The sequence below is a fragment of the Dysidea avara genome, chromosome 7 (genome assembly GCF_963678975.1).
Source record: "Dysidea avara chromosome 7, odDysAvar1.4, whole genome shotgun sequence".
In the NCBI taxonomy this organism is placed as follows: domain Eukaryota; kingdom Metazoa; phylum Porifera; class Demospongiae; order Dictyoceratida; family Dysideidae; genus Dysidea; species Dysidea avara.
In genome coordinates, this window is record NC_089278.1 from 17,188,679 (window position 1) to 17,311,411 (window position 122,733).

General features: G+C 38.1%; 1 protein-coding gene and 1 long non-coding RNA gene across 2 annotated transcripts; one reads left to right on the forward strand and one right to left on the reverse strand.

Annotated features, from left to right (window-relative positions):
- Positions 1-4,065: 4,065 nt before the first annotated feature.
- Positions 4,066-115,455, forward strand: LOC136261074 (uncharacterized). Its single transcript, XM_066055040.1, has 13 exons — positions 4,066-4,221; positions 14,804-15,079; positions 20,318-20,549; positions 20,807-20,868; positions 25,799-26,003; positions 32,222-32,539; positions 59,389-59,712; positions 60,724-61,041; positions 62,464-62,784; positions 64,755-65,072; positions 70,071-70,394; positions 110,401-110,718; positions 115,121-115,455. The coding sequence occupies exons 1-13, from the start codon at positions 4,066-4,068 to the stop codon at positions 115,453-115,455; spliced, it is 3,507 nt and encodes a 1,168-aa protein (XP_065911112.1).
- A 4,004-nt stretch (positions 115,456-119,459) lies between these two features.
- Positions 119,460-120,519, reverse strand: LOC136261787 (uncharacterized). Its single transcript, XR_010704018.1, has 2 exons — positions 120,197-120,519; positions 119,460-119,678 (listed from the first exon to the last, which is right to left on the reverse strand). It is a non-coding gene; the product is annotated as an uncharacterized lncRNA (long non-coding RNA).
- Between the last annotated feature and the right edge of the window lie 2,214 nt (positions 120,520-122,733).

A 122,733-nucleotide genomic window follows, 5' to 3' on the forward strand; every position in this document is an offset into this window, starting at 1 on the left:
TAATACGTACGTGTATACACACTCACTTGATAATATGCAGCAACTTACTTCTTGCAGGCAATCCTTTCTATAGTGTAGGGCTAACTAATGGAACTTGTGAACTTTTAATCTAGCTCTTGAGGCACGCCTCTATTTTAATTAAACTGGGTCACATGTGGGTCAGATCCGGGTCCCATCCGGATTACTATTTGGGTCAGTGGGTCAAATGGGTCAACAGTACTGACCCACTTACAACGCTGATGTAGATGAATATAAAGACCTTTCGGTAGAATAGAAGCATTAGATTAAAAGCCATTCAGTTATAATGCGAAAACCACTACTAATAGTCCTGTTGTGACTGGGATTAAAATTAAATCAAGTAATCAAGGCGTTAATATAGATATTGAATAAAGCAATCATGATGTCCAAAAAATGAGCCCTATCAAACAAGTTGTAAAGAAAACGGCAATTTATGAAGTTTTTATGCTAGATTATCAAGCAACCAAGACATCTTTTTAGATGAAATAAAGTGTTCAGCATATATTTCATTGATAAAATCTTGATCCTAGTCAAAAATGGTTCTACAGGACTATTGGTAGTGACTGCTATGCAATCGAGATACTCTAATAGTAGTCACCCTATTAGAGCATTCAGCTACCCTAATAAGTTACTCTATTAGAACATTTAGCTATGTAACACGTTACCCGCTAGATATGCAACAAGTCATCCTGTGAGTTTAGCTACAAACAAGTCACACTGTAGAGAGTTCAGCTACAAACCAGTCACCATGTAAAGAGTTCAGCTACATTAAACTACATAAGAAGTCATCCTGCAGAGAGTTCAGCTACATAACAAGTCATCTTGTAGAGAGTTCAACTACAAACAAATCACCCTGTACAGAGAGCCCAGCCACAAAATAAGTCAACATGTAGAGAGTTCAGCAATGAAACAAGCAATTCTGTAGAGAGTTTGATTATGAATATTCTTTGCTGCACAAGTGCGATGATGTGGACAGAAATAAGAACAAACATACAAACATACATAAACATATTTTTTTAGAAAACAGCTTAGGAAACCAGGTATATGGACACACACCCAGAGCTTATGATAACATCCGGACACCAGACAAAAATTGCATAGATGTCTGACCATAATGTAATTTGTCCGGACACAGTGTCCCATCAGAGCAAGGAGAGAGCCTAAGGGCTGAGCTGGCATGCTATCAACAATAACAGTCACTTGGTTGCCAGGGGAAGCAATAAAACCCGGAATACGGAATAACGGAACAGCGGAATAACGGAATAAGCGAAAATTACATTCTTAATATTTTACTACTATATATACAGTCTATAGCATTTATACAATACTCACCTCGTAGCAATTCCACAGAGAATCACTAAGGCGATCCTCAGGGCGATCTTTAAATAGAACTAGCACAAAACTAACCACTCTAGAATAATCTAACTAAGCTAAAATACTTTCTAATACACTTTACTACAAAATCGCTACAACACTATAAGTTATTTCTGCTACAGCTACTTATACCAGCCATCACACACAAGTAACTGCCCGAATTTATTAGTGACAACATTCCATCCTAAGAAATCTTCTCTGAAATAATCTACTCTGGCTAACCTGTTAGTTATCCATCGCCAAACAAGCTTAATGTAAATTCAAAAGGTTAAGTGCTGTATTTAGCTGACATCACTTTGTGCAGCTTGATTCTAATAAATTCGGGCAGTTCCTCGTGTGTGATGGCTGGTATAAGTAGCTGTAGCAGAAAGAACTTATAGTGTTGTAGCGATTTTGTAGTAAAGTGTATTAGAAAGTATTTTAGCTTAGTTAGATTATTCTAGAGTGGTTAGTTTTGTGCTAGTTCTATTTAAAGATCGCCCTGAGGATCGCCTTAGTAATTCTCTGTGGAATTGCTACCAGGTGAGTATTGTATAAATGCTATAGACTGTATATATAGTAGTAAAATATTAAGAATGTAATTTTCGCTTATTCCGCTGTTCCGTTATTCCGTATTCCGGGTTTTATTGCTTCCCTGTTGCCAGGAGATAGTATACATTCTTACAACCCAAGGGAGTGACCACAAATGTACCAATGCCAACCCTCTGGTGTACTGTAACCACATAACAGCTGCATTAAGGCATGTGACATCTTACCACTATAATGTTCATTTGCTATGCTATAGTGGACATATTGGGCATTCATCTTCCACATGTCCAGTCAATTTTGGTAATTGTCCAGCCATTTCTGGTTTGCCAGGACATTGTGACAGGACAACAGAGAATTCTTATCATAAGCTCTGCACACCTGGTTTAAAAACTAATAATGTAAAAGGTTTATATATCTCAGGGCTTAAATTGTATAAATTTCATAAGATATATAAACTTATAAACTAAGTTTTCAGGATTAAAATTAGGGCTAGTGCTACAGATGTGTGCTTTAATAGAAGTTGACAGCAGATGGGATATTCCTCAACTTGCAGGTTTATTTATTATCACCTGTACCAGTTAGGCACTGGAGAATGAACACAGAAGGTAGAGCCTGTATGAGGTGTTTATCACTAGCCTAGGAGTCTAGTGAGTAAAGTATCCTCAAGTGAAATAAGTCAAGTACGTACCTACATAGAAGGCTGGGAAAAAAGCCAACCCGTGACCTGCAGGCTACCCAGGTTCTGGCCAATCACCACACTCAGTGCCAACCAGGGGAGGCCACCTAAGTAGGGAAATGTTAATATATTTGTTATCAACTTTACCAGTTAGGTTCTGTCAATAGAACACACACACACTTGCAATGTATCATATAGACTAAAGGTTGGTATTCCATATATTCAATCATAAATCAAGCCGTTGTTGACCATACTAAAATGCTTAGAAATCTGCATTGGATGTCCATGACACTCATGTGTTTCTAACTCTTCACTGTACAATTAAATAATTAGCAGTAAATTAATCAAGGTGATGTGTTGCGTGTTAATTGAGGAACTATTCCACTGTATCTGATAGAAGATTCTGCATACTCCTTATTATCCTGGCTTAAGAAGCTATTTCCAAAAATAATTTAACAGAATTTTCTAGTGACTAACTGACTGACAGAGTAACTGACTGACTGACTGATGCCTTCAGACAGGCGTAACTTGATAACAGCTAAGGCTACGGGCTTGATTTTTTCACTGTCCGACGTTGCTTCAGTCTGAGAGGTGCCTTTTGGCATACTGCAGTACGTACAATGCATTCTTCATGGACTTACCGGTATCCTCCTTGTGTCCCATTCATCTTTGCTGACAGCAAAAAGTGTCGATTTGGCAGTAGCACGTGATGGCTTTCTTTTGTAATGGAAATCATCCGTATTTTCATAGTGGCTACTTTGATTGCAGAGGTGCTTTTTGAACAGTTCTTGATTCGTAATGCTGTGTAACGGGTTAAACATAGCTGACAGCAAAGTGTAATGGATACTTCACTTTTCAGATGAAAATTGATGTAACTGGGGCACGCCCATTTCTTTCTTTTGATGCGGTATGCATGGATTGCAGGGGTGCTTTTAAAACAGTTCTTGATTCATAATACTGTGTAACAGATCTAACATAGCTGACAACGAATTGAATGGATACTTCACTTTTCAGATGATAATTGTGGGCTCACCAGTCATAATAATAATATAATAATTACAAAAAAAGTTAACAAACATGCACACAAAAATTGGAATTTTCAACTAGATTAGGGACCATAGCACATTGATAAAAAGTACTGAAACAAGCTGGAGTAGTGCACAATATTAAATCACGGTAAAACAATAAGTAATGTTATGTCCCTACTGTGCATTTCTGTTATGGTATCTTGGGGATATAACACTTCTTACTGCTTTACTGTGATTTAATATCATGCACTACTCCAGCTTGTTTCAGTACTTTTTATCGATGTGCTATGGTCTGAAAATTCAAAAAAAAATTGTGTACTTGTAGACAATGTTTTGAGTTGTGAAAGGCAGCATTTGGGTCAGTTATACTGCTGCCGTTCATTCTTTCAATGCAAGATATTTTCACACTTTATAAATCTTGGATTCGTCCTGTATTAGAGTATGGTTCCATCTTGTATTCAAGTGCATCTAAGTCGTTTGGATAACCTTCAACCTCGTATTGAGAATATGTGCAGCTTTACACTACCTTCTTTGACTGACCATCTCAATGCCTCCATCTTGGGCTTTACATGTCGTCTTTGGATGATGAAGGGCGAGGTAACCTCTAAACTTTCTGCCTAACTTTTAAGACAATAACATACAGATTATCAAACAGACTACACAGTTTTGATCCAGCCAGCCATCTTTATTTTCAGAACCTCTGCAATTTTTGAACATTGGACCGCTTTCACTGTAATTGGCAAGTAACTGTAGTAACTTTGTGGGACTCAATCCCAGTAAAACTTCTGTTACAAGGAGATTGTAGGAGATGAAGACTTGTTTTGAAAGGCATTCAAAGAACCATCATGATGTGATGTATAGTAACTGTATGCTGTATGTATAAACGAGGTTTAACAAACACAAAAAAAGAAACAGGCGTAAAACACTTATGTGCTATAAATAGAATTTTCTGTAATATTTTTGGATTTGTCCATTCGTCATAACAAATGTAGCTACAATGTTAGATTCTATGTACACTCTATTGGCTTGGGAAGCTGGTCATCCACTGCAGGCTATCAGCCTGAATACGCTCAGAAGAGCATTGCAGATCAGTGATCCAATGTGAGATTTGCAATACTTGAGGTCCTCCTGCTGGCAAGTCTCTAACATAGTTAGTTAGAAACTGCTAGAGACCTGCTAGCAGGTCTCTTAGTGGTTTTTAAAAACCTCGTTATCTTCCAAAGATTAAAACATACTATGCATACCATTATCTTAGGCAAGGTAGAGAAGGCTTAGTAAGAAATTGATATGTACATAGAAAATGCACCAAGCTTGTTACATACTCTACAACATTTGTGAACATCATGTCTTAAATTTCTTCACCTCTGCATTTTAATTTCACAACTTTTAAAACACTGGCTTTTTGAAAGTCACACTCTTTACAGCTCAGCTGTTTTCATTTTCTATTAATTTATAAGTTCGGCTGACCTAGGGCTTGCTTTAACACTTTTCTACAAAAGCAATGGAAAATAGAAAGTTACTTAAGGTTACAATATATTTTGAAATGCGTAGGTGCAACAAATTATAAGCCTGCATTTACTCAAGCAGGGATAAATAATTTCAACAACTGTGTTGTGGTAGCAATGCAACTATTTGTAGTTGTTTGTTTTTACTGCAGATCAACAGCTATTCTTGGGTGTGTAGTCCACAATAGACCGATGTTTTGCAAAAACACGCTGCCAAAAACCAGACTAATGGATCACTGAATCCTTATAATTTTAATATAAGTAACTAAACAACTAAAATATCTAGGTCTTGTGGAAGCAACATTTTAAGTTACTATTTGTGAAGATGTTTTATTGAACTTTTTGTAGTTTCTTTGAGTGAAACAAGTTGTTTGAAGGCTTGTATCTTTGTCACTGGGAAGAAAAATGCCAAAAACGCTTCCACAGGTCCTAATAAATTTAATATTCAGTATTACTATGCCCCATAGAGCCTAAAGCCTTTGCTGTGTTTGGCAGCAGAAAAACATGGTATTGCAGCTGGAGCATGAGCAATGTACAGGTTGACTAACCTGTGTTGTTACAACAACTTGTAGTGTTCCATTGTTCCAGCTGCCTCAAACTACACTATAACTACATAAGAGCTTCACGTTCACTTTAAACTTTTCATGCTGCTAGATTGATTTTATGACCTTCTCAAAAAGTATCGATAGGCATTAATGATTTCCCGTGACCATACCGTAATTTTTAAGTTTTAATAGCCAAGTTACTTTTTGCTCTCCAATGCAACACGTGTACAATGTATTAGAAAATTCTAAAACTTCAATATATAAAATTATTAAACCCATTCATAGTGTGGATTTCAAGTAGAGCCTTCCTTTATAAAGGAAGTGGATAGCTAACTGGCAATAGTGATACAGTGGTTTGGCTCTAGGGATGGAGGTCCCTGGACCCTGATTTGAATCCACAATAATTTTTTTGCATGCTTTTTTCTTCAGATTTGTAGTATAGCTATGACAGCTCTATTATAATAAGAGTACACACCTCAATTGTGTGCTTTTCAGTTTTAGAACTACAACTGGTCAGTGTACTGAAGTCTGAAAGAAATATTAGTTTTCTAGTAGACATGATAATAAATTAAGCCATGTTTTCTTAAGTCTAAACTGCCAATACTGTCTTAAATTTGCATGAAATTCATAGTAATTGCACTGTTATCAAAGAGTATGGTAGTACTGTTTAGTAGATATTGCCCCAAAAACAAATGGCAGCCAAAATGCTGCCTCTAAAAGAACCTAGAAATATCTTGAAGGACCACAGTAATTTACATAGTGCCTAACCTGAAAACCCACATGTTTCATGAAATTTGTGCATTCTATTACTTAGCAAGTTTGTAGCATCACCAAAATCCCAGGAAGTAGTAAGGGCTTATACAAGCTGTAGTACAGATTCGCCTATCAATAATAAGCAGAACTACATATCTAAGTTATAAGTGTGTATAACTTACCGTTTTCAACTAACAAAGCGATTTGTTAACACCGGTGATGATCTGTCCTCTTCGCGATGCAATCTGTTACAAGCCACCAATTTACTCCTTTTAAAGAACGGCATCACGTGATCTTGTATATCATTAGATGCATCTCTAAATGAAAAGCACCATGAAGTTTATTTTAGCTTAATACAAGCAACAAAGTGAACAGATTTGTACAAGGTTAGTTTTATTGTTGTGTAAATATAATCTAATCCAAAACAGCCAAGCTGTAAAAAAAAGAGTGCGGCCCTCAAAAAGGCTATGGTGAAAAAAGATGTGAAATCCAAGGTGGTGGCCAAGAAATGGCTGTGATGGTAGGTTAATGGTAAAAATTTTAATAACGACAATTCAGGTGAATTTTGGTGCCGCTTGGTCTTGGCACAAAATTCACCTGGATTGTTGTTATTAAAATTTTTACCATTAACCTAGCATCACAGCCATTTCTTGGCCGCCACCTTGGATTTCACATCTTTTTTCACCATGGCCTTTATGAGGGCCACACTCTTTTTTTACAGCTTGGCTGATTTGGATTATATTTCCCTTCTTTTTGTATTTGTATACCCCAAAGCCGGCCATAGGCCGACTTTGGGGCTTATGGCCGGCTTTGGGGCTTTTTTAACCGATCATTTTTCTTTACCACAGGAAGAAGAAAAGATGAAGGAGATGTTAAATACTTTAAATATTTCTGATTTTATCAGTAAAATTGTACAAATTATATATATATATAATACATATATTAATTACAGAACTCTACATGGTGGTTTTTTTGTAACTGAACACTCTACAAGATAACTTCTTCTAGCTGATCTCTCTACAGGGTGATTTGTTTGCATTTGAACTCTCTACAAGGTAACTTCTTCTAGCTGATCTCTCTACAGGATCACTTGTTTCTAGCTGATCTCTCTACAGGGTGAATTGTTTCTAGTTGAACTCTCTACAGGGTGATTTATTTGCAGCTGAACTCTCTGCATGGTGGTTTCTTTGTAGCTGAACTCTCTACAAGGTGACTTCTTCTAGCTGAACTCTCTACAGGATGATCTTTTCGTAGCTGAACTCTCTACAGGTGGTTTATTTGCAGCTGAACTCTCTACATGGTGGTTTCTTTGTAAATGAACTCTCTACAAGATGCCTCCTTCTAGCTGATCTCTCTACAGGGTAATTTGTTTGTAGCTGAACTCTCCACAAGGTAATTTCTTTTAGCTGATCTCTCTACAGGGTGAATTGTTTGTAGTATGAACTCTCTACAAGGTAACTTCTTCTAGCTGATCTCTCTACAGGTGATTTGTTTGCAGCTGAACTCTCTACATGATGGTTTCTTCGTAGCTGAACTCTCTACAAGGTAACTTCTTCTAGCTGATGTCTCTACAGGGTCACTAGTTTGTAGCTGAACTCTCTATATTATGGTGGTTTCTTTGTAACTGAACTCTCTACAAGGTAACTTCTTCTAGCTGAACTCTCTACAGGGTGATTTGTTTGTAGCTGAATTCTACACAGGTGATTTGTTTGTAGCTGAGCACTTTACAGAATGGTTTCTTTGTAGCTGAACTCTCTACAAGGTAACTTCTTCTAGCTGATGTCTCTACAGGGTCACTAGTTTGTAGCTGAACTCTCTATATTATGGTGGTTTCTTTGTAACTGAACTCTCTACAAGGTAACTTCTTCTAGCTGAACTCTCTACAAGGTGACTTCTTCTAGCTGATCTCTCTACAGGGTGATTTGTTTGTAGCTGAACTATCTACAAGGTAACTTCTTCTAGCTGATCTCTCTACAGGGTGATTTGTTTGTAGCTGAATTCTACACAGGTGATTTGTTTGTAGCTGAGCACTTTACAGAATGGTTTCTTTGTAGCTGAACTCTCTACAAGGTAACTTCTTCTAGCTGATGTCTCTACAGGGTCACTAGTTTGTAGCTGAACTCTCTATATTATGGTGGTTTCTTTGTAACTGAACTCTCTACAAGGTAACTTCTTCTAGCTGATCTCTGTACAGGATAAATTGTTTGTAGCTGAACTCTCTATATGGTGGTTTCTTTGTAACTGAACTCTCTACAAGGTAACTTCTTCTAGCTGATCTCTGTACAGGATAAATTGTTTGTAGCTGAACTCTCTACAAGGTAACTTCTTCTAGCTGATCTCTGTACAGGATAAATTGTTTGTAGCTGAACTCTCTACAAGGTAACTTCTTCTAGCTGATCTCTCTACAGGGTGATTTGTTTGTAGCTGAACTCTCTACAAGTGATTTATTTGCAGCTGAACTCTCTTCATGGTGGTTTCTTTGTAGCTGAACTCTCTACAAGGCAACTTATTCTAGTTGATCTCTCTACAGGGCAATTTGTTTGTAGCTGAACTCTCTACATGGTGGTTTCTTTGTAGCTGAACTCTCTACAAGGCAACTTATTCTAGTTGATCTCTCTACAGGGCAATTTGTTTGTAGCTGAACTCTCTACATGGTGGTTTCTTTGTAGCTGAACTTTCTACAAGGTTACTTCTTCTAGCTGAATTATCTCTTTCCGTAGTTGAACTCCCTACAAGGTAACTTCTTCTAACTGATCTCTCTACAGGGTGAATTGTTTCTAGCTGATCTCTATACAGGTTACTTGTTTCTAGCTGATCTCTTGAATTCTCTTCAGGGTGACTGCTCTATTAGGATGACTGCTCTATTAGGATGACTGCTCTATTAGGATGACTGCTCTATTAGAGTATCTCGATCTCACACTTTCTACACCCAGTTGGATTTCGTGTTATAACTCTGTGGCTTTAAGTCTGATTCTTCTACACCATTGAAGAGCCTGTCCAAGTTGATTACTCCATCTGTACAGCGATTTTCAAAGCATTACCCTAAGCAGTTTTTCTGGTAGGCTTGGCAAGTAGTCGTTTTTTATTAGCTAATCTCGATTGCATAATTGTTACACACTGTTGGTTTTTTCATTGTATCTTCCTGGTTTTTAGCTCGATTTCTTTCAAACCATAATAGGTTTGAGGTTCAATAGTTAACCTATTCACCCACAGATTTTCAGCTTCTTCCCGTAAGCGGTTTACCCTGTAGGCGTGACAACATATTGGTGTTATTTTTCGTGAATAATCGCTAATAACTCTTTGCCTGTATATCGTATTCTAGCCAGAGTTGGTACCAAGTTGTGCCTTTATACCCCCCTTCTGTGTGCCAAATTTCAAGGAAATCGGATAAGGTGTTCGCGTTTTATAGCAGTTTTTGCAAGTGTGCGAAAAGAGGAAGAAAAATAAGAAAATACGAAGAAACTAAGCCAATTTTTGAAGTCGCATATCTCGGGAACACTTGAAGCGATTTCGCTCAAATTTGGTATGTAGAGTACTGAAGTTGGAGGGTGCGTCCACAGCAAAATCGTCCTGTTTCATCAAGGAAACACAGAGCTACAGAGGTGCGAAATTTGCATTTTCGTTCTTCCTGTCAATATACTCACGGGTGTTGCGTGCCGGCTTCTTGGGCAGCACAACACACCGCCGTGTGTCTTCAAGGGCGGATTTAGGGGGGGTGCTTGGGGTGCTGAAGCACCCCCTCCCCCCTCCAAAATTTTACTATGTGCAAGCTAGGAAGCTTCTAGAAGTTGCAGCATAGAAGTAATTGCATCTTATGCGTATGCATGTTCAATGAAAAGATGGAAAGAGAAGGGAGAATGGCTAATCTTTACTTAGAATTACTAAGAGGGGTTCAAATTATACTTTTGGTGTGAGACTTAACCTAAAAGCTGCTAAAATTCGAAATACTCTAATAGAACAGTCAACTACTCTAATAGAACATCCATCATAATTTTTTTTTCAAGAAGTTGCCAGTATGTTTTCTTGACCTGTGCACTATATCTTACTGTTGCTCCAAACATCCTGCCATATACTAATCACTTTCTGAGAACAACTTCTGTCAAATATAGTTTAATATTATAGGTATTTTCAGTTGTTGCTACATTGATGCTTGGGTTAGCAAGATAAATAAAACAGTTAATTTCTTAGCATGTATACAGCTAACAAGGCTGTAGTATCTGAGAAATGTTTGTTTTGCTTTATCAATACCAAAGTTCCATGCTGCATTTATCTGAATCTAGCATCAATTGAAGCTAATAAAATTTAATGTCATACAGGGTTTGCACTCGGTTTGCATTCCCAAACCCCTTGAAGCTCAACTTTATAAGCTCAAATGATACCACAGCATTTATGCTGTCATGGTATAAGGGGTTAGTTGTGGCCAAAATCTAGTTGTATATGTAAGTGACTTTGACTTTGGTTGTAAAAAATTAATATGGTGATGGGGCCATATAGTTGGAAAAGTCAGATTGAAATGGTAACAGAACAATCTGTGGCTATATATATACTATAAAATTGAAGTTATTTTTGTGTGCATTTTAAATCTCTACAATGACCTTATAAGATCCAATCCTGTGTATGTCTTTGACAATCCACTATTATGTATTGCCTTATAATCCAATAGCATATAAAAGTGTACTTCTGTTTTTCTAAAATTACTTACTTGTACCCCCACAATGTTTCAGTACAATAGAGTATTTGGTTAAAAATAACTTCCAGATTCAATCTTGCGATAATTATATTCCAAAAATTTCCAGAGAAAGCATCAACCCAGACCCCCTAGCTGGAAAATTCTACATATGTGTACTCTACATACTGCATGGTGAGTGTATATACTTGCCCTCCCAAGCCTTCTCTTCATTGTTACTGTTTGGATGTTATAGTTTGAGCCATGAGACTGTAAAGCACACTAGCTATATCTTAAGCCAAGCAATACACTACATTTAGTGATCTTGTATGTATTGATGAATTTACCACATAAATTTTATTGGCTAATTTGTGAATTGATGTAGCAAAAAACCAAACTCTAACCAATATAGTCATATATAATAGTGAATTTCATATAGCATTTATAAAGTTCACAAGGCTGCAACATCTGAGAGCTTTTCTAATTTTTTCCCTTACTTGATCAAATCTCATGCTACTTACATTTATCTAAATATAGCAGCTTCTGGAGTTTGCACTATCAATTAACCCCTTGAAGCTCAACTTTAAGTGCAGATCCAATCCTGTGTTTTAAATATTCTTCTTGACCTTACATTCAATTAACTATACACTATTTATTCTCTTTGACAAGCCACTATTATACAGTTTCTTAAAATTCAATAACAAGAAGTATAGTTCTGTTTTAAATTAAAATTACTTCCAACTGAACTCATTCATCTTGTACCCACATTTGGTTAATAATAGCTTCTAGATTCAATCTTGTGAAAGCAATTTTCCAAAAATCTCCAGAGGAGTATGCTACCAGAGCCCCTAAATTCTATACATGCTGAGTGCACGTGCACTCAACACACTGGTGAGTCTACTTGCCCTCTCCACTCATCTCTACTGTTAATTTTGGACAGCTATAGTGTAGTTTGACCCATGAGACTGCAAATTATGTTATACTTCAAAACACTAAGTTTGATCATGTGCCCATATGTTTCTGGTAACTAGCTCTTTAAGATGTTAGTCTAAGATTGAATTTTAGCTACTGGATGTGCCCTTTATATATAGTTACTGTATATTGACAAACTTTAGGGGAATAATGCTATCACATAAACAAAGTGACATCACCAAATTCAATCTCAGTAGGCCAAATTTGCTAAATTTTCCTGTGGGGGCATGCCCCCAGACCCCCCTAAATAGAGCATGCTCTTTAATCATGCTGAGTGTGCTTCGTACACTAGTTGTACCATGATCAACTTTCTTGCCACATAATATATAAATGTCCATGTTAGCACCCCCCCCCCCCCCCCCCCTTCTGAAATCCTAGATCTGCCCCTGTGTCTTGATATACTTAACATTAGAAGGATAGTTCTTTCTAGCGTAGTTTCACGTAATATATTGGCATTGTATATCAAAAGAATCACATATTAATGGAAAATATAATGGCTTTTATTTCAAGCTCATAGCTTTAATTGCTGTTGAGCTACAGCATTTTGTTTACATCCTATACACTTGGACGTACTATTGCGGTGCTGGGCTTTCATGAAAGACTTATATTTGGATGTAATATTATAGCAGCAGTCCTTAAAGTGTTAATTAATTAAGCAACAAAAGTACCTAAATGTAGTGGTCTTCGCATATCTAACATCAATTGTAGCATTAAATATAAAAACCAGCGTTGAAACCGGGTCGGGTCATCCGGGTCACATTTTCTCCGGGTCATCCGGGTCAGACCCAGTTTACAATTTATCCGGGTCTGACCCGGATTGGATCACGTGAGAAACGAAATTGTTCGTTTGACGACGTGGAAACTTATAAACGCTATCGCGTAGCTCTTTCGTGAGCCACGCCCACTTATCGCATTACCAACATACGCTCAGCTATGCCCATTTGCTAGTAAGTGCAGTATGCAGCACGAAACTGAGGGTATCTATGGTGAGGGGTAGCTATTAGTAGGTGAAGACCTTTTTTTTTTTTTTTGGTCTTCAACCTACAGCTAGGCTGAAGTTGCAATAATATTTACTCAACACGAATCGAACGCTCAAAATGTAGACTAGTTTGCTCGCTCGAGACTAGCCGAAACACGTCTCGGCTTTAATTAATCCGGGTCACATCCGGGTCAAATCCGGGTCTGACCCGGATCCAGGTCAGTGGGTCATCCGGGTCAGCAGTAGTGACCCGGTTTCAACGTTGATAAAAACCCAATACACTTCAATATTAATTTTTTTAAGTGGCAAAACCCATTTTGGTCTGCCTGCCTGCCTGCCTGCCTGCCTGCCTGCCTGCCTGCCTGCCTGCCTGCCTGCCTGCCTGCCTGCCTGCCTGCCTGCCTGCCTGCCTGCCTGCCTGCCTGCCTGCCTGCCTGCCTGCCTGCCTGCCTGCCTGCCTGCCTGCCTGCCTGCCTGCCTGCCTGCCTGCCTGCCTGCCTGCCTGCCTGCCTGCCTGCCTGCCTGCCTGCCTGCCTGCCTGCCTGCCTGCCTGCCTGCCTGACCACAATTGCAAGGATAGAGGCTAAACAACGCATCATATAGCCACCATTTTTTGCCACAATACTTAACTCCAAGTGTGCCTTTTGTGGTTCCAATGAGTGTCTGTCCTCTGCGTCTTGCTTTTCCTTAAATTTTCAATTGTGTTGGTCTTCTTCATGAAACGAAATTGTATCAAAGCCTTTAATTATCCATATTGACACCTTCCATATTAGACGCCACAAAACTATTTAAAGCGGCACTCACTCTGCTTTAAGAAGTATTTCTTGGTAGACACTGTACATGCACAATAGGACCTTTTACAAAATAGCTGGACCAACAACAACCAAGCAACACGTCCCTTTACAATATAGCTGGACCAAGGATATGCCCTTTAATGATCTAGCCGTGTTTATAGTGATTGATCATTAAATACACGTTTCATAGTATGGTGAAAAAAACAAGGCATGCTATGACCATTCCCCTTCATATCACATATAGTCTAGCTGGCTGAGGCCCACTTGAAATGCTCTAATAAAGTAATCACTCTAATACAACAGCCATGTTCGATATTCTAATAAAACAGTCACATACACATATCATAGCTGTAGCTATAAGAAAGAAAACTAAACAAACTAGTATATTATTAATTTAAAAATTAAATAGGGATCTAGCAATAAAAACTAATGAAACAAGAGTATTATTATGAATGATGGTATTACAACATAGCTCTGTGGGAAAATCCCTACTTTGGCATTGAACAAAATAACTGTTATGACATGCCAATGTAGGGATTTTCCCATAGAGCTATGTATGTGTAGTACCGTCATTCATATAATCTTGTCTTACTAGTTTTTTATTGCTTAGTTCCCTACTTCATTTTTAAATGTTTAATATACTAGTATAATATAGCATCTCATAGAATCCTCTTGCTGTAAAGCCTTAGTAAATAAAAATAATAAATTATACATATGCTATAGTTTTTGTGTTCTATATTTGATGAATATCAAATGAAGGATATATAAATTACAAGTATTGAATTATTATGAGTGAACTGAAAATAAAATGAAGCCAAGATGCATATTGATTTACTCAGTGAAAAATCTCATTATTTTGGTTTCTGTGTATTACACACTTGTGACTTGTCCGTTGCACATACCTTCACTAGCTTCCCATTGTTATACAATGCACTACTGCATGTCTTGTATAAATATTTCCACAGGTTAATAACAATGGAGTTATCAGTTTTCAACAAGTTTTTACTGAATATAGGCCTCGACTTTTTCCTGTTGGTCATGATTTAATTGCCCCATACTGGGATGATGTTGATACCTCAGTAACTGGAGTTGTGTATTATCGAGAAACTAGTGATCCTGGGCTACTTGACAGGGCTACCAGGGAAATACAGTTGTCATTTTCTTTGCCATTCTTCACTGCTACAAATTTGTTTATTGCCACATGGGATGCTGTTCCACATTTCGGAGGGCAAACTAGCAAGGTAAGTGAAGAGAAACTGTATGTATGTTGTTGTGGTCCAAAACTGGAGTGACCAGAGCATCAGTGTTGCTTTTAATGCAAACAGGGGGCATCATAATCACAAAACTACCCAGTGCAACCCAGAGTGCTGGCTGTAGAATTTGCTTAAGCAAATATGTATGATAGACAAAGTGAAAAACAACTGAGAATATAATATATGATATGATACTTATTTTGCTTGAAATACCTGGTTTTGGTCAACACCGACTACTTTTCCTATATTTTCAGTTAGTGCAAGAAGCATGTCCTCTGTCAGAGTAGTCAAACACAGTGTAATTGCATTATTCACAGAAAAGAATCTACTATCTTAAGGTAACTGATGTACAGCATTGATCATGTAATGATGTTCTAACTTCCCATGGTATTTTTACCTTTCTGTCATTACATTGTTTATGGGTCATTCCGTGTCAAATCAACAAGGAATTTAGGGTCACCTCTCGGATTTTGACAAAACTTGGTGTGTCTGTACTAACTCTGATGCTTATCACTCATGTAAATTTTTGCTCCATACACCCCATAGTTTCTGATTTATGACCACAAATATTTTGAATATGTCATGAAAAATTGGTTCATCTCTAGTTACAAAATTGACTGTAACTTTGGACTGTGTAAATATTTTTAAACACAATTTTTACTGATGGAAGACTGTTGATCAACCTTTCCAGTGATCCCTAAATTATGGGAGATCTACTTAATTATGGTTCAAAAGTACTTTATCAAAAACTTTAATCCTTTATATTTCGAAAAAGGCTGCTTGAAATTCTTCAAATGTGACCGGATTTGCGAAAATGTACCTTTTCCACACATTTGACATACCAGCAAATTAAACAAAATGATGCAACACTTGACTGCTTATAGTGATTAACTTGCTCTTAGTATCAAACTGTAGCCAGATACTGTAGCTACATTCATTGAAACTTTCAAGCAATTATATGCCATGGTCAAAAAGTTATGAAGCATTAAACTTCAAAAAATGAGTCCAACTTTGTGTGTGAAAAAGGTATCTTTTCGTGAATAACTGGTGGTCGTGACCACCATTTTTTGTGAATAATGATTGGGTTATGGTCTATGTTTGATAAATTTTTGTGGTGAGACCACAATGGACTCAAGAGATATAATGAATTATGTTGTGGCATGCAGTGGAATTTTGTACTCTATTATTGCCGTATGGGAGTGTACACCTCCAATAACTACTCACAACAAAGCCATGCCAAGTTTGTCTTACAGAGTGAAGGTGTCTAGGTACAGTGCAACCTATATTAGTGACTACCTGTATTGAAAGACCATCTATGTGCTGTAGGGATCCGCCAATTATGCTTATTATTTTACCTATTATGCTATGCTGCACTGCTCAAAATTTTGCCTATTATGCTTAAAATATTTACCTATTATGCTCAAATTATGCTCAATGCTCATACCTCAGTTTCCATGCTTTTCTAGTAAATTTGCACTTTTAGGCCAGGTAGACTTGATTACTTGTTTCTCATCCACAAAAAAAAATTCAGATTTCCATGTGGGAAATAGGTCATTTTTCATTATATGTTAGTAAAGAAAATGCTTCAAATCAAGCTGTCTGTTACTAGAAAGATTTGCTAAAGCCTTTTAAGTACTAGTACTTATGTTTTACCACCGTTTCTGATGTGAAGTTGAACGTGACATTAGCTGTGCTGTAAAATGATAGCCAACCTTCTCAGCATCAAAATTTTGCTGTAGATCACATCAAAACAATCTCAGCATCAAAATAAGTGTGCAGATGATTGATAACAGCAATAATGAGATTAGAGGCAGTCGAGTGAAAAGGGATGCGGGCAGGATGAGAAAAAATTAATCAAGTTTGCCTGGCCTTATGGGAAAACAATAAGTTACTGAAGCACAGATTCTAAATCCTAGCTTGTCAAAATGCATGTCACAGAGAAGATCGATATACTCTAATAGAACAGTCAGCTGTCTGATTATTCCCTGACTGTTCTATTAGAGTATATCGATCTTTTTCTATGATATGTATTTTGATAAGCAAGAATTTATGGTAATGCACAAGTGTTCTGCCTATTATGCTAGCATTATGCTCAATGCTTTCAGCAAGGGGTCCGCAACTCCGAAAAATCCTGTACGAGATTTCAAATCTTTGCAATTTTTCAAGATTTCAAGCAATTATGGCAAGATTTCAGAACAATTTGAAATCTTAGATGTCTGGAATATTATCATCACGTAATATGTAGTATACGGAAATACGCGAAATTCTTTCTCGAGTTCTCTGCAAACTTGTGGGAATGTTGGACGTAGCATACGTGACGCTGAAAATACGGAAGCATACAGGAAATATGCGGAACTTTACAACAATTTTCAGAGATCTCAGATTTCAAAAGGATAGATTTCAACAAGATTTCACAGAGGGCTGTACGAGATTTCAAGGGAGTTGCAGACCCCTTGGCTTTCAAGCACCTATTATACTCATTATTATGCCAGCATAATTGGTGGGTCCCTAGCTGCAGTTAATTTATACTTCTTTAATTGGATATTAATGTATAGCACCAAAGCATCAACCCTTTCTAGCAAATACAAAAAATGGTCCTTATTAGACAGGTTGATTTAAATTACAGATCTGATCATCATTTGTCCATAAACATATCATGTGAATGTTGTAGCTACCATCTCTTCAGAACTACCGTCTTTATTAAGTTGAATCCCACTTAGGCCTCAGTCAAATATGCTTGTTGAAGAAGTACAACTGCGCACTTCTATATCACTCAAGGCCTCAATACCACCATCATTGTCATATTCACTAGTACTACTGTCAAGCTCCCTATTATCAGTAGCTGGTATTATTTCTATATCACTATTACTCTTGTTTAGATTATTAGCAATAGCTTCTGCTGTCACATGACACGCCATATTGAGAAACAATTTACTAAAAATTACGACTTAACCCAGGATACTATCGCAAAATGCCGGCATTATGCCAGCATAGCAAGTAAGCCTATCATGCTTTAAATTATGCTGGCATATTTAACGGAGGCCTAATCCCACTGTAGCCCTATTTAAGTTGTGTATGTGGCTGCATAGGTATGTACAATAGAACTCCTAAAAAGAGATACCTGGACACCTTATTAACCAGGACACCTGTTTATACTCACACTCTAGTGGTGCACATACATTTTGGAGTAAGATACTTCTGTGGCTTCTGTAATATGAGCACTTTATTGTGGTTCTAGGAATGGAGGGGTTTTACTGTATACATGTACTGTGTGAAATTAATTACTAAAATCACTTTACATTTATGACCACTCTGAAGATCAAGTCATAAATTCATCATACTCACGCAGGAGGTAAACATGTTGACCACATTTTCATGTGTACTAAAGGGTTGATACTTCGGTGCTATACATTAATTTCCAATTTAAAAAGTACTGTGTTTACTCGATTTGTGCCCCAGGGGTACTATTATTTTTTTCCCAAAAATAAGGATATAACCCTTCAAATAGTGCCACATGCGGTATTATTCGAGAGTGCGCTGCTAATATTTTAAACCTGCCACTACTATAGCTAATCTACATTATAGTTTTATAAAACAATCACAACACGTTGCTATATACTTACTGCTATATATACAGGACCTTTCTTTCACTCAAGTCCTTGTAGCACAACCATGTCACGCCTCATGCTAAGTGGTCAATTTACTAACTAATATCTGGAATTTCAATTATGTGACAGCTATTTAAGTTTTACCAGGACAATGCCTTCCTTAAATCAAGATGGAGACTAATACTAAGGTATGAGAGCACTAGTAATGAATAATTACGAAAGTATAGTGCGGTACTATTCGAGGGTGTGGTACTATTAAAATTATTTTCAGAAACAAGGATAAAGACCCTCGAATAGTAACACACTGTGGTACTATTTGAGGGTGCGGCACAAATCGAGTAAATACAGTATAAATTAACTGCATGGTCTCAATACAGCACTGTACCTAGACACCTTCACTCTGTAAGACAAACTTGACATGGCTTTGTTGTGAGTGGTTATTGGAGGTGTACACTCCTATACAGCAATAATAGACTACAAAATTCCACTGCATACCGCAACATAATTCATTATATCTCTTGAATCCATTGTGGTCCCACCACAAAACTTTTATCAAACATAGACCATGACCCAATCATTATTCACGAAAATATTGAAGAATTTCAAGCAGCCTTGTTCAAAATATAAAGGATTAAAGTTTTCAATTAAGTACTTTTGAACCATAATTAAGTAGATATCCCATAATTTAGAGATCACTGGAAAGGTCAATCAACAGTTTTCATCAGTGAAAATTGTGTTTAAAAATATTTACACAGTGTGAAGTTAATCAATTTTGTAACTAGAGATGGACCAATTTTTTCATGAAATATTCAAAATATTTGTGGTCACAAATCAGAAACTATGGGGTGTATGGGGCTAAACATCTGCATGAGTGATAAGCATCACAGGTACTACAAACACACCACGTTTCATCAAAATCCAAGTGGTGACCCTAAATTCCTTGTTGATTTGACATGGAATGACCCTTATACTATATGTGACCGGATTTGCGAAAAGGTACCTTTTTCACACACAAAATTTGACCCATTTTTTGAACTTTAAAGCTTCATAACTTTTTGATCATGGCACATAATTGCATAAATTTTTCAATGACTCTAGCTACAGTATCTGGCTACATTGTGATGCTAAGAGCAAGTTAATCAGTATAAGGAGTCACATGTTATATCATTTTGTTTGCTGCTATGTCAAATGTGTGGAAAAGGTACCTTTTCGCAAATCCGGTCACATATACTTATTCTATTGAACAAGCTTCTTACACTATGAAGCGATAGTAAGGAAAACTTGTACTGTAGTGTGAGATTTACAGTTTTAGAAATATCTGTGGGGAGCTGTGAGTTTATAAGCACTGATTCATTAAGGAGCAGATCTGCATGTCCAAAATCAGTAAATAGCAATAGATTCACAATGGCTGCAAAGATAACATGTATAGGATGAACACTTCAGCAATGTGCTTTACAGTTGATAATTAGATCATCAGTTGATTTTTCTTGCAAAAAATAAGCAATGCAGTGGAATTGGCTTTTATAGCATGGCACTTTCCTTTGGTTATGTCCTTACATTGCAATCATGTAACATTATTGATTAAAGTAATGTAATAGTTTTTCTTTAATTGTTACAGACAAACACATTTCAATGTGTGCTAGCAACTGATGGAACAAACTCATTTGTAATATTTCTCTATGCTGATCAACTGTTACAGTGGACATTACATAAAGCCACGGTTGGATATGACACTAAGAATGGCACTAACTTTTACAATGTTCCTGAATCAGATACTTTACTAATTATTAATATTACACATACAAGTAATGTGGGTATTCCTGGAATATGGATGTTTCAAACTGGTCAAGGTATGTGTATACACTGTGGTGGTGTTGTAAAAACAATTATTTATTTCACACCTCATGCTGAAAGGAATTCCAGAGGACATGCATACCTCTACAACAAAATATACATTAGTAATAATGTTTATTGTATCTATATAAAGAGGTTACACTATAAGGGTGCATACCACTTTTACAAAGACAAATTCCTCCATATGACTGCTTGACTGTTTTGTATGGTAGTCTAGTTGTGGCATATGTTATTGATGTATCTAACCACAAAGGCAGTTCAGAACAAGCAATTTTTAAGAAGCAGTTTCCACGACTTGCTGTAAATGAAGTTTGGGTGATTTCACCACTAAACAATACTTAATGTACATAATGTACTTTGTCATGTACTCACTAGAACCATTCATCGACAGTTGACCATGGATTGGAGCTAAATTTGCTGTAGAGATGCCTGCCAGGTAGGGGAGTCCAAATTTGAAAGAAATTTCCAAAGATATCTCTGAGATATGAGGTGTCCAGTTTCAGATATTTCTTTACTTTTTCTTCTTTTGCTTCTTTTTTGCGCACTTTGCAAAATCTGCCATAAAAAAGCAAACATGTACTCCAATAAGCTGAAATTTTAGTACACTTGCAAACGTCAGTACCAATTTCCATGGAAATCTGATCAAGATTCATGAAGTTATGAACAATTATTCGTGTAAAATCAGATCAAAATTCTACAGGATAAACCAATTCAAGGAGTCAATTGAAATTGGTCTGTATTTAGATTAACCTTTGTAGGAGTGCCTTTTAGTGGTTTGAAAGAAATCAAGATTAAAACTACTACAAAGATACAATGCAAAAACCAAGAGTGTGTAACAATCACTTGATTGGGTTTTGTTAACAAAAACGTTAGTTACCACACCTACTAGGCAAACCGCTTTTAGGAATGAGCTGAAAATCGATGTAAAGGTAGATTAATCATCACTAGTTGAAACAAGAGATGATGGTAGCTATGAGGGAAAATCCCTAGCTACTTGGCATTGTAGCGATGTGGGAAAATCCCTACTCAGCATTGTAGAATATTTTTTTATTGCACTAGTTTGTTAACTTTTTTGTTAGAGCATAGCTATGAAATGCACATGTGGCTGTGACTGCTGTATTAGAGTATCTCAATCTCACCACTCAGCTATGCAGGAGATCAAGCTAGTGGGCATGGCACAATACCTTGTTTTTATTACAGACCTAGATCATTGTTGTGGTGCATTCTGATCATTTAAGGGTTGTTTTTAAAGCACAGCTTAGCTGCTATCCGATACTGCAGTCCATTAATTGCCTCAAATAGTTTCGTGACATCTAAATACACTACTTCAAGAAAAGTGTCGATACAGAAAATTAACACCTTGGTATGATTTTCTGGCATGAAGAAGACAACTATTTAATTGAAGGTAAAAGGAATGGCAAAGCGCAGAAGGCAGACATTTGTTGGAACTACAAAAGGCACATCTCACCAGTGAGGTTCTTGTTGTGGCGTAAAATGGTAGCCGTGCACTGGCCTCTAGCTTTGCGACTGGTTGGCAGGCAGGCTTGGCAGGAAAAATTTCAAGTCATGGCAATTTTTAAAAAATTCAATATCCGGATGACTGTAAGTGTTTTCTTGTTTTTTTAATGCTGTAATTGATGCTGAATGTAGTAAGACTATTCTGTAAAGGTGATTTTTGCCACATATGATATTTCCATGACGGTTTTTAGACACAGCTTTTTTTAGTGACACATGTCACTTTAGGGGAACCTTACTAAACAGTATGACCATACTGTTTGATAGAATAACTTTTCAGTGGTTAAGAAAAAGTCACAATAAAAATACCAACTACGTGTAACAAATGCTTGATCAAGATACTCTAATAATGCAGTCACCCTATTAGAACCTTCAGTAAGAAGCAAGTCTCATCCTGTAGAGAGTTCAGCTACAATCAAGTGACCATGTAGAGAGTTCTGCTACAAACAAGTCACCCCATACAGAATTCAACTACAAAACAAGGCACGCTGTAGAGAGTTCAACTACACAACAAGTTAACCTGGAGAGCTCAGCTAACACCAAATCACCTTGTAGAGAGTTCAGCCATAACAAGTCACCCTGTAGAGAGTTCAGTTACAAAAATTCACCCTACACTGTAAAATTCATTCCATCTGGATGGAGCTGTGTGTGTGTCAAAATTGTATGTTCTATTTTTCTGTCGATATGTATGTATGTACCCACAATGTGGCATGCCAACTTCTTGGGCCACACAACACACTCCCATGTGTCTTGATGTATTTATTAAACAGAAAGGCCTGACCATTTTTTGATGTATTTTTAAACCACTTGTGTGTGCCCATGCCTGGTTTACTGAAGCTGTTTTCGTAAGCGTGTGCGCGTGTGTGTGGTGTATGTGCGTGCGCGCGCGTGTGTGTGTGTGTGTGATTACCTACCTACCTACCTACCTACCTACCTACCTACCTACCTACCTACCTACCTACCTACCTACCTACCTACCTACCTACCTACCTACCTACCTACCTACCTACCTACCTACCTACCTACCTACCTACCTACCTACCTACCTACCTACCTACCTACCTACCTACCTACCTACCTACCTACCTACCTACCTACCTACCTACCTACCTACCTACCTACCTACCTACCTACCTGCCTACCTACCTACCTACCTACCTACCTACCTACCTACCTACCTACCTACCTGTTTGTCTGTACATGAGCAAAAACTTTTAAATAGTAAAAAAGCTAAATGAAGTCCATATTAAACTTTCACACAGGTAATTAAACTTTGCTCTGAGGTGGTTTCTTTTGGCGGTCTGAAAGACAGGTGTGGTGACTCTCTACAGACTTTGTGAACTACCTTCTCTTCAGATTTTAAAGGTGTTACACAGCTGAAAAATGGTACAGGCCTTGTAGACTACCAGGAATAGCCTATCTCTAAATGTACAGCTAAAACAAATATTCTAAATGAAAGAGAATGAATGCTTTTAATCAAAAATGAATAATCGAATATTCTATTATACTGAAATACACTGTATATGTGTTATTTCTTATTAATTGTATTTGATTGTAAAACATCATGATATCTTAAAAACCTCAGTAGCTAGGCGGCTTTTGAAATGAAATAGAAGTGTCTCATGATGTAGCTATTAGACGTGTACTGATAAAGATTTTCAGTTGTACCATTATCCAATTAGTTTGTACCTAAAAGAGCTGATACCAATTTTACTGATTTAATTATTGCATACTTAAGTGTAAATCAAATGAAACTACCAGTGTGGCTACTGCATGATGTATATAATTTTCAGCATGGAGAAAACAGAAGTGATGTAACTTTTGCTATACAGCTGGTTACCTATGATGATGTGGCCTCTATTACACAACCAGGCAATTATCAACCACAAATATTTTACTTCTTGTCTGGATTACTCCGTGTTTTGATTAGTTACCAAGATGGCTGCAATATACAGATTATCAGATTAGTTTTCCTTTGGTGCAGTTCTTTATTCTTAAAGTGTAACAGCTACTGTTCTGGGCAAGAATACTTTAACACTAATAAATAAATAATTAAATAAATAATCACACATACAGTTGTATGGCTTCTTGTAACTTAGCGTTTTATGGAATAGAATAGAGAAGCTTTCTATTTGTTTGTAGTGAGCAAAAAGACTTTACATTGCTGGTAGCATTAGTGCTCATTACTGATATGAAAGGCATATCAGAAACCGATCCGATCATTGTAAACAGGAGCAAGATTAATCCACACGCGAGTCAGTCATAAGTCTCCCACCTACACAGTCAGTCGAGGCCTCGACACATTCATAAACCATTCGGTATCATGGGAAGGAACACCCAGCGATGCAGGTACAGTACCGCCCAGAGGTAACGTTACAATCCCTTCGCGAGTGCTCAAATCCAGGCCACAACTCGACATGACGCATGACTGAAATATATCACATGCGAAGGCACGCGGTTACTGGGGCAGCCACCTGAGGGAGCTCACGTTTCATGGCTACATGTGGTGAGTTAGTTAGCACACACATGCTAAAGAAATCATGGGTTGAAAATTGGCTACACAAGTGTCAGCTGCTCGTTAGTGTAATGTTACCTCTGGGTGGTACTGTAGCACTGTTACCAAAGGCACTTGCATTATATCACACAGACCCGCGTTACCTATATCAGATGTTTCACAACACTTCATGCCTGTGGGCACCCCTGCACATATAATTATATTGATATAATGGTTCCATAGATAGTAGAAGGTGCGTAAGGAATCATTTCTCACGATCAGGAGTTCAAAGATTAGGGTTAGTGTTTGGGTTCAGCTTAGCTACTATAAATCCAATTAGGGTTAGACCGGGTTTGAGTTTGCCATATAGGCTAGATCACTATTTTTATATTATCATGCATTTAAGTACTTCTAAAATTCAGGGTTCTGGCAGCTGGCAGTGGTGGTACAGTGGTTAGGGCTCTGATGCATTATGAAAAGTCCTGGGATCGAGCTCAGAAATCTCACATTTTATCTTTTTTCCAAGTTTTAAGTTAAAGTCACAAAAGGCATCAAGCATTGTGAAATCAGTGCTACCCATATCAGACGAACTCTTCAATGAAGGGTGGCAGATAACAGGTCTGCCACAACTCCCGATGCTTGGCAATAAAGGACAAGATGATGGTGATTCATACAACAGGAATTAATCACAGTGCCTTTGTATATTCGACCAGTAGACATTTCTATCTGTGAATCCTGTCTGCTAGGTACCAATGTTGCCATTCCTTTGAAATTTATGACTCCTCACAGCAGCCTGTGACACATACCTTCCCACTGAACACTGATCCATCAGCTCCAGTGCAAGCACCAGTACATATGCTCAAGGCAGTGCAAATCCCTGCAAGCACAGAAATTGTTGTTGAAGGCATAGTTCAGGGTCATGTTCCACCTGATATCTTGCTTATATTTGATCCAGATGGACAGCTACTTCAGTCTGATTCCATCAACATATCAACCACACTAATCCAGCAGCCCACCAACGGCTGTCTTTGGCTACTTGTTAAGAATTCATGCTGATGAAACTATCAGTGCTGTTATGGAAGACATTTGTCCATCACAACGCCTGTCAGAGGAACAGAGGAAACAATTACTGGCTTCACTTCTTCAAATGATTAATAGCACTTGACTGATTCACAGGTACATAATTTGTCACAACTGATTTTATTGTATGATGATGTGTTCTCTCTGCATGCACAGGAGCAGGAGTGTGGTGAAGTAGACGGCATCACCCATGTTGTCAACACAGACAATCATCCACCCATCAATCAGCTTCCTCAACGAGTCCCCTTTGCTCAATGTAAGGAGATGTCTAAGCTAGTTAACGAAATGTTACACAACAATGTTATAGAGGATTCATCCAGTCCATGGTCTAGTCCTGTGGTATTGGTGAAGAAGAAAAATGGTCAGCTTCGTTTCTGTGTGGACTATAGATGCCTGAATGCCATTACTTGGAAGGATGTTTTTCCGATGCCCAGAATCGATGACATACTGGACCATCTAAGTAATAAACAATTTTTTTCAACACTAGATGCTAAGTCTGGGTACTGGCAAGTTCAGATGGATGAATCATCTAAGAAAAAAACAGCATTCCATGCATCCAATGGTTTATATCAGTTCCGTGTTATGTCCTTTGGCTTTTGCAACACACCTGCCACCTTTAAAAGGGTCATTCAACACATTTTGGTAGGCCTGGATGGAAGTTCCCCATTTTGTTGTGCATACACTGATGATATTCTAGTGTTTTCTGATACCCTTGAACAACACACAATACATCTTCAACAAGTGTTCGAATGCTTACAATCAGCTGGTTTGCTGCTACACGCAAAGAAGTGTATGTTCACAGGCACCTTTGCAACATACCTAGGCCACATAATATCATGCAATGGTCTACATCCTGACTCTACAAAGATTACAGCAGTTCGTGATTTTCCAATTCCAACAACAGTAAAAGGGTGTTTGTCAATTTCTCGGATTAACCAGCTACTATAGACAATTTGTTCCAAATTTTTAAAGATTGCGTTACTGTTACATGCTCTAACTAAACAAAACATCCCATTCCAATAGACATCAGCTTGTCAAACAGCCTTTGAACAACTCAAAGTACATCTAGTGTCCCCCCTAATGTTAATTTCAACTACCCATTTGCTCTTCATACTGATGCAAGCAAAGGAGGATTGGGAGCAGTGCTAGAACAAGATGTCGGTGGTACATCTCACCCTATTACTTATGCCAGTAGGACCCTATCAAAGCTGGAAGCTAATTACAGAGCAATTGAGTTAGAAGCACTGTGTGTCGTTTGGTTCCTTCACCACTTTAGAGCTTACTTACTGGGCCACAAATGCATTGTTTACACAGAAGCCACTAAAATCATCTCTAACAACCAAACATATAAGTGGCCATAGGGCCCATTGGAATGAAATAATGGCCGATTATGACATGGAAATCAGGTACAAGCCTGGTACTATGAATGCAAATGTTGATGGATTATCCAGGGTACCAGTAGCTACAAGTACAATGGCCAATACCACTGTTTCAGCAATCTCAGGAAGCTCACCTTTACCACCAGCTGACAACTCAGATCTCAACACTTTGTCTTCCCAGCAAAAGGTAGATCCCCAACTCAAGGAAATCATTACGTCTCTCACCAACCATAAGGATGCTTACAACAAAGCTATCTCAAACCTCTAATTTAGTGCTAATAAATGATATCCTTTATTTTATTGATACACAGTCACTGAGGTTACGTGTGGTTGTTCCTACAAATATGAGAACACAGCTAATGGAAGAAGCACACACTGGTGCATTCTCAAGACACTGCGGCTCAGGGATTGTTTCATAAGTTAGCAAAACAATACTGGTGGAAAAGTATGTACACATATATTTACCATTATTGCCATAGTTGTCTTACATGTGCTTCATATGGTGGATCTTACCACAAGGTACATACTCCACTGCAACTACTTCCAGTTAGGGCACCATTTGAGCATGTTGGTATCGACATTATGGAGATGTGCCTCAAACATGTGAGGGAAATTGCTATGTGTGTTGATAATTATGGACTACCCCACAGAATGGGTGGAAGCTTTCCCCATGCCGAATCAAAGTAGTGGAACCATCACCAAACTATTAATTGATTATGTCATCTGCCTCCATGGGGTCCCCAATCAACTTCTGTCAGGCAGAAGAAGTAATCTCCTACCTGACCTGCTTATGGATATCTTTCATTTAACAAGCATGAAAAAGGTAAACCCAACAGCCTACCATCCTCACACTGATGGTCTGGTGGAAAATTTTAATAGAACATTAAGAGCAATGCTTGCTAAGCACTCCAAGCAATTTGGTATGGATTGGGACAAACACCTGCAACATTTGTTGCTCACCTACTGAACCAAGCCCAATGATTCCACTGGTGAGTCACCATTCTACTTGTTGTATGGTTGGGATTCTCGGTTCAACTCTACAGTCTTCACCATCTTTACATATGTTAGATGCTAGAGATTACCACACTAAACTGGTGATCAGTCTTACAACTACATGAGACATGGCACATAAATCAATTGTAAAAGCACAATCCAAAAAATATTCCAATATGATAAAAAGGCCAAAGGTGATAAAATTATGATATACATGCCTCGTGAGGCTACAGGAAAAGACAGAAAACTGGCTCTGCCATACCATGGTCTTTACCATATCATTGATATTCATGCTAACTGCTTGCTTCTGAGACCTCTGATAAACAACCAATTCTCATCAACATGGGTTGCGTGTCCCCGTGTCCACAGGAGGTACCTGATCATTCCTGGCTTAGACCATCTGCACATCAGAAGCGTCACCGACACATCTATTCCCCTATTACAATGATTCCAGCTCAACCTGCAGATCATCACTATGGTACCAGATTGAAGACTAAGTTCAATGCACAAAGGCATGCGCCCTACTGAGACTGGGATTGTGACATGAATCCATATACACACACTTATTGTATACATATATCATAGATTCGGTCACACGATGTTGTAGTTTTTATGTGAGGCAGACAATATTTGTATCCTTTTAATTCGTCAACTGTGTTTGTCTTCTCTACACTGCCTACCATGGGTTACAAATCCAAGATATCATGAACCACAATAGTGGGTTCATAATAGGGATCGTCCATATTTTGTTGTTACAAAAACTCTAATAGAACATACTCCTAAAATCCACCTTGGAAAGCATCCTTCAGCTCAAAACAACTATCTGATTGTTATTTGCAATGAGCATTGGTCCACTAGTAAGTATCAAGTGAAAAAGAATTAGTATCTGTATTTCAGACAAACATGAAATTTGCCATTTTGTTCATCTTCATATTATTATTATTTTCATAATATTATTTGTTTCATTCATGTACAGCAAAACTTATCCACTTTTTCACACTAAAACCTATATAGCCATGCTTACTGAGTCCTTCTGCATGTCCATGACCTATTATTAAGCCCTTATTCCACAGATCGCAAACCACCTTACACCTCAAAATTTTTCCAAGTTCTCTTTGCCATTACACTATTGGCACAGTTCCGTATATTAAAGAAGCCGTATAACAATAAAATTACAGGATTCTGTTTTGTGAGCTTTATTGTAGTGTTTAATCTAGGCTGAAGCAGTACTCAAGGCTGTAACAGCACTTCTTACACTTAGAAGATCATGCATAGCGTCTCTGCATGGTGAGTATACTTCTTCCTGTAAGCGCACAATCATGATTTGCTATACAAACAACCATACAAGTGCTCTCTCACAGAGACAAAATGAAGTGATAGCACTGATACCAGAGATTATCATACAGTACGATAGTACTGTATAGTAGGGACCACAAAGGAGTAGGCGTGGCCCACAGGATAACATTACCCAAAAACCAGCTTCAATTTCCCCTGACGACGCTGAGGCAGTATTGGTAGGTAAAACTAAACCCAAACAAGTTTTCAGATTGACCCGAAATGCTAATCACAGTAAAACAATAAGAAGTGTTATATCCCTACTGTGCTCAAGATACCATTATGGAAATGCACAGTAGGGATATAACACTTTTTACTATGATTTAATATCGTGCACTACTCCAGCTTGTTTCAGTACTTTTTATTGATGTGCTATGGTCCCTACTCTAGTTGAAAATTACAAAAAATTTTGTGTACTTGTTCATTGTTATGAATGTAGATTCTATAAACCATTTCCTTTCCACGCAAAGTTTCAAGTTGGGTGGAGTCAGTTAGTTTGTTAAAACTCTTTGTGAGTGCCTTAATTGTCTGACCACATTGTGTATACAACATGGCTTCATGCTGCCAATAACCCATGGTTTACAATAAACATGGGAGTGTATAAACAGTGGAATGGACTACTGGAATGGTGGAATGGATTTTTTAAGGTTCAATATCATTTTTACATTCAAATAAGTACAGCTCCTCCCCTTAAGTAAGCAAATAAATAGGATTCCCCTTGAAGTCAGCTCTTTTAGCATACTTCACCTCACCATAGACAAAGTGTACCAATGTAATGTTCTGTAAAGTCAGTTATGAACATGCACTGCAGTGGAATACCAAGAAGACTCCTGACTTAACCCTTGTTCTCAAATGATAGATAGCTAGCTAATTAGATGTATGCATTGTAAAAGTACATTCACTGTGTAATGAAGTATCCGGTTATTTATTATCAACTTTACCAGTTAGGCACTGGAGGGCGAACACAAAGGCAGAGCCTGTATGAGGTGTTTACCACTAACCTACAGTAGGAACCTAAGCGAAAATCTTTGGGTAAAGTGAAACAGGACTATCTTGTAAGCATTTACAATGAGCCTTTTCCACAATTATGTCAAAACAAATTTTAAAGCAAAGTTCATTGTGGCAGTGCCACATTGCACACTGAATTGAACCTTTATTAAGACAGTTAGTTTCAGACAAGTAATAAAGTATTTATTTATAAGTCATACAAGTGTTGTAGTGAGGAAAAGTATGTTAACTGAGCTGACTTCAATGGGAAATCCTATTTATTTGCTTACTTAAGGGGAGGAGTTGTATTTATTTGGATTTAAAAATGATATTGAACTTAAATTCCATTCCACCATTCCAGTAGTCCATTCCACTCCCAATAGACATTATAGGTACACAGTATCTGAGTGAATGATGTGTGTGCATGCAGATTAGCTACTCTACAGGCTAACTGTATACGTATATGATGTGGTGCATGAAACAATTTATTTGTGGATGCCACATATTGTTTGTGGGAAGCCATATGCATTCATACATGTCCACAACATAGATGCTTTCACTGTGGTATGCCAAATGGACACAATACTCACATGAACAACAAACTCTAGCTGCACAAACTATATTACATAGCATTATGTTATCATTTATACTACTGTGCACCAGTGAGCCAATGTTGTAGTCCATACACCCATGGAAAATCTGCATGTGATTCTTCTTATTGTGTACGGTCTTGGCTGAAATAATAAATGTACAACCACTGACTATTTTAACTTATAATTATTTGTTTGTCAGAGTTCCATGTCTGTAGCTAGCTCAGTATCATACCATCTGGTGTGTATTCATGAACACTGCATTAGGATGCTAATGTGACGACAATGACTAAGAGACTAGAATCCTGACACATGTAGTAAGACAAGTTAGACAACAGCTGTTCAATACCTTTGATGGCGAGAAGTCAATGTTTAAGTAGTGGTTGAATGCAGAGAATGTCTCAAATCCCAGCTGCTGTGGCTTCCTTGGTGCATGCCTAGATTGCATGTTGCGGGGGATCAAGTCACCACTGGGTCTGGGATTTTTTTCTGTATTCTTCACAGTTTCAGTTACATGTTTCTGACTCTATGTATTTACAGGCGTAGCCTTCTCATAGGTCCCTAGTGGGGATAGCACTAATTATAAGGAATGTGTGTAATGTATAGTGTCATCTACAGCCAGGTAAATACTCTAATAATGCAGTCAAGTGTGCCTGATAACAACAAAGCATACACTGAACTTGACAGCCACTAATTGTAAATTGCTCTATGTATCTACAGCAATTATCATTATCAATAAAACAAATCCATTACTGGATTAATAAAAAACAAACAAAATTAATTAATTGGAAATTTTAAAATCGGAATAGGGATCGCTGAAAAAAGCCACCTAACAAGAAGGGATCGCTGGGGTGGTAATGTAAACCACAAATCCCTATTTTGACTCATTTCAAAATGACTGGAGCATGTAACTAAATATTTATTACAGAGAGAGTCAAAATAGGGATTTATGGTTTACATCACCACCCCAGCGATTCCTTCTTGTTTGGTGGCTATTTTTAGCGATCCCTATTCCCATTTTAAGATGTCCATTTTTTTATTTATCTAGTGACTAGTACACTTTGGTGATTATTTTCTTAGTTCTTTGTACTTATGGAAAAGGAAAATCATTATGCTAGCTATATCTTAGTTGCTATAATGGATCAAGTAGTGCCGAAAATTTAAAAAGGCTTACTGAAAACTCTGGAAGCCTCATGAGTACACCCTGTAATGGAGTATACATCACTGCATGTGATTAATTACTTACAAAGAATGAGTAGCACAAAATATATTAATTAAGAATATTATTCTTACAGTTTCCACACCCAGTGTAACTGTGACTGCCCCCAGTAAACAGATAGTTGGTCAACCACTAACTCTGGAATGTAATGTAACTTCTGTGAGAGGTATCACCAGTAGAGTGGACATTGTGTGGAGTAGTGATGGTACAGAACTAGAGAGAGTGGAAGGAGTTAATAATAGCGCAATGACAAGCAATACTGCATTGTACACAGACACTTATACTATATCACTACTAACAACATCTGATGATGATAAAGTATACCAGTGTGAGGTGGTGATCAATTCTAATACAACAGTGACAACTGACAATAACATCACTCTGGATGTGACTGGTGAGTATCACTTATAATACTGATAATAATATTGGCAGCTTAATTTTTTGAAAGCAGTATTTTAGGCACAATGTGTATTCATAGATTAATGGTAATAACTAGGCAGCTATATGTGTAAATTTTTAAATGGAGTCATTTAAGGCCTTTTATATTTCTAGGGTACAGGGAAGCATTTAACCTATGCAACTCTATACGTATAAAGGATTTTTTCACAAAAGTGTGATTGAATCACAGGTGCACATTATGGGAGGTTGGTAAAGTGGGGTTCAAGACAGATAAGGGTATTATAATGAGGTGGCTTAACATCAAAGTTTGAAAAAATCTTTACAAAGTGGATAAAAATACCAAGCTTTGTAGAAGTGTTGTGAATAATTTTAGAAGGGGTGCCAAGCCGCAGTTGTTATTGGTCAATGCTTGTGATAAAAAGTCTAAATACTTTAATAGAGCAGTCAACCACTAATTAGAGGTGTACCGATAATCGGATCGGCTATAATATCGGCCACCAATATGGCAATTTTTACCAATATCGGTATCGGTACAGAACAGCAGGAGGACCGATATCGCTACCGATATTTATACAGTAGCAATAGTTTGTACATAAACGGATTGTGCATTGGTTTTCTACATTATTCCTGTGGCTCTTTAGTGCCAGTGGCTTATTGTTCACTCTGAAACAAGCACTACACTACGAGAAGCCATATAAATACACGCAATTCTACTGTCTGTTGCTGGAAAGCTTATCACAGGCACAGTCTTTATAAATGAAGCAGTTATAGAGTAGCTACCTTGTAATAAAAAAAAGGGTCACAGGATAACCAAGGAAACTTGCTGTCACAGTACCAGCTTTCTCACAAACCATTAGAATGCAGAAATATCCGTATAAGGCTTCATGGGAGTATACATAAAAATGTTTGTGGGTGCCTAATTGTCTGGATTGCACAATAGAAACCCAAGCTGTGTACCACCACAGACAGAGTATAGCAATGAATACATGCACATGTTGTTGTAGGGTAGGTAAATGTACACTTTTAACTATAATGCAAATATCGGATCGACTATCGGTTATCGGCCTCTTTTGGTGGCACCAATATCGGATATCGGTACGTGCCAAAAACCCATATCGGTACACCTCTACCACTAATGGGTGTATATATCTCCTTTAAAAAGCTGTATATAGCTATTAATTTGTCTAAAACAACTAAAATACTATAGCAGAACCTGTAATCTGAAATATTTCAAGGGGTATATCCCCAGACCCCAGAACGGCATCCATATCTGCTTTATTGTTCAAACTTCACTTTGTAATTTCATTTTCAGTTGCCCTACCCCCACTCTCTGACCTGCTGAACCACCCCTGCGAAGAGTATAGTATGTGTCAAGCACTGCTTCCCATTGCTTCTCTTAGTTATAGATATATTCCACATACCAGTGTCTTCAAGGCAGAAATGCTGAGTAGGAGGTGTTGGAATATGACACAACATAATATATGTAAAAACCGAGACAGAGCCAAGGTTTCTATTGCATCATTCTATGTAACACCTCCTATTAAGCATTTATGTCTCAAAGTTACTGGTATCGGTGTCTAATTGTCTTAGAAAATGGTAATCCTGAGCCTATTATGCTCAAAATTAACCTATTATTCTTTCCAGAATTTCCCAAACATTTCTCCTGTTATTCCTTTTGTATCTAGCCTATTATTCCATAATTAACATGCTGATTGGTGTGGAAACACCCCGGGGCAGTGTGCACTCGGCATACTGGAGCAGTGCACACCCCCGGGTGCAATCACCACTTACCATGTATTTAGTGTGTGCATACAAAATAGACACGACTATATAATGTTTTCCTAGCTATACACACCACCCATCCACCGCACCTAGCTCTATTGCCTACTTTTTCCTAGTTCTAACCACAATAACATTTTCCACAAAGCCATAACGTGTACGCAACAACACCAAACAAACAAACACTCATGCAAATATCTACCACATAACATTGCACCATTGCCATGAATATACATAACAGCACAAAACACAAATAACATTCATACAGATATCTATACACAAGTACTTTGGGGAAAGGACAACTGAGGAAATTGTTGGAGTAGGGTGTAATAACTTTTGCACAAGCCACGCAGACAAGCATTGTGGATATGGCATAACTGGATTTACAGTTGACCACGAAGCAAATATGTCTTCCAATTAGTACAAGATTGCAGCAACGCATCATATATGCATAGCAACACAGTGTGATAGCAGCAACCAATGAATAATCATATTAAGTTAAATTTAGCATAATTGGTTTGGTTTGGCCATGCACAGATAATTAGCACTTCATCCACCTGCACTTGGTCCTCAGTTGCCATTTAACTATATATGTGTATCTAAGTTCAATATCAGTAATTGGATGCACAACAACCAAGTAAGCAATGTAACCAAGTTATGCATACAAAGGTTCAATTTTTTATTATTATTTTATATATATATACATACATTATGTGGACAACCGTACAAGCGCATACAACAACATATGCACTGGCACATATACTTAATGCATGGTTTTGGGTGGGAGGGAGGGAAAAGGTTTTTCTGTCCGCCAACACGCCATGCACTATGGCATGATCTCGTGATCTCAAACCTGTCAAACCAGTTTATTACAATGAATCATTATGACGTCATTACGTTTCATGTATCCTACAAGATTGGTTCAACTTTTACCTGAAACAAGTGTTGATTTCAGTTTGTGGTGCTAGCACTGCTAATATACAATGCCTCTCTAATGGACCTTACAGTCAACTCAAGGATTCTGTGTTGCTGGATTTAATTACTTTACTCAAAAGGCTAGTTTATCTCTAAAGGATGCTGGCTTCATTTACTATGGTATGGTACGTAGATTTGCACTGTATCTATTCTACGCCCACACCAAGGCATGTTAACTTCAATTTATTGCGTTGCAATAAATTACATTAATGCTCATTTAGTTTCTGTAGCTAGTTGCTTAGTTTTCAAGATGCTGCTATAAGTAGTTTTGCCAGAATTAGTAGCCAAAAATTAAGCATTTTTCTATCCCTAAATAGTTAGTTACAATAGACTTAGAATACCTGCAGTAATAATTCAATAGTGTATGAAAGCTGTAGCTATAGCTACATTTTATTTTATTTTATTTTTTTCTTAGCTATAGCTACATGCTAAGTTAAGTAGACAATAATGATATCAATATGTTCAAAGACTTGAAGAAGATACACTGGTATACGATGTACAAGTTTCGTAATAGCACAGTTACATCCCCGGTGCTGTTTGCAGATTGTTAACATTAAACAATCTGACTGCTCTATTAGAGTATTTGAGTGTTCTATTAGAGTATATCGATCTTTTAGAGGCTTTTCAGCCAGCACTCGTATAATAGTGCCAGCTATATAGTAACTTAACTCTTTCTTCAACTAATCAAGAATAGACACACCCCTTACTTTCACCAATTATTCCCATGAACGTCCGATAATTCTAAAATTATGCCTGGAACCATCCTATTATTCCGGAATTATTCTCACAAAATTGGTGACCTATTATTCTGAAAATTATGCCGGAATAATAGGCGCAAGCCTAGAAAATGGTCAGCCAGCAGTGAAAAGGACATTGTAGCTATGTCTCGTGCCACTACTTTGCCAAGTCAGTCAGTGACTGAAAAGTTTATGAAAAGCTGCTCAGGAAACTCTGCAAGAAAATTTATCTGCCTTTTGAAGAGCCAGATATTTCACTGTGGTAGAATAGTGATAGCTACATGCTGCTTACTTTAGTGGTATCAACAAGTATTGCATCAGAGAAACATGTCAAAAATTGCAAAAATAAGTTGTGTTGGTGTAGCTACCAGGGTAAACAGATGAGTATTCTCATAACTACCCAGTAAAAATTAATTTACTGCAAGCAAGAATCAGTGGATCACTTCACCCTGCTCATGTAGAAGTGAAAGCAGAGTCATATATCTAGCTAGCTAGCAACATTATAATGCTGTTTGTCCCATCACAGCTCATTTTCTAGGAAAGCAAATTTACTGGGTGACTTGTAAGCAGCTGAACTCTCTGCTGAGTAACTTGTAATGTAGCTGAACTGTCTACATAGAGACTTATTACACAACTGAACTTTCTACTGGGTGACTTGTAATGTGGCTGAGCTCTTTGCATGAAGACTTATGTAATGTAGCTGAACTCTCACATTAAATAGCTGAACGTTCTACAGGGAGACTTTTAATGTAGCTGAAGTCTCTGCTGAGTGACTTGTAATGTAGCTGAACTCTCTACAGGGTGAATTGGCATAGCTACATTCTCTACTGCATTAGCTGTAACGTAACTGCTACTGGGTGACTTGTAATGTAGTTGAACACCCTAATAGAGTAACTACACTATTAGAGTATCTTAATCACGCACTGGTTACACATAGTTGGTTTTTGCATTATAACTTAATTGATTTTAACCCGATTTCTTCTTAACAACTGAAAGACTTTTCTACAGCAATTAATCCACTTGCTTTGCAAATTTCTGCTCATTTTCTTCAGCGGTTTGTCTGGTTGGAGTACTAACAAAATATTTTTTATTTATGAAAATCATTTGCCTGTTACATATAGTTGGTGTTTTGGTCATAACTCCATGACCATCATATAATTCCATGACCATCATCTCGAATTCTTTCAACCCACAAAAGGTTTGCACTATGATATATGTGACCGGGCCTGCGATAATAGGGCATGTGGGCACATGATTTTTGCCTACTTTTTCACACTTTCATCACTCATAACATTTTGTACCAATACGGTATGGCATTGCAATTTTCAGCTCTTAGTCAGCATTCAATTGGCATCATGATGCAAGTTACAGAATGGAAATATACTTTTACAGTACTGAGATATGACCTGTAAAAGGATGGGGTGTAGTTTGTGCCCACATGCCCTATTTTCGCAGGCCCGGTCACATATAGTTACTTCATGTACAGACTGATTTTCAAGCTATTCTATCAAGTGAATCCGATGGAGTTTCCACAGTAAAAATGGTTAATTTCTGTTCAGACACTATCAACCTATAGATGCATGAAAACGGTGTTTTCTTGGTTCCTGTAAAATGCACACTTGTCTGTTGCCTGCCCACACCAATTGTACAGCTGTACTTGGCTGCATGACACACTATTGTGTGTCTTTATTTTTAGAGCATCAACATAATTGTGTCATGTACAATTAGTTGCAATGCACCAAAGCTGTAAAAACTGGTATTTGAGCAATGCAGCTCAATTAAAATGGATGTTTTTATTCGCAAAGAGACTCCAACAGAAGTCTCTTAGTACTAAGAGGCTCATGTTTAACCAAACCAGCTAATTAGTTACCACTATGCACACAAGAATTTACCACTGAAATATAGTCAACAAAACAATAGCACAACCAACCTAGTGTACTTCACAACCCTATATCAGGGGCAGAGCCAGGATTTTCTGGAAGGGGGTTCAGATTTGAAGTGCATGGGGAAAGGCCTGGGTGCTTCCCTGAACTAGATTTGAACAAAAGTGATGCATACACAAAATATTCCCTTGGGAAATAACATTAAAAGGTGGTGTTTGTGCATCTAAGTAGCTAAAACCTACACTCTGCTGTTTATGCAGTTTATAGAAACTATAAACTTACTGTATTACTAACTAATCTTTACCTCCAGATGGCAACATACTGACAACCAACTTCACTGAACGCTCTTAGCACTCCACATTTGAGTCCCTTAGTTGACAATACTTTCTTCCAGGTATACATTATTCTCGGCCGGTCCTCTTGTTGATGGTCAGTAACTTCAGACTTGGCTTGTACTCCAATATTTTAGAGACATCATGTGCCCACAACATGTGAAAAATAAACAAAACATTTACCATGTAAATATACATCAACTATTCATGGTTGGTACTAATCTGACTAGGGTTGGGAAATATTTAAATTAATCGCCAATATCACCTAAGCAAGTGCTCGCAATACCATTATCCCATGTATATTTTGTCTTTGCAATATTATCACATAGGCAATATTTACCATATTTTGCAATAATTATCGTATTTATCATCTATTTTGTGTCTCTTCTGGGCCTCATATTTGATACAGTTCGTGCATATTATTGCTAAACTATGTCAGTTGTGTAACTTTTTAGCAAAGAAGTTGTGTTTGTAAACTAAAAACAAGCAGTTATATGGACTTTTCAAACTATGTGGTTGTGTTTCAATTTTCACATGCAATATTGCAATAATCGTGTTAAATGACTCATGCAATAATCGCATGTCACAAATTCAATATCACCCTAGACCTGACACACGCATAACACGACCACTCAAGTTTATCGCAGCTGCTACCTTGTAATTTGTCTAAACCAATTGAACCACCAGTCCTTCGCTATTTCCACCATGCACCACGTGCACAATTGATCACGTGATGCAATACTTAATTAATCATTAACCCTCAAAAGTAGTACAGAGCCGCGCCAGTGTGCAAGTAGCTACCGGAGAGCTCCAGGGCTGTAAAATCAGATGTGATTTTTAATTTTAAAATATTCTGTTTCTGAGATGGGGGTTTGTCTGAACCATTCAAACCTCCCTGCCTAAGCCCTTGTATACCGGTGAGTTAACTGCAGTGCCAAGGTGAGGGTTCAGCTACATTAAAATTCACCAAGTGGAGAGTTCAGCTACATTACAAGTCTCCCTTTAGAGAGTTCAGCTATATGTAACAAGTGTTCCTGTAGCGAATTTAGCAAAATAGCAAGTCGCCTTGTAGAGGGTTCAGCTACATTATAAGTAACCCAATAGAATGCAGCTACATCACAAGTCACACAGCAGAGCTAGAATTTAGCTACGTCAAGTCACGATAACATTAACAATCACCCCGTAGAGAGTTACAATATAAGTCACTCAGTAGAGACTTCAGCTACATTAAAAGCCTCCCTGTAGAAAGTTGAACTACATTGCAAGTCTCCCTGTAGAGAGTTCAGCTATGTAACAAGTCACCCAGTTAGAAAGTTTAGCTATATTACGAGTCACCTAATAAAGAGTTTAGCTACATTACAAGTCTCCCTGCAGAAAGTTCAAAGTCATTCTGTGGAGAGTTCAGCTACAAGTAAGTCACCTTATAGACAGTCCAAGTCACCCTGTAGAGGTTCAGCTACAAGCAAATTACTCAGTAAAGAGTTCAGCTACAACCAAGTGACCCTGCAGAGAGTTCAGCTACAACCAAGTCACAACTACAGAGTAAACCGAGTATTGAAAATTGGTACGTACATAAGCTGATCATCATATCATTGCCTTTTGATGGTTTGAAAAGCAATAGAGTTACAGCTGCAGAGTTGTAAAACAAAAACCAATAAGTGTAAAATCACGGAGTCGAGATACTCTAATAGAGCAGCCATCATGGGTAAAAAAGGTGCACAAAAAATGTTGAAAAGGGTTCGAACCATGGACCTCTTTACCCATTTCCTTAACCACTGAACCACTGCTATCTTGGCTGATTAGCACTTTATAAATGAAAATTCTAGTTTAAATCTGCTTATTATATGTGACTGGATCTGCGAAAACCAGTCTTATCACCCAAGACAGGATTTTCACACAAACACAAGCTTTGTGAATGCACTATCAAATTTCACTGTCACAGTCAACCAGAGTAAAGTGGTCTGCTATTGTTAGCTGCTTTTTTCAAGCACAGTGGTGAGCTGTACGAGTGGTCTGGCGTCTTGATGGAGCCCTGGCCAACCAAGAGATGGCTGTGTGTGGCTGTACAGCTCTGTGGTATTGGACAATGACCTGTGCTGTGAATTTCCTTTCATTTTAGCCAGTTTTGAGCCCTAAATGGCCCATCACTTGGCCTAATTCATCCCAACATGTTCCTCTTCAATTTTTTAAACAGCATCTTTCCCACCTTCCAGGCCCCCGCCTCCCACCCCTTTTGAATGTTGCCTGATACAGTCAACCTCAGTTAAAAAAACTATCTAAAATGGCAGGAAACTTAGCTGTTGACTACTTCTTCAGTGGATGATCTGGAAGGTAATAAATTGTTGTGAAATGTGTGAAAATTTGGTACACATAGCTACCACCATTGGCAAGCTACAACATTCTAAATATTTAAAATCAGTGTTTCTCAATACTTTTAAATGGGCGATAAGACAGTTTTCCCAGGGACAGTTACATATATAATTTCATTGATCTACTATTGGAAGTTCTAGATTATTCTGGAACATTCTACGTGTGTTCTATTAGAAGTCCTCAAAAAAATGTGCACTCTATTAGAGTATAGCAAAAATGATAATAAATATTGAAATAGAACATGTATTAATAACTCTGTCTTCACTAATCATCATTGTGTCTGTATAGATAAGGAGAAATGTGAGTAAAAAGAAACCCCAAAGTCAGCTATAGGCTGATTTTGAGGCCTTATAAAGTAAAAAAAAAACAAAGAAGTGAAATTCACACAAAAACAGCCAAGCTGTGAAAAAATAGCGCAGCCTTCAAAAGCCTGGGTGAAAAAAGCCTAGGTGAAAAAAGTTGTAAAATTAAAGGTGGCAGCCAAGAAATGGCTGTAATGATGTTAATGCAAATAAATTTTAATAATAGCTGCATTAACATTATTGCAATCATTTCTTGGCTGCCACCTTTCATTTTGCAACTTTTTTTTACCCAGGATTTTGAAGGCCACACCATTTTTTCATAGCTTGGCTGTTTTTGTGTGGATTATTACCAACAAAAAAGTAACTAAGATATTTTTACTGAAAAGTAATAATATTACAGTAACTTAAGTTACAAGTAACTAAGTTACCCCAATGCTGTAAATGTGTAGACAACTTTTACCCAGGCCACTATTCAAGACCAGGGGTTTCTCTGAGACTGGCCACTATTCAAAACAATACAGTATGTTGGTTATAAATAAAGACTATGCAAGGCTAGAAAGTGACTCGGCCAAGCTTATAATCACATTCAAAGGCCTTTGCAAGGCATTTGTTGTCTTATTATTTCTTTGGAATGCTATACTGGAAGTCCATGTTTAAGGCTTGCATGAGCCAATACGTTTGCCAGTCTATTCCACGTTCCCTTTATAGTAGCAGTTGAGCATGGTACAATATAGTACAGTACATGTTCACATTAAAGAGAAAATAACTGCTAGCAGAATGATATACAGCACACGATGACACATCCACGTAAGTAGGAGATGGGTATTTGTGTGACACATGCAATGGCGGATCCAGGATGGGGAATTTGGGGTAAACCCCCCTGAGGAGGAGCCATACGTCTGATTAAAATACTAAAGTTTAATTTGTCAGGCCAAGATCAGCTTAATAAAACTCACGAAATATTTACAAATTCACCTGAAACCAAAGTGAACCAAAGTCAAACTAACTATGAAATTGTCACCCAGCACCTTCATACGTACTAAACGCCTCTAAATATGATTATCATGTAGCTGTTGTAGAGCCTTTTAAACAGCTTTTAAGACTTAACAACCATCTGCAATGGCCAAAATGGTAAAAATCAACAGTGAGATACTACTAAGAGGTGTATTATTTGTTGCTTCAACAATGCAGGAGAATCTGGCTCTCCCCAACCACCTACAACTTGGCCTGTTTGTGCCCCTCCCCTTTCCAGGTCCTGAATCCACCCCTGACATGCATAACATGCATTTTACCATAAGATTCATCTTGTGAATCGAGTAAGTAGTAATATGTAATATAGTACATTTTTGAAGTAACTTCCCAAACTCTGCATTTTTATTTCTTTGAAATAACTTTTCACCCGGGCTACTGGGTCTGTAGCTTGAAATAAATAAACACCCAAGCCACTATTCAAGACAATACGGTAGTACTATTTCTATACAATATAGCTGGCAGATGAACTACAATGTGGTATGACCTTAAACCTGTCCATCAGTGACCACATTGCAGCAATTAATTTGAATACAAATCCAAGGAACAGTGTCTCTTCAACAAGTCTTCAGTCTTGTTTTGTTTATGTTGTAATGCAAAGAGTGCACTGATCACAAAAAGAAATTACAACCGGCTCAAGCAAGTTTGAGGACAGTCTCCAGAGTTCATTTTTTTCTCCTTAGGAGCACTGACATGAAACCAAAAATCAACTCTTCTTGCTTTGGGGTCATTAGGACCTTCTTTCATTGCAAAAAAGCACTCTAAAAGCAAGGGAGTTGGAACAATTCTCAGAGTGTGGGGGCTAAATCTAGCCATAACCAACTAACCACAAACTAATTAACACTCATGCAGACACACAGGGTCCCATTGATAGGACTCCTGTGGCTCAGTTCATATGTGCATTTATATAAAGATGTTGTGAAGTGTGTTATCAGAACCTCTTGAGAGATCATGTGATAATATTACAGTAAATTAATTTTAAAACAACCTAAATAGACACAAGAAACACAGTTGAAATATCTTCACTCTTTGTCATTCCAGACCTGTAGTACAGAAAAAAGACAAATAAAATTAAAGCCCAAAAACTGACCATAGGCTGGCTTTGGGGTTTGCAATAGTGATATATGTGACCAGATTTTACAAAACCGATAATCACACATCAGGAAAAATCTAACTACCACCACCAGTGGATAGCTACTCTATCGTACTACTAGTTTTTATCCTCAGTACTACTCAAACTACTCGAGGCTGGTTTTAACAGACGTTTTTTCTGAGTGGTGTGGAGAGCTTGAATGGCAGTTTCTGGCCCTTGTGAAGGGCTTGGCTCAGTGGTTTACTAGTGGATGGCCTGATAATGTTCGCTAAGCATTTCTTCTGTTGATTATGCTGCATATCAGCCACTAAGAAGCCAGCAAAACCAATCCGAATCACACATCAGGCAAAATCAAACTAACATCACCATTGGATAGCTGCGTACACTATCATACTACTATAGTTTTGACCCTCAGTACTACTCAAACTACTCTAGGCTGGTTTTAATAGCCATCTTTTCTGGGTGGTGCAGAGAGCTCGAATGGTGGTTTCTGGCCTTGTGAAAGGCTTGGCTTGGCAAAAATCAGTGGTTTACTGGTGGATGGCCTGATAATGTTGGCCAAGAATTTTTTTCTGTTGATTTTGCTGCATATCAGCCACTAAGAAGCAGCACAGCCCTGTAATCTCATGTCTGTACTTCAATCGTGGTCTGCCTCCATTTTGAAGTCTATCTCTTGCTTGCCCCCCACCCTCCTCCCCTTTGTGAGCACTCATAATACTACTTCGCTCATCCAACTTCTCATATTTTCTATCTTATTTCCCAGAAAACTCTACAAGCAGCTACAAGTATTGGAAGTGGTCTGAAATGTAAAAGATTGATGCATTTCTTGTGTAAATTTCATACACATGCTTGGCAAGTTATGCTGACTTGAATTCTTTAAAACCATTTATCTGGAAACTTCTAATGTGCGATTTGGAATGTTTTTCCAAAATACAGTCACATATATATTTCAAATCAACCAAGCTGTGAAAAAAGGGTGCAGTCTCCTAAAAATTCCAGGGTCAAAGAAGTTGTTGTTTTGGAATAGATATTAAGTATACATGATGGAACAAATCTTTTCATTTGAAGTAGAAACCTAACATGTTAGGGACCCTGGAAAAATAGTTTACAAGCAAGTTTTTTTTTTTTTAAGTTCATTCTGTTACTCACATATTCAGCATGTGATTACTCAGGCATGAACGGTACTGTAATTGCATACAGCCTCCTGGTGTTGGTTACCCCATTATGACTACACAGAATGCAGTTTTACCCCTAGTGCAACTTTAGATAAAACAGTAGAGTACCACATGAATAGATAGTGTACTAAAGGAGCATGCAGAAATATATCTATCTCAACAAACAAATCTATAAGCACAAAACAAAACTGTTCATGCTGTTCGCAAATACTACTTTAGAGGTTATGTATCCTCCATGCAAACTAGTCTACTACATTATATTGAACATTGCAATCTGTTCTAAAGTGGTGGTGGCTTTGCAGCTTAATATGTCACGCGGTAATAAAGACATTACAAGAATTACACAGTGCATGTCCAGGTATATTACAGCAGGGCTTGCAGATCAGTACAAAGTAAATGGAATACCATATACTGAGTTATACTTACTTGCAGCTTGAACATTGGTCAACAGAAGTTTTATTATTTACTTAGACGTTGATGCTGAATGCATTTTCTAAAGCATTAAGGCAATCTGCATCCAGCCTATGACATTGTTATAGACACCTCCAGTTTTTCATGCATTCACAAGTTACAACGTAACTTTTGCTTTTAGGAAAAAGAGCAAGAAGTATCTCTGAAAAGCATAGTTAATAGCCATTCAAAGAAGCTGTTGAGATTCTAAGCAATTAATGCACCTTCCAGCTCCTTTTAAAGTTTCCTCCAATATGAAAGATTTATTATGAAAAAAAAAAGATGCAAAGGAAGGTTGTTCAGCAAATGAACTGATAAATAGACCAGTTAATGTCATACTTAAGATGCGTGCTCAATACTGCAGCATGCATATGGTTAATGCACCATCAGGCATTTATACCAGTTATCAATACACAATTTTTTATGTCAAGCTGATAAAGCACACCAGTTTGGTAATGACTTCAAAAGCTTCTAATGTTCATGTGATCAATTGATCACCCATAAATTAATAAATAAAACCAACCCATAAAGAAAATTACTCAAATTTCACATATGCAAAAGTTAACTTACGTGCAGTTTAATATTCTACCCTCATTTGACATGTCTATACATATTAAATGTCAAATATCTAGTGATTACTTCAATTTAATGGAAACTAAGTTTTATGGTATGCAAATTTAAGCAACGTTTTGGAGTTGTGAATGTACTGTATTTTTGTTCGTTTTTATGTGAAAGTGTTATACATTTATGTGTAGTTCATTTTCGTGTTTACAATACAATCATTAAGTTTTACACCCTTACATATACAATTGTAAAAAGATGTTATGCATGGTCATAGCTAGCAGCAAAATACAAAATCTAAAGCAGTTTGCAGCTATATGCACATCTCTTCTGTGTGTCAGTCATATAATATTTACGTAACTAGCTAACTATTGTAAATTTACTTAGCTACGTGCCTAATTTATGTATTTTCCCTTGAACAGGTTGCCACACTGCAGTCGCTAGTCACTATCCTCAGAAATATACCTAATTTATGTATTTTATTTCTTAACAGGTTAATTCTATTATTATAGTTACTAGCGTTGTGAACCTGCAGAGTTTACTAAAAGCGGTTATTGGAAGGTGAATAATTGGATATTGACTGGTTATTGTCTGATTGTAAATAAGCAGACATTATGACACTAAACATGCCTGTTGGAAGCCTTAGGGTGGTACCAAAGTGACCATCAACATCCTGCCTTACAATAACAGCTATTACAAGCACATATTTACACATGCTTTGAGGTTATGTTATGATGTTAACACTTGTCAGCAGGGGTAATTTATGGTTTACCAAGTGGGTGGGCAAAACCGGTTTAAAGGCTTCTTAGCCAATAATTGGCTTGACCTAGACAATACCGGTTAATAACCGGTTTTTCCATACCAGTTTGCAACACTAATAGTTACTGTAAATACGAGCCTAATTACAAGTTTAACCCATGTTAAACATAGTTAATATTGTGATGTGCACCGGATAGAGCTGTAATCTATACCCAATGTACATTCCCATTCACGTGACCTAATTTGGCAGCAAAATTCAAGAAGAAAGAGGATGCCTCCAGTCCAAGTTAGTTGAAGAAAGAGGCATGATGATTCTCAGCGTGCAATTTTTAATAGTACTGAGTATTGAGCTTACATTTGCTACTAAGAAGAAGTCTATGTTCTGACATTCAGTGAAAGCTACAGCCATGACTAGCTATCATAGAGTCGCTGGGAAGCGATTCCTAACATGATTCAGATGACCATTGATACCTTACAATTTAACCTCTGGACGGAACAAGTGAACGCGCCTCTGGAGGAACAAGCCACCAGGAAACAGATGGCCAATTCGCCATATAAGTCCAACTATGTGTTGTTATAGCTGTAGTTATGCTGGGATAAAATTAAACTAGAGTAGGAACAAGCCTTAACGAGGACAAATGTTCTGTGATGGCACTAACGTGTACTGTAAAATCTATGATGGCAATGTGTTGTAGCTATCTGTAGCACATTACTCTTGAAACGTTTACCACATTGTAGAAGGTAAAATTTGAAGACAGTGGACAAAAATCAGGCCATATCTTAATTAAATGCCATGGTGCCAGAATGTTAGCTGTAGGACAGCAGCTTGTAGAAAACAATCGTCCGCCCATGCAATGAATTAGTACTGACCAGCAAGTTCAATTAGTGACCTTGAAGTTACATGGACATCCCCTCCAGACAGGAGTTTAGCTTGGACACACTCCTCTGTGGTTTGGGTTCCTAGTAAACATGCTGAACACATTGCTGTGCTGGTTTATTTCTTGACTAATCTGTGCTACTGTAGCTATATTGTGCCCGTGTATCCTTGGAAATGTGTATGTGGCTTCAAGTCTATTACACAACAGTACCTGCGGGTTTTACATTCTGAGTTTACTTTGCTAACAGGCAAATTAATCTGATATAGTGCTCGGCAATACACTGGTTGTGAAATTAACACATCATACCATGACAGTCTTTGATAACTGGTATAACTGGTATATAGAAATACCAGCTGTGTACCAGTATAGGACTCAGGCTTTTGGCATTTAATTACTCAACTTGTTGGTGGTTTAATTACTCAATTTGTTCATGGTTTAGCAGCCACACCCTAAACAAACACTGAAGTTGCCACATTACAATCACCTGCCTACTTGCACTGAACTACATTCTTTGGTTTTTGGGATGCATACCACTTCATATTAGGCCCAATTAACCAGCACATTGGAAACAGCTGAAATTGAAAACTGAAACTGCAAACTGAAACCAAAAACTGAAACTGAAAAACTAAAATTGGTCAAAACTTCATATTAACAAGTACCTCTTAATAAGACCACCTCTGTAATAAGACCACCTGTATAATAAGACCACCTCTAATAAAACCACCTTATTTGTCAAGTAGGTCCAACAAATATGGCTAAGGTGTACTCATAATGTAACAAAGTATCAATAAATCAATCAGTCAGTACTTAAAAGTTAAAATGACAGCTGCGGGGTTGTACAAAAGGATATACTATCCTACTGTGCCAATACCATGCCAAGACCTAAAGTCCATGGTCATGTCACAAATGAAAATGGAGCAATTGATCACCAGCAACCAAAATGACAGACAGTGTTATGTCATGAACATTAATATTGGCATCAATTAATAAAGCATTACAGCTATGTAACTAGCATCTAATTCACCCAAATTCCTCCAAATTTCCCCAGTTTCCTGAACTTGCCGTACTCCACATATAAAAGTTATGATAGAACACAGACAGTAATATTATTGTAGCTAGTTATAATAATCACACATAGCACAGGTATGCATGAAGCATATGACACATCCCGATGGTAGATAGAAAATTACGACAATACCAAATGAGCATACAACTAAGTGAACCTGTATGTGTACCGATAGTGGTAAGCATCTTACTAAGCAGAGTTGTTGCAGGACCAGCAGGGACTAATGCCTGAGGAGAACCTATGAGTACCAAGGAGCATGCAAATATAGCATAAGTATAAAGGAGTGTGTAAATATAGCATGAATGCATGTACACAGTAGGTCTGCCAATTGATTGTATGCAAGTGACAGCTACCCGTATGCAGCAACAAATGTACACACGCATTAGTGACCATTAAGTGAGTCTGCAAATATCACTATGCACTGTATGCAGCATTTTTTTCCTTTTGTGCAAGCATGTAAACAGAACGTAAACATAAAAGCCCATAAGCAGCAACAACAGTTGTATTCAAGTTTGAATACAGCTAAGTACTATACATACAGACATTGGTAAGCATGAGTAAACTTGCAACTAGAGCTAAAGAGGTTACATATGTAGTATATAAGCCTGCAATGATTTTAGATATTGGGTATCACTGATCGCATGAACTCGCATAGATATGTAGCAGTTTATATTGTATGCAGATGCTTTCAAGTTTAAAGTACAAGAGTACTCTTGTGCACACAAACACTATGCACTGACAAAGGCAAGTGCAACTGAGGACTGGAGGTAGTACCCCCAAAACAAGCTGGTAAATATTTAAAGATAGGTTGCAGAGGGCATGGAAGGCTTGCAAAGAGCCCTAGACAATGACACCTATCCTACCATTAAACCAGGGAAACACTATATTAAGGTATTATTATATGTATGTGGAGAGGGGATGTGCAACCTTGGTATGGATATATGCACCCAGCCTCCTACCTGCATGCAGCCACCAATGAACATGCATATGCCTGAGTATGGAGCATGCCTGTGGAAAGCAACAGCCAGTGAGCTATATAGGTCTGCAACAGTTGGTGTATACTGGAGATATTACAAGTTATATTAGCAACCAAACGAAATATTTAATTGCATAAGAATGTAGATAGGTTGCAGAGGCATGGAAAGCTTGTAAAGGACCCTAGACAATGACACCTATCCTACCGTTAAACTAGGGGAACACTATAGTAAGGTATTATTATTATATACATGGAGAAGGGATGTGCAACCTTGGTATAGATATGCGCACCTCCTAACTGCATGTAGCCACCAATGAACATGTATATGCACGGGCATGGAGCAAGCCTGCAGAGAGTAACAGCCATTGAGCTATAGGTATGTAACAGTTAGTGTATATTACAAGTTACATAAGCAACCAAAGGAAAGTAAGTTAATACTGAGCAGAAAAAAAATTAACCATAACCAGTTAGTTCCAGGTATACGTGTACAAATAAGCATGAAACTTTAGTGGTTAATATTGTACCTGTGCAGTAATTGATTAGCATACGCTAGGATGGGCAAGCAACTGCAAGAGAGCAAGCAACTGCAGGAGAAATGAGGCATACAAGATGGTGTGGAAAATTGCCTCGCTTTGCACAGCTGAAGTGCAGCAGCCACATATGCATGTTTAACAGCAGAAGGTTACTGCAATGTAACTAACTGGTGGCAACTTTCATGTAAGCAAAGGTGGAAACAGAATAACCCAAGCACATCTAAAAGTTGCCATACTTAAGGAGATAATAGTATTACTAAAAGAAAAGACACTTTTGACCATTGAAATGTATGCAAATACCGACTAGGTACATAATTAATGGCACAGAGTTGGGGGGGGGAGGGTTGGTGTAGAAGGGATTGGAGAGTGGTTACACATTTGTAGTAGGTCAATCATGGAAGTATAATGATGTCAGTGACAATGATGATAATGCATGAGCTAGTAAGAATAGAATGGGATTAGACAACTGAGGTGGTCACTGAATAGTGTAACAGTCGCATAAGCATGGTATTACATGCAAGCAACAGTTAGGACATGCCTGTCTGCAGAAGCAGTGATAACTCGCAAGCCTATAGTAAAGAGCATGCATGCAGTGGCAGCAATACTAGCAGTGAAACAGTGGTATTACATGCAAGCAACAATTAGGACATGCCTGTCTGCAGAAGCAGTGATAACTCGCAAGCCTATAGTGAAGAGCATGCATGCAGTGGCAACAATACTAGCAATGAAACAGTGGAAGTAAAATACTTGTGGCAGAGTTGTAGTTCAATAGTAGTGGTAACAGTAATAGCAGACATGCAGGAGCCATAAAATTCATGCAGCAGCACTTTGATACATCATATGGTTGCATATCATGCAGCAGCAAGAGCATCGTACAGTACTCCGCTAGTCTCCACACTCTCAGTAGATCATGCAAGAGTGGCACCCTCAAACTCACAGCAGTGATTACATTTATGTGGCTGCAATAATGTTTCATGAAGTGGCAATAAAATTTTTGTGCTGGAGCCATAATATACATGCAGCAATAGTAACATTCATGCAGCAGCCCCAAACAGAATTGGGCAACTGAGGGGATCAGGTTGGGATCACTAGACACTGTAGTAGCCATACTTGGGCAGTATCGCATATCGACCAATTGATGTCTGGGATATATACACTTTAACAGAAGCAGTAATAACGGTAGTAACAGGCATGTGGTAGATGTAATCTTCATGCAACGTCACCCTCAGAGCGATAGCAGTAGCGACAATAATATTCATGCAGCAGCAGTAATAGCATTCTTGCAGCAGCGATAACATTCATGCAGCAGTGATAACATTCATGCAGCAGCACACTCAGTGCAATAGCAGCAGCAATAGCAATATTCATGCAGCAGCAATAGCAATATTCATGCAACAGCACCCTCAGTGCAATAGCAGCAGCAATAGCAATAGCAACATTCATACAGCAGCACCCTCAGTGCAATAGCAGCAGCAATAGCAATATTCATGCAGCAGCAATAACAATATTCATGCAGCAGCACCCTCATTACAATAGCAGCAGCACCCTCAGTGCAATAGTAGCAGCAATAGCATTCATGTGGCAGCACTCTCTTAGTGTATCATGCAGCAGTATTCTCAGTACATCATGCAGCAGCCGTCATGCAATAGCGATGTTAGTGCACCACCGACAAGGCAACAATAGCGGCAATTACCTTGATGTAATAATATTAGACAATAGCAACATACTTTGCATAGTGTAAAAACACAATAGCCTCATAGACTTGCAACAACTTTTAATGAATACATGCACATAAGCGCGAGCGACCAGCCATCATGCTAGATCAAACATGCAAAGCTTTTAGCCATACGTAGAACATGTTACCGGAGAAAGCTTGTCCAGTAAATACTTGCCCATTGGCTGTGGTCTCATCCTCATCCCTCAGCTGCCACCAAACCATATGGAGGAGTGTACAAACGCAGTGTAATTAAAATGTGTAAGGGTTTTTTTTTTAAGGTTGGGAGGGAACATTTTTACCAGAGATAATATCACAGTTTAACGGCGTGTTGGCTCATGAGACAAATTATAGCATGTGAGCTTCCAAAACTTGTATTATTGCCTCAACTTTTATTATTGAATTTTATTTTTTTTGCCACATGCTACATTCATGCAGCAGCACTCTCAGCCAATCATGCTACAACAGCATATCATGCAGCAACGCTCTCAGCCAATCATGTAACAGCAGCATATCATGCAGGGCAGCACTCTCAATCATGCCATGGCAGCATATCATGCAGCAGCATTCTCAGTGCGATAGCATTAAGCCATTACGAGTTTTTGATTTTGCTTTTACCAGCAGTATATGCACCTGATAACACCATCTGTGACCCTTAGCCATCACCTAGCCAGTGCCTGTATGTATCAGGTATAAGTAGTGCCTAGTGTGAGTGACCTAACAGAAGCTGAATAGTAGGAGCACTTACAGCTGGCAAATCATTGACATAACACATTGTTATTAGAGCACAATAATATTCACGCAGCATCATCATGCAGCAGTGCCTTATGCAATAGCAGCATGTAGCACTAGCACTTAATTAAGGCGTGAGCAACAGTAGTGGCATACATAGCATATAGAATAAATACAGCAAGACCTCATGCAAGATCAAGGCAAGTGTTAGCTGTGCATATAAATATGCTAATGGCGAAAGCTTATTACACCCTGATAACAATTAAACAACTCAAACAAACAAGCGTAACAGCTGACAACACCTGAATAGACAAACCCAGAGGTTTATGACAAACTTGAACAGACAAGCCCGAAAGCTAACAACAGAATGTGAACGGACAAGCTTGAAAGCTAATGACAAGACTAAGCCAGTAAAGCAATTCATTGCAGTGTCACTTTAATTATGCTAAACTTCTTATAGAACATGTGTGAGAACTCGGCCAGTACCCCACGATAGCCGTTCATCTTATTGTAATAGTGCAATCAGTTTCGTTCAATTTAGTGTGCCGCATGCAACACGTGTCACACAAGGAACGAGCTCACCAGTCATAATGAGCTTCCAGCGATGACGACCTTGTTTCTTGTTACCATCTCAACCGATTCTGTAGACTGGAAGAACTGCTACAAAAAACCTCCGACCATGGTAGCTTGGCTCATACACAACTCCTCTAAGCGGCACATTCTTTTTCTCCAACCACTGTCCCCGGTACGTAATGCAACACTAGCAGTCTTGTTTCACCTACTAGAACTTTCTTTAACTAGGCCATTCACCTTTCGAGAACGTGGTGTGTCACGTGACCGCAAACCTGTTAAACCAGTTTGTTGATTACACAATACTTGAAACCATTTCAACATTACTTCACGTGCTTAGATCATAGCGCACCCTTAGGTCATAGCGTGCACTTAGGTCACAGCAATCATGTGCAAGTTTTTATAGTGCTACATCTGCAGCATGTATGTTAACTTCAATTTATTGTGATGTAATAAATCAAGCAATAGTCGCACTATATAATATCGATATATTGCGATAATTTCCTGTTACTAATACCATGTATTCTAATTTCAATACCACCGAGCACTACTCTGATGGCAGTACAACTACCTAGCTACTTACCCCTTGTGTTAACAGTAGCTTAGCTGTAAAGGCAAGTATACTTCTCGGATACAGGTGGAGAGGTCTGCCTTAATTACCCAATGCTTTGTTTTCAGACATGCAAGACATGGTGCTATGAGAGACATTAGTGTTTCATATAGACCATTAGTCATGTAAAGTTAGATAATTAGCACTTTTTATTAATAAATAAATTCTGAGGACATTCCCCTCCTTTCCATGCAGTGTAGCAATGTATCCAGGAGACGATTATCCCATTTGATCATGAGTGTCCACAGAAATTACACAGCTAATCCTGCGTTATGACCAAAAGCGTATATTTAAAAGTTGATATATTACCTTGGTATAAATATGAATGAATGTAATGCCGCATCTATCTCGTGACTTTATCAATACAAGAAAACAAATAAAGAATTTGGTGTTGGACAATATTGGTGTTTGCCTGCCATGTGCAGCTTACGGTACCGCTCAAATGTAACGTTGTCTCATGAGAGTGCGAGTGATTAAACAACTCACTACTTGAAGGGCGTGGCACCTGTTTCACTCACGAGTATTCATCCCATTTCGTTTGGGATGAATACTCGTGAGCAAAACAGGTGCCACGCCCTTTAATTAGTGAATTTTTTAATCACTAGCACTTGCACGAGACAACATTACATTTCAGCGGTACTGTATATATGATGTTACTGCATTCTATATATTATGATAATTTTAGTATCAGTTTTTTGTGAATGTCATGCCTTAATTACAGCAGTAGCATTGTGGTCTTTACTAATTAATATGTGAACAGTACCATAGGTCAACTGGTGACCTCCTTCAATTTACAATTTGTACAAGCAAAGATACACATACTTAATTACCAATACTCTGTCGATCATAGCTCAACCTAAAGAACTATTTGTCCTTCTTTAAGTAACAAAATAATAAATGATAATAGTATGGAAATGCTGTAACTAAGTTAACATGTACACAATGGGTTGTTATGCATCATTGTAAGGAATGGGTATGGCTTGTCCCACACTTAGTTGGTACCCCCTCCCCTCATCCCAAAATTCCAGCTGCAGGGAGCCTACTATTGGCCACATCTTTCGGTACTGTAAGCATACCATTGTGTGACCATAATTAGTATACAGGATTTAGAGCACTATATGGAAATACAAATTTGTATAACGCATGTCAGTATAGTTACCTGCAATATGGTAGTGGCCAAGAATAAAGCATCTTGCTCACATGTAGAGCAAACACTAGCATTGATTGATAGTGCGATGCATTGGGATGATAAGTCATGATGACAGTAGCGATGGAAATCTAAGGCAATAGTGATAGCACTGCATTACCATCGTATTAGTAATGATAAGCTCACATCCGCTTGACAATGTAATTTATAATAGATGAATAAAAAATTGGAAATTTTATAAGAGGAATAGGGATCGCTGAAAAAAGGCACCAAACAAGAAGGGATCGCTAGGGTGGTAATGTAAACCACCAATCCCTATTTTGACTCTGCATGTGTCATAAATTTTTAGTTACATGTTCCAGTCATTTTGGAATGAGTCAAAATAGGGATTTGTGGTTTACAATACCACCCCAACGATCCCTTCTTGTTTGGTGGCTTTTTTCAGTGATCTCTGTTCCCCTTTTAAATTTTCCAATTTTTTATTCATCTAGTTTGTGTACTTTTTATTAATCCAGTAATGGATTTGTTTTATTGATAATGGTAATTGTTATAGATACATAGAGCAATTTACAATTAGTGGTCGAGTTAAGTGTAAGCTTTGTTGTTATCAGACATACTTGACTGCATTATTTGAAGTTTAACTAGTTAAACTAGGTTAATGGAGCATTCAAGCATGTGTGGATGTATTATGACAGTGGTTAACCTCATGAAGCTCCATCACAACTGGAGTAAAGTGTGGGCTAGCAAGCATGCAAAAAAGGGCTGGCAATAATTGGAAAAATATACTGCGCATGCGTTACAAGAAAAGGTGCATAGAAAGGTGCGAGAACGCATGGTGTAGTGAAGTTTGTCCCGCCCACTCCACCTCCCTCTTCACCTATCTTGTATAGGGCTAAAAAGGGGGAATAGTTGGAAGGAACTCAACATAGATTTCCCAAAGATATATTAATGGGGGGTGTGAGAAGAAGTAAAGCATGCACCACAGACAGTCCCTGTTGGGAGATTTAGGAAATCCCACTTTTTTTTCTTTTGTTGCCTTCTCCATCTTGAGGCTAGCTCAGGGTGTGACTGCAGAGTTTCTATTAGGTGTATTGTGGCATGTAGAAATTCTTATGGCTTTGGAGAATGTCAGAATCCCCAAGCATTCCTACCTCCAAGCCTTCGTAGTAAAACATGCTGTATACATTATGAAAAGTATTGAAATTGGTCCTATTTTGAGAATAAATAGGAGAATCCACAGAACCCTGCACACCTACCTAAACAACCACCATCTATGGACGGTGGCAACCAGCTTGCAACAGGGTAAGACCTGCTAACTGGGTTAAACTAATAAGCAACATTAATAGAGTATTTACCTGACTGCTCTTGGCTGTAGACGAGACTATACATTACACACATTCCTAATATTGAGCAGCTGTTGTCTAACTTGTCTTACTACATGTGTCAGGACTCTAGTCTCTTAGTCATTGTCATCACATTAGCATCCTAATGCAGTGTTCATGAATACACACCAGATGGTATGATACTGAGCTAGCTACCTGTCACAAGACATGGAACTCTGACAAGCATAGAATTATAAGTTAAAATAGTCAGTGGCTGAGCATTTATTATTTCAGCCAAGACCGTACACAATAAGAAGAATCACATACAGATTTTTCTTGGGTGCATGGACTACAACATTGGCTCACTGGTGCACAGTAGTATAAATGATATTATAATGTTACATAATATAGTTTGTGTAGCTAGAGCTTGTTATTCATGTGACTATTATTTTATTATTATTATTATTATTATTATGTAGTATAATTGGTCAAAAAGAAGACAGAGTCTTATAAAACCAATCTCAATTAAATCATACAAATGAAAAACGTTGATTATACAAAAAATGATCTAAATTAGTCTTAAAACTTAGTACATTGGGAGAAGCATTGTATCCATTTTTGGTATACCACAGTGAAGAAATCTATGTTGTGGACATGTATGAATGTATATGGCTTCCCACAAACAATATGTGGTATCCACAAATGAATTGTTTCACACACCACATCATGTATGTATACAGTTAGCCTGTAGAGTAGCTAATCTGCATGCACACGCATCATTCAGTCAGATACTGTGTAACTGTAATGTCTAATTGTAAACCATGAGTTATCAGCAGCATGAAATCATGTTGTTTACACAATGTGGTGAGACAATTAAGGAACTCACAAATAATTTTAATTTTAATTAACAAGACTGCCCAACTTGAGGCTTTGCATGGAAAAGAAATGGTTTATAGAAACTACATTCATTACAATGAATAATCTCTGGTATCAGCACTATCACTATGTTGTGTCTCTGTGAGAGAGTGCTTGTATGGTTGCTCGTATAGCAAATCGCGATCATGCGCTTACAGGAAGAAGTATACTTACCATGCCGAGGCGCTATGCACAATCTTCTAAGTGTAAGAAGCACTTTTACAGCCTTGAGTACTGTTTCAGCCTAGATTAAACACTATATACAACAAAGCTCACAAAATAGAATCCTATAATTTTATTGTTATACAGCTTCTTTAATATGCGGAACAGTGTAAGTGTAATGGCAAAGAGAATTTAGAAAACTTTTGTGGTGTGGGGTGGTTCGCAATCTGTGGAATAAGAGCTTATTCATAGGTCACGGACATGCAGAAGGACTCAGTAAGCATGGCTATATAGGTTTTAGTGTGAAAAAGTGGATAACGTTTGCTGTACATGAGTGAAACAAAATAACATTATGAAAATAATAATATGAGAAAATGGCAAATTTCACGTTTGTCTGAAATACAGATACTAATTCCTTTTCACTTGATACTTACTAGTGGACCAATACTCATTGCAAATAACAACCAGAGAGTTGTTTTGAGTTGAAGGATGCTTTCCAAGGTGGTTTTTAGGTATGCGGTCTATTAGAGTTTTTGCAAAAACCATGGGAGATCCCTATTATGAACCCACTGCCATGGTTCATGATTATGGTTTAAACCTATGTATGTTTTATCAGTACTACCATGTCACTGCTTTCTTGGTCACTACCCAGTGTTAGAATAAATGAAGCCATCTAAGTTCACAATGAATTACTGTTTATCAGTTCTGTGATAAAAGCTACACCACCAAACAGTATTTGATTGTGATATTTGCAAAGCAACTATTGTGATAGTTACAAAAAAATTGTACTGCTCTTAGGCGGTGGTAACACATACCCCTCCCCAATTTTGATGGATGATGCTTGTAGGAACAGGTTGAGATTCTCTAGTGGAGTGGTCAAATACTCTATCAGAACAATCACTTTTAAAATTTTCCTTTGGGTGGATCTAGACCCCCATGAATATTGTATGCTTCACACTCCTTAGTAAGAATCTTTTTTACCGAGGTTGGTCCTTCGCCACTCTTTGGCCTGCTCCATCACCCCTGTGACAAGGTTAATGGTGGTATGTTTATTTGTATTGTGTACTTGTATTGCCACAGTATATTCAGTTTTCATACTTCCACCTGGCTTGCTAAGCTCTGGTTGGCTTGACTGTCCATTTTTCAGTGTAAAATTAATATTTGTATCATAAAGAATGTGGTAGAGGAGTGTATGTTTCAATGTTTACTTCTGCTGTTTACTTGCATTGCACATTTTGTATGTTTCCAGTTTGTTTAGCTTGCTGGCTTAAGGCTCGGCTGTCTCACCCAACTGGCTTCCAGCACCTGGCTTGCATACTCTATCTGCTACAGTATTGTGTATCTCCTGCATGTCACTGTGCCATTGCCACACCACTGATGAACTGTACTTAGCTACTGGTGGCCGTATGGTAGTTAAACAGGGGCTTGGTTTGGGATTATATGCTGACTGTGCTGGCCTTCACCACCTTGTCGAGCATAGCCTCATTTCTTGATTGAGTCATCTTCAGAAATATCTCACACCTACAATGTAGAAAAAAGTTGCGGGTTTACATTTTGTATGCATCGTCCTTCACCATAGCTGAATAATTTCCATTGTCAATAATGCATTGCTACATACAATACTACAGTAATGTTGCTATGTGCCGGTACATCAGTGGTGGGGAAATGGCACAGTAATGTGTACACAGTATATATGCATACAAAAAATACAGGAGAGAGCTATACACTGGTGGCCTCTAATTACGATGGTACTATTGTGTTATACTGTGTTATAACAAGATTTATAGCAGTATGATAGTTTACTTGCAATTGTATTTTCATCCTTCCACCAGGTTTGCTAAGCTCTGGTTGGCTTGGTTGTCTGTTTGTAAATGTTGTCAAGAGTGTGGTATGTAAGTGTTGTCAAGAGCATGGTATGTTTTAATGTTTTCTTGTATTGTTTACTTGTATTGTACATTTTGCCTTCACCTGGCTGTTTACTAGGCTCTACAGCTGGCTGGTTTGGCTGTCTTCCTTTATCTGGTTCACCTGGCTTGCGTACTCTTAACTACTACAGTATCGTGTATCTCCTGCAAGTTGTGTATGCATATAGTGTGTACCCATCATTGCGCCATTGACACACCACTGATGAACTGCATTTAGCTACCGGTGACCTCTAGTTGATACTGTACTGGCTACACAGCTGAATAATTGTCATTTTTGGTAATGTTGCAATAATGTATTGCTGCATACTGTACTGCAATAATGAATAATTCTCTCCTGTATGTTTTGTATGTATATATACTGTGTACACATCACTGTGCCGTTGCCACATCAATGATGTACAGGCACTTAGCTACTGGTGGCCTCTAGTTATGATGCCACTATTGTGTTATATCTGTCACTGTAATGCCATATTAAGTTGATTTGGGATCATAATTGTTTTGACCATGCCTTCACCACCTAGTCGAGTGCATAACCTCACCAGGGGGTTGTCGCGTTTGTGTATGTACTTGGTTTTATGTGACCTGGTCCTAGTAATAATAACAATAATAAGATGGTAAGTATACCACATGTTCTGTTGCATCAAGAGAAGTCACTCTATGTGCCAGTTAGTAAATGTGAATTAGAAACCTTATATTTGCTATGCTGCATGCATGTTTTGCTACTAAACTGTTAAGTTTCTCATTCATGCTATCCCAGACCATGTTCAACATGTGGTGATGTGTATTATCAGACAAAGCACTTTTTGCTTGTATTGGAACTGTTGTACTAATTTTCTATTATACATACAGTCACTCCTCCCGCCATCACCACATCACCAAGTGGTACAGTACAAGGAGCTATGGTTGGTGATTCCTTACTTGTCCAGTGTATAGTTGATACAGTTGATGGAGTGGAGCCCAGTTTAGTAAACATCAGTTGGATGAGACCTGGAGGAGATTTAATTGTGAATACTAGCAGAGTGAATGTCAGTCAAATCACATCCATTGATCACACTTATAATAGAAGTCTTCACTTTACCTCCTTGTTTGAGGATGATGCAGGAGTGTACATGTGTTTTGTGATGATATTTGAAACTAAGGAGTCATCTTCATTTGAAATTCAAACACTAGCTGGTATGTACATACAGTATGTATGCATTACGCATTTGTCAAATTTTGTACAGTATAGCTGCATGTATATAACTGTAGTATGCTACAGAATTGAACATTAGCATTGTTTCACTATTAAATCTAGTCATATAGTAAAACCTTACCATCAATGAGGGGCTAAACCATATTTTAGCATGGTAGTTCTCACAAAACAAAAACAAAGCGGTTTTCTAGTAATCATCAAAAGTTATACCATGTATTTTTCTTAAGTGATAAACTGTGTTTGGCTTCACCAAATTTAGACTACAACAAGTTTGATACTGAAATTTGATTGGCTAAAAACGTGGTCTCTAAATCTCGTAGAGCCACGGTCATGTCCAATAGAGACCACGCTCTGAGGCGATACGAAACACGATAATTACGCGCCTGTAACATTGGCAACGCATGGGCATTTAAATGGCTAGTAACAGCCGTACTGAATTATAGGGAGGTGTAATGGGCTTGTTTGTACTAATCAACACTACATTACTTGCTTACAAGCAGCTGTCGAGGCACAACAACAGCAACAATGAGTTGTAGTCCACTCGCTGAGTCCAGTACTTCGATACATAGCACGCGCCTGTAACATTGGCAACGCATGGGCGTTTAAACGGGTAGCAACAGCCACGCTGAGGTCCCGCCATGTAGGGAGGTGTAGAGGGCTTGTTTCTAGTAATTAGCCATACATTTCCTATTTACAAGCAGCTGTCAACTCAAGGTACAATAACGAGTTGTAGTCTAAATAAGTTAGACGTCAAGAACCACTGGGTTCTACGGGATTTATAAAACCCTCAGGCCCTTAGTAGCGCCCTCGCTGCGCTCAGGCGCTACAGCCCAGGGCCTTCGAGTTTTCTAAATCCCGTAGAACCCTGGTTCTTGACGTCTAACTGTTATTTAAAATACAGAGTTCAATTTAATGATTTATAAGTAGTAGTTAGCTCCTTTCCAAAAGGATTGTTTAATGGAACCCTGTCACTGATACAAATTGTTTTACAGTTCCCACTCCCACCATCAATGTTACTGCTTCCAGTAATCAGACAGTTGGTCAGCCATTAACTCTGGAATGTAATGTGACTACTGTGAGAGGTATCACCAGTAGAGTGGACATTGTGTGGAGTAGTGATGGTACAGAACTAGAGAGAGTGGAAGGAGTTAATATTAGCTCAATGACAAGCAGTACTGCAGTGTACACAGACACTTATACTATATCACTACTAACAACATCTGATGATAATAAAGTATACCAGTGTGAGGTGGTGATCAATTCTAACACAACAGTGACAACTAACAATGGCATCACACTGGATGTGACTGGTGAGCAATGAATAGTGATTAACATGAGATATTCCTTTTTGATTTGCAAATAATATTATACATATTTAGCAGTAGAAATGGATTGATATTTAACATGTTGATTGGTGTGGCAACACCCCGGGGTGGTGTGCACTCGTCAAATTCGAGCAGTGCACACCCCTGGGTTGCAACCACCACTTACCATGTATTTAATATACGTACATACAAAATAGACACGACTATATAATATTTTCCTAGCTATACACACCACCCTTCCATTGCACCTAGCGCCATTGCCTACTTTTTCCTAATTCTAACCACAATAACATTTTCCACAAAGCCATAAAGTGTATGCAACAACACCAAACAAACAAACACTCATGCAAATATCTACCACATAACATTGCACAATTGCCATAACATATACATAACAGCACAAAACACAAATAACATTCATACAGATATCTATACACAAGCACTTTGGGGAAAGGGCAACTGAGGAAATTGTTGGAGTAGGGCGTAATAACTTTTGCACAAGCTATGCAGACAAGCATTGTGGATATGGCACAATACATAACTGGATTTACAGTTGACCATGAAGCAAATATGTCTTCCAGATTACAGCAATGCACCATATATGCATAGCAGCACAACATAATAGCAGCAACCAGTGAATAATCATACAAGTTAAATTTAGCGTCATTGATTTGGTTTGGCCATGCACAGACAATTAGCACTTTATCCATCTTCCCTTGGTCCTCAGTTGCCATTTAACTATATATGTATACCTAAGTTCAGTATCAGTAATTGGACGCACAACAACCAAGCAAACAATGTAACTAAGTTATACATACAAAGGTTCAATCTTTATACATAGACAACCATACAAATTGCATACAACAATATATGCACTGGCATGCATAGTTTCAGGTAGGAGGGAGGGAAAAAAGTTTTCTGTCCGCGAACACGCCATGCACTATAGCATGATCTCATAATCTCAAACCTGTCAAGCCAGTTTATTACAATGAATCATTATGGCTTCATTACATCTCACGTATCCTACAAGATTGGTTCAAATTTTACCTGAAACAAGTGGTTTGATTTCAGTTCGTGGTACTACTACTTTGCTAATTTACAATGCCGCTCTAATGGACCTTACAGTCATCTCATGGATTCTGTGTTGCTGAATTTAATTTGCTTTAACCGAAAGGCTAGTTTATCACTAAAGGATGCTGGCTTCATTTACTATGGTATGGTATGTAGGTTTGCACCGTATCCATTCTATGCCCACACCAAGGCATGTTAACTTCAATTTATTGCGTTGCAATAAATTACATATAAACATGCTTTATAATTGTACATTTGGTCTACTTGCACACTTACGTACATATACACATCTACACTAAATTTGGCAATTGTATTAATTTTCTATCATACATACAGTTCCTCCTCCCACAATCACAACATCACCAAGTGGTACAGTACAAGGAGCTATGGTTGGTGGTTCCCTACTTGTCCAGTGTATAGTTGATACAGTTGATGGAGTGGAGCCCAGTTTAGTAAACATCAATTGGATGGGACCTGGAGGAGATTTAATAGTGAATACTAGCAGAATAACTGTCAAAATCACATCCAGTAATAACACTTACAGTAGAAGTCTGATCTTTTCCAAATTGTTTGAGGATGATGCAGGAATATATGCATGTAGTGTATTAATATTTAAAACCAATGGATCAAGCAATTTTGATCTACAACCCCTTGTTGGTAAGAAATAACATTTTCATGTAGTATTGGCAGAGATTTAAATAATAGCATTCAGTACATGTGTACATTGTGAGTATGTAAGTAAAACACGTTTATAGTGTGTAGGCAGATCAAAGGTTACCACCAATGTGTTACAAATCAGTTGTAACCTGGTTTACAATAATTACGCCATTCACAAACTAATTATCACTCAGGCTGCTAAAATAGTTTATTTAGGCCAAACAAAGTTGATTCCTAGATTCCCATTTCCACCTGCATGTTTTAATAGAAGTACCACAAATTTCATTATAATGCTATTTCCACCTCAAATATCCACAAACGTTTCATTAATATATTAGTGGGTTTGTTTTAGTGTTTTACTCAAGACATAATGAATGACGATTACCCACCAGCATCACTTTAGGAAATGAGGAATCATCTTGGTTTGGCCTTAGCACAAAGGTCATTAAAAGTGTCCATACGCCACATCACCACAGGAACAGCCGCCACATAGCAGTAAATATGACATTGTATTAGATAGTAACACCGATCCCTACACAGCATAGATATTGCAACATCCATTATAAATTTGAAATCACATCATGCACTCTATATAATGCAAACTATCATAATAGACTAGTGCAATAAAAAATTATTGATTTAAAAATGAAAAGTGACCGGATTTGTGAAAAGGGGTCTTCCACGCACATCCAATTCTACAAACTTATAACTTATTGTTCAAGTAACATACATATAAATCTGAAATGTCCTCCATTCATTCAGCTATGTTGGTACTCACTGCTGTCCAAATTTCAAGTCATTAGCTTTTTCCAATCTGAAGATATGGATTGTCAAAGGTGGTAAATTGGATGTTCGTGGAAGACACCTTTTCGCAAATCCGGTCACAAATAGGATTCCAGCAATAAAAAGTAGTGAAACAAGAGATTATGGTAGCTATGAGGGAAAATTCCTAGCTACTTGGCATTGTAGCAATGTGGGAAAGTCCCTACTTGGCATTGTAGAAGTAATGCCAAAGTAGGGATTTTCTCACATTGCCAATACATATCTAGCCTCATAGCTGCCATCATCTCTCATTTCACTACTTTATATCACTGCATGGAACCCTACTTTATTACATTAATACACTAGTTTGTTAACTTTGTTTGTTAGAGCATAGCTATGAAATACACGTGTGACTGTGACTGCTGTATTAGAGTATATCGATCTCACCACTCAGCTATGCAGCAGATCAAGCTAGTGGGTGTGGCACAATTTCTTGTTCTCCTACTGAGCCAGATCATTGTCACGGTGTGTTCTGATTGTTCAAGGGGGTGCAGCAATTATTTTAAAAACACAGCTTAGCTGTTATCCAATACTACAGTCCGTTAAGCGCCTCTAAGAGTTTTTTGGCATCTAAATATACTCCTTCAAGGAAAGTGTCAATACAGAAAATTAACGCCTTGGTATGGTTTCCTGGGATGAAGAAGACGACCATTTACTTAAAAGGAATGGCAAGGCAGACATTCTTCGGAACTACAAAAAGCACATTCCACCAGTGAGTTTGTAGTTGTGGTGTAAAATGGTGGCCATGCACTGCTTCATTTGGCCTCTAGCCTTGTGACTGTGGTCAGGAAGACTGGCTGATGAAATTTCAAATTAGTGTCTTTTTGTAAACTCAATATCTGGAGACCTGTAAGTGCTTTCTTGTTCTTGATGCTGTAATTGTTACTGAATTGTGAATTCCAAAATCAAAACCTACCAGCACACAAGCAAGTGCTACAAATAAGTGCCTTTGATACATACACACACTGTACCACAAAATAGAAAGTATTTGGTTAGTATCTGATTGTAAACATTCTACCCTTTGGCTGTTGGCCATGTTCACATATATAAACCTCATGTGTGTGTTGTAAATAATGCTTGTGTCATTGCGAGAAAATGCATGTGATAAATTATTCAGAGCTTGAGGAAAATTAACATCTTTCTTACAGTTCCCATGCCCACTGCGACAGAGACTGTCCCAGGTAATCAGATAGTTGGTCAGCCATTAACTCTGGAATGTAATGTGACTACTGTGAGGGGTATCACCAGTAGAGTAGACATTGTTTGGAGTAGTGGTGGTACAGAACTAGAGAGAGTGGAAGGAGTTAATATTAGCTCAATGACAAGCAGTACTGCAGTGTACACAGACACTTATACTATATCACTACTAACGACATCTGATGATGACAAAGTATACCAGTGTGAGGTGGTGGTCAACTCTAATACAATAGTGACAACTAACGATAGCATCACTCTGGATGTGACTGGTGAGTATATAACACCACTTACAATACCATATAACAAGTGTAAGGAAAATTAGGAATTTTAAGAGCTTGATTAGGGATCATAGGAGTAAAAAGTAGTGAGACAAGGGAGGTCACCTACACCTGAAGATATACTAGTGGACATTTAATCCCTACTTTAGTCTATGCCCATCATTGAATTAGGGAATAAATGTCCACTAGTATATCTTAAGGTGTAGACGACTTCCCTTGTTTCACTACTTTTTATTTCTATGATCCCTAATTGAGCTTAAAATTCCTAATTTTTCCTTGTACTTGTTTGTTTACCTTTTTTAGCATTGTTATGACTGGTGAACCTGTGCATACTGATTGCATTGGAAGAAAAAATGGCATGAACGGGTACCCCAACAATCAATTACTGAAATAGCAAAGTGGCCAGTACGCTTCATTTTCAGCGATGTTCAAATTGTTACACAGCATTACAACTGAAGAACACTACGAAAAGTACCTCTACAATCAATGTAGTCACAGTGGAAAGCTCGGACAATATACTCCAGTAGGTAAGCCATCATGTGATGCTACCACAAATTGACACCTTGTACTGTCAGCAAACTAAGCAAAGATAAATGGGACAGAAAGGAGGACACAGGCAGCCTGTAGCCTTAGCTGTTATCGAGTTATGCTCGTCTGAAGGTATCAATCAGGTAGTCAGTCAGGTAGCTATTCAGTAAAAAATTTTGCTAAATAAAAAAAATTAATTTCGTAGCAACTTATTGCAAGTGTTTTGGGTCGCACTGGAAGAACTTTTGGGCTTGGTTATACCTAACCAATACTTCCAAGGCATCATGAAGGTATTGTGAGGCTGGTTTTAGAGCGATATGGATTTTTTCTCCTTTCTCCACCTTTTTCAAACACAACAACTTTAAACAGGCTGTAGGACCAGATGTCTTACATCCTTCAACACTTGTGTTGAAAAGCCTTAATAATTATACAACCAAGTACTAAAGATAATAAGAAATGTGGTTAAAATTACCAGGCAAATTATGTCATAAATAGTAATGAATGAATAATGTTTGAAAAAACTACGAGGTCTAGAAACACAAACTAACCGGGGATTGATTCACCTGTGAATGAAGGCACAACCGTATAATAATTACGCCTGTTCGTGCTGATGACTTAAACATATGTGTAATTCTATATAATACCCAGTACCACACCCATGCTTTAATTTCAGATTGCGCGAAGGAGAAGATTAGCAAACCGCTGTGGGTGATTGCAGGAAAGCCAGAGGCCACTTTACTTGAGATTACAAATATATTTTAATGTTTCTAAACTGTTTTCATGTGACACAGTGAGTTACAAGTCGCCATGCCAGGTGCCAGTGGACACGCTCTGTGTGATGAACAAAGTTAAGAGTATGTTTTCGTGTTAACATGATCGTTTGTTTGTTTGTTGTGTATTTGTATTGTTTTGTATACTTCTGTTCATCCTTTACCTGGCTTCAGCTAGCTGAATTATTTCCATCTCCAGTGTTCAGTGCTAATAATACATATATTTTTGCATAAAGTATGTTGTACAGTATTGTGTTAATCATCATTATACCATTGCCACACCATCGATGTACTGGCACTCAGCTACCAGTAGTTTTGCAGTGGGTCTAGCAGGGCATTGTGTGGAGAACACCAACACAGTGTTCAGCTGATAAGTTTGTGTGATAATGCATAGCTCTCAACCTGAAGCCTTTCAGTGCCAGGAATGAGATCACTTTGAGATGGAAACTATATAAACACTGCAATAATTACATCCCATACAACCTGATTGAGATAACAAATACAACATACACAAAATGTGCCCTTAGGCTGATAATTGCTGCTGTTTATTTACCTACATACTGTAAACTATATTATTGTGTCTATACATAGTTACAGTCTGTAATGCTACCACACAATGGAGTTGTACTTTTCCTGGTGGCATATCCATTTTTTCTGGTATTAGATTTTTATCCTATTGAAGGTACTGCCATCTTTCACAGTGATCAGCTGCATGCAGTCATTTGTTCTCCAAAATTTAATTTCATCTTGTAGTATATTCATGGCATCATGTTATCATTTACCCGACCATGAAAGACCACATCATGCATGGTCACTGCCCCTACTGCATGATTCTCACAAGTTAAGGTGCAAGTGCATGCTCTCATATCGATAGTATTGAATCTCACGCCTGCAAGCAATGAAGCTTAGTAGCAGGCCCTCACGATTGTTATTAATTTATGTTTACTGTATGTGCTACTGTGTATGTGCATCTTTTCCATCCACACACACTGTGCTGGTCATGCACTGTCTGTACATGCACTGTCTGTACATGCCCCATTTGTAGATTGTCCCATTGGTGGTTATACTTAGTTGGTATGTGCCCTGGACCTAGATAAAAAATATATATGTAGTAGTTGTAACATGGGCACGAGTGATTTGCCTGAAATATACGCACGAGCATGAGGGCGTAGCCCAAGTGTGAGTGCGTATATTTCAGGCAAATCACAAGTGCCCATGTTACAACTAATATATTCCACTTGGGTGACTTACCTGCAAGTGTGCATGGAAACTGCAAGAACGCTTTGCGAGTGTATTTATATGAGACCATGTGAATTTCGATTGTGGATAACGTCGTAAGAGCAACGACAAGGCGCTGCTGAGAGGTTGAACGTAAGTGTATTGTCATGAGCATGCAGATCGCTTCGATTATAGGTATAAATGGCCAAATCAATTAAGCGCTATGCCCAGTGTCTGGATATCACCACGTGACTATTGAATGCAGCATGATCAATATAAACTAACCTGTGACCTTCTTCATTCAGTAAAACAACGAACTATCTTCTTCCCCAAGTTCATGATCTAAGCTTTGGCTCACTTAACAAAATGCTATATTAAAGCAGAGGAGATCACAGTTTCATCAAAGAAATCAAATGATTTCTGAGAATGCTGGAATGCATTAATGAGAATAGGAGGTAGTATATACAAGTTATATCACTCTTAGGAGGGATATAATTTGTATATACTACCTCCATTTCTCGTTAATGCATTCCTGAGCACTGATAGCAGTGCTATTATGCCACTTATACACCTTCTCTTCCCTTTGAAGTGAGGTGTGAAAGTGGTATATATATATATATATATTTTTTGGAGAAAAGTCCAAGTGATGTAAATACTGGTACAAACACCTTTGGCACAAATCAATCAGATTAGTAAGCCTAAAGGTACCTATGTAGTATAAAACTTTATCCTAATACTGCTGTCTGCTGTAAAAGCTCTACTTTAAAAAAATTATAAATAAGCAATTTATGCAGATTTCTAATATTTGAGACACACATCCAAGGCATCCAACAGCAATTGTAACCACATCACACCTCATCTTCCATAATGAAAGTTAGTTCAACAGCTAAGTCTCTATACTTTTCCACTTTCTCTGTCTCTTTAGTAGTCACATTACAATCAGCTGGAACTGAGATATCAATAATTTCACAAAGTTGTTATTCTTGTATACAGCCACAATATCAGGTCATTGAGCTGATAATACAAAATCAGTGTAGATGTTTAAGTCCCACAACGGCTTGGCTTGAAAATTATTATGTGAATTCACCTGTACCAAATTTCAAGGTAGTGTTGTTCCAGTATCAGCTAGTTCTTACAGTTCTAGTTCCAGTTTTGGAACCATAATCTTTAAAATTACAGTTCTAGTTCCAGTTCTGGAACCATAACATTTAGAATTACAGTTCTTGGTCCAGTTCAGGAGCCATGATATTTAGAATTATTCTTCATATTCTACAGGGGCATACCGAGGGTGATTTCCAGGGGTTTCAGGAAACTCCTTTGGATTTTACACACTACTTGAAACATTAAGAAATTGAAGGCTTCAGTTTTCCAGAATCTGGAATCTATCATGGAACAGGACACATTTTAATCTTTTATCTATAGTTTCTAACATAATAGTATATAACACTTATAGCATTGTTCTGAATTATGATTTTGGTGAAAATATTGAGATACACTAATAGAGTAGTCAGGTAATATAATCTACTCTAATATAACAGTCATTTAGCTGTAGTGGAAACCCCTTTTCAAAATTCCTGCATACGTCCCTGTATTCTAGAACTTATTTTAACTTGAATATTACCAAAAGCCCATAATGAAATATGGACACTCACTATTAAGTTATATAAGTTAATATGCTAGCCTTGCCAGGTTTAATTGTTTCATGTATGTAGCTAATACTGTATAGTAGTTATCAGCATTATTACACTGACAACTATAACACTAACACTCTATAGGGTGGTACTAAAAGATCTGTAGCTACATGTAATTATCAAACACTAAACCAGACATAACATGTGACTGAGCCAGCATTTCGCATTCTCTTCTAATATTATAGCTAATCAGTTGTTTCAAGCAGTGTTTTAGCACATGCATACGTGGTTGTAATACATACAGTTTGTATAAGTTATATACTACATTGTGTGTTTTTGTCAGCAGATAAAATTCTGGTCTTGTAAAGAGCATAAAATCTCATTGGCAAAACTGTATGGTTATGACCAATTCCAGTTCCAGTATTAGTTCCAGTACTTGATAAAATTTCTTTATAGTTCTAGATCTAGTTTCAGTTTTGAGGAAAGCAAAATTATAGTTCTAGTTCCAGTTCCAGTCTTAAAGAAAGCAAAATTATTGTTCCGGAACTGGAACTGGAATAAAAAGGGCTGGAACTGGAATTATTTTAGTTCCAGTACTGAGAACTGGAACAACACTATTTCAAGGCAATCAAGTTATGCAATTTGCATTTTATAACAATTTTTTCTAAGTGTGTAAAAGGAAAAATCTTGGCCCTTATAGACTCTTTAAGAAATTATTCGAAACTTTGGCCACCCATGTGTCATAAATGGAATGAATTCAATCAAATTAGCTGTTTTTCCCAGCCTACCTGGTGGACATTTTATGTTGGAAATTTTGTACTACTTTTCTATCATACATATAGTTCCTCCTCCCACAATCACCACAACACCAAATGGTACAGTACAAGGAGCTATGGTTGGTGATCCCCTACTTGTTCAGTGTATAGTTCATACAGTTTATGGAGTGGAGCCCAGTTTAGTAAGCATCAGTTGGATGGGACCTGGAAAAGATTTGGTAGTGAATACTAGCAGAGTGACTGTCAGTCAAATCACATCCAGTCATAACACTTACAATAGAAGTCTTCACTTTACCTCCTTGTTTGAGGATAATGCAGGAGTGTACATGTGTTTTGGGATGATATTTGAAACTAATGAGTCATCTTCGTTTGAAATTCAACCACTAGCTGGTATGCAATATACATTATCAATGCACATTAGTAAAGTTTTATACAGTATAGCTACATAACCAAATTCACCTGAATTGTTGTTATTAAAATTTTTACCATTAACCTACCATCACAGCCATTTCTTGACCGCCACCTTGGATTTCACATCTTTTTTCACCATGGCCTTTTTGGGGGCCGCACCTTTTTTTACAGCTTAGCTGTTTTTGATTAGATATATATGTAGGTAAAATTTTTAATAACAACAATTCAGGTGAATTTGGTGCCGCTTGGTCTTGGCACAAAATTCACCTGAATTGTCGTTATTAAAATTTTTACCATTAACCTACCATCACAGCCATTTCTTGGCCGCCACCTTGGATTTCACATCTTTTTTCACCATGGCCTTTTTGGGGGCCGCACCTTTTTTTACAGCTTAGCTGTTTTTGATTAGATTTCACTTCTTTTTGTATTTGCATACCCCAAAGCCGGCCATAGGCCGGCTTTGGGGATTTTTTAACCTATCTTTTTTTCTTTACCACAGGAAGAAGAAAAGATGAAGCAGATGTTAAATACTTTAAATATTTCTGATTTTATCAGTAAATGTACAAATCAAGACACACGGTAGTGTGTCGTGCGGCCCAAGAAGCCGGCGCGTAACACCCGTGAGTATATTGACAGGAAGAAAGAAAACGCAATTTTCGCACCTCCGTAGCTCTGTGCTTCCTTGATGAAACAAGACGATTTTTGCTGTGGACATGCCCCCCAACTGTAGTACTCCACATTCCAAATTTGAGCGAAATCGCTTCGCGCGTTTCCGAGATATGCGACTTCAAAAATTGGCTCAGTTTCTTCGTTTTTTTTTTTTTCTTCTTCTTATTTTTCTTTTTCTTGTCGCACACTTACAAAAACTGCTATAAAACTCGCACGCCATATCCGATTGCCTTGAAATTTGGCACACAGAAGGGGGATATAAAGGCGCATCTCTGTACCAACGTTGGCTGGAATACGATAAACAGGCAAAGAGTTATGAGCGATTATTCACGAAAATTAACACCAATATGTTGTCACGCCTACAGGGTAAACCGCGTATGGGAAGAAGCTGAAAATCGGTGGGTGAATAGGTTAACTATTGAACCTCAAACCTTTTGTGGTTTGAAAGAAATCGAGCTAAAAACCAGGAAGATACAACGAAAAAGCCAACAGTGTGTAACAATTACGCAATCGAGATTAGCTAATAAAAAACGACTGCTTGCCACGCCTACCAGGTAAACCGCTTGGGGTAATGCTTTGAAAATCGCTGTACAGATGGAGTTATCATCTTAGAAAGGCTCTTCAATGGTGTAGAAGAATCAGACTTAAAACCACGGAGTTATAACACGAAATCCAACTTAGTGTAGCAAGTGCGAGATCGAGATACTCTAATAGAGCAGTCATCCTAATAGAGCAGTCATCCTAATAGAGCAGTCACCCGAAGAGAATTCAAGAGATCAGCTAGAAACAAGTAACCTGTATAGAGATCAGCTACAAACAAGCCACCCTGTAGAGAGATCAGCCACAAACAATTCACCCTGTAGAGAGATCAGCTAGAAGAAGTTACCTTGTAGGGAATTCATGCAACTATAGAAAAAGATAATTCAGCTAGAAGAAATCACCTTGTAGAGTTCAGCTACAAAGAAACCGCAATGTAGAGAGTTCAGCTTCAAACAAATCACCCTGTAGAAAGATCAGCTACAAACAAATCTCCCTGTAGAGATTAGCTAGAAGTTACCTTGTAGAGAGTTCAGCTACAAAGAAACCATCATGTAGAGAGTTCAGCTACAAACAAATCTCCCTGTAGAGAGATCAGCTAGAAGAAGTTACCTTGTAGAGAGTTCAGCTTCAAACAAATCACCCTGTAGAAAGATCAGCTAGAAGAGGTCACCTTGTAGAGAGTTCAGTTACAAAAAAACCACCATGTAGAGAGCTCAGCTACAAATTAGTGACCTTGTAGAGACTTCAGCTAGAAGAAGTTACCTTGTAGATAGTTCAGCTACAAAGAAACCATTCTTTAAAGAGCTCAGCTGCAAACAAATCACCTGTAAAGAATTCAGCTACAAATAAATCACCCTGTAGAAAGATGAGCTAGAAAAAGTTACCTTGTAGAGAATTCAGTTACAAAGAAACCACCATGTAGAGAATTCAGCTACAAACTAGTGACCCTGTAAAGACATCAGCTAGAAGAAGTTACCTTGAGAGAGTTCAGCTGCAAAGAAACCATTATTTAAAGAGCTCAGCTGCAAACAAATCACCTATATAGAATTCAGCTACAAACAAATCACCATGTAGAGAGATCAGCTAGAAGAAGTTAACTTGTAGAGAGTTCAGCTACAAACAAATCACCCTGTATAGAGATCAGCTAGAAGAAGTTACCTTGTAGAGAGTTCAGCTACAAAGAAACCACCATGTAGAGAGTTCAGCTGCAAACAAATCACCCTGTAGAAAATACAGCCACAAACAAATTGCCCTGTAGAAAGATCAGTTAGATGAAGTTACCTTTTAGAGAGTTCAGCTATAAAGAAACCACCCTGTAGAGAGATCAGCTAGAAGAAGTTACCTTGTAGATCGTTCAGCTACAAACAAATCACCCTGTAGAGAGATCAGCTAGAAGAAGTTACCTTGTAGAGAGTTCAGCTACAAAGAAACCACCATGTAGAGAGTTCAGCTGCAAAAAAATCACCCTGTAGAAAATTCTGCCACAAACAAATTGCCCTGTATAGAGAGATCAGTTAGAAGAAGTTACCTTTTAGAGAGTTCAGCTACAAAGAAACCATTCTGTAAAGAGCTCAGCTGCAAACAAATCACCTGTACAGAATTCAGCTACAAACAAATCACCCTGTAGAGAGATCAGCTAGAAGAAATTACCTTGTAGAGAGTGAAGCTACAAACAAATCACCCTATTGAAAAATCAGCTTGTAGAAGTCACCTTGTAGAAAGTTCAGTTACAAAGAAACCATTCTGTAAAGAGCTCAGCTGCAAACAAATCACCCTGTAGAGAGATCAGCTAGAAGAAGTTAACTTGTAGAGAGCTCAGCTACAAAGAAACCATCATTTAGAAAGTTCAGCTTCAAACAAATCACCTGTAGAGAGTTCAGCTACAAACAAATCTCCCTGTAGAGAGATCAGCTAGAAGAAGTTACCTTGTAGAGAGTGGAGCTACAAACAAATCACCCTATTGAAAAATCAGCTAGAAGAAGTCACCTTGTAGAACGTTCAGTTACAAAGAAACCACCATGTAGAGAGTTCAGCTACAAACTAGCCACCTTGTAGAGACATCAGCTAGAAAAGTTACCTTGTAGAGAGTTCAGCTACAAAGAAACCATTCTGTAAAGAGCTCAGCTGCAAACAAATCACCTGTACAGAATTCAGCTACAAACAAATCACCCTGTAGAGAGATCAGCTAGAAGAAGTTAACTTGTAGAGAGTTCAGCTACAAAGAAACCATCATTTAGAAAGTTCAGCTTCAAACAAATCACCTGTAGAGAGTTCAGCTACAAACAAATCTCCCTGTAGAGAGATCAGCTAGAAGAAGTTACCTTGTAGAGAGTGAAGCTACAAACAAATCACCCTATTGAAAAATCAGCTAGAAGAAGTCACCTTGTAGAAAGTTCAGTTACAAAGAAGCCACCATGTAGAGAGTTCAGCTACAAACTAGCCACCTTGTAGAGACATCAGCTAGAAAAGTTACCTTGTAGAGAGTTCAGCTACAAAGAAACTATTCTGTAAAGAGCTCAGCTGCAAACAAATCACCTGTACAGAATTCAGCTACAAACAAATCACCCTGTAGAGAGATCAGCTAGAAGAAATTACTTTGTAGAGAGTTCAGCTACAAAGAAACCACCATGTAGAGAGTTCAGCTGCAAAGAAATCACCCTGTATAAAATTCTGCCACAAACAAATTGCCCTGTAGAAAGATCAGTTAGAAGAAGTTACCTTTTAGAGAGTTCAGCTACAAAGAAACCATTCTGTAAAGAGCTCAGCTGCAAACAAATCACCTGTACAGAATTCAGCTACAAACAAATCACCCTGTAGAGAGATCAGCTAGAAGAAATTACCTTGTAGATAGTTCAGCTACAAACAAATTACCCTGTAGAAAGATCAGTTAGAAGAAGTTACTTTGTAGAGAGTTCAGCTACAAAGAAACCATTCTGTAAAGAGCTCAGCTGCAAACAAATCACCTGTACAGAATTCAGCTACGAACAAATCACCCTGTAGAGAGATCAGCTAGAAGAAGTTACCTTGTAGATAGTTCAGCTACAAACAAATCTCCCTGTAGAGAGATCAGCTAGAAGAAATTATCTTGTAGAGAGTTCAGCTACAAAGAAATCATCATGTGGAGAGTTCAGCTGCAAAGAAATCACCACTGCCCAACTTTCAAGGCAATAGCTCTTTCCATTCTGAAGTTATCAATTGTCAAAGTTGGCAAATTGGATGTGTGTGGAAGGCCCCTTTTCGCAAATCCGGTCCCATATGTATTATATATATAATTTGTACATTTACTGATAAAATATTTAAAGTACATCTACTTCATCTTTTCTTCTTCCTGTAGTAAAGAAAAAAAACATAGTTTAAAAAAGTCCCAAAGCTGGCCATAGGCCGGCTTTGGGGTATACAAATACAAAAAGAAATGAAATCTAATCCAAAACAGCCAAGCTGTAAAAAAAGTGTGCGGCCCTTGAAAAGGCTATGGTGAAAAAAGATGTGAAATCCAAGGTGGCGGCCAAGAAATGGCTGTGATGGTAGGTTAATGGTAAAAATTTTAATAACGACAATTCAGGTGAATTTTTGTGCCGCTTCACAAAATTTACCTGAATTGTCATTATTAAAAATTTTACCATTAACCTACCATCACAGCCATTTCTTGGCCGCCACCTTGGATTTCACATCTTTTTTCACCATAGCCTTTTCAAGGGCCGCACACTTTTTTTACAGCTTGGCTGTTTTGGATTAGATACTAATAATTCTAACCACCTTGTGTATAGAGACTATATCTCTATAGAGTCTATCTTGACTAACCTGTCTATAAAGTCTATAGTGACTATAACCTGTCTATATAGTCTACAGTGACTAATCTGTCTATATAGTCTATATTGACTAACCTGTCTATATAGTCTACAGTGACTAACCTGTCTATATAGTCCACAGTGACTAACCTGTCTATATAGTCTACAGTGACTAACCTGTCTATATAGTCTACAGTGACTAACCTGTCTATATAGTCTACAGTGACTAACCTGTCTGTATAGTCTACAGTGACTACCCTGTCTATCAAGACACACGGTAGTGTGTCGTGCGGCCCAAGAAGCCGGCGCGTAACACCCGTGAGTATATTGACAGGAAGAAAGAAAACGCAATTTTCGCACCTCCGTAGCTCTGTGCTTCCTTGATGAAACAAGACGATTTTTGCTGTGGACATTCCCCCAAACTGCAGCACTCTACATTCCAAATTTGAGCGAAATCGCTTCACGCGTTCCCGAGATATGCGACTTCAAAAATTGGCTCAGTTTCTTCGTTTTTTTTCTTCTTCTTATTTTTCTTTTTCTTGTCGCACACTTACAAAAACTGCTATAAAACTCGAACGCCATATCCGATTGCCTTGAAATTTGGCACACAGAAGGGGACTATAAAGGCGCATCTCGGTACCAACTTTGGCTGGAATACGATAAACAGGCAAAGAGTTATGAGCGATTATTCACGAAAAATAACACCAATATGTTGTCACGCCTACAGGGTAAACCGCGTATGGGAAGAAGCTGAAAATCGGTGGGTGAATAGGTTAACTATTGAACCTCAAACCTTTTGTGGTTTGAAAGAAATCGAGCTAAAAACCAGGAAGATACAACGAAAAAACCAACAGTGTGTAACAATTACGCAATCGAGATCAGCTAATAAAAAAACGACTGCTTGCCACGCCTACCAGATAAACCGCTTGGGGTAATGCTTTGAAAATCGTTGTACAGATGGAGTAATCATCTTAGAAAGGCTCATCAATGGTGTAGAAGAATCAAACTTAAAGCCACGGAGTTATAACACGAAATCCAACTTGGTGTAGCAAGTGCGAGATCGAGATACTCTAATAGAGCAGTCATCCTAATAGAGCAGTCACCCTGAAGAGAATTCAAGAGATCAGCTAGAAATAAGAAACCTGTATAGAGATCAGCTACACACAAGTCACCCTGTAGAGAGATCAGCTAGAAGAAGTTACCTTGTAGGGAGTTCATGCAACTATGGAAAGAGATAGTTCAGCTAGAAAAAATCACCTTGTAGAGTTCAGCTACAAAGAAACCACCATGTAGAGAGTTCAGCTACAAACAAATCGCCCTGTGGAGAGATCAATAGAAGAAGTTACCTTGCAAAGAGTTCAGCTACAAAGAAACCATCATGTAGAGAGTTCAGCTACAAACAAATCTCCCTGTAGAGAGATTAGCTAGAAGAAGTTACCTTGTAGAGAGTTCAGCTACAAAGAAACCATCATGTAGAGAGTTCAGCTACAAACAAATCTCCCTGTAGAGAGATCAGCTAGAAGAAGTTACCTTGTAGAGAGTTCGGCTTCAAACAAATCACACTGTAGAAAGATCAGCTAGAAGAGGTCACCTTGTAGAGAGTTCAGTTACAAAAAACCACCATGTAGAGAGCTCAGCTACAAACTAGTGACCTTGTAGAGACATCAGCTAGAAGAAGGTACCTTGTAGAGAGTTCAGCTACAAAGAAACCATTCTTTAAAGAGCTCAGCTGCAAACAAATCACCTATAAAGAATTCAGCTACAAATAAATCACCCTGTAGAAAGATGAGCTAGAAAAAGTTACCTTGTAGAGAGTTTAGTTACAAAGAAACCACCATGTAGAGAATTCAGCTACAAACTAGTGACCCTGTAAAGATATCAGCTAGAAGAAGTTACCTTGAGAGAGTTCAGCTACAAAGAAACCATTATTTAAAGAGCTCAGCTACAAACAAATCACCTATACAGAATTCAGCTACAAACAAATCACCAGGTAGAGAGATCAGCTAGAAGAAGTTAACTTGTAGAGAGTTCAGCTACAAAGAAACCATCATTTAGAGAGTTCAGCTTCAAACAAATCACCTGTAGAGAGTTCAGCTACAAACAAATCTCCCTGTAGAGAGATCAACTAGAAGAAGTTACCTTGTAGATCGTTCAGCTACAAACAAATCACCCTGTAGAGAGATCAGCTAGAAGAAGTTACCTTGTAGAGAGTTCAGCTATAAAGAAACCACCATGTAGAGAGTTCAGCTGCAAAGAAATCACCCTGTATAAAATTCTGCCACGAACAAATTGCCCTGTAGAAAGATCAGTTAGAAGAAGTTACCTTGTAGAGAGTTCAGCTACAAAGAAACCATTCTGTAAAGAGCTCAGCTGCAAACAAATCACCTGTACAGAATTCAGCTACAAACAAATCACCCTGTAGAGAGATCAGCTAGAAGAAATTACTTTGTAGAGAGTTCAGCTACAAAGAAACCACCATGTAGAGAGTTCAGCTGCAAACAAATCACCCTGTAGAAAATACAGCCACAAACAAATTGCCCTGTAGAAAGATCAGTTAGAAGAAGTTACCTTTTAGAGAGTTCAGCTACAAAGAAACAACCCTGTAGTGAGATCAGCTAGAAGAAGTTACCTTGTAGATCGTTCAGCTACAAACAAATCACCCTGTAGAGAGATCAGCTAGAAGAAGTTACCTTGTAGAGAGTTCAGCTACAAAGAAACCACCATGTAGAGAGTTCAGCTGCAAAGAAATCACCCTGTAGAAAATTCTGCCAGAAACAAATTGCCCTGTAGAAAGATCAGTTAGAAAAAGTTACCTTTTAGAGAGTTCAGCTACAAAGAAACCATTCTGTAAAGAGCTCAGCTGCAAACAAATCACCTGTACAGAATTCATCTACAAACAAATCACCCTGTAGAGAGATCAGCTAGAAGAAGTTAACTTGTAGAGAGTTCAGCTACAAAGAAACCATCATTTAGAAAGTTCAGCTTCAAACAAATCACCTGTAGAGAGTTCAGTTACAAACAAATCTCCCTGTAGAGAGATCAGCTAGAAGAAGTTACCTTGTAGAGAGTGAAGCTACAAACAAATCACCCTATTGAAAGATCAGCTAGAAGAAGTCAACTTGTAGAAAGTTCAGTTACAAAGAAACCACCATGTAGAGAGTTCAGCTACAAACTAGCCACCTTGTAGAGACATCAGCTAGAAAAGTTACCTTGTAGAGAGTTCAGCTACAAAGAAACCATTCTGTAAAGAGCTCAGCTGCAAACAAATCACCTGTACAGAATTCAGCTACAAACAAATCACCCTGTAGAGAGATCAGCTAGAAGAAATTACCTTGTAGATAGTTCAGCTACAAACAAATCACCCTGTAGAAAGATCAGTTAGAAGAAGTTACTTTGTAGAGAGTTCAGCTACAAAGAAACCATTTTGTAAAGAGCTTAGCTGCAAACAAATCACCTGTACAGAATTCAGCTACGAACAAATCACCCTGTAGAGAGATCAGCTAGAAGAAGTTACCTTGTAGATAGTTCAGCTACAAACAAATCTCCCTGTAGAGAGATCAGCTAGAAGAAATTACCTTGTAGAAAGTTCAGCTACAAAGAAACCATTCTGTAAAGAGCTCAGCTGCAAACAAATCACCTGTACAGAATTCAGCTACAAACAAATCACCCTGTAGAGAGATCAGCTAGAAGATATTACCTTGTAGATAGTTCAGCTACAAACAAATCACCCTGTAGAAAGATCAGTTAGAAGAAGTTACCTTTTAGAGAGTTCAGCTACAAAGAAACCATTTTGTAAAGAGCTCAGCTGCAAACAAATCACCTGTACAGAATTCAGCTACAAACAAATCACCCTGTAGAGAGATCAGCTAGAAGAAGTTACCTTGTAGATAGTTCAGCTACAAACAAATCTCCCTGTAGAGAGATCAGCTAGAAGAAATTACCTTGTAGAAAGTTCAGCTACAAAGAAACCATTCTGTAAAGAGCTCAGCTGCAAACAAATCACCTGTACAGAATTCAGCTACAAACAAATCACCCTGTAGAGAGATCAGCTAGAAGATATTACCTTGTAGATAGTTCAGCTACAAACAAATCACCCTGTAGAAAGATCAGTTAGAAGAAGTTACCTTTTAGAGAGTTCAGCTACAAAGAAACCATTTTGTAAAGAGCTTAGCTGCAAACAAATCACCTGTACAGAATTCAGCTACAAACAAATCACCCTGTAGAGAGATCAGCTAGAAGAAATTACCTTGTAGATAGTTCAGCTACAAACAAATCACCCTGTAGAAAGATCAGTTAGAAGAAGTTACTTTGTAGAGAGTTCAGCTACAAAGAAACCATTTTGTAAAGAGCTTAGCTGCAAACAAATCACCTGTACAGAATTCAGCTACGAACAAATCACCCTGTAGAGAGATCAGCTAGAAGAAGTTACCTTGTAGATAGTTCAGCTACAAACAAATCTCCCTGTAGAGAGATCAGCTAGAAGAAATTACCTTGTAGAAAGTTCAGCTACAAAGAAACCATTCTGTAAGAGCTCAGCTGCAAACAAATCACCTGTACAGAATTCAGCTACAAACAAATCACCCTGTAGAGAGATCAGCTAGAAGATATTACCTTGTAGATAGTTCAGCTACAAACAAATCACCCTGTAGAAAGATCAGTTAGAAGAAGTTACCTTTTAGAGAGTTCAGCTACAAAGAAACCATTTTGTAAAGAGCTCAGCTGCAAACAAATCACCTGTACAGAATTCAGCTACAAACAAATCACCCTGTAGAGAGATCAGCTAGAAGAAGTTACCTTGTAGATAGTTCAGCTACAAACAAATCTCCCTGTAGAGAGATCAGCTAGAAGAAATTACCTTGTAGAAAGTTCAGCTACAAAGAAACCATTCTGTAAAGAGCTCAGCTGCAAACAAATCACCTGTACAGAATTCAGCTACAAACAAATCACCCTGTAGAGAGATCAGCTAGAAGATATTACCTTGTAGATAGTTCAGCTACAAACAAATCACCCTGTAGAAAGATCAGTTAGAAGAAGTTACCTTTTAGAGAGTTCAGCTACAAAGAAACCATTTTGTAAAGAGCTTAGCTGCAAACAAATCACCTGTACAGAATTCAGCTACAAACAAATCACCCTGTAGAGAGATCAGCTAGAAGAAATTACCTTGTAGATAGTTCAGCTACAAACAAATCACCCTGTAGAAAGACCAGTTAGAAGAAGTTATTTTGTAGAGAGTTCAGCTACAAAGAAACCATTTTGTAAAGAGCTCAGCTGCAAACACATCACCTGTACAGAATTCAGCTACGAACAAATCACCCTTTAGAGAGATCAGCTAGAAGAAGTTACCTTGTAGATAGTTCAGCTACAAACAAATCTCCCTGTAGAGAGATCAGCTAGAAGAAATTGCCTTGTAGAGAGTTCAGCTACAAAGAAACCATCATGTGGAGAGTTCAGCTGCAAAGAAATCACCACTGCCCAAATTTCAAGGCAATAGCTCTTTCCAATCTGAAGTTATCAATTGTCAAAGTTGGCAAATTGGATGTGTGTGGAAGGCCCCTTTTTGCAAATCCGGTCACATATGTATTATCTATATAATTTGTACATTTACTGATAAAATATTTAAAGTATATCTACTTCATTTTTACTTCTTCCTGTAGTAAAGAAAAAAAACATAGGTTAAATAAGTCCCAAAGCTGGCCATAGGCCGGTTTTGGGGTATACAAATACAAAAAGAAATGAAATCTAATCCAAAACAGCCAAGCTGTAAAAAAAGTGTGCGGCCCTCAGAAAGGCTATGGTGAAAAAAGATGTGAAATCCAAGGTGGCGGCCAAGAAATGGCTGTGATGGTAGGTTAATGGTAAAAATTTTAATAACGACAATTCAGGTGACTTTTTGTGCCGCTTCACAAAATTTACCTGAAGTGTCATTATTAAAATTTTTACCATTAACCTACCATCACAGCCATTTCTTGGCCGCCACCTTGGATTTCACATCTTTTTTCACCATAGCCTTTCTGAGGGCCGCACACTTTTATTACAGCTTGGCTGTTTTGGATTAGATTATATATATATAATACATATATTTATTACAGAACACTCTACACGGTGGTTTCTTTATAACTGAACACTCTACGAGGTGATTTCTTCTAGCTGATCTCTCTACAGGGTGAATTGTTTGTAGCTGAACTATCTACAAGGTAATTTCTTCTAGCTGATCTCACTACAGGATGATTTGTTTGTAGCTGAACTATCTACAAGGTAACTTCTTTTAGCTGATCTTTCTACAGGGCAATTTGTTGTAGCTGAATTTTCTACAGGGTGATTTGTTTGCAGCTGAACTCTCTACACGGTGGTTTCTTTGTAGCTGAACTCTCTACAAGGTAACTTCTTCTAGCTGATGTCTCTACAGGGTCACTAGTTTGTAGCCGAACTCTCTACATGGTGGTTTCTTTGTAACTGAACTCTCTACAAGGTGACTTCTTCTAGCTGATATTTCTACAGGGTGATTTGTTTGTATCTGAACTCTCTACATGATGGTTTCTTCGCAGCTGAACTCTCTACAAGGTAACTTCTTCTATCTGATGTCTCTACAGGGTCACTTGTTTGTATTTGAACTCTCTACATGATGGTTTCTTTGTAGCTGAACTCTCTACAAAGTAACTTCTTCTAGCTGATGTCTCTACAGGGTCACTAGCTTGTAGCTGAACTCTCTACTGTACATGGTGGTTTCTTTGTAACTGAACTCTCTATAAGGTGACTTCTTCTAGCTGATCTTTCTACAAGGTGATTTGTTTATAGCTGAACTCTCTACATGATGGTTTCTTTGCAGCTGAACTCTCTACAAGGTAACTTCTTTAGCTGATGTCTCTACAGGGTCACTTGTTTGTAGTTGAACTCTCTGCATGATGGTTTCTTTGTAGCTGAACTCTCTACAAGGTGATTTCTTCTAGCCGATCTCTCTAGAGGGTCATTTGTTTGTAGTTGAACTATCCACAAGCTAATTTCTTCTAGCTGATCTCTGTACAGGGTGAATTGTTTGTAGCTGAACTCTCTACAAGGTGACTTCTTCTAGCTGATCTCTCTACAGGGTGATTTGTTTGTAGCTGAACTCTCTACAGATGATTTGTTTGCAGCTGAACTCTCTACATGATGGTTTCTTTGTAGCTGAACTCTCCACAAGGTAATTTCTTCTAGCTGATCTCTATACAGGGTGAATTGTTTGTAGCTCAACTCTCTACAAGGTAACTTCTTCTAGCTGATCTCTCTACAGGGTGATTTGTTTGTAACTGAACTCTCTACAAGGTGCTTTCTTCTAGCTGATCTTTCTACAGGGTGATTTGTTTGTAGCTGAACTCTCTACAAGGTGACTTCTTCTAGCTGATCTCTCTACAGGGTGATTGTTTGTAGCTGAACTCTCTACAGGTGATTTGTTTGCAGCTGAACTCTCTACATGATGGTTTCTTTGTAGCTGAACTCTCCACAAGGTAATTTCTTCTAGCTGATCTCTGTACAGGGTGAATTGTTTGTAGCTCAACTCTCTACAAGGTAACTTCTTCTAGCTGATCTCTCTACAGGGTGATTTGTTTGTAACTGAACTCTCTACAGGTGATTTGTTTGTAGTTGAACTCTCTACATGATGGTTTCTTTGTAGCTGAACTCTCTACAAGGTTACTTCTTCTAGCTGATCTCTCTACAGGGTGAATTGTTTGCAGCTGAACTCTCTACAGGGTGATTTAAACTCTCTACAGGGTGATTTCTTTGCAGCTGAACTCTCTACATGATGGTTTCTTTGTAACTGAACTCTCTACAAGGTAACTTCTTCGAGCTGATCTTTCTACAGGGCGGTTTGTTTGTAGCTGAATTCTCTACAGGGTGATTTATCTGCAGCTGAACTCTCTATAGGGTGAATTCTTCTAGCTGAACTCTCTACAGGGTGATCTTTTCGTAGCTGAACTCTCTCCAGGGTGATTTTTTTTTGCAGCTGAACTCTCTACATGATGGTTTCTTTGTAGCTGAAGTCTCTACAAGGTGACTTCTTCTAGCTGATCTCTCTACAGGGTGATTTTGTTTGCAGCTGAACTCTCTACATGGTGCATAGTTTCTTTGTAACTGAACTCTCTACAAGGTGACTTGTTCTAGCTGATCTCTCTACAGGGTGATTTGTTTGCAGCTGAGCTTTCTACATGGTGGTTTCTTTGTAACTGAACTCTCTACAAGGTGACTTCTTCTAGCTGAACTCTCTACAGGGTGATTTGTTTCTAGGTGAACTCTCTACAGGGTGACTTGCCTGTAGCTGAATTGTCTTTCACATTAACTGGTTGTAGCTGAATTCCCTACAGAATAACTTGCAATATAATAGAATTCTATAATGGAGTAAATAAATTAGCTGAATGCTCTATTAGGGTGACTGTTGTATTAGAGTATCTCGATCTCGCATATGTTACACGTAGTTGGCTTTGGAATCATAACTCAGTGGTTTGTAATCCGATTCTTCTGTACTACTGCAAGGACTTTCTATGATGATTATTCCAGCTACACACCGATTTTCAGCTCACTGCTCTAAGCGGTTTGCCTAGTAGGCGTGAAAACTAATAGTTTTTTTTATTCATAAAAATCGATCGCGTAATTGTGACACAGGTTGGGTTTTGTGTCATATCTCCATGGTCTTTATCTCGATTACTTTCAAACCACAAAACGGCACTCCTACGATGGTTACTCCATCCACATAGTAATTTTCAACTCATTCCTCCAAGGGGTTTACCCTGTAGGCGTAACAGACCTTCGACCTTATTTTACGCAAATAAGCGGTCATAACTCCGTGAATGTTCATCGGATTCCTACCAAAGGTGGTACTGAGATCCGCCTTAATGAGCCCTTCAAGTGTGCCAAATTTCAGCCCGATTGGAGCACGAATTCGTGTTTTATGGCGGATTTTGCGAAGTGTGCGAAATGAAGAAGAAAAAAAACGAAGAAATTAAAACGAAGTTTTGTTCGCTCGTATCTCGGAAATGGCTGGAGCGATTTTCTTTAAATTTGGTATATAGGCTCCCCTGACAGGCCGGCACTTTCTAGCAAATTTTGTTCCAATCGGATTAGGGATCACAGAGCTACATCAGGGGCGTAGCCAGGATTTTTTGAAGGGAGGTTCCAGCACCAGCATTGAGTTAGTAGAAGTAGGGGTCTGGGGGCGCAGCCCCCAGCCGCTGAGAGACTTTCAATATTTTAATAAATCAAAACTCAGCAAATTGCTATATTTTATGCAAAAAGTACATTAATTATGACGCATTAAGTGCCCCTGGGATGAAGGTAGTACTAGATAAAGTCACCTAGTGGAAACAGACAGCATAACACATAGAGACAGATATAGTAATCTGTAAGTGATGGTTATATCTCACTGTGGTATAGGAGCCATGAACCCACTGATACAAATGACAATCAAAACAATATAACTATACAAATATGCATAGCATGAATTCATCTTGCATAACACAAGTGATAAATTACTGGAGCTCTATATCTTTAAACACTGCACACCAAAGCTATAGCAGTATAAGGTCATGCTAAGTTTTGCATTTAATGTTGGAATATATGAAAAACTTCATATGGACATGGATGTTTACATGCATGTTCTATTAGAGTATACTTGACTGCTCTATTAGAGTGTATACCTGACTGCTCTATTAGAGTATATCGATCTTTTTAACAAGTTTTGAAGAGGGCTCATGTTACCCCTGTGAATCCTTCCCTGAGAGATGAATGTAAGTTATATCAATTGTTGTGCTGTGCCATTACACTATATTGCTCACTCATTTTGTCCTACCATACTAAATGGTGTGTTAGGATGCTGCTTGCAGAAGTCTAAATTTTACAGGGGGGTTCCTGAACCCCCCGGAACCCCCCCTCCCTACGCCCCTGCTACATAGGTGTGAAAATTGCGTTTTCTTTCTTCCTGTTAATATACTCACGGTGTGACGCGCCGGCTTCTTGGGCCGCACGACACACTATCGTGTGTCCTGATATATATATCTAATCCAAAACAGCCAAGCTGTAAAAAAGTGTGCGGCCCTCAGAAAGGCTATGGTGAAAAAAGATGTGAAATCCAAGGTGGCGGCCAAGAAATGGCTGTGATGGTAGGTTAATGGTAAAAATTTTAATAACGACAATTCAGGTGAATTTTTGTGCCGCTTCACAAAATTTACCTAAATTGTCATTATTAAAATTTTTACCATTAACCTACCATCACAGCCATTTCTTGGCCGCCACCTTGGATTTCACATCTTTTTTCACCATAGCCTTTCTGAGGGCCGCACACTTTTTTTACAGCTTGGCTGTTTTGGATTAGATTTCATTTCTTTTTGTATTTGTATACCCCAAAGCCGGCCTATGGCCAGCTTTGGGACTTTTTTAACCTATGTTTTTTTCTTTACTACAGGAAGAAGAAAAGATGAAGTAGATGTACTTTAAATATTTTATCAGTAAATGTACAAATTATATATGCTGTATAATACATATGTGACCGGATTTGTGAAAAGGGGTCTTCCGCACACATCCAATTTGCCAACTTTGACAATTGATAACTTCAGATTGGAAAGAGCTATTGCCTTGATATTTGGACAGTGGTGAGCACCACTATAGCTGAATACATGGTGAAATTTTCAGGTTAATATGTTACTTGAACACTGAGTTATGGTCTCCAACGTTTACGGAATTGGATGTGTGTGGAAGACCCCTTTTCGCAAATCCGGTCACATAATTATATAGATTACAGAAATCTCCATGGTGGTTTCTTTGTAACTGAACACTCTACAAGGTGACTTCTTCTAATTGCTCTCTCTACAGTGTGAATTGTTTGTAGCTGAACGATCTACAAGGTAACTTCTTCTAGCTGATCTCTCTACAGGGTGATGTGTTTGTAGCTGAATTTTGTATAGGTGATTTGTTTGCAGCTGAGCTCTTTACAGAATGGTTTCTTTGTAGCTGAATTCTATAAAAGGTTACTTCTTCTAACTGATCTTTCTAAAGGGCAATTTGTTTCTGGCAGAATTTTCTACAGGGTGATTTCTTTGCAGCTGAACTCTCTACATGGTGGTTTCTTTGTAGCTGAACTCTCTACAAGGTAATTTCTTCTAGCTGATCTCTCTACAGGGAGATTTGTTTGTAGCTGAACTATCTACAAGGTAACTTCTTATAGCTGATCTCTCTACAGGGTGATTTGTTTGTAGTTGAATTCTGTACAGGTGATTTGTTTGCAGCTGAGCTCTTTACAAAATGGTTTCTTTGTAGCTGAACTTTCTCCAAGGTAACTTCTCCTAACTGATCTTTCTACAGGGTGATTTGTTTGTAGCTGAACTATCTACAAGGTAATTTCTTCTAGCTGATCTCTCTACAGGGTGATTTGTTTGTAGCTGAATTCTGTACAAGTGATTTGTTTGCAGCTGAGCTCTTTACAGAATGGTTTCTTTGTAGCTAAACTCTCTACAGGGTGATTTGTTTGTAGCTGAAATCCCTACAAGGTAACTTCTTCTAGCTGATCTCTCTACAGGGTGATTTGTTTGTAGCTGAACTCTCTACAAGGCAATATTTCTAGGTGATCTCTCTACAGGATTCCTTGTTTCTAATTGAACTCTCAACAGGGTGATCTGTTCATAGCTGAACTTTCTACTGGGTGATTTGTTTGCAGCTGAACTCTCTAAATGGTGGTTTCTTTGTAGCTGAACTCTCTACAATGTGACTTCTTCTAGCTGAACTCTCTACAAGGTGACTTGTTTCTAGCTGATCTCTCTACAGGGTGACTTGTTTCTAGCTGAACTCTCTACAGGTGATTTGTTTGTAGCTGAACTCTCTACATGGTGGTTTCGTTGTAGCTGAACTCTCTACAAGGTAACTTCTTCTAGCTGATCTTTTTACACTGCATATTTGTTTGTAGCTGAGTTCTCTACAGGGTGATTTGTTTGCAGCTGAACTGTCTACATGGGAGTTTCATTGTAGCTGAACTGTCTACAATGTGACTTCTTCTAGCTGAACTCTCTACAGGGTGACTTGTTTCTAGCTGAACTCTCTACAGGTGATTTGTTTGCAGCTGAACTCTCTACATGGTGGTTTCTTTGTAGCTGAACTCTCTACAAGGTAACTTCTTCTAGCCGATCTTTCTACAAGGTGATTGAGTTTTTTGCAGCTTAACTCTTTACATGGTGGTTGCTTTGTAGCTGAACTCTCTAAAAGTTGACTTCTTCTAGCTGAACTCTCTACAGGATGATTTGTTTGCAGCTGAACTCTCTACGTGGTAGTTTCTTTGTAGCTGAACTCTCTACAATGTGACTTCTTCTAGCTGAACTCTCTACAGGGTGACTTGTTTTTAGCTGATCTCTCTACAGGGTGACTTGTTTCTAGCTGAACTCTCTACAGGTGATTTGTTTGCAGCTGAACTCTCTACATGGTGGTTTCTTTGTAGCTGAACTCTCTACAAGGTAACTTCTTCTAGCTGATCTTTCTACAGGGTGATTTGTTTGTAGCTTAATTCTCTACAGGGTGATTTATTTGCAGCTTAACTCTCTACAAGGTGACTTCTTCTAGCTGAACTCTCTACAGAGTGATTGATTTTTTTTGCAGCTGAACTCTCTACATGGTGGTTTCTTTGTAACTTAACTCTCTACAGGGTGATTTGTTTGTAGCTGAACTCTCTACAGGGTGATCTGTTCATAGCTCAACTCCCTATAAGGTAACTTCTTCTAGCTAATCTTTCTACAGGGCGATTTGTTTGTGGCTGAGTTCTCTACATGGTGATTTGTTTGCAGCTGAACTCTACATGGTAGTTTCTTTGTAGCTCTACAATGTGACTTCTTCTAGCTGAACTCTCTACAAGGTGACTTGTTTCTAGCTGTTCTCTGTACAGGGTGACTTGTTTCTAGCTGAACTCTCTACAGGTGATTTGTTTGCAGCTGAACTCTCTACATAGTTTATTTCTGTAACTGAACTCCCTGCAAGGTGACTTCTTCTAGCTGATCTCTCTACAGGGAGATTTGTTTGTAGCTTAACTCTCTACAGGTGATTTGTTTGCAGCTGAACTCTCTACATGATGGTTTCTTTGTAGCTGAACTCTCTACAAGGTAATTTCTTCTAGCTGATCTCTCTACAGGCCGATTTGTTTGTAGCTGAACTCTCTACATGATGGTTTCTTTGTAGCTGAACTCTCTACAAGGTGATTTCTTCTAGCTGATCTCTCTACAGGCCGATTTGTTTGTAGCTGAACTCTCTACATGATGGTTTCTTTGTAGCTGAACTCTCTACAAGGTGATTTCTTCTATAGCTGATCTTTCTACAGGGTGATTTGTTTGTAGTTGAACTCTCTACATGATAGATTCTTTGTAGCTGAACTCTCTACAAGGTGATTTCTTCTATAGCTGATCTTTCTACAGGGTGATTTGTTTGTACCTGAACTATCTACATGATGGTTTCTTTGTAGCTGAACTCTCTACAAGGTAACTTCTTCTAGCTGATCTCTCTACAGGACAATTTGTTTGTACCTGAACTCTCACATGATTGTTTCTTTGAAGCTGAACTCTCTACAAGGTGCTTTCTTCTAGCTGATCTTTCTACAGGGTGATTTGTTTGTAGCAGAACTCTCTACAAGGAAACTTCTTCTAGCTGATCTCTCTACAGGGAGATTTGTTTGTAGCTGAACTCTCTATACATGATTTGTTTGCGGCTGAATTCTCTACATGATGGTTTCTTTGTAGCTGAACTCTCTACAAGGTAACTTCTTCTAGCTGATCTCTTTACAGGTTGAATTGTTTGTAGCTGAACGATCTACAAGGTAACTTCTTCTTACTTATCTCTCTACAGGGTGATTTGTTGGTAGCTGAACTTTCTACAAGGAAACCTCTTTTAACTGAGCTCTGTACAGGGTGAATTATTTGTAGCTGAACTATCTACAAGGTAACTTCTTCTAGCTGATCTCTCTAAAGGATGATTTGTTTGTAGCTGAACTATCTACAAGGTAACTTCTTCTAGCTGATCTCTCTACAGGGTGATTTGTTTGTAGCTGAATTCTGTATAGGTGATTTGTTTGCAGCTGAGCTCTTTACAGAATGGTTTCTTTGTAGCTGAACTCTCTACAAGGTAACTTCTTCTAGCTGATGTATCTACAGGGTCACTAGTTTGTAGCTGAATTCTCTACATGGTGGTGTCTTTGTAACTGAACTATCTACAAGGTGACATCTTCTAGCTGATCTTTCAACAGGGTGATTTGTTTGTAACTGAACTCTCTACAAGAAAACTTCTTCTAACTGATGTCTGAACACGGTGAATTGTTTGTAGCTGAACTCTCTACAGGGTGATTTGTTTGTAGCTGATCTCTATACAGGTTACTTATTTCTAACTGATCTCTTTAATTCTGTTCAGGGTGACTGCTCTATTAGGATGACTGCTCTATTAGAGTTTCTCGATCTCGCACTTGCTACACCAAGTTGGATTTCGTGTTATAACTCCGTGGCTTTAAGTATGATTCTTCTACACCATTGAAGAGCCTTTCTAAGATGATAACTCCATCTGTACAGCGATTTTCAAAGCATTACCCCAAGTGGTTTATCTGGTAGGCGTGGCAAGCATAATAATAATATAATTTAAAAATTTAAAAATTAGCTAATCTCGATTGCGTAATTGTTACACACTGTTGATTTTGTCGCTGTATCTTCCTGGTTTTTAGCTCGATTTCTTTCAAACCACAAAAGGTTTGAGGTTCAATAGTTAACCTATTCACCCACCGATTTTCAGCTTCTTCCCATACGCGGTTTACCCTGTAGGCGTGACAACATATTGGTGTTATTTTTCGTGCATAATCGCTCATAACTCTTTGCCTGTTTATGGTATTCCAGCCAAAGTTGGTACCGAGATGCGCCTTTATACCCCCCTTCTGTGTGCCAAATTTCAAGGAAATCGGATAAGGCGTTCGCGTTTTATAGCAGTTTTTGTAAGTGTGCGACAAGAAAAAGAAGAATAAGAAGAAAAAAAAAAAACGAAGAAACTGAGCCAATTTTTGAAGTCGCATATCTCGGGAACGCGTGAAGCGATTTCGCTCAAATTTGGAATGTGGAGTGCTGAAGGTGGAGGGCATGTCCACAGCAAAAATCGTCTTGTTCCATCAAGGCAGCACAGAGCTACGGAGGTGCGAAAATTGCGTTTTCTTTCTTCCTGTCAATATACTCACGGGTGTTACGCGCCGGCTTCTTGGGCCGCACGACACACTACCGTGTGTCTTGATATATATATATCTAATCAAAAACAGCCAAGCTGTAAAAAAAGGTGCGGCCCCTAAAAAGGCCAAGGTGAAAAAGATGTGAAATCCAAGGTGGCGGCCAAGAAATGGCTGTGATGGTAGGTTAATGGTAAAAATTTTAATAACGACAATTCAGGTGAATTTTGTGCCAAGACCAAGCGGCACCAAATTCACCTGAATTGTCGTTATTAAAATTTTTACCATTAACCTACCATCACAGCCATTTCTTGGCCGCCACCTTGGATTTCACATCTTTTTCACCTTGGCCTTTTTAGGGGCCGCATCTTTTTTTACAGCTTGGCTGTTTTTGATTAGATATCACTTCTTTTTGTATTTGTATACCCCAAAGCTGGCCATAGGCTGGCTTTGGGGCTTTTTAACCTATCCTATTTCTTTACCACAGGAAGAATAAAAAGACAGAGCAGATTTTTAATACTTCAACTGTTTTTGATTTTATCAGTAATTATATAAATATATTTATTACATGTCTATTATTCCCTACTGGATAACTTGTTCGCAGCTGATCTTTCTACTAAGGGACTTGAAATGTAGCTAAACTCTCTACAGGTTGATTTGTTTGTAGCTGCACTCTCTACAGGGTGATTTGTTTGCATCTGAACTCTCTACAGGGCGATTTGTTTGTAGAAGAACTCTCTACAGGATAGTTTCTTTGTCACTGAACTCTCTACAAAGTGACTTGTTTCTAGCTGGCTCTCTACAAGATGACTTCCTCTAGCTGATTTCTCTACAAGGTGACTTGTATCTAGCTGAACTATCTACAGGATGATCTGTTTGTAACTGAAATCTCTACAGGGTGACTTGTTTCTAGCTGATCTCTCTATAGGGTGATTGTTTGTAGCTGAACTCTCTACAGGGTGATTTGTTTGTAGCTGATCTCTCTACAGGGTGATTTGGTTGTAGCTGATCTCTTTGTAACTGAAATCTCTACAGGTTGATTTTTTTGTAGCTGAACTCACTGCAAGGTATTTTGTTTGTAGCTGATCTCTCTACAGGGTAATTTGTTTGTAGCTGAACTCACTGCTAGGTGATTTGTTTGTAGCTGATCTCTCTACAGGGTGATGTGTTTGTAACTGAAGTCTCTACAGGGTGATTTGTTTGTAGCTGAACTCTCTAGAGGGTGATTTGTTTGTAGCTGATCTCTCTACAGGGTGATTTGGTTGTAGCTGATCTCTCTACAGGGTGATTTGGTTGTAGCTGATCTCTATACAGTGGGTGATTTGTTTGTAACTGAAATCTCTACAGGTTGATTTGTTTGTAGCTGAAGTCTCTACATGGTGTTTTGTTTGTAGCTGATCTCTCTACAGGGTAATTTGTTTGTAGCTGAACTCACTGCAAGGTGATTTGTTTGTAGCTGATCTCTTTACAGGGTGATTTATTTGTAGTTGAACTCTCTACAAGGTGATTGGTTTGTAGCTGAACTCTCTACGGGATTGTTTCTTTGTCACTGAACTCTCTACAAGGTGACTTGCTTCTAGCTGATCTCTGTAGACGGTGACTTCTTCTAGCTGATCTCTCTACAGGGTGACTTGTATAGCTGAACTCTCTACAGGGTGATCTGTTCATAGCTGAACTCTCTACAGGTTGCTTTGTTTGTAGCTGAAATCTCTTGTTTCAAACTGATTTCACTGTAGGGTAACTTGTTTGTAGCTGAACTCTCTACAGGATGGTTTCTTTGTAGCTGAATTCTCTACAGAGTGATTTTTTTTGTAGCTGAACTCTATCTAGGGTGATTTGTATGTACCTGAACTTTCTACAGGGTGATTTGTTTATAGCTGAACACTCTGCAGGGTGATTTGTTTGTAGTTGATCTCTCTACAGGGTTTCTTTGCAGCTGAGATCTCTACAGGGCAACTTCTTCTAAGTGAGCTCTCTCTTGTTTCTAGCTGTTCTCTCTACAGAGTAACTTGTTTGTATGGCTGAACTCTTTACAGGTGGTTTTTTGGTTGCTGAACTCTCTACACTGTGACTTGTTTGTAGCAAAATTCTCTACAGAGTGACTTGTATGTAGCTGAATTCTCTACAGAGTGACTTATTTGTAGCTGAACATTGTATAAACTATAAAGTGACTTGTCTGTAGCTGAAATCTCTACAGGGTTACTTGTTTGCAGCTGGTCTCTATAGGTTAACTTGTTTGTATAGATGAACTCTCTACAGGGTAGTTTCTTTGTAGCTGAACTCTCTCCACAGTGACTTGTTTGTAGCTGAACTCTCTAGAGAGTGTAGCCAAACTCTCCACAGGGTGCATGACTTGTTTATAGCTGAACTCTCTTCAGTGTGACTTGTATTGTTCTGATTCTTCTGAATCACTACAGCGATATATCTGTAGCTGAACTCTTTATAGGGTGACTTGCTTCTTGCTGAACTGTCTAAAAGATTAACTGTTTGCAGCTGAACTCCCTACAAAATAACTTGCAATATAATAGAATTCTATAATGGAGTAAATAAATTAGCTGAATGCTCTATTAGGGTGACTGTTGTATTAGAATATCTCGATCTCGCATATGTTACACGTAGTTGGCTTTGGAATCATAACTCAGTGGTTTGTAATCCGATTCTTCTGTACTACTGCAAGGACTTTCTATGATGATTATTCCAGCTACACACCGATTTTCAGCTCACTGCTCTAAGCGGTTTGCCTAGTAGGCGTGAAAACTAATAGTTTTTTTATTCATAAAAATCGATCGCGTAATTGTGACACAGGTTGGGTTTTGTGTCATATCTCGATGGCCTTTAGCTGGATTCCTTTCAAACCACAAAAAGGCACTCCTACGATAGTTACTCCATCTACATAGCAATTTTCAGCTCATTCCTTCAAGCGGCTTACCCTGTGGGTGTGACAGACCTTCGACCTTATTTTACGCAAATAATCGGTCATAACTCGGTGCTGGAGGTGGTAGGCAAGGGCAGTCCAGCACCGAGGGGTGGTAAGGGCAGTGCTGGGGGTGGTAGGCAAGGGCAGACTGCCCTTGCCTACCACCCCCATTTATGTGCTGGGGGTGGTAGGCAAGAGCAGTCCATCAAGCCCGGGAAAAAAAAAAAAAAAGTCATAACTCGGTGAATGTTCATCGGATTCCTACCAAACTTGATACTGAGATTCGCCTTAATGAGCCCTTTAAGTGTGCCAAATTTCAGCCCGATTGGAGCATGAATACGTGTTTTATGGCGGATTTTGCAAAGTGTGCGAAAAGAAGAAGTAGAGGAAGAAAAAAACGAAAAAAAAACCCAAACTTTGGCCGATCGTATCTCGGAAATGGATGGAGCGATTTTCTTCAAATTTGGAATGTGAACTTCCCTACCTAGCCGACACTTCTGTAGCAACTTTGGTTTCAATCGGATAAGGAATCACGGAGCTACAAAGATATGAAAATCGCGTTTACTTTCTTCCTGTAAATATACTCACAGTGTGGCGCGCCGGCTTCTTGGGCCGCACGACACACTACCGTGTGTCTTGATATATATATATCTAATCAAAAACAGCCAAGCTGTAAAAAAAGGTGCAGCCCCCAAAAAGGCCATGGTGAAAAAAGATGTGAAATCCAAGGTGGCGGCCAAGAAATGGCTGTGATGGTAGGTTAATGGTTACATTTTAATAACAACAATTCAGGTGAATTTGGTGCCAAGACCAAGCGGCACAAAATTCACCTGAATTGTCGTTATTAAAATGTAACCATTAACCTACCATCACAGCCATTTCTTGGCCGCCACCTTGGATTTCACATCTTTTTTCACCATGCCCTTTTTGGGGGCCACACCTTTTTTTACAGCTTGGCTGTTTTTGATTAGATATCACTTCTTTTTGTATTTGTATACTGCAAAGCCGGCCTATGGCTGGCTTTGGGGCTTTTTTAACCCATGTGTTTTTTTCTTTACTACAGGAAGAAGAAAAGAACTTAAAGAAGAATTTTAGTACTTCAATTATTTTTGATTTTATTAGTAATTATACAAATTATATACATATATTTATTACATGCCCATTATGCCCCACAGGATATTTTTTTTGCAGCTGATCTCTCTACTGGGTGACTTGAAATGTAGCTGAACTATATACAGGATGGTTTCTTTGTAGCTGAACTCTCTACAAGGTAACCTCTTCTAGCTGGTCTCTCTACAGGGTATTTTGTTTCTAGCTGAACTCTCTACAGGTGATTTGTTTGCAGCTAAACTCTCTACATGGTGGTGTCTTTGTAGCCGAACTCTCTATAAGGTGACTTCATCTAGCTGAACTCTCTACAGGGTGATTTTTTTGTAGCTGAACTCTCTGCAGGGTGATTTGTTTGCAGCTGAACTCTCTACATGATGGTTTCTTTGTAGCTGAACTCTCTATAAGGTGACTTCATCTAGCTGAACTCTCTACAGGGTGATTTTTTTGTAGCTGAACTCTCTGCAGGGTGATTTGTTTGCAGCTGAACTCTCTACATGATGGTTTCTTTGTAGCTGAACTCTCTACAAGGTGACTTCGTCCAGCTGATCTCTCTACGGGGTGATTTGTTTCTAGCTGAACTCTCTACAGGTGATTTGTTTGCAGCTAAACTCTCTACATGGTGGTTTCTTTGTAGCTGAACTCCCTACATGATGGTTTCTTTGTAGCTGAACTCTCTACAAGGTAACTTCTTCTCTACAGGGTGATTTGTTGTAGTTGAATTCTCTACAAGGTGGTTTGTTTGAGGCTGAACTCTCTACATGGCAGTTTCTTTGTAGCTGAACTCTCTACAGAGTGATTTGTTTGCAGCTGAACTCTCTACATGATGGTTTCTTTGTAACTGAACACTCTACAAGGTGACTTCTTCTAGCTGATCTTTCTACAGGGTGAATTGTTGTAGCTGAACTATCTACAAGGTAACTTCTTCTAGCTGATCTCTATACAGGGTGATTTGTTTGTAGTTGAATTCTGTACAGGTGGTTTCTTTGTAGCTGAACTGTGTACATGATGGTTTCTTTGTAGCTGAACTCTTTACAATGTGACTTCTTCTAGCTGAACTCTCTACGGGGTAATTTCTTTGTAGCTGAACTCTCTATATGATAGTTTCTTTGTAACTGAACTCCCTACAATGTAACTTCTTTTAGCTGATCTTTCTACTGGGTGATTTGTTTGCAGCTGAACTCTCTACATGGTGGTTTCTTTGTTGCTGAACTCTCTACAAGGTGAATTCTTCTACCTGATCTCTCTACAGGGTAATTTGTTTGTAACTGAACTCTGTACAAGTGCGTTTTTGTGGGTGATCTCACTGCAGGTTGATTTGTTTGTAGCTGAACTCACTAAAGGATGATTTTGCTTGTAGCTGAACTCCTTGCATTGTATCTAGTTTCTAGCTGATCTCTCTACAAGTTGATTTGTGTGTAGCTGATCTCTCTGCAGGTTGATTAATTTGCAGCCGATCTCTCTACAAGGTAATTTGTTTGTAGCTCAACTGTCTATAAAGTGATTTATTTGTAGCTGATCTCTCTGCAGGTTGATTTGTTTTAGCTGAACTCTCTACAGGGTGATTTGTTTGTAGCTGAACTCCTTACATTGTGTCTAGTTTCTAGCTGATCTCTCTACAGGGTGATTTGTTTGTAGCTGATCTCTCTACAAGTTGAATTGTGTGTAGCTGATCTCTCTGCAGGTTGATTTGTTTGTAGCCGATCTCTCTACAAGGTAATTTGTTTGTAGCTGAACTGTCTAAAAGGTGATTTGTTTGTAGCTGATCTCTCTGCAGGTTGATTTGTTTTAGCTGAACTCTCTACAGGGTGATTTATTTGTAGCTGAACTCCTTACATTGTGTCTAGTTTCTAGCTGATCTCTCTACAGGGTGATTTGTTTGTAGCTGATCTCTCTACAGGTTGATTTGTGTGTAGCTGATCTTTCTACTGGTTGATTTGTTTGTAGCCGATCTCTCTACAGGGTAATTTGTTTGTAGCTGAGCTCTGTACAAGGTACTTTTTTGTAGGTGATCTCACTGCAGGTTGATTTGTTTGTAGCTGAACTCACTAAAGGGTGATTTGCTTGTAGCTGAACTCCTTACATTGTGTCTAGTTTCTAGCTGATCTCTCTACAGGGTGATTTGATTGTAGCTGAACTCTCTATAAGGTGATTTGTTTGCAGCTGAACTCTCTACATGGTGGTTTCTTTGTTGCTGAACTCTCTACAGGGTGTTTTGCTTGTAGCTGAACTCTCTACAGGGTGATTTGTTTCTAGCTTATCTCTCTACATGTTGATTTGTGTGTAACTGACAAGCTGATTTGTTTGTAGTTGAATTCTCTGCAAAGTGTTTTGTTTGTAGCTGACCTCTCTTCAGGGTGATTTGTTTCTAGCTGATCTCTCTACAGGGTGATTTTTTGTAGCTGACCTCTCTTCAGGGTGATTTGTTTCTAGCTGATTGCTCTGCAGGTTGATTTGCTTGTAGATGAACTCTCTACAGGGTAACTTGCTTGTAGCTGAACTCCTTACTTTGTGTCTAGTTTGTAGCTGATCTCTCTACAGGGTGATTTGTTTGTAGCTGAACTCCTTACATTGTGTGTACTTTCTAGCTGATCTCTCTACAGGGTGATTTGTTTGTAGCCGATCTCTCTACAAGGTAATTTGTTTGTAGCTGAACTATCTATGAGGTGATTTGTATGTAGCTAATCTCTCTGCAGATTGATTTGTTTTAGCTGAACTCTGATTTGTTTTTAGCTTATCTCTGTACAGGTTGATTTGTGTGTAACTGATCTCTCTACAAGCTGATTTGTTTGTAGCTGATCACTCTGCAGGTTGATTTGTTTCTAGATGATCTCTCTACAGGTTGATTTGTTTGTTGCTGATCGCTCTAAAGGTTGATTTGTTTGTAGCTGAACTCTCTGCAAAATGTTTTGTTTGTAGTTGATCTCTCTACAAGGTGATTTTTTGTAGCTGACCTCTCTTCAGGGTGATTTGTTTCTAGCTGATATCTCTACAGGGTGATTTTTTGTAGCTGACCTCTCTTCAGGGTGATTTGTTTCTAGCTGATGGCTCTACAAGTTGGTTTGTTTGTAGCTGAACTCTCTACACGGTGATTTGCTTGTAGCTGAACTCCTTACATTGTGTCTAGTTTCTAGCTGATCTCTCTACAGGGTGATTTGTTTGTAGCTGATCTCTCTACAAGTTGAATTGTGTGTAGCTGATCTCTCTGCAGGTTGATTTGTTTGTAGCCGATCTCTCTACAAGGTAATTTGTTTGTAGCTGAACTGTCTAAAAGGTGATTTGTTTGTAGCTGATCTCTCTGCAGGTTGATTTGTTTTAGCTGAACTCTCTACAGGGTGATTTATTTGTAGCTGAACTCCTTACATTGTGTGTAGTTTCTAGCTGATCTCTCTACAGGGTGATTTGTTTGTAGCTGATCTCTCTATAAGTTGATTTGTGTGTAGCTGATCTCTCTGCAGGTTGATTTGTTTGTAGCCGATCTCTCTATAGGGTAATTTGTTTGTAGCTGAACTCTCTACAAGTTGATTTATGTGTAGCTGATCTCTCTGCAGGTTGATTTGTTTGTAGCCGATCTCTCTACAGGGCAATTTGTTTGTAGCTGATCTCTCTACAGGGTGATTTTTTTGTAGCTGACCTCTCTTCAGGGTGATTTGTTTCTAGCTGATCTCTTTACAGGGTGATTTTTTGTAGCTGACCTCTCTTCAGGGTGATTTGTTTCTAGCTGATTGCTCTACAGGTTGATTTGTTTGTAGATGAACTCTCTACAGGGTAATTTGCTTGTAGCTGAACTCCTTACTTTGTGTCTAGTTTGTAGCTGATCTCTCTACAGGGTGATTTGTTTGTAGCTGATCTCTATACAAGTTGATATGTGTGTAGCTGTTCTCTCTGCAGGGTGATTTGTTTGTAGCCGATCTCTCTACAAGGTAATTTGTTTGTAGCTGAACTATCTATAAGGTGATTTGTACATAGCTGATCTCTCTGCAGATTGATTTGTTTTAGCTGAACTCTCTACAGGGTGATTTGTTTCTAGCTTATCTCTCTACAGGTTGATTTGTTTGTTGCTGATCGCTCTAAAGGTTGATTTGTTTGTAGCTGAACTCTCTGCTAAGTGTTTTGTTTGTAGTTGATTTCTCTACAAGGTGATTTTTTGTAGCTGACCTCTCTTCAGGGTGATTTGTTTCTAGCTGATATCTCTACAGGGTGATTTTTTGTAGCTGACCTCTCTTCAGGGTGATTTGTTTCTAGCTGATCACTCTACAAGTTGGTTTGTTTGTAGCTGAACTCTCTAAAGGGTGATTTGCTTGTAGCTGAACTCCTTACATTGTGTCTAGTTTCTAGCTGATCTCTCTACAGGGTGATTTGTTTGTAGCTGATCTCTCTACAAGTTGAATTGTGTGTAGCTGATCTCTCTGCAGGTTGATTTGTTTGTAGCCGATCTCTCTACAAGGTAATTTGTTTGTATAGCTGAACTGTCTATAAGGTGATTTGTTTGTAGCTGATCTCTCTGCAGGTTGATTTGTTTTAGCTGAACTCTCTACAGGATGATTTGTTTGTAGCTGAACTCCTTACATTGTGTGTAGTTTCTAGCTGATCTCTCTACAGGATGATTTGTTTGTAGCTGATCTCTCTACAAGTTGATTTGTGTGTAGCTGATCTCTCTGCAGGTTGATTTGTTTGTAGCCGATCTCTCTATAGGGTAATCTGTTTGTAGCTGAACTCTCTATAAGGTGATTTGTTTGTAGCTGATCTCTCTGCAGGTCGATTTGTTTTAGTTGAACTCTCTACAGGGTGATTGCTTGTAGCTGAACTCCTTACATTGTGTCTAGTTTCTAGCTGATGTCTATACAGGGTGATTTTTTGTAGCTGAACTCTCTACAGGGTGATTTGTTTCTAGCTTATCTCTCTACAGGTAGATTTGTGTTGATTTGTTCATTGCTGATCGCTCTAAAGGTTGATTTGTTGCAGCTGAACACCCTGCAAAGTGTTTTGTTTGTAGCTGATCACTCTAAATGGTAATTTGTTTGTAGCTGAACTCTCTCCACAGTGACTTGTGTGTAGCTGAATTCTGTGTAACTGAATTCTCTAGAGAGTGACTTAATTGTAGCTGAATTCTCTACACAGTGCATGACTTGTTTATAGCCGAACTTTCTTCAGTGTGACTTTTAATGTTCTGAATCTCTATAGTGATATATTTGCTTAACTCTCCACATGGTGACTGTCTTCTTGCTGAACTGTCTATAAGATTAACTGTTTGCAGCTGAACTCCATACAGAATAACTTGTGATGTAATAAAATTCTATAATGGAATAAATAAATTAGCCGAATGCTCTATTAGGGTGACTGTTCTATTAGAGTATCTCGATCTCGCATTTGCTACACGGAGTTGGCTTTCGAATCATAACTCAGTGGTTTGTAATCCGATTCTTCTGTACTACTGCAAGGACTTTCTATGAAGATTAGTCCAGCTATACACCGATTTTCAGCTCATTGCTCTAAGCGGTTTGCCTAGTAGGCGTGAAAACTAATACTTTTTTATTCATAAAAATCGATCGCGTAATTGTGACACAGGTTGGGTTTTGTGTCATATCTCCGTGGTATTTATCTCGATTCCTTTCAAACTACCAAAAGGCACTCCTACGATGGTTACTCCATCTACATAGCAATTTTCAACTCATTCCATGAAGCGGTTTACCCTGTAGGCATGACAACAAATCGATCTTGTTTTACGCGAATAATCGGTAATAACTCCTGAACCATTCATAGGATTTGTACCACATTTGATGCTAGGATTCGCCGTTGGACTCCCTTTCTGTGTGCCAAATTTCAAGGCGATCGGAGGTCGCGTTTGCTTGTTATAGCAATTTTTGCAAGTGTGCGAAAAGACGAAGAAGAAAAAAAAACGAAGGAAAAAAATCGAAACTTTGGCAGCTCGTATCTCGGAAATGGCTGGAGCGATTCCTTCAAATTTGGAATGTAGACTCCCTTGGCTGGCGGGCAGCTGTGTAGCAAATTTGGTTCCAATCAGATAAGTAATCACCGAGATAAAAAGGTGTGAAAAGGACGTTTTCGTTCTTCCTGTCAATATACTCACGGGTGTGGCGCGCCGGCTTCTTGGGCCGCACGACACACTACCGTGTGTCTTGATCTAATCCAAAACAGCCAAGCTGTAAAAAAAGTGTGCGGCCCTTAAAAAGGCTATGGTGAAAAAAGATGTGAAATCCAAGGTGGCGGCCAAGAAATGGCTGTGATGGTAGGTTAATGGTAAAAATTTTAATAACGAAAATTCAGGTGAATTTGATGCCGCTTGGTCTTGGCACAAAATTCACCTGAATTGCGTTATTAAAATTTTTACCATTAACCTACCATCACAGCCATTTCTTGGCCGCCACCTTGGATTTCACATCTTTTTTCACCATAGCCTTTTTTAGGGCCACACACTTTTTTTACAGCTTGGCTGTTTTGGATTAGATTTCATTTCTTTTTGTATTTGTATACCCCAACTATGGCCGGCTTTGAGACTTTATAACCTATCTTCTTTTTCTTTATCACAGGAAGAAGAAAAGATGAAGAAGATGTACTTTAAATATTTTATCAGTAAATGTACAAATTATATATATAATACATATATTGATTACAGAAATCTCCATGGTGGTTTCTTTGTAACTGAACACTCTACAAGGTGACTTCTTCTAGATGCTCTCTCTACAGGGTGAATTGTTTGTAGCTGAACGATCTACAAGGTAACTTCTTGTAGCTGATCTCTCTACAGGGTGATTTGTTTGTAGCTGAATTCTGTACAGGTGATTTGTTTGCAGCTGAGCTCTTTACAGGATGGTTTCTTTGTAGCTGAACTCTCTACAAGGTAACTTCTTCTAACTGAACTTTCTACAGGGCAATTTGTTTGTGGTTGAATTTTCTACAGGGTAACTTCTTTGCAGCTGAACTCTCTACATGGTGGTTTCTTTGTAGCTGAACTCTCTACAAGGTGACTTCTTCTAGCTGATCTCTCTACAGGGTGATTTGTTTGTAGCTGAACGATCTACAAGGTAACTTCTTCTAGCTGATCTCTGTACAGGGTGATTTATTTGTAGCTGAATTCTGTACAGGTGATTTGTTTGCAGCTGAGCTCTTTACAGAATGGTTTCTTTGTAGCTGAACTCTCTACAAGGTAACTTCTTCTAAATGATCTTTCTACAGGGCAATTTGTTTGTGGCTGAATTTTCTACAGGGTGATTTCTTTGTAGCTGAACTCTCTACATGGTGATTTCTTTGTAGCTGACCTCTCTGCAAGGTGATCCTTCTAGCTGATCTCTCTACCGGATGACTTGTTTGTAGCTGAACTCTCTAGAGGGTGATTTATTTGTAGCTGAACTCTCTACAAGGTAACTTCTTCTAGCTGATCTTCCTACAGGGTGATTTGTTTGTAGCTGAATTCTCTACAGGGCGATTTGTTTGCAGCTAAACTGCTGAACTCTCTACAATGTAACTTCTTCTAGCTGAACTCTCTACAGGTGGCTTGTTTCTAGCTGATCTCTCTACAGGGTGACTTGTTTGTAGCTGAACTCTCTACAGGGTGATTTGTTTGTAGATGAACTCTCTACAAGGTAACTTCTTCTAGCTGATCTTTCTACAGGGTGATTTGTTTGTAGCTGAATTCTCTACAGGGCGATTTATTTGCAGCTAAACTGCTGAACTCTCTACAATGTAACTTCTTCTAGCTGAACTCTCTACAAGGTAACTTCTTCTAGCTGATTTTTCTACAGGGTGATTTGTCTGTAGCTGAATTCTCTACAGGGCAATTTGTTTGAAGCTGAACTCTCTACATGGTAGTTTCTTTGTAGCTGAACTCTCTACAATGTCACTTCTTCTAGCTGAACTCTCTACAGGATGACTTGTTTCTAGCTGATCTCTCTACGGGTGACTTGTTTCTAGCTGAACTCTCTACAGGGTGATTTGTTTGTAGCTGAACTCTCTACAAGGTAACTTCTTCTAGCTGACCTTTCTACAGGGTGATTTGTTTGTAGCTGAATTCTCTACAGGGCAATTTGTTTGCAGCTGAACTCTCTACATGGTAGTTTCTTTGTAGCTGAACTCTCTACAATGTAACTTCTTCTAGCTGAACTCTCTACAAGGTGACTTGTTTGTAGCTGAACTCTCTACAGGGTGATTTGTTTGTAGTTGAACTCTCTACAAGGTAACTTCTTCTAGCTGATCTTTCTACAGGGTGATTTGTTTGTAGCTGAATTCTCTACAGGGCGATTTGTTTGCAGCTAAACTGCTGAACTCTCTACAATGTAACTTCTTCTAGCTGAACTCTCTACAAGGTAACTTCTTCTAGCTGATTTTTCTACAGGGTGATTTGTCTGTAGCTGAATTCTCTACAGGGCAATTTGTTTGAAGTTGAACTCTCTACATGGTAGTTTCTTTGTAGCTGAACTCTCTACAATGTAACTTCTTCTAGCTGAACTCTCTACAAGGTGACTTGTTTGTAGCTGAACTCTCTACAGGGTGATTTGTTTGTAGTTGAACTCTCTACAAGGTAACTTCTTCTAGCTAATCTTTCTACAGGGTGATTTGTTTGTAGCTGAATTCTCTACAGGGCGATTTGTTTGCAGCTGAACTCTCTACATAGTAGTTTCTTTGAAGCTGAACTCTCTACAATGTAATTTCTTCTAGCTGAACTCTCTACGGGTGGCTTGTTTCTAGCTGATCTCTCTACATAGTGACTTGTTTCTAGCTGAACTCTCTACAGGGTGAATTATTTGTAGCTGAACTCTCTATAAGGTAACTTCTTCTAGCTGATCTTTCTACAGGGTGATTTGTTTGTAGCTGAACTCTCTACATGGTAGTTTCTTTGTAGCTGAACTCTCTACAATGTAACTTCTGCTAGCTGAACTCTCTACGGGTGGCTTGTTTCTAGCTGATCTCTCTACAGGGTGACTTGTTTCTAGCTGAAGTCTCTACAGGGTGATTTATTTGTAGTTGAACTCTCTACAAGGTAACTTCTTCTAGCTGATCTTTCTACAGGGTGATTTGTTTGTAGCTGAATTCTCTACAGGGCGATTTGTTTGTAGCTGAACTCTCTACATGGTAGTTTCTTTGTAGCTGAACTCTCTACAGGGTCATTCCATACCAAATCAACAAAAAAAATCCGGACTGCTTTCGATTTTTGTGAAATTTGGCACAAACATGGACCCTTTCAAGAAACTTTCTTACACCAAAATTTGGCTCATTTTATTGGTCTCCCTTTAAGGTTACGGAATAGTTTAAAATGCGTGGGCGGAACAAATTACAAAACTTGCTTTAAACCAAGCAGGGATAAATAATTTCAACAACTGTGTTGTGTTAGCAATACAACTAATTGTGCTTGTTTGTTTTTACTATAGAACAACAACTGTTCTTGGGTGTGTGGTCTACAATAGAGCGATCTTTTATAAAAACGCGCCGCCAAAAACCAGACTAACAGATTACTGAATCCTTATAATTTCAACACAAGTGGCTAAACAACTAAAATATCTAGGTCCTGTGGAAGCGATTTTTTATGTTACTGGTAGTATAGACGTTTTATTGAACTTTTAGTAGTTTTTCGGGTGAAACAAGCTCTTTGAAGGCTTGTATCCGAGTCACTTGGGAGAAACACGCCAAAAACGCTTCCACAGGACCTAACAAATTTAATATACAGTATCACTATGCCCCAGAAAAGCCAATAGAGCCTACAGCTTTTTCTGTATTTGGCGGCGGAAAAACATGGTAGCGACAGCTGGAGCTGGCTTACTTGTGTTACTACAACAAATTGTAGTGTTCCACCTGCCTCAAACTACACTGTAGCTACATAAAAACATTAAATATGAAGGGCTTCATCTTCATTTAAAACTTTTCACGCTGCTAGACTGGTTTTATGGGCTTCTCAAAAAGTATCGATAGGCATTCAAAATTCTGAATGATTGCCCGTGACTATACCGTAACCTTAAGTTATGACCGCTCAAAGTTTCTGCTGAAAATTTTATGAAGCTTACATGTCTTCAATAAAATGGCCATAACTTTGCTTGTGATTCACGTAGAACCTTCTGGATTAGATTTTTGAAATCCTTATTAAATTCCCTTTCAGGTGATATATAATAGTTTATAATTGCTCAAAGGAAAAGGTCAAACCACAAAAATGTAGCTTTTTCCTTTGATCTTCATTTTCAAAAATATGTATTCTTTAATTAAATTTATTTTTGGTTTAAATGTTGCTCTAATACCCATCATTCATTACTGTGAGTTTAAAGTTGGGACCAATAGTAGATCATGAGTTATAAGTGTTAATGTGTAGCCTTGTAATCACAGCTGTTTGTATGGTTCAAGTATGCAAAGATGCAATACCAATTGCAAGTAACTTTATATAATACTATGTCACAATCATTAATACATTGTTGTTTTGTAAGTAATGTTAATATGTTTTGTAAGAAAACCCAGTAAAAGCTTATACTTAAATACATATATTCAAGTAATTTACCCCTGATCAAGCTTGTATATATTGTTTCTGATTATGACGCCAAGTCTATTATACAGTAGTGAAATATTGAACTTGATGACATTTTCACTAGCTACAGTAACTGCTACTGCTACTGTTAGCATTTAATGCTGATTGTTGATATGCAAGTACGTATTTTGATACACAAATGTAGCTATAGTGAAAACTGTCTAAGCCAGTCAGGGCCAATTTTTTTGGCCTTAATATTCAGGTGGCTATTTATATTGTTTGATGTGTATAAATGTCTTACTAGAACAATTTAATGTTGGCCCTTAATAGAAAGGTGGCCTTTCGTTACAGGTGGCCACTAAGACAAGTTCCACTGTAATTTGAAACACTTACAAATAAAACATGATGTTATGTAGCTGCATTCTTTGTTCTTAACACAGGCATGAATGTTTTAATATTGTTAATCTACTAGAGATTTTCTAAAAAGTAGTAATGAATGACTGATGCAGTATTAGCAGTCTTTTCAACTTATACCTTCAAAAATTCAATTGTGTACTTATATCAATGCATCAGATTTCATTGCATATCAAAGTTACATGTGAATGATTGTAGAGACTGTCATGCAATATGCACCACTTTCAGTCTCAAGTTTTACCATAATGCTCTGATTTAACTTTGAAGTTAATTGCCTTGACCCTTTCTTTAATTGATTGTTAATGTATTTCGCTTAAAGCTATAGATATGTATCAGTGTGCAATTGCTGTAGTGAACCTTTCTACAATGTAATTTCTATGGAACATTTCTATGATTCTAATTATAGAAGAGCTATATACATTGCTATTTTTATCATGATACAGTTGATGTATGGAGTTAAAGTCAGGTACCTTAGGGCCAAAATTTCTGGGCCTTAATGTGCAGGTAGCTGCTTAATACATTTGCATAAGTGTATAGCAACAATTTAAAATTGGCCCTTATGGAGTGGTGGCCTTTCTATACAGGTGGTAACTTTCCACTCTATTCCATCAAATTTCTGACGAGTAAGTGGTTTTAAAAGTGTACATTTTTCCAGCAAAGGCATTGTTTATAGGTACAAACATATAAAGTTGGCCTTTAAGTGGTCAGTAGTAGGCTTGCTCTTTCAAAGTATGCTTCAAAAGTGATATACAGTGTAACATACCTTAGCGGCTACCTTAAAGGCCATCTTTTTATAAGAGCCAACTTAAAATAGGATATTTCTACTCTAGTGCAACTATATGAAGCAGCTATCTAGGTATTAATACCAAGAAGCTTTGGATATCACTAAGACATGGCATTTCAATTCCACTTTACATGTACATATGTATGAATAACTGTCGTTTACATCCATTATACACACATATAAGATTGGAAACTATCATCATTATCTGTGGCTGAATATTACTATTATACAGTAAGTAAAATTGAAAGAATAGATTGGAATATCATTAGTTGTACAGTAAATCCCTTATAAATATAACTACCCCTATAATAAGACCACCTTGTTATAGTGGCCACCTCTATTTTATAGGACACTGAACTTACAGCAAAAACATAATCAGTGATTCCTTTATTAGGCAGCCTTATTGTTGCTCCAACTTTCTTAGCTTTAAAAGCGGCTCTGTTAATATGGTTTCACTGTAGTGAGCCCTTGTCAATACTACTTTAATGCATAAATGATATTTAACATACCAATTACAATATAAGGCTACTTGCAATTGGTATTAGAAATTACACTGTAAAAATACCATACAAACAGCAGTGATTACAAGGCTACACATTAACACTTATAACTCATGATCTACTATTGGTCCCAACTTTAAACTCACAGTGGTGAATGATGGGTATTAGAGCAACATGTAAACCAAAAATAAATTTAATTAAAGAATATATATTTTTGAAAATGAAGATCAAAGGAAAAAGCTACATTTTTGTGGTTTGACCTTTTCCTTTGAGCAATTATAAAATATTATATATCACCTGAAAGAGAATTTAATAAAGATTTCACAAATCTAAACTAGAAATTTCTACATCAATCACACGCAAAGTTATGGTCATTTTATTGAAGATGTGTAAGCAAAATAAAATTTTCAGCAGAAACTTTGAGTGGTCATAACTTAAAGGGAGACCAATGAAATGAGCTAAATTTTGGTGTGAGAAAGTTTCTTGATAGGGTCCATGTTTGTGCCAAATTTCATGAAAATCGAAAAGGGTCCGGATTTTTTTTTGTTGATTTGGTATGGAATGACCCTACAATGTAACTTCTGCTAGCTGAACTCTCTACGGGTGGCTTGTTTCTAGCTGATCTCTCTACAGGGTGACTTGTTTGTAGCTGAATTCTCTACAGGGCGATTTGTTTGCAGCTGAACTCTCTACATGGTAGTTTCTTTGTAGCTGAACTCTCTACAATGTAACTTCTTCTAGCTGAACTCTCTACAAGGTGACTTGTTTGTAGCTGAACTCTCTACAGGGTGATTTGTTTGTAGTTGAACTCTCTACAAGGTAACTTCTTCTAGCTGATCTTTCTGCAGGGTAATTTGTTTGTAGCTGAATTCTCTACAGGGCGATTTGTTTGCAGCTGAACTCTCTACATGGTAGTTTCTTTGTAGCTGAACTTTCTACAATGTAATTTCTTCTAGCTGTTTCTAGCTGATCTCTGTACAGGGTGACTTGTTCCTAGCTGAACTCTCTACAGGTGATTTGTTTGCAGCTGAACTCTCTTACATGGTGGTTTCTTTGTAGCTGAACTCTCTACAAAGTGACTTCTTCTAGCTGATCTATCTACAGGATGACTTGTTTCTAACTGAACTCTCTACAGTGTGATCTGTTCATAGCGGAACTTTCTACTGGGTGATTTGTTTGCAGCTAAACTCTTTGCATGATTGTTTCTTTGTAACTGAACTCTCTACAAGGTAACTTCTTCTAGCTGATCTCTCTACAGGGTAATTTGTTTGTAGCTGAATTCTCTACAGGGTGATTTATTTGAGCTGAACTCTCTACATGATGGCTTCTTTGTAGCTGAACCCTCTATAAGGTACCTTCTTCTAGCTGATCTGACTACAGGGTGACTTGTTTGTAGCTGAATTCTCTACAGAATAACTTGCAATGTAATATTACTGAGTAAATTATAAATGCAGCTGAATGCTTTATTAGGGTGACTGTTCTATTAGAGTATCTCGATCTCGCATTTGCTGCACGTAGTTGCCTTTCGAATCATAACTCAGTGATTTGTAATCCGATTCTTCTGTACTACTGCAAGGACTTTCTATGATGATTATTCCAGCTACGTACTGATTTTCAGCTCGTTGGTCTAAGCGGTTTGCCTGGTAGACACTAAAACTAATAGTTTTTTATTCATAAAAATCGATCGCGTAATTTTGACACAGGTTGGGTTTTGTGTCATATCTCCATGGTCTTTATCCCGATTCCTTTCAAACCACAAAAAGGCACTCCTACGATGGTTGCTCCATCTACATATCAATTTTCAACTAATTCCTCCAAGGGGTTTACCCTGTAGGCGTGACAGACCTTCGACCTTATTTTACGCAAATAATCGGTCATAACTCCGTGAATGTTCATCGGATTCCTACCAAAGTTGGTACGGAGATCCGCCTTAATGAGCCCTTTAAGTGTGCCAAATTTCAGCCCAATCCGAGCACGTATTCGTGTTTTATGGCGAATTTTGCGAAGTGTGCGAAATGAAGATGAAGAAAAAAACGAAGAAATTAAAACGAAATTTCGTTCGCTCGTATCTCGGAAATGGCTGGAGCGATTTTCTTCAAATTTGGTATGTAGACTCCCCTAACTGGGCGGCACGTCTCTAGAAAATTTGGTTCCAATCGGATAAGGGATCACAAAGCTACATAGGTGTGAAAATTGCGTTTTCTTTCTTCCTGTTAATATACTCACTGTGTGGCGCGCCGACTTCTTGGGCCGCACGACACACTACCGTGTGTCTTGATATGTAACTTGTGTATGTTAAACAATTGTGCTTCAGCAATATTTCACCATTTAATCTAGCAACGGTATGTAGTAAAACAATGACATGATAACAAATTTAGAAGGACTAAATACATACAAAGGAAGACTTTAGTGTGGCAGTTTTAGATAAATTGCTCACAAAAGCAGAAAACAAAACAGTTTTCTAGTAATCAAAAGTTATACAATATGTATTTCTAGTGACAAACTGTGTTTGACTTCACCAAAATTTTAATGTAAAATGCATAGTTCAATTAAATGATTAATCATACAGTACAATAGTACTGCATAGTAGGGACCACAAAGGAGTAGACGTGGCCCATGAAAAACATCACCCAAAAACCAGCCTCACTTTTCCCAGATGACAATGAGGCAGTATTGGTTGGGCAAAACTAAGCCCAAATAAGCCTTGAAATTGACCCGAAATGCTTTCAACAAGATGCTACAGAATTTTAAATATAATTATATATATATTTAACAGAATTTTCTAGTGACTGACTGAGTAAATAAGTGACTGACTGATTTCTTCAGACAAACATAACTCGACAATGGCTAAGGCACGGGCTTGGTGTTTTCACTGTTCAACGTCGCTTCGGCCCAAGAGGTGCCTTTTGGCATACTGCATATGTACAATGCATTCTTCATGGACTTACCAGTGTCCTCCTTTGTGTCCCATTCATCTTTGCTGACAGCAAAAAGTGTCGATTTGGCAGTAGCATATGATGGCTTCCTTTTGTAACAGAAATTGTCCATATTTTTCGTAGTGGCTACTTTGATTGCAGAGGTATTTTTCGAACAGTTCTTGATTTGTAATGCTGTGTAACAGGTGTAACATAGCTGACAACAAAGTGTAATGGATACTTTACTTTTCAGATGATAATTGATAAAGCTGGGGCACACAGCACCATTTCTTTCGCGGTATGCGTGGGCTCACCAGTCATAATAATATATTACAACAAAAGTTAATGAACAAGTACATAAACAAAATTAGAATTTTCAACTAGAGTAAGGACCATAGCACATCGATAAAAGTACTGTAGTGTGTGATATTAAATCACAGTAAAACAAAAAGAAGTGTTGTGTCCTACTGTGCGTTTCTGTTATGGTATCATGAGCCCAGTAGGGATATAACACTTCTTATTGTTTTACTGTGATTTAATATCACACACTACTCTAGCTTGTTTCAGTACTTTGTATCGATGTGCTATGGTCCATACTCTAGTTGAAAATTTCAAATCTTTTTGTGTACTTGTAAGTAGTTAATTTCTTTCCAAAATGATTGTTTAATAGAACGATGTATAATAAAATTGTTTTTACAGTTCCCACTCCCACCGTCACTGTTACTGCCCGCAGTATTCAGACAGTTGGTCAGCCATTAACTCTGGAATGTAATGTGACTACTGTGAGGGGTATCACCAGTAGAGTGGACATTGTGTGGAGTAGTGATGGTACAGAATTAGAGAGAGTGGAAGGAGTTAATATTAGCTCAATGACAAGCAGTACTGCAGTGTATACAGACACTTATACTATATCACTACTAACAACATCTGATGATGATAAAGTATACCAGTGTGAAGTAGTGATCAATTCTAACACAACAGTGACAACTAACAATAGCATCACACTGGATGTGACTGGTGAGTAATGAGAACAGTGATTACAATGAGATAACCCCTTTTTATTTGCAAATAAAATGATCAGGTCATGCAGCCAAAAAGATAATGCACCACACTGTGAGTATATTGACAGGAAGAACGAAAGCGCGATTTTCATGCATTCATAGCTCTGTGCTGCTTTCACAAAACAAGATGATTTTTGCTATGGACACACCTGCCATATTTCAGCAAAATTGCTCCTAGCATTCCCGAGACATGGGTCTTCAAAAATTGGCTTAGTTTCTTCATTTTTTTCTATTCTTCTTTTTGCACACTTACAAAAGCTGCCATAAAATGCGACTGTAATATCCGTTTGCCTTGAAATTTGGTACACAGAAAGAGGACCAAGTTTGACTGGAATACGATAAACAGCCAAGGAGTTATTAGTGATTATTGACGAAACATAACACCAATATTAGGCATTCCAGACCAATTTTCAAACTTTGTAAAAATGAACTTCATTATATGCTCATTAGATAGAGTATTGATTGTCGATCTCAGAAATATATAGTTTGTTGTGTTGGAATTAGCTACTTTGGCACACACAGTACTTTAAAATTGAAAAAAAGGACCATACATTTTAAAGGAATAAGTGGCACAATTGAATTAGGAAGCCATCTAACAACCTGGACAGCCTTGAAACTGCAATTGCTTCTAGCTGCAAGTTTGTACATGTAATAAGAGTAACTTCAGGGTTTATTAGATCTCAGCGATCTTTGTGTGCTTTGTGGTGAGCAATATATTTCACCTACTGCACACTTGTCAATACAATGATGTATACCTTAGGTAAGTGGCTATACCTCAAGTAAGTAAAAAGATTAAGTTAACAACTTATAAAGGTAAACAACTAAAGTGGAGGTGTCACAATGATGCAACAATGCCTAAGGTGGAGTTGTGGTTTCAGTTATGGCATTGTTATGCCGACTTTGAAGTGGTTCATACTTTTGAGTTGGTGACACAACCATCAGAAAATTGTTGCGTAGCTGAAAATCACAATGTAACTACACACTTTAAAGTAAACACTAGGGAATACCTTCCATACGACAGTATTTTTTTTAAAGTTTCAAAGTATTCTTCATATATTACAAGACTTTAAAAAAGATTACAAAATGACATAAAACTCACGTAGATGTAATGTGCACGATAAAACTAAGATTTTCACGATGATCAGCATGTGGACAAACCCCGAACTGATTTTCATCCCCATTGGAGCTCAGATGGCGGAGCAATACTAAGTTAAACACACATTATTATTTTGTGCCAGGGTTCTATTGGGGAATAGAGTAACTCACCTAATATCGGACAGGCTCCAAAATCAAACGTGATTACTCAAGCTACAACAGGAATTTTTGAACAACTTATATGTCTTACATAGTTCAAGGCTGTGGGACTTTGGACACCAAGTATCAGCTTTCTCAGCTTCTTTATCTGGTGGCAGCAGCCCTGCAAAGTTATTTCAGATTAATACATATAATCGGGAAAAAGTCAATTCATGGACACCCACCGTCTACAAATCACGCTTACATCCAATCAACAGTTTGAGCAATTCATCTACTTTCTAAATATCTCTAGACGTCACTGGAGTAATAATTGCACCATGAATTTAAGTGTACGGAAGTATATGGTGTTTGTAAAAGCATACAGTACACATTTCCCGATTGCAGTGTTTGTTTTGCTGTACTGGTTGCAAACAGATTTTCTTCACTTGTTATGGAGGAAGTTCCTCAGGATCATCAATTCTTAGAGCCTCTGGACCCAGTTGATTTGGTGCCTTCTCCACAACTTCAGAGAACTATTGTGAAGAAAAAGGGAGGACAAGCTGTTTCATCAGGGTTACCTAATATCTGCTTCTGAGTTGTTGTGTGAGGGGGCTGCTCCTCCATTCTTGGCTACAGGATTACAGTGGAGCCAGATCCTAGTCTACCTTCAATAACACCCTCACCTCCCAAACCTTGTTTACCAAGAGCCCATCACCAGCACCGCTCCAATCAAATAGCTCAATTGAGACTACGTCCTAACTTTTCTCCATCTATTTCTTCCGTTTCTCAGCCCTTTCCTGTCCAACACTGCTATCTTCCTAACTACCTTCAGCAGCAAGCAGAATTGATTTGGATGCCATCTTCTAACAATGCTTTGATATATCAAAATTCAAGTGCAACTATCCCCACCACACCCCTCCATGCCACACTCTTCCTTTTCCCTACCGCTTCTGGTAGACTGTGTTAGTGTACTATATTATTGTTTGCATGTTTACTAATACGCATTGCTTTCCCGTAAACGTATATCAAGCTACGTATACTTAATCAAGTTTCCGTATACTTAAATTTATGGTGCGATTATTACCCAAGTGACATCTCTTTTTTTTTGATTTGTAATTCGTGATTAAAAGGATTTAATTAAATAAACTAGGGATACTTAGAAAGTAGATGAGTTGCTCTACAGCTTAAAAAATATAAAACTGTTGATTGGATGTAAGTGTGATTTGTAGACAGTGGGTGACTTTTTTTCGATTATACATATTAATCTGAAATGACTTGCAGGGCTGCCACCAGACAAAGAAGCCGAGAAAGCTGATACTTGGTGTCCAAAGTCCCACAGCCTTGAACTATCTAAAGACATATAAGTTGTTCAAAAATTCCTCAAGTAATCGCGTCCAATTTTGGAGCCCATCCAATATTAGGTGAGTTACACTATACAAAGAATATTAAAAAAGATCTCGGATACTAAAATGCCTACCAATATGTTGTCATGCCTACAGGGTAAACCGCTTATGGGAAGAAGCTGAAAATCGGTACATGGATAAGTTAACTATTGAACCTCAAATATTTTGTGGTTTGAAAGAAATCGAGGTAAAGACCATGAAGATACAGCAACAAAACCAACAGTGTGTAACAATTATGCAATCAAGATTAGCTTTTAAAGAAACAATTACTTGCCACACCTACCAGAAAAACCGGTCAGGAGAATGATTTGAAAATTGGTGTACAGATGGATTAATCATCTTAGAAATGCCCTTCAATGGTTTAGAAGAATCAGACTTAAAACCACAGAGTTATAATACGAAATCCAACTCGATGTAGCAAGTACGAGATTGAGATACTTTAATAGAGCAGTCACCCTAATAAAGCATTCAGCTAAGAAGTAAAATTACTCCATTAAAGTGTTCAACTATGCCTTGGAGAGAATTTAACACTGTTATAAGCCACTCTGGGTAGACAAAAAGAAATCTCCATGTAGAGAAATCAGCTAGAAACAAGTCACCCTGCAAAGTGTTAAACTACATTTCAAGTCACCCTGTAGAGGTACTATTCGGCTAGAAACAAGTCACCCTGTAGGGAGTTCACCTACAAGAAAACTATCGTATAGAAAGGTCAGCTATGTTGCAATTCTTTCTGTAGAAAGTTTAGTTAGGTAGTAGTTAGGTTACGAGTCACCCTCTGGAGAATTCAACTACAAACCATTCACCATGTAGTCTAGGAATACAGCTATGTTACAAGTCTCCCTGTAGAAATTTCAGCTACATACACATTTCCCTGTAGAGTATTCAGCTGCAAACAATTCAGCCTGTGAGTTAATTTGATATCTTGATTAATCAACACAATTGTAAATTACTAAATAATATTGTTAAATGTACATGTAGCTAAACAAATAATTAACAATCTTCTCCATCATAATCCCCATTTCTGCAGTAAAGAAAAAGACAAGTTAAAACAAATACCCGAAGCTTGCCATAGGCTGATTTTAGGTATGAAATTACAAAAAGATGCAATATCTAATCAGAAAACAGCCAAGCTGTAAAAAAGGGTGCAGCCTCCAAAAAAGTCAGGGTGAAAAAGATGTGAAATCCAAGGTAGTGGCTAAGAAATGGCTATGATGGTAGGTTAATGGCAAAGATTTTAATAACGACAATTCAGGTGAATTTGATGCCAAATCCTAATTCACCTGAATTGTCATTTTTGCCATTAACCTACCATCACAGCCATTTCTTGGCCACCATCTTTGATTTCACATCTTTTTTCACCCTAGCTTTTTTTTGAAAGCCGCACCCTTTTTTACAGCTTGGCTGTTTTTTGATTAGATAGATATTTAGCTCAACATTGTACAGCTGTAAGTAGAAATGGAGGGATATATAAACATGCTTTTCAATTGCACAGTTGGTCTTCTTGTGTACTTACATACAGTACTGCTTGAACACAATGTCGTTACCTATGCACAAGTACATGTTAAAAACTCACTAATTAAGGGGTGTGGTAGCTGTTTTGCTCATGAATCTTCATCCCTTAACTCACATAATCGTGCATAGTGACATTGTGTTTGAGTGGTACCATACATGCACACATCTACACTAAATATTGCAATTGTACTAATTCTTACATACATACAGTTCCTTTTCCCACCATTACCACATCACCAAGTGGTACAGTACAAGGAGCTATTGTTGGTGATCCTCTACTTGTCCAGTGTATAGTTGATACAGTTGATGGAGTGGAGCCCAGTTTAGTAAACATTAACTGGATGGGATCTGGAGGGAATTTAATAGTGAATACTAGCAGAGTGACTGTCAGACAAATCATATCCAGTGAAAACACTTATAATAGGTGTCTGATCTTTACCAAACTGTTTGAGGATGATGCAGGAATATATACATGCAATGTGTTAATACTTAAAACCAAAGGATTGAGCAATTTTGAACTACAACCTCTTGTTGGTAAGAATTAACATATCTATGTAGCATTGGTAGGGGTGTAAATAATGGCATGTAGTATGTATATAAATTGTGCATCTGTAAGTAAGTTGTAGTGCAGTGTATAGGCAGATCAAAGGTTACTACCATGTGTTCCAAAGTAGTTGTAACCTGGCTTACAGTGGGTTTATATACCATTCACAAGCTAGTGTTGTTCCAGTTCTCAGTACTGGAACCAGAAGTAACTCCAGTACTAGCAAATTTATTCTAGTTCGAGTTCTATAGCTAGAACTGGAACTGGAACAATAATTTTGTTTTCCTCTATACTGGAACTGGAACTGGAATTATAAAGAAAATTTATCAAGTATGGAACTGGATTTGATCATGATCATAGTTTTTATCACTAAAAATAGCTAGCTGTCCTGAGCAAGTAGAAGTACTGCAGGAGGAATAGTTAAATCATGGGTTCTCTAAACCCAAATATTTGCTATCAATAAAAGGAAAAAGCATTAGCCTAGTAGTCCTGTCCACCAGTAAAGTCCAGTGATTGTACATAGCTATACAATCTGTTGCATTATTCCATTAAGCATTAATACAGTGTATGTGTTGCTTTTGTCTGCACACAAACAGCTGTATTATCAGCACACAAATTGCATGTATCCTTGTAAAGAACATCATATCTGGCTTTTTATGTTTATGCTCCTGAGGGTTGACATTCAACTTATAACTGCACTGCCAGAAATGAAATGATATTGCTACATTGAATGTACATGTAGAATATGCAGGTGGACTGAGGAACTTTGCCCAGCTTCATTTGTAGGGTTGTACAAAAATAACAACTTTGTTATTTTGTTGAGTAGGTATTGAAATATGCACAGAATCACTGAGTTTAGTTTTAAAGTATTACATACATTCATTTGTGGTTAAACTTCTTGACAGTGTGTGTGTTGTGTCTATGTTTTGTGTCTGTGTGCGATGTCTATCATTGTTCTTAACATTCTATTGTGTAGTATTGTAGTGCCATGTATCTTAACACAATTAAGCCATGAGCATCTAAGCAAGCAAAAGTAAGCAGCTATAGTTGAACTGTTTTGCTTTTCCATATATATATATATATATATATATATAAATATATATAGCTGATACATAGCTACAAGCTGACAGGTCCACCTGCATATTCCATATTCAATGTGGCAAACAACAGTTACAACCAGTTTCCCAAATATGTGCTATTTTAAGAAGAAATAAAACTTGAGTCTAGTAATCCAGTCCACCAGTCCAATCCAGTGACTCTATATATTATACACCTGATACAACACTATACGTAGATGAAGTGGAACCAATTAGTTATCATTATCTAGGTGTTTCAGTCATAATGAAATGTGTTTATATATAGTTTAGTATTTGATAATTAACTTCACGTCTTTAAGATCACCCAAAGCCTCAAAGCATCAAAGCTTTGTTTGTAGTTAGAAATAGTTTTATAATAGTTGTTTTGCCTAACAACTTACAGATGCGTGAAACAATCAAATCAAGACTTATAATTCAGTACATACATGTTGTTCTAGAAATGGTTACAGAACTGGAGCCGGAACTGCAATCCTAAATTTTATGGCTCCAGAACTGTAATTTTGAAGGTTATAGTTCCGGAACTGTAATTCCAAAGATTATTGTTCTGAAACTGAAATAGCAAGCTGGTACTGGAACAACACTATCACAAGCCAATTATCACTCTGACTATTAAATAAGTTTGTTGAGGCCAAACCAGGTTTATTCCTAGATTCCCACATTCTTTTAAAGAAGTGCCACAAAATTTTCATTATTATGACTATTTCCATCTGAACAATATTCACAAAATATTCACTGTTGCATTAGTGGATTTTTTTAGTGTTTTGTTCAAAGTTTAAACCACAATGAATAATGAATCAATGATGACTGTCCACGCATATCAGTTTAGGAAATGTTTGAAACAGGAATCTAGGTATTAACTTGGTTTGGCCTTAGCACAAAGGTCATTGACAATATCCATACACCACATCACCACAGGAGCAGCCACCACAAAGCAGTAAAAATGACAATATTAAACAGTAAGACCACTCCCTACACAGTAATGGCTACTGTTGTATCATTATACAGTCAATATAATGCAATATGTAACACTTTCACACCTCAGATCAAAGGAACTGCCTAGGCTACATTTTGTATGTAGCCCAGCTAGCCGGGCTACATACCAAATGTAGCAGGGCTACAACTAGGCTGTTTTGACAGTTAGACTATTTTGACATATAAGGAAGATCAGGTGTGAATGTGGTAATTACAACTATTATGCAATACTTTGAAGTTGTATTTAAAGCCTTAAATCAATCAGCTTAAAGCCTTTGAAGTTACTTCATGTATTTGAGAGTACTTTTGATGTACTTGAAAGTGCTTTTGATGTGGTTTGGTATAGTTTCAAAAAAAGTTTCAACTATAGCACTAGCACTTACTATGTAAGGTTTTCAAAATGTTTAAGAAACCTATATCACCAAGAGATAGTTTTATTGTGGGATTCAGTTTGTCTCAATTGAGAGCCACAGTAGACTCAATTGTAAGCCACATGAAACCCACAATGTAAAGTGCATCTTGCCTATATAGGTTTTATATACATTTTAGTAGTTTCTAAAAGAAAGAAACACTTAACAACACAAATAGGCAGATCAAAGGAATTATCCCCGTATTATTTCTTTGATCTATCCATGCAAAGTGTTATATATTAGCTGTAACACGGGGCATTCGGGCTTTGCCTGATATGTATGCCCGACTGCCCGAGGGCCGCATGCCCGAGGGCCTGCGGCCCTCGGGCAGTCGGGCATACACATCAGGCAAAGCCCCCATGCCCGTGCCATAACCATTACATGTAGTATAAATAACAGTTCAGCATCAATACATTATATCAAGAGTATATACTCTTGATTATATGTGAATCCCAAGCTCAAAAAATTCTATACGTATATATATCAAGACTCACGGTAGTGAGTCGCGCGGCCAGTAAAGCAGAAACGCGCGCCGCAGACAATAAATGACGCGACCACCACGTGAGGATCTTACAGGAACGAACGTTGTCAAATTCGGCCTTCCTGTAACTCACCCGCCACTTACGCTATCCCTCTGAAACTCTAGGGTTGAACTCATCGTGTCACTAGTAACTACCACACAAGCAGTGAAGCAAATCCATGCCGATTGTTTCGTGATCGAGATTGCCGACATCAAAGGGGAAGTTTCGTTTTTATTTTATTTTATTTTTTTTTTATCGCATGCGGTTAGACGCAACCGCATGTGTATGCCTTGCGTTCCTTTGTGCATTCCAAACATTGATTGCCCTGCTATCGCTTCATTATTCACTCAATCGCCTCAAGATTCACATCATCGATTTCACCATACATGATTACCCTACAGTCTTAACTTCAGCACCAAACGAAGTTTCAGTCGTCCTCAGTCGACCTAGAGGCCAAATACAAATCCCAGATTGTTGTTTTCCGCAATACTCGCTTGGCATGTAGGGCAATGTATCTTTAAACTGTTCTAAAAGTTTCGTTCAGATTGAAACATTTGTTTTCGAGAATGGCTAGTTTGAAATTTGAATTTAGTCGCCCCCACGTAATTTGCTCTCTAAGAATTTTACTCGGAATTTAAAGAATGACGCAAAGCACAACTGCGGTCACTGAGTATTGATGAACTGGCGCTCTATGTAGTTAATCAGTGCATATAGCCACAAAGAAGTGTGCTGCCATAGATTATAGTCCACAGATATAATCTATGGTGCTACATACCATCGTTCGTTTTTAAATTTGAATTTAGTCACCCCCACCGTGACGTAATTTGTCCTCTAAGGGCGTGGCTTAAAGAATGACACAGAGTACAACTGTGGTTACCAGTTGTTGACACAAGCTGAGAGTAATTAGCACATGTAGCTAGCCAATTGTCACCATGCATTATTGCATTTTACAGCACCCCCACACAAAAATTACACATGTAATTACAACATACAGAGGACACATGATTACCAAACACTTTTCACAACAATAATGTAAGAATTGTACAATAATGACTGTAATATAACTGCTATGAAAATGTTTTCCAGTGGCCCGCCATGGTAGCAAGTCTCACATGACGGCATGTATATTCATCCAAACACAATGGGAGTAACAAGTAAGTATGATGACAAGTTGATATGACTCCATTTGTAGAATCCAGATGAGTGGGTGTTGCTCCAGTATGTCTAAACAGTTAACAAACATTCCTGTTATAAATACGTGCTAGAGTTGCAATATAATAGTATAGTATTTAAATGCAACAATACATAGTCTCCATTGCATCACTATCAAACGACATTAAGTGGAGGATATTGTTGCATCTCTAGTATGTACACTCTATCAGTACAACCTGTCTTAATGGCCACCAGTATAGAAAGACAACCTCTCTTGAAAAGCCAATTCCAATTGAGAATTTATACACTGTTACCTGTTTGTTGAGTGAAGGTGGCAATAAACAAGTTCCACCGTAATTTATACACGTGATGTGATCCTGTATATTCTGTCAGTGGATGAGATCCACTTGGCCAGGACAAAATGTGACTCAAATGTCCTGGATGATTCATACTCAACCCACTTATGACCCAGTGGCACAATGGAACTGAGTATAGAGAATACAATTATATTTATTTCTAAGATGTGTGGATGTGTGGATGTGTGGACACATTACAACACATTACATGTACATACAAGACATGCTACGTACTGTTTTAGCAATTCAAGTCACCATAATTATGTACGGACCAGTCAACAATGCTTCATAGTGCCCATCAGTAAACCTGAAGAAAAGTTACGAAAAATAAAAATTCACATAAGTACAATGAAGCCTCATTAATATGGCCAGCTGTGGAACCAAAAAATTTGGCCTGAATAACAAGGTGGCCTTATTAATGAGGTCATAAAGTACTGCTTAGCTATATTTGGGATCTACTAGAGGTGGCCAATATAATGAGGTGGTCTTATTAAAGAGGTGGCCACTAAGTGAGGTTTCACTGTACATACAGTTCACAATCACAATGGTGAACAATATTAATGGTTAGCAATATACACTGAAACCTGCAGGTCACTTCTTGCGGAAGATTGCTCTCTACACTAAATGACACATTCAGAGATTGTATTTAGATGGATGATACAGTAACACATTGTGACTTCAATACTCGTGATGTGTCAATGCTAGGCAGCAACCATATACACGGCACTGCCAATGCACAACATCACACTTGCTCGCACACACAATTTCGCTCAAGATTTTACAAATTGATAATTAAGAGGTGTGGAAACTAGCTGTTCGCTCGAAAGACTGTGTGGCAGCTGTTTTCCTTCTGTACAAGTGGCCACCAAGACAGGTCCACTGTGGATGAAAGCCAGGCATTAGATATTTGGTATTTTATGTGTTGAAGGCATTCCAGGGCTTCCGGTAGTCTCAAATCTCACCACAGTTTACCTCAGGCAGTGTTGTGGTCACCACTAAACCACCGGAATGCTGTGCTATGTTCATCTTATGCTTGGCTACTATATTGTAGAACTGAAATGGATATTCTGAAAAATATATCCTATGGATAATGACTTCATCACTTTCTTCATCAGGAGCTTATAAGGACCAATAGTGAAACTTTTACACTTTGGGCTGACAGCCAACTGCCTAAGTCTTAAGCAGTGCCTTTGGTGCTCTAACAGATTGGCTGCCCCCTTGCTGCCAGCACTCACTGTCTCATACGCTGTCACACACTAAATCCATCTCTATAGCCAGTTAGAACAGCATGCTTCTTACCCTTTTTTAAGGCCGCAAAATGCAGCCACCTCTTTAAAAAGCTAAGTCAGAAATTTTAGTCCCTACAGCCTGAATAATGACCAGTTTTCACTGTACTATTAGTGATTAGTGATCATGGAGGATTATTTATTAAGATACTAAGATATACAAATGCTACAACCTCTAAATATAGCAGTAAATTTTTTTACCCTGGTCCAATGTCTCGTAATAATTGTGAGAGACTCTACTGTGACAAATACATGTTTATCATGATATGTACTAATCGCCTTTTTACAATTAAGTTTTACAACACAAATACATGTATAGTTAAACTCACTAATTGTGACTAAATCCCTTCAACACGAAAAGACAAGTAATGAGACAACCTTGGAGACAACAGCCTCACAAGCCTATTCTTGTGCGCTTATTTAGTAGTAATATAAATTTTAAAGGCGTTTATTTACAACAGGACATAATTACGCGCCCTTCTATTGTCTCTGTACATACTTGCCTTTTCTTTACTATTCTCATTTCATTTCACAAGATCTCTTGGCAGGGGCGTAGCTTCTTCACTTGAATCAGTCAATGCTTGAAGTAGATCGAGATACTCTAATAGAACAGTCACATTTCAACAAGTGCATATTGTAAAGTCTGTAAGTAGCTAGTAATTTAAACTATACAATCCGATGCTAAGCAGAAGTTGTAACTATGCTAAATATTGATTGCTGTGTTACAGCTGTTTTGTGACTGCTCTAATAGAGTATCTTGATCGTTTTAATGCAGTACAAGATAAAAGGCAAAGTGTTATTAAGGGTTTACTAGTTAAAGTGGGTGGTAGTTGACTGCAGTTGCATGCCACTAACAGGGCCGTCCAGAGAAATTAGAGAGCCCAGGGAAAAGAGTTAAAGAGGGGCCCAGGGGCAAGGAAGAGTCTAGATCCTGACTGCTCTATTAGAGTATATCGATCTTTCTTTAAACAGGTATTCAAGGGGCCCTTTCGGGCTGGGGCAGGGGAAAAATACTCCTACCCCTCCCCCCTCCATGTGGGTGGCCCTGGCCACTAAAATTACAGTTATATTTTAATATTCTGTCATTGTAATCTGGGGTTTCTGTCAAAACCATGGAAACTCACTTACTGTTATCAACAGTGCATTGCTTATTCTAACAAAAAGTATTGAAATCCCATCCAAAAACAGCTTATAGCTGTAAAAAAAGTGCGCGTCCAAGTAAAGCAGAGTTAACTGCGACAAAAAGTAATGATATCATAATGCGGCCATGTGCGAGGTGTGCAAGTTGTAAAATTAATATTAGCTAATCAGATAATACAATGTTATTGTTAAAGTGTTAATGAGAACTATGTGATGCTGCTATTTTTAAGTGTGTGAGCATCTTCATAAATGCCACACAAATTTAATTCTCAATAAAGCAATGTGTATAGATTCTCTGATAGCAATAAATAGTTTGAGTTTGGCCGTCTTTCCTGTATACGGCAA

Excerpts from the sequence above, each read along its gene's own strand:
- LOC136261074 (XM_066055040.1), top strand. The coding sequence starts at position 4,066 with ATGGTTCCATCTTGTATTCAAGTGCATCTAAGTCGTTTGGATAACCTT. Across the intron at positions 4,222-14,803 it reads TTTGGATGATGAAGGGCGAG|GTTAATAACAATGGAGTTAT; the intron begins GTAACCTCTAAA and ends ATATTTCCACAG. Across the intron at positions 26,004-32,221 it reads ATTGGTGAAGAAGAAAAATG|TTTCCACACCCAGTGTAACT; the intron begins GTCAGCTTCGTT and ends TTATTCTTACAG.